The 144,179-nt window shown below is 43.9% G+C and overlaps 1 protein-coding gene across 1 annotated transcript; it reads right to left on the bottom strand.

Annotated features, from left to right (window-relative positions):
* Positions 1-11,100: 11,100 nt before the first annotated feature.
* On the bottom strand, positions 11,101-64,250 carry SNX2 (sorting nexin 2). The gene is made up of 15 exons (XM_044275886.1): positions 64,095-64,250; positions 45,233-45,350; positions 39,143-39,306; positions 35,424-35,490; positions 34,823-34,866; positions 30,072-30,213; positions 28,410-28,488; positions 27,700-27,775; positions 23,462-23,575; positions 23,151-23,244; positions 19,704-19,909; positions 18,172-18,315; positions 13,717-13,797; positions 13,543-13,614; positions 11,101-11,669 (listed from the first exon to the last, which is right to left on the bottom strand). Exons 1-15 carry the CDS (start codon positions 64,200-64,202, stop codon positions 11,619-11,621), a joined length of 1,560 nt encoding a protein of 519 aa, XP_044131821.1. The 5' UTR covers positions 64,203-64,250; the 3' UTR covers positions 11,101-11,618.
* Positions 64,251-144,179: the final 79,929 nt, after the last annotated feature.

The raw sequence follows: 144,179 nt of genomic DNA on the forward strand, positions 1-144,179 counted from the left end.
GCTGCTTATTTCATCCTCTAGGAACAACACAGACTCATTTCTCATTCCTTTTAGGTCATTCATATCCAGTTCCAGTAGTTTTATTTTAATCACCCTGAATTAGCAGACTAGCGTTAAACTTTTCCAGTATTGAGTTCCATCATAGGGGCTCAATACCGGAAAAAAACTATTCAGTTTTGTCCCAATGCATTCTGAATAGAAATCAACCCATTCAGTATGCCTTCAGTTCAGTACCTTTTACGGTATTTTCTCCGGCCAAAATTCCGGAACACTTTTAGCCCGTCTGCCTCTCGCCGTGCCGCAGCCGGAACCCCACCCCCTTTATAGTCAATTGCGACGGAGCGGCAGGACGGATCCGACAAGCTGTTCACCCGCTGGAACAGCCTGCTGCTAGTGTGAAACTAGCCTTATGATATTTTGGTGCACCAGTCCAGCATCCATAGCCAGATAGAGAAACAATGCATGCAGAGTCAATATCAGTTTCCCTGTGGCGTTTGATGTATCACGATGGTGGGAAACAAAACCAGACCACTAGACCTATACAACGGGTCTTAGGGTCCATTCACACATCCGCAATTCCATTCCGCATTTTGCGGAACGGAATTGCGGACCCATACATTTCTACGGGGCCGCAATTCTGATCCTAAAAAAAATAGAACATGTCCTTTTCTTGACCGCAATAGCGGACAAGAATAGGCATATTCTCTTAGTGCTGGCAAAATGCAGAACGCACATTGCCGCTGTCCGTGTTTTGTGGATCCGCAAAATACACACGGATGTGTGAATGGACACTAAAAGGGGTTGTGCCAAGTAAGGCCTCTTTCCCAAAAGCGATACGGACTCTGTCACACCATAGACTATCATTACAAAAAGTGTCACGCAACACATGTAGCAGTGTAGTTGTACTCTATGGTCACGTGACAAATATCATCGTGTAGCCGTACCATTAGAGTACCTTTCAACCCAAACCATGTGAAACCCTGACAGGTCGCTTAATAATGGAAAGCTGATATGATGGCGGATATCAAAGAAAACATAGGGGGAAATTCATTGGTCTATGATATCCCCTGCACTGCCAGAAGATGCATCCAATTTATGACGAGGCGCATGTCTCATAAATTAGGTGTATCCTCCAGCAGTCTGTGCGCCTGGAGTGAAATCTACAGCAACTCAGAGCTGCCAAAGATTTCAGTTTTCTTTTACACCAGAAAACTGGCATAAAATGAACATGAATTTGGCGGGCCCACTGACCTTTGCCCTTTGCCCAAGTGGCATAGAAACACGGCTTGTACCTATATTTAGGCTCAATGGCAATTAAAAAGTTTGTGTCGAGAACAGTCATGGAGGGAATGATGAATTTCCCCCCATAGTTTTTAAAACACCCTGGGCAGAGGGAGAAGAGTCTTCCACTCTTGGCTTGAGTAACAGGGTCTCTCCCTAGACCCGCGTAATGAGAGACTTGACAAGCAGAGCAGGGTGGGGAGAAGCCGCAAAGCAGTCTCATCACCCTGTGCCTCTCTCTTGTTTTAAAGAGAGTTTAACTTCATACATTCCCCATGTAATAACAATTCCGGAGCATCTTTTCTTATGTCTGTATGTTGTGCCGTTCCTTTATTATTTCTATTAGAAGTTATGACTGAATTGCTAGCAGTCTGCAGTAAGGGTACAGAGGGGTGGTAACCAGTTGGGAGGTGTACCTGCACAGGCTCTCTATCCAATCAGTGCTGCCATTTTCAGTCTGTGCAGGCACACCCCCCCAACTGGTTACCACCCCCCTGTACCCTTACTGAAGACTAATAGCAATTAATTTATAACTTCTAGTAGAAATAAAGAAACTGCACAGAGAGACATAAGAATAGATGCTCCAGAATGTTTTTTTACATGGGGAATGCATGAAGCTTCTAAAATAGGCATGTCAGGAGGGGTGACAGGTCCTCTTTAAGTATGTTTTCACTCATATGCCACAGTGTTCAAGTAAAACATAGCTATCTGTAATTACGGATTCGGTCGGGATTTCGCATGGTTCGGGCACAATGAAAAGGATGACAGGTTCTCTATAATCTCTTGAAGATCTGTGATGTAACAGTATGGGCACACAGGAGTTCTCAGAGAACACGTGGTTTAAATTTGTATTAGGGCTCACGCACACGACAGTATGGCTTTTTCAGTGTTTTGCGGTCCGTTTTTTATGGATCCGTTGTTCCGCTTTTTGTTTCCATTGTGTTTCTGTTTCCTTTTCGTATGCCATATACAGTATACAGTAATTACATAGAAAAAATTGGGCTGGGCATAACATTTTCAATAGATGGTTCAGCAAAAACGGAACGGATACGGAAGACATACGGATGCATTTCCGTATGTGTTTCAGTTTTTTTGCGGACCCATTGACTTAAATGGAGCCAAGCACCGTGATTTGCAGACAAGAATAGAACATGTTCTATCTTTTCACGGTACGGAAATACTGAAATGGAATGCACACGGAGACACCATTTAGTTTTGCTGAACCATTGAAATTAATGGTTCAGTATATGTACCGCATACTGGACTAAAAAAACGGCCAGTATACTGAACGCAAAATACTGTCGTGTGCACGAGCCCTTACTCTGATCCTGTGCACATGGTCACTGTGCTTGCGCATTAAGCAGGAGCACCAGGGCTGTAATACATGGCCAGGTTCTGCCAGGATTGGAAAGAACACTGATCACTACAGTTTTCCCCTTAGATGCTGCAGTCAATGAAAACTATTTAATTTTTTACACATATATATATATATATATATATATATATATATATATACACAGTACAGACCAAAAGTTTGGACACACCTTCTCATTCAAAGAGTTTTCTTTATTTTCATGACTATGAAAATTGTAGATTCACACTGAGGGCATCAAACTATGAATTAACACATGTGGAATTATATACATAACAGAAAGGTTTGAAACAACGGAAAATATGTCATATTCTAGGTTCTTCAAAGTAGCCACCTTTTGCTTTGATTACCGCTTTGCACACTCTTGGCATTCTCTTGATGAGCTTCAAGAGGTAGTCACCTGAAATGGTCTTCTAACAGTCTTGAAGGAGTTCCCAGAGATGCTTAGAACTTGTTGGCCCTTTTGCCTTCACTCTGCAGAAATGAAGGTCAGTCAGTCCGAAAAATTGGGAAAACTTTGAAAGTGTCCCCAAGTGCAGTCACAAAAACCATCAAGCTCTACAAAGAAACTGGCTCACATGCAGACCGCCCCAGGAAAGGAAGACCAAGAGTCACCTCTGCTGCGGAGGATAAGTTCATCCGAGTCACCAGCCTCAGAATTCGCAGCTTGACAGCAGCTCAGATTAGAGACCAGGTCAATGCCACACAGAGTTCTAGCAGCAGACATCTCTAGAACAACTGTTAAGAGGAGACTGTGAATCAGGCCTTCATGGTAGACTATCTGCTAGGAAACCACTGCTAAGGACAGGCAACAAGCAGAAGAGACTTGTTTGGGCTAAAGAACACAAGGAATGGACATTAGACCAGTGGAAATCTGTGCTTTGGTCTGAGGAGTCCAAATTTGAGATCTTTGGTTCCAACCACCGTGTCTTTGTGTGACGCAGAAAAGGTGAACGGATGGACTCTACATGCCTGGTTCCCACCGTGAAGCATGGAGGAGGTGTGATGGTGCTTTGCTGGTGACACTGTTGGGGATTTATTCAAAATTGAAGGCATACAGAACCACAGCATCTTGCAGCGGCATGCTATTCCATCCGGTTTGCGTTTAGTTGGACCATCATTTATTTTTCAACAGGACAATGACCCCAAACACACCTCCAGGCTGTGTAAGGGCTATTTGACCATGAAGGAGAGTGATGGGGTGCTGCGTCAGACGACCTGGCCTCCACAGTCACCGGACCTGAACCGTGGTGATGGACCATGTGATCTGAGCATGTGATCTAACGTCACCACAGGTCATTTAGCCGGCAGCTCAGCATTAAAGAAGAGACCGGCAACTACGCGATCAAGAGGAGAAGGCGAGTTAATAATAATTTTTTTTTTTTAACCCTCAATTGATCACCTACTAAGCATGCTGTATTCAGAATGCTATTATTTTCCCTTATAACCATGTTATAAGGGAAAATAATAACAGCTACACAACACCGAACTTCTGTGAAGAAGTTCGGGTCTGGGTACCACAGTCTGTTTTTTATCACGCGCACCTGCGCGATAAAAACTGAACATCAGAACGCAATCGCAGTCAAAACTAACTGCAATTGCGTTCCTACTTGCGCGTGTTTGCCGCAATACATCGGGACGCATTCGGACACTCCCGTGTGAACCCAGCCTAAGTAGATTTGTTTGGATTCTTCTCTGTGAATGTAGTTTCAAAGTTTCTGCTCCATTCTGTGATGTATGTCATTAGGGTTTCTAATGGATTGGAGTATTTTGTAGACTTGTGACGAAACATGGCGAGGGAAATGGTGTGATACAGAAGGCCCACATCAAATCATTAATCACCTCTATCCTGACTACATCTAACACATATAGAGAGCTGACCCCTTTTGAGAAACTCATTCATCATTTTTTACGCCTCTTTTAGGCATATAAAATAGTCTAAATGTAAGAGCTAAGAAGCTAACATTTAGAACTGGCGCTAGATGCTCTGAAGTTATAGAGAGTCTAGCACCTCTTCATAACTTGGAGATCCACCGCCAGTGCAGGCGTCTAAAACGGCAGTCTAAATAAATGTGCCCCATAGGGTGTAAGGCTGAAAAATAAGAGAAATCTGTCCATCCACTTCAGCGCATTATCCTGCACGTTGATCCAGAGGAAGACAAAAAAAAAAAAAAAAAAAGAACTGAGGCAGAAGCCAATTTTCCTCATTATGCTGTTCCTCTGTTACTCCTAATAAAGGTATTTTGATAAATTGCCAACTGGATGTCACCATTTCCTGTTGTCAAAGAAACGTGTCCCTATAGTTAGGCACTGCCAACAATGACTGGATACTGTGATTGTGGAGACCCCCCAAATTCATAATCTTCTAAAAGGAATGACACAACATAAGAATTATTAATGGGGTTATCCAGGAAAAGATAGTTATAACTTATCCTCCGGATAGGCCATCAGTATCAGATCTGGGGAGGAAGAGAAACCCGAGACCCCTGCTGAATCAGCTGTTGGAAGAGGCCTTGAGTGCCACAGCCTAGACCAGTGACATCAGTGTCAATGCAGCTGAGCTGCAATACAAGCACTGCCACTATATAATGTACAGCACTGTCCTCGGAAAGACGCCAGGAGCCTGCATCTCTCACCAGAGCTCAGATGAGGGCAGCGGCTACCTGAAACAGCTGGTCATCGGCATCCTGGGACTTGGACCTCCGCTGATGTGATAATAATGACCTATCCTGAGGACAAGTCATTGATATCTTTTCCAGGATATCCCCTTTAAGATTGTGGGGAATACAATAATTTACTAAAACAGACTTGTCATGAGCGGTCATAGGTCCTATTTAAAGGAAACCTGTCACCATGATTTTGCGCATAGAGCTGGGGACATGGGCTGCTAGATGGCCGCTAGCACATCTGCAATACCCAGGTCCCATAGCTCTCTGCGCTTTTATTGTGTTAAAAAAACGTTTTGATTGATATGCAAATGACCTGATACGAGTCCTGTATCCGGAGATGAGTCAAGCAGAAAGGAGCCCAGCACCGCCCCGCGTCCTCCGAATCTCCTCCTTGCTGGCTGACGTCACAGAGCTGGAGCTCCGAAATCTTGCGATGCGCGAGCTAGCGCATGTGCAGTGTCGGCATCATGTTCATTCCCTGTACTGGCATCAGCACAGGGAACGAACTACGCATGCGCTAGCTCGCGCATTGCGAGATTTCGGCGCTCCAGCTCTGTGACGTCAGCCAGCAAGGAGGAGATTCGGAGGACGCGCAGCGGTGCTGGGCTCCTTTCCGCTTGACTCATCTCCGGATACAGGACTCATATCAGGTCATTTGCATATCAAAACGGTTTTTTAACACAATAAAAGCGCAGAGAGCTATGGGACCTGGTATTGCAGATGTGCTAGCGGCCATCTAGCAGCCCATGTCCCCAGCTCTATGCGCAAAATCATGGTGACAGTTTCCCTTTAAGGCCAAATATGGACAAGCCTTGAAGCAGTTAAAAGGGGTTGTCTAAGTTTAGCAAATAGCATTTATCATGTACAGAAAGTTAATACAAGGCACTTACTAATGTCAGTATACAAGTAATTAGAGAGGGCTCACCTACAAGTTCAAGAATGGAGATGGGTGCACCTACCAAAAAAGGATTCACCCAATCCTCAAAAACAGTAATAAAATTAGAACAAAGGATGGTAGGGCACACCAATACTCAGTACCACACAGATAATTATATAAATGTTTTATTAGTGACATACACTGCTAAGTAAACTTACATAAAATATAAAATGTAACTCTCCTAAAATATTTAAAGTAAAATACATATGTTTACTAAAAGACATTCATTACCTAAAATACCATTGAGTACATTCAAATCCAATAAAATTAAATAAATTAAATAATTATTGGATAGTTGTATGGTAAAAATAGTGTCCTTCCAGATGGATACTTGTCACTTAATCAATGCCCCAGAGGTGAAATTGGGGCTATACCTGTTTCTAGAGTCCTTTTGTTTGAGGGCTTTTTCAATAGTCACTGCAACTGTAGCGACTCAGTGGTCGTTATACATCGATACACTCTTGCTGTTCAATAGTACAAAAAAGAGCCGGAACAGTTATACTCACAATCGTAGCGTAGTATTGTCGGCTTTAGTCAGTCACAGGTGGCGTCCCACGTGTGGTAGATGCTACTTGTACAAATTGCAGCAAAGTAAGAGTGATGCGGTTTTGGGATCCTTGATGTTATTCATATAGCCGTGCTGTGCTTGGAGATCAGTCGGTGATGTATAGCTTCTAGCTTTAAATGCTTCACGAAGGTGGACTTTGCCACGAGGCCGACTCTCCAGACAGACAGATATGCGGCTTGCCTTGACTTTTTTCAAGTTAAGAAATCAGCGATCCTTTTTTTCTTTAGCGCTTTAAGGTCCTCCGGTGTAGTGCTTTATTCCATGGGGAAGTTACCAAACATGTTTCGGAGTTAACAACGACTCCTTCATCAGTGGCTGAACTGCCCATGGGAATGACTGGCTTTTAAATACCTTGATCAGGTGTCGATTAAATTAATTAGTTCTGGATCGGAAGTGACGTACACTTGTCTTCTCAAATCAATGGTGCAGATAAATCGCTTATATATATATTATAAAATTAGATTAAATATATAGCTACGTATATCACATTCATGCTATCAATTACATTAATGTATATTCAGGTAATTCACTTGTATATACATACGTGCATATGCGCACGCATGTGTAAGTCACCGCAACATTTTCATAAAGTCTATTACTTCACATAGACAGTACTTTACACCATCTTTTCCACCAAAAGAGGTAGTGTAGTAAGTGAATGAATAGATAATGTGAAAATGTATATAATATTTGTGCTATTAAGTGGAACGATTTTATATATGTTGCGGTTTCAGTGCGTTTTTATGTTTCCTTTGACATTGTATCCACATCAGTCCCACATCGATAATTACATTTGGTGCTTCAATGCAGAATCAACATACAAAATGAATTCAGGAAATACATAAAAATATATGAATATATAAGAAGTTATATTAAGATATAAAAATATATATATAAAAATATATATATATAAAATACATATATTATCAGTAGATATCACTAAAATTAGATGGAACAGATAGGTAATTCCCGTTAATTCTTATTCCATAGTACTATGGAATAAGAATTAACGGGAATTACCTATCTGTTCCATCTAATTTTAGTGATATCTACTGATAATATATGTATTTTATATATATATATTTTTATATTTTTATATATATATTTTTATATCTTAATATAACTTCTTATATATTCATATATTTTTATGTATTTCCTGAATTCATTTTGTATGTTGATTCTGCATTGAAGCACCAAATGTAATTATCGATGTGGGACTGATGTGGATACAATGTCAAAGGAAACATAAAAACGCACTGAAACCGCAACATATATAAAATCGTTCCACTTAATAGCACAAATATTATATACATTTTCACATTATCTATTCATTCACTTACTACACTACCTCTTTTGGTGGAAAAGATGGTGTAAAGTACTGTCTATGTGAAGTAATAGACTTTATGAAAATGTTGCGGTGACTTACACATGCGTGCGCATATGCACGTATGTATATACAAGTGAATTACCTGAATATACATTAATGTAATTGATAGCATGAATGTGATATACGTAGCTATATATTTAATCTAATTTTATAATATATATATAAGCGATTTATCTGCACCATTGATTTGAGAAGACAAGTGTACGTCACTTCCGATCCAGAACTAATTAATTTAATCGACACCTGATCAAGGTATTTAAAAGCCAGTCATTCCCATGGGCAGTTCAGCCACTGATGAAGGAGTCGTTGTTAACTCCGAAACATGTTTGGTAACTTCCCCATGGAATAAAGCACTACACCGGAGGACCTTAAAGCGCTAAAGAAAAAAAGGATCGCTGATTTCTTAACTTGAAAAAAGTCAAGGCAAGCCGCATATCTGTCTGTCTGGAGAGTCGGCCTCGTGGCAAAGTCCACCTTCGTGAAGCATTTAAAGCTAGAAGCTATACATCACCGACTGATCTCCAAGCACAGCACGGCTATATGAATAACATCAAGGATCCCAAAACCGCATCACTCTTACTTTGCTGCAATTTGTACAAGTAGCATCTACCACACGTGGGACGCCACCTGTGACTGACTAAAGCCGACAATACTACGCTACGATTGTGAGTATAACTGTTCCGGCTCTTTTTTGTACTATTGAACAGCAAGAGTGTATCGATGTATAACGACCACTGAGTCGCTACAGTTGCAGTGACTATTGAAAAAGCCCTCAAACAAAAGGACTCTAGAAACAGGTATAGCCCCAATTTCACCTCTGGGGCATTGATTAAGTGACAAGTATCCATCTGGAAGGACACTATTTTTACCATACAACTATCCAATAATTATTTAATTTATTTAATTTTATTGGATTTGAATGTACTCAATGGTATTTTAGGTAATGAATGTCTTTTAGTAAACATATGTATTTTACTTTAAATATTTTAGGAGAGTTACATTTTATATTTTATGTAAGTTTACTTAGCAGTGTATGTCACTTACTAATGTATTTGTTATGATTAGAGATGAGCGAATTTCCGCTTAGGAAATTCATTCACACTTCGTTTGGTGTTAAAAGGTGAATTGTGTTATGGATCCCATTACCACAGACCATAACGCAATTCTATGACTGAATGCCTTTAGAGGCATTCTGTCATAATAGAAGTCTTTGGGCTGCAAAACGGATCCGTCCCGTTTGTTATGTAGGGGAGGATTCCAGCATAACGTAAACCGGACGGATCCGTTATGCAGGCCATATACTTCTATTATGACAGAATGAATAATGGAATGCCTCCAAAGGCATTCCGTCATAGAATTGTGTAATGGATTCCGTTACCACGGACCATAACGCAATTCACCTTTTACCAAAAAACGAAGTGTGAACGAATTTCAAAATATGAAATTCGTTCATCTCTAATCATTATGGTCAAGCAAGGTTAGGCTCAGTAGTAGAGGTAAAATCCATGGGCTGAATACATATGAAAAGCAATAAGGAAAATAATCTCTCTCCTGATTCTTCATTGGCCATGCTGTAAATACTCAAATTGTAGTGAGAAGGTAAGTGAACACCATGTAAACTAGAGAAATATCTATCTACATTCTGAGGTAAGTAGAAGTTAAAGGGCTTCCGTCACCCCCCAAAAGTCATTTTTCATTTTTGGGCTAATTAAAATCCTTATAGTGCGATTATTCAATATATAGCGCCCTTACATTTTTCTGTGGTTTAGTTTCTTTAAAAACCGCACTTTTATAATATGTTGATTACCTGGCTACCAGTAAGTAGGGCGGCTACTTGCTGGTAGCTGCCGCATCCTCATTTAAAAAAAAACGCTGCCTCCTCCTGTTGATTGACAGGGCCAGCGAGCGCTCTCCTCCTTCGGCTGGCCCTGTCTGCGTTCCAAATCTCGCGCCTGCGCCGTACCGGTCTTCAGTTGGCGCAGGCACACTGAGAGGAGGACGCTCGCTTGGCGCTCCTTCCTCAGTGCGCCTACGCCGATGACGTCACAGCTACACCCGGCGCAGGCACACTGAGGAAGGAACGGCCGAGCGAGCGTCCTCCTCTCAGTGCACCTGCGCCGAAGACCGGTACGGCGCAGGCACGAGATTTGGAACGCAGAGAGGGCCAGCCGAAGGAGGAGAGCGCTTGCTGGCCCTGTCAATCAACAGGAGGAGGCAGTGTTTTTTTTTTTTTTTTAAGAAGGATGCGGCGGCTACTAGCAAGTAACCGCCCTACTTACTGGTAGCCAGGTAATCAACATATTATAAAAGTGCAGTTTTTAAAGAAACTAAACCACAGAAAAATGTAAGAGCGCTATATATTTAATAATCATACTATAAGGATTTTAATTAGCCCAAAAATGAAAAATGACTTTTGGGGGGTGACGGAAGCCCTTTAAAATGTGCCAAGAGGTTATATAGGTCCTGTCCACGGGTCCTAATCAGTAATGACCTGGTGCCGCTAGTAAGGATCTGTGCCTCAGCACTGTAGGAAAGGCGCCACGTGTATGTGGTACACTGACCTGGTTTATTCCTATTTATTTACTTCACTAAATTAGGCCGAAACATCACATGATTTGTACAGCTGATCTCCAATAAATACTAACAGTCTTGAAACTACATTGCTGGAGTATTTGGTCTATACTAAATCTAATAGAACAATTGGAGCAATGAGTGGGCAGAACTCTGGATCCATGTCAGGTACAGGGCTGGTTCTAGCTTTGTTAGTAAGATTGTCATTCTATATATCTGATTTTCATATATATTTTTTTACATTATTCATGGCATAACCACTTTAAAGTCCAAAACCGTATCAATATACCCCAGGCACAAAAAGAGAAGTGAGCATTTCACAAGGAATATACCTTTATTATAATAATCACAAAATCATAATATCTGTACAGGAATGTGTAAGTGAACACTTATAAATGCAACAGCAATTTGCTTCATAAAGATCAGGTAAAGCTAGTTTCACACTAGCGGCAGGGGAGTCCGGCAGGCTGTTCCAGCGGGTGAACAGCCTGTCGGATCCGTCCTGCCGCTAGTTCACGTGTGACCCCGGACTGCCGCTCCTTCCCCATTGACTATAATGGGGACGGGGCGGAGTTCCGGCAGCGCACGCCGAGAGGCGGCCGGATGTTCAATTCAGCAAAATATTGCGGAATATCATGCCACAGTCCATTGGAATGGGTCAGGACATGCAGCACTCTTATTAAAAAGCAATAGTATATAAAAAGAAGCCACATGTTAATAAAATATAGAGTGGTTTATCTTGATATTTTCTTTGATTGGAAACACAATTTTATTGTGGAAAGCAGTGAATGTCCATTGGTGATCTGACGGTGGAAGGTGGAATAGTCTTCAATCTAGGCTATGGCTTTGGCTTCAGGTAGAAATGCTTCCCAATACTTTATAAGCTAATGGAGTAAAGGAAGAGTGAATAAATTAGTGAAACATCTATTACAAGCAATACATAAACTTTACGGTAATAGACACTAAAGGGTAATTTATTAAGACCGGTGTTTCAGAGGCTGGTCTGAATATCCCCTATACCTTGCACCAGCCTCCACATAACGTCGGCGGATCCACCGGCGCTTCTAAATTTAAGACAGCTTCCTAGCCATCTTACATTTAGACCCTTTTCTATGCCTGAAACAGTAGAACGAGTATTACTGCTGAAGAACCCCTTTAAATAGATCATAGAACACATATTAGATGGTGATGGTGACATTTTACTCATTTAGACCTTGATGGCAATAATGCATCTCAAAAAAGTTGGGACAGGAGCAACAAAAGGCTGGAAAAGTAAGCGGCACTGGATGAGCAATTAGGTAGGAAGTCACATGACTGGGTATAAAAAGAGCATGTTCGAGAGGCAGAGGTTCACCAAACTGCGAAAAACTGAGTCTAAAAATTGTGGAGCAATTTCATAAAATTGTTTCTCAATGTAGAATTGTGAAGATATTGAATCTCTCTCCATCTACAGTACATAAAATAGTCAAAAGATTCAGCGAATCTGGAGAAATCCATGTGCACATGGCCGACGGTCAATATTGATCTATGGGCCCTCAGTTGGCACTGCATGGAAAACATGTATGATTCTGCACTGGAAACCACTACATGGGCTCAGGAACACTTCCAGAAATCACTGTTTGTCAACACAGTCCGCCGTGCAACCGACTTACAGCTTTAACTTATGTATCATACAATGAAGAAGCCATAGGTGAACATGATCCAGAAAAGTCGCTGTTTTTCAGAGCCAAAGCTTGCTCAAAATGGACTGAGGCAAAAACAGAAAACTGCTCTGTGGTCAGATGAATCAAAACTAGAAAATTATTTTTTGCAAACCAGGGATGCCGGGTTTCCTCAAGAGGAGAGGGATCATCCAGCTTGTTATCAGCAAACAACTGAAAAGCCTGCATCTCTGATGGTATGAGGTTGCTCCCCGCCGGCAAGACCATGCTAAACTGCATCCATCACAACAGCATGGCTTCACGGAAGAGGACGCAAAACATCTGGCAAAGAGGACCCAGGACTGTTGAGCAGCAAAAATACTCTCCCAAAACTGCAGCAATTGGTCTCCTCACTTCCCAGACACTTACAGACTCTTGATAAAAGAGGGGACACTACATGATGGTAGACATGGCCCTGTCCCAACGGTTTTGAGATGTGTTACTGCCATCAAGTTCTAAGTAAGTTATACATTTTTTTTTTATTAAATGGTAATTTTCAACATCGAATGTGTTTTATAAACCATGTGAATACAATATGGGTTTATGAGATTTGCAAATCACTGCATTCTGTTTTTACATAGTGCCTCAAGTGTGTGTGTGTGTGCACACAGTGACATGTGAAGCCGCAGCTCTCCCCTCTCACTAAGAGTCCATATGCCCATTCAAAGCATACAGCAGGTTTAAGCCCAGACACACCCTGGTTATTAGGGACTACAGCACTGAAAACTATACTGCAGGCTACATGCACACGACCGCAAAAAAAACGGATGACATCTGTATGCGATCCGTTTTTTTTGCGGATCCATTGTACCAATGCCTAAAATGGACAAGAATAGGACATGTTCTATTTTTTTTGCGGGGCTACGGAACGTACATACTGATGCGAACAGCACACGGTGTGTTGTCCACATTTTTTGCAGACCCATTGAAATGAATGGGTCCGCATCATATAAGGAAAAAAAAACAAGGGACACAAACAACGTTCGTGTGCATGTAGCCTTAATGTGATTTCCAATCTGCAATATTACATAGATGAAATACAGAAGATCTGTCTTACCTGTTGTTGTGTTTGTACTAATGATTCTAAATACTTGATAATAACAGTTTTAAAGTCTTTCACACGATCTTTCTAAAGGGGAGGAGAAAAGATTTATCATGGAATCTCAGTGACATTAAATCATAGAGCACTTGGTCTTTAATTCATTTCTAGGACCTGAAATAAAAGTGATACCTCAAATCTTCCTACTTCCTTGCGAATAGTCTTAGAGATCTGTTCAAAATCTCGTTCTCCTTGCTGCACTTTTTCTTCCAACTGAGAAGACAAGAATCAGCACAATGAATCGTTGTAAACCATTTACTGACATCTACAACCCCTTTAGGCAATTCCATATTTTTCCTCCATTTGATTTGGGAGAACTTGCCATAAATTAATGTCTTTTCATTTGTTTTATCTATATTTCAGAAATGTTAAGCTATTAAAAAATCCTCGTAATGCAGTGACCCCATTTTGTTTTTGCCATGGGTTGTAAGTGGGGAAACAACTATGACATGGCACTACTACAAACTCTACATAAACACATGTGATCTATAGTTAATACTTACCACATTATGTAAAAGCAGTGGCCATATAAAATATCAGTGTTATGTGTTATGTTAGTATATGTAAGTGCTATATTTGATTGAAATCCTCAACTGAACCTTTATTTTCCGAAATTGCTCATGGACCTGAAGCCCGCAGACATTGTAGCTTCACTATGGACCTCCATGGGCCTTCCACTCAGTCAAGCAGCCAACACTGTGAACTGAGATTAGAACTGAAAGACTTCCTACAGTTACTGCAGGTGTGGATTCATGAGCAAGTTTTTCATTTTTGGCCAGATGTATGCTTTGATATATGCATCTTATTCTAGCTATAGCCAGGCATAAAAAAATAATATGCATACATATATACATTACACGCACACACAACATATACAACATTAATAGCCAACAAGACCCCTGCTCTGAAGATAAATGGAACCTGCAGCTATCATAAATGGCATATTAATCAGATAGGCCATAAATGTCTAAGATGAGAATACCCCTTTAATATTATATTGTATATAATGATTATATCTCATCATTTTGGAGGTGCTTCCTTTTATTTTAAAATGGGTCAATCTGTTCACAAAAATACTTTATTGCTACATATATTCTATATATACAGTTGTAGATACAAGAGGAACCAGCAGCACCTCCTTTTCAATAAGTCTACCAAACATTTTTTAAGAACTGTCCAAAAAGATTTTAAAAAGAGAGGTCTTAAACCTTCAGAGAAAATGTAGATTTTTTAGTTAAGTTCGTAGGTAAAGTATAATACAGTATATATTTGGCAATACCATTCCTCTAAGAAGGATGTCGCCTCTCCTGACATAGATGCTTTAGTAAATACTTGCATTTCCCATAATACAACTCTGGAGGATCTTTTCTTATATCAGTTGTGTGGTTCCTCTATTATTCTTCTAGAAATTACAGCCATTAAACTGACAGCTGAGTGCTAGCAGTTGGGTGTGTGTCCCTACACTGTCCACTTACTGATAAAGGGAAATCCGTCAGCAGTTTTGACAATACTAAACTGTTGACAGCACTAGGTACGGGCTTGGGTGAGCAGTACAAACATACTTTAATATATAAAACATGAACTTTTATGTATGTAAATTATTTTTTTCCTGCCATATTCTGCTACTTAAGTGCATAAGATGAGGACCCTCACCGCTGAGTGACAGCTGGCACTTACAGGAAATCTGTCACCAGCAACCTCCCTAGCCAACTGCATAGACATGTAGCCATGGTTCAGCTGATTACAACGCTGTTTTTCTTTTGTTGATCTGAGGGTATGTTCCCAAGTTATGATACTTTTTCTTAATATGGAAATGACGCCTTTGGTGCAATAAGGACATCACCATTGCTCTTGTTGCAGCGAAGCTTCACAAATTTTCCTGTCAGTCAAAGAGTAAACAGTTTGATAGGGAGGTCGCTGGTGACAGATTCCCTTTAGGGTGCATTTACAAGACCGTATGTATTTTGCTATCTACAAAAATACGGATGACATCTCTGTGATGTTCGTGTTGCATCAGTTTTTTTTTTTTTTTGCAGACCCACTGTAAACACGCCTATTCTTGTCAGCAAAACAGACAATGCTGTCTGCATTTTTTACAGACCCATTCCCAAAAAATTCAGATAGGATGCAGACCAAATATATATAGTTATGTGACTGTTAAGTAGCAGAATCTGGCAAAAATCAGGCCTAATTCACGCGTCAGTGTTTTGGGCAGTGATTTTTATCAGTGATTGTGAGCCAAGAGTGGAGCCTCCACAGATATAAGGTATAAGGGAAAGATTCTCGCAATCACTGATGTGTGAATTAGGTCTAAAAGTTCATATTCCCACTACTCCTGATAATACTCCTAATGCTGTCAGCAGTTTAGCATGGTCAAACGTGCTGACTCCCTTTAAAGGGTTATACCCATCTCAGAGATTGATGGAATATTGTTAGGATATGCCATAAATGTCAGATGGGAGCAGGTCCCAGAGGTGAGACATGCACCTATCTCCAGAACAGGGCCCCCAAGGTGAAGGAGAGCACACTGCGCTTTCACTTCTATAGGAGTTCCAAAGTACCTGATCACGCTGGAGAGCACACTGCGCATACACGGCCACCCTTTCATTCACCACTATGGGACTGCCAGCAATGGGCAAGCCAGTGCTCATTTATTTTCAGAACGCCCATGAATGGAGGGTGGGCGCACTTGTGCGTTGCACTCTCCTTCACTTTGGGGGAAGGGGGGCCCCATTCTGGAGATAGGAGCAAGTCCCAGAGGTAAGACCCACACCTAGCTGACACTGAAGGCATATCCTAGCGATACGCGGTCAATGTCTGGGATGGGAATACCCCCTTTCAAGGGATCCACCCAAGTAACAAATGGTAACACCTAGGGAGAGATTCATTATTCCCATATGCTACAAGCTGAGTAGATTTCATTCTAAGTGCACAGACTGCTAGCGGATGCACTAATTTATGATGAAGTGTGTACCTCAATATATATTAAGCACCTTCTCTGCTGGTGCTGGGGATAGGCTACTTTCACACTAGCATTTGCTTTTTGCTGGATCCGGCAGGGTTCAGCAAAAACGCTTCCGTTACTGATAATTCAACCATCTGCATCCGTTCTGAACGGATCCGGTTGTATTATCATAGCCAAGACGGATCAGTCATGAACTCCATTTAAAGTCAACGGAGGACGGATCAGTTTTCTATTGTGTCAGAGTTAAACTGATCCATCCCTTTTGACTTGCGTTGTGTGTCATGACGGTTTCGTCTTGCTCCACATCCCATGACGGAAAGAAAAAGGATCGCCCTATATCGCGGTATGGCAACGCAACCAAATGGAACGGACTGCATTTTGGAGCATTCCGTTCAGTTACGTTTTGCCCCCAATGAATGGGGACAAAACTCAAACGTGTTTTTCCGGTATTGAGACCCTATGACGGATCTCAATACCTGAAAATAGAAACACTAGTGTGAACGTAGCCATATCAAGAGTTGAAAATATTTTTCATAAATTGACCCCAAGTTTTCAATTTATTCTTACATTTCTTGGAGGAATAACGGAGAAACGGCACAGCATAAAAAGATGCTCCAGTATTGTTATTTCATAGGGAACAGAAGTATATACTACCTTATTCATACATAGGGATGAGCGAACCTCAACCTCACTGGGTTTGGTGTTCAGGTGGGTTCAGAAAACAGAATTTGTAGATTAAATGCAAAACTGAAGACTCTAAGAGGCATTCTGTTTTGATCCGTCACAATAGAAGTCTATGGCCAAGCATAACTGATCCGTCTGGTTTCCGTTATGCAAGACCGTTTTCCGTCCTGCATAATGGAAACCGGACGGATTAGTTACGCTTGGCTATAGATTTCTATTATGACTGATCAAAACAGAATGCCTCTTAGAGTCTTCCGTTTTGCATTTAATCTACGAATTCTGTTATATTCTGTTTTCCTAACCCACCCGAACACCGAACCTGGTGAAGTTCGGGTTCATTCACCCCTATTCATATAAGTATCTACACAAAGGTAACAAATGTCACAAGTAAAGCAGCGTGACAATGACAATACATATAACACACATCAATTAAATGACGGTAGGTGCTAGCCTTGGAGCTGTCTGACACAGCCTAGAAATACAGACACAGAAGAGATGAAATGTACAGAACTCCACACATTCTGGAGAAGTATAGGAGGGACCAACGCATGGAACGGACAGAGTTTACTAGAGAAGAATGAATGATGCATCATATCCTACCTCTTCAATCTCCTTTATGAAGCATGGGGAAGAAACGATCAGAATTTCATTTTTTTAAGCATTTTGCCTTTAGCATCATAAATACCATATGTATCAAGTCCACTACCCCAGTATGTGCACACACAAAGAAGTCGTACATTGTCACTGATCAAGGCTAAAAGCACAAGTGCAGTTACTTCTAATATACATGAAGGAGAGTAGCATTCCATTAGGAACCTGGGGTTGGTGCTGCTGGCTGCTCTTGCACATAACGGCATAAATGTTTTGTAAATTTCAGGATGGAAAAGTAGTAGTGGAAAGAAACCGTGCCATCAGTACTCCAGGAATAAAATATATACCTCTCGGATTTCATCCTTCGCCTGCTGTAGTTTGTCAGGTTTGTTAGCAATCTGGAGCTTGGCCTCTGCCTCACGTTTCTTCTGCAGGTTAACCTGGGTATCTTGCCATTTTTGCCAACACTTCATTCGTTGATCAAACACACCCTAGGGGTTAAAAAATAGCATATATTAAAAACTGCATGCCAAATTGTTCCTGGTGGGACTTCCAATCACATTCAGAGCCTACACTGGATCTCCCAATGTAAACTTTCAATGGAAGGCGGCAATGTATCAGACTGTATATGTATCCGGTGTGAGAATTTCCTAATAGACTTATTGTAAAACATTTATTTACCAAACACAGGGCTCACAAGTGACAGGAACATAATCTAAGTTCTACACATACAGTAGGGCCCACAAGTCGCCTATATGTACTAAACCGGGGGAGGGGATGACGTCAGTTAGGCTCTATTCCCATGATCAAATCAATCCATCCATATCAGTGATTTGTTCTTTCCCCAATTCTGTCAAGTTCATGATTTTTTATTAATGAATAGAATACACAGCATGTGAATCTGCCCCATACTTGTGCAGATTTTACAATTTGTGAACACAAGGTGGGGTCTATTGACGGCATAATAGTGTACACTGCAACTTTCAAAATCCGGATCAAACCCCAAGACTACTTTCACACTAGCGGCACGGACCTCCAGCAGACTGTTCCGTCAGATGAACAGCCTGTCGGATCAGTCCTGCCGCTAGTGACAGTGTGCCCCCGGACTGCCACTCCGGTGGGGGCGGAGTTCCCGGCGAGGCACAGCAGCGCACGGCGAGAGGCTGCCAGAATAAAACTACGACATGTCCGACATTTATTCCGGCAGCCTCTCGCCGTGCCTCTGCCCCCATTATAGTCAATGGGGATGGAGTGGCAGGGGAACACATGAACTAGCGGCAGGACGGATCCGACAGGCTGTTCAGCCGACAGAACAGCCTGCCGGAGGTCCGTGCCGCTAGTGTGAAAGTAGCCTAAGATCCACACTGATTTTTTTCTGCTATGTGTGCATTCCATTCTGAGCCATCCCATTTATGTACATTGGGCTGTAGTTTACTGCCGATTATTCACAGCCAATCTGCCCAGTGTCAACATGGTCCTGCACTGCTTATATTTAACGCTGCCTTCATAGGATGTCATTATTGCAACAAGTCATTTTACCAAATTCCTAAGAATATTTTTCCTAGTGTATCCTCTTTTAATGAAGAAATTACAGCATGCAGTGAATTATAGAACTGGGCTGCCAAGTTAAAAGCGCAAAAGCCCTGACCCTAGCCCCGTGAAATATCTTTATTTTCCTTTTTTCTGCACTGAAACAGTGTGCGATCAGACACATGGATGTGCCTTTAATGTCAGGCTTTAGGAATGAAATGTATGATCTCCAGATCTGATGTTCATATCACATGGACAGATGTCCTTTTTCAGCCTTATAGACTATGTTACTATACTGTATATTCACACTACCTCCCATAAACCTAAGACGGATGATGGATGCACCTACTTTCACAGCAGCAATGAGTCTGATATAGTCACTGAGGAGTTCGGAAAACACATAAAAATCAGCAAACGCCTGCTCCTGATGCAACTGGTCTATCTTCTCTTCTACTTCTGCCAGCTGTGATAACGCTCGGGACAGCGCGGTGTGGTCCTCAGAATTACCCAACATAGCAGCACTCTTTGCAAACGCAGCTGTGTTGGCCGACAGCTCTAGAAATAAAAGCGGACAAGTGACATTTCCTCAATAAAACGGAGATAACATCTGACTGTTCACGCAGAAATAATAAAAAGAAGCATTGATTGTGGATGAAATGTGTGGAACTGAATGAGCTTGAAAATCCTAATCAAGCCCAGCTCATAATGTCAGCAATCTGAATATCAGTACAGGTCAAACCCTCTGACCACATCCGTACTTACAGGCCCTGCTTATTGCTTAAAGGGGTTTTCCTGAAGTTAACTATTTACTTATGGCCCCTGTGTGGATCACCTACTGAAAGATTCATACTTACCTGCCCCCCATCCCTCCAGTCCTGTTACCTCGTTCCCATTCGTCAATCTTCCCCTCCTCGGCTTCTTTACTGGTATGGACATGGTCATGTGCCCCCACTGAAACCAATGGCTGGTTTCAGTGGTGACACGTTTGCAAGTGCCACTTCACTGCTGTAACGGCACACATGACTGTCCATACAACCCACAGAATGGAAGGGAACGGGAACCAGGGAGCAGGCAGGTATGAATCTTTCATTATTCATTTCATTTCACAGTTGGAAAGCCACATGTTGGAGATCGCTGCCTTAATGAGGACCTGTCATCCCTCCTGACATGGTTTGTTTTAATAGCTTCATGCATTCCTAATGTAATAAGAATTCTGGAGCATCTATTCTTATGTCTCTATGTTGTGCCATTCCTTTATTATTTCTACTAGAAGTTATGAATGAATTGCTAGCAGTCTGCAGTAAGGGTACAGAGGGGTGGTGTTCCCCTGCACAGTTTGACAATGGTAGCACTGACCGGATAGAGCGAGACTGTGCAGAGACACACCCCAACTGGTTAACTGTACCCTTACTGCAGACTGCTAGCAATTCAGTCAATTTCTAGTAGAAATAAAAGAACAGCACAACATATAGACCTAAGAATAGATGTTCCAGAATAGTTATTACATGGGGAATGCAAGTAGTTACTACAACAGACATGTCAGGAGAGGAGACAGCAGGTCCTCTAAGTAAGGGATGGACTGGCTGCTGCATTTTATTTTGACGTCATTCATGGTTTGTTTTTTTCCTCTTCAAGCCATGACATACCGAACATTAAAGGGAACCTGTCATCAGCTTTATGCTGACCTCACTGAGGGCAGCATAAATTAGTGACAGAAATGCTGATCTCAGCGATGTGTCACTCATGAGCTAAAAGTCAGTGGTTGCTGAGAACCAGCATCTTAATCATTGCCGCCCAGGCCTGGAAAAGAGTCAAATCTACCTGAGAAGAGTCCTGGTTATTCCTAATCTCCTGCTCTCCCCCATCTGCTGATGATTGGCAGTTCTCTCCTAGAGAGAGAGATAAAACTAGGTAGAAGACAGTCAGTCATCAGCAGGTGGGCAGGAGAGCAGGAATTCATGAATAACCAGGACTCTTCTCAGTCTGCAAAGATTGTGATGTTGGTTCTCGGCAACCACTTACTTTTAACTTCTAAATGATAGACCGCTGAAATCTACTCCCCTGTCTCACAGATTCCCTTTAAAAGCATTGTCCCAAGAGTGGCACTTTTCACCTTTACAAATGATACCACACAAAAAAAATAAACCACCAAAAAAGCTGCATGCATTTTGCATTTTATGGAACGTCCGGCCCATAATAGAACAGTCCTATCCTATTTTTTGTGGTGATAAGGTGACTAAAAAAGGAGTTTTAGATTTTTTTACTGTTACGGCGTTCACCGCATAGGAGATATTTTTAAATATTTTAATAGTTTGTACTTTTTCGGGTGTGGCGATATGTAATATATTTATTGTTTCTAAATATTATATATAAGATTGGGAAAGGGATTTAAACTTTTAGTATTTTTTTTACTTTTTATTTACTAACCATTAGCCCCCATAGGCGCTGGAACCCTTGTCCTATCCACCCTGACAGAGCTCTATTAGGGTGAATAGGATCTTACACTATCCCTGCTGCCCTGTTCTTTGTGCACACTGCAGCAGGGAGCTTACCATGGCAGCCATGGTAATCGATCGGAGCCCCAGGATTACACTGCTGGGGCTCCAGTGGAAACTGCCACTGCCACCAATGAAGAGAAGGGGAGGGGACCCTGTGGCCACTGCCACTAATTAATATAACAATGATTGGGGGGGAGTCTGTGCCACTGCGCCACCAATGATTCTAATACTGGGGGGGGGGGGGGGCTATGCGCACTGCGCCACCAATGAATGTAATTAACACATCAATTCAAGTGTAGACAGGGATGACAGGGACATGTGATACTGCTGCCAGCACCCAGCCTCAATAACAGGTCAGGGCGATCCGCCGAACTGCGGCAATTAACCCCTCAGGTGCTGCACCTGAGGTGTTAATTGCCGCGGATCACATGCCCTGTTATTGAGGCCGCGTATGTGATACGCTGTCAACACTTCAATTAATGTGTTAATTACATTCACTGGTGGCGCAGTGGCCACAGCCCCTCCACTCCTCCTCAGTACTAAGCTCCCACTTCTGGCAGTGGGGAGGGAGGGACTCCTTCTCCACTGTGCTGCTGAAGAGAACATTGCGCGTTCTCTAAGGGTACTTTCACACTTGCGGCAGGACGGATCCGACAGGCTGTTCACCATGTCGGATCCGTCCTGCGGCTATTTCACCGTGCCCACGGACCGCCGCTCCATCCCCATTGACTATAATGTGGATCATGTGGACAGGTAATAAAGTGCTGATCTCCAGAAAATTCCTTTAGGTCTTTTTCACACAAAGGAGTTTCCCGTGCGGGTGCAACGCATCATTTCTGCGTTGCATGAGAATCGCAGCATGTTCTATATTGGGCGTTTTTCATGCAGTCTTGGCCCCATAAAAGTGAATGGGGCTTCAGCGAAAAACGCATTGCATCCAGAAGCAATGTGTTTTTCACTGATGGTTGCTAGGAGATGTTTGTAAATCTTCAAAACGGATTGCACCTGTGCGGAAAAAACGGAAACACAATGCAAAAAAAAAAAAAAAAAAAAAAACGCAATCGCAGGCAAAACTGACCGAACTTGCTTGCGAAATGGTGCGAGTTTCACTGAACGCACCCCGAGTCAAACCCTATCTTGACTGTTTTTGTAACTCCTATAGCGTTTGATTCAAACTCTTCTTTTCACTCTTTACTTCTACCCAAAATAAAAATAAAATTAAAAATATGGAAAGGAGAAAAAATAAAATCATCAACATATGTTCACTCTAATTCTGCCAAGAAAACGGTGAAGCAAACCTTTGCGGTGGCAGACCAAGGCTTCAACATTGGCGTGCAGTTTCCTAAGTTGTTGATCTAGATTCTCAAATTGCTGCTGCTTTTCTTCGAACCACTGACAATGAAGAAAGATGAAAAAAGACCAATTTATCAAGGTACAAAAACTATGTTATATTAGATTTACTAGTGGTTGACGAGCTACGTACAACTGTGTTGCCCAACAGACCAAGGAGAACAGAGTCAATAGGCAAATTATGTTACATTCTACGCCGATGCGATGGTTTAACCTCCAATGGCCGTCATTATACAATTCAAAAAAAATCTGCTCTTACGGCATCCGATTCATTCATCTTGATTGTCATTTTGTTGACAGCGTCTGCAGCCTTGTTTACCATCCTCAATAATCCTGCTCCGCTCAACGCCTGGGTGCTAACCGCTCTCGGCAGCTGCAATTGAATGACAAATAAGGGCAAACAAAGCGGTTAAAGGTGAGAGGATCAACGCGCAAATTAAGAGGATGTTACATTTTCTCCACTATATTACATTTCAATGCAGAGTAAACTCATTTTTTCTGATTTACTGCCTTTCCCATCCCAGTGGAAAACAAGAAGAAAAAATACAAACAAAAAAGGAATTTAATTTACTGCTTTTACATATAGATGAAGAAATGTGGTGTTTGCCAAAGGTCAATAGAAAGAGGGTCCCAAAGCTTACGAGAGCTAAATCAGATGGCCGGGAAAAGGTCTTCCATCACTTTGTGTTAAAATGGGGGAAAAACCCAAATACTATACAATGTATGAAAAATGCAGAGACCTGCTTCAAGAGCAATAATGTCATGGCACAAAAGCATCAATGATGCAGACGCATAGCTTAAAAGGGACTGGTCGGCGGGATCACTGCTCCATTTGGTCTGCTTTGTATGTAGGTCATTATGAAAACTAGAGTGAACAATAAGGCATTTAGGCCTAGGAGCCCCATACAGAGAACTGTCAGTGTAGCTAGCCAGCCGGCTAACGTGTACGGGGTAGGTTTTGACTCGCCCCAACAGATGGGCTACACTTACATTAACCCTTTAAGGAGCAGCCCAATTATCGTTTGTGCACTTGTGTTTTTTTTTTTTCTCCTTCCACACCTTACATGAGCAATTCACTTCAATTTCTGTTCACATAGCCATATGAGGGCTCATTTTTTTGTGGGGCAAATAGTTTTTTAAATAGCACCCATATCTTGTGTTAAAAATGTGGAAAGACATTTTTGTGGGGTGACAGTGGAAGAAAAAAAAAAAAAAAAAAAGATTTTTCTATGCGATCAAAAGAACCAGAACTTTTTCCTTACATTGTCATATTCCGACACCCGAGTTGCAGTTTTTATTGGCACCATTTTGAGGTACATAAGATTTATTTGATAATTTTTTGGGGGGAGGTGGAGAGTTGATCACCCAACATAAATATTTTTTATAGTTTAAAAGTTTGAACATTTGCAGGCAGCAATACCAACTATGTTTATGTATTTTTTTGCTTGTTTATTTTGCAAAATTGCGTTTTTCACGAGCGTGACAAAAAACTCAAGATTTACAAACATCTCCTAGCAACCAAAGGGAGTAATATAGGAAATATCTCCTAGCAACCATCAGTGAAAAACACATTGCTTCTGGATGCGATGCGTTTTTCGCTGTCAGATTAACATTTGTTACCTTGCCTCACAAAAAGTGTAATATACAGCAACCAAAAATCATATGTACCCTAAAATAGTACCAACAAAACTGCCACCTTATCACGTAGTTTCCACTAAAAATGATCCCAGTGAAATCTGCCCTCCAAAAACCATATGGCGTTCCTTTCCTTCTGTGCCCTGCTATGTGCCCGTACAGCAGTTTACGACCACATATAAGGTTTTCATAAACTACAGAATCAGGGCAATAAATATTGAGTTTTGTTTGGCTGTTAATCCTTGCTTTATTACTGGAAAAAATTGAAAATCTGCCAAAAAAATTCTGAAATTTCATCTACATTTTCCTTTAATTCTTGTGGAACACCTAAATGGTTAAAGTTTGTAAAATCATTTTTGAATACCTTGAGGGCTATATAGTTTCTAAAATGGGGCCAAGTAATAACTATTTTAGGAGGTATCACTATCTGTTTTAAAGGCAGAGAAATAGAAATTTAGAAAATTGCAAATTTTTCAAAATTTTTGGTAAATTTAGTATTTTTTATGAATACTATGAATAATCTCAGAATGGCCTAAATAAGTAAAAGCGGTTTAAGGTTATCACCACAAAGTGACACTGGTCAGATTTTCAAAAATGGCAGGGTCCTGAAGGGGTTAACTTATACAGAAGTAAATATTTGCACTAGTCAATGGCTGCCAGTGTTTGCTTTCCTGGTTAAAAAGTCATTAGTTAATTTGAGGGACCTTGTACTGAAAATTTCTAATGGGAAAATCTAGTTTTCACAAGTGAACTTAAAGGCAGCCTGAATGACATTTACAATATTACTGCAGAAAAAAGTGGAGTAACTTTGTAAATAATTCAGGAAATTTATCAAATATGGTTTAGTTGCTCATAGCAACCAATTAAGATTCCACTTTTCATTTTTCACAGCTCTTTTGGTAAAAGCAACCAATCACATGATTCTTTCAACTGAACAGCGGGCCCCTAATAGAACAGTCATATCCTTGTCTGTAATGCGGACAAAAGACATGTTCTATTTTTTGTGCGGAACGGACAGACCCAGAATGCACACGGAGTAACTTCAGGTTTTTTTTGCGGACCCATTGAAATTAATAGTTTCGCATACAGTCTGCAAAAAAAACACGACACGGAAAGAAAATACATTTGCATGCATGAGCCCCTAGATTGATAAATTCCCCCTTATTTTTATGTTGTGGGGAGGGGTTCAGACAATTTTCACACTTTTGTTATAAACAAATAAAACTCAAATTATACAATATATATTTTCTGAAAGTAAACAACTGGAGCCGAGGCTAAGGAGTCAGCAAGAAACTTCTGACAAAACACCTAAAACGGATGCCGTGTTCACATTAGTGTTTTTATTTCAGTTTTTCTGCTCCATTAGCTATAATAGGATCAGTCAGGTTTCCAAAGCCACTTTTGCATCAAAGTGTAATGCTTACAAAAAAATTTAAACGCATAAAGATTTGTGTTTCTTCTTAAAAGTTTGAGCCGCAAAAAGATCAAGATGTGCAGAGTACACACATATTCATCAGAATGAAAGTGACCAAAAATCTTTACGATCCAGATTGCGGTAAACATTTGTGTCATGGAGTTGACAAATGGTCCGATTAGGTGCAGGGGGTGATTAGATGTGAAACTGCGGAGTGGTAAGTAGGGGCAATAGCTAAAGTTACTGTATTACATTCCTGGGTCAGCGGAAAGGAAGAGATAACCGTAACAGACTGACTCCTTTCTTTCTGCTTTCTCTTGCTTCTCCACCAAGAAGTAAAAATGGACATCCTGCTCCCTAACTTCAAACATGTGCTCCTCTAAGCGTTTGTTCTTTATAGTCTAGTGTAAGGTTCAAGTTGTGATGTATTACACAAGTCCTGTGAAATGGTTAAAGGGGTTGTGCAGCGATTTATATTGATGACCTATCCTCAATATCTGATCGTCCGGGGTCAGACAACCGGCACCCCCGCCGAGCAGCTGTTAGAAGAGGAGGCGCGCGCGCCATCCTCATCACTACACTATGCATCATCTCCGGTGGAGCGGCTGCGTAGTGCAATTACAAGTACTCCTCATTACACTGCACTTTTGGGAGGAGTTCTCTTGGTTTCTCTATGAATGCAGGAATCAGTGATTATTCTGGCACTCAGAGGGTTAAATTCAAAATATTCATTACCACTGCAATGAATGTATAAGGAGAATGATAAGTATGCTCATCATAATGTGGCAACTGCCCGCCGCTTCACACACATCCTTGGTCCTCATAAAACAGGACTATAGTTTTGATCTGCATCCGATCCACGTTATTTGCGGATCGATGTGGACCCATTCATTTCAAAGGGGCCGCAAAATATGTTGTGTTGCGGACAAGAATAGGTGTTTTTAACAGAGGGCAGGACTAACCGATCTGCAAAATGCGGAAAGAACAAGGGCTGTTGCGGATCCGTAATTTGCGAACCACAAAAACGGATACGGGTGCGTTTAGGAGGACTTAAGGGATTAAATAACAAAAGTCAGAACAAGAAAGAAAAGTATATGGAAAGCTGCTCAAAACTTTATGTAGATTTAGGGTCCATTCAGACATCAGTAGTGTTCTGCGGTCCGCATATTGCGGACTGCAAAACACCGGAACTTAATAGAAGATTCCTATTCTTCTCCGGAGCCGCGGACCGGAAATGCAGATGCAGACAGCACACTGCGTGCTGTCTGCATCTTTTCCGGGCCCATTGAAAATCAATGGGTCTGTACCCATACGGATCCGGGCCCATTCTATGGACATCTGAATGGACCCCAAAACTGTGAAACATATATATATAAAAAGAAACTGGTGGAAAAAAGGATACATAATACAAGCCGAGAACTAGACTGCTTTAATGTTGGAATACTAACCTCTGAACTTTCCAAAAATTGTCTAACATCTGGATCTTGCAGCAGCGCAGGGTGTTTAACAGTTCGCTGAAGATATCTATGTAGGAAAGAAAAGGTTTATTAAGCCTGGACAAACTTAGAATAACAAGCTTCTGTTCATTATCCACACAAGGCACACCTCCGCTTCTGGGACTTCACGCTCTGCATAACTGGTGCAGTCCTTGGTGCATATTTCTATAAATGCCAAAACCAGGAGTGGATAAAAAATAAAAAATAAATATATTGTTTTTTCTTTATATTTCTCAGTCACTAAACATTCACTCCCGCCACATCAAATCTGCAATGTGTCATCAAGGCTTTACCCAGAGGTGTAAAAAAGAAAAAAAACACTGAGTCTCTCCAGCCAAATATTTATTTTTACTTTTTATAAAAGTCTGAGAGAAGAAGGGTTGTGAGGCAGATACGGCTGCTCCATATTTGTGGTTCCTCTCTATGCCGGCAGCACAGTGCCATCATAGTGTTCAGCTGAATGGCTGACTCATGAGACAGACTAGTTCTAAGGGATGCATTGCCTAACAGCTACAATGACATATACGGGGTTGTCTGGCAGTATTTCAGCAGCTACTGAAATGTACTTGTCCAAGACGGAGATAAAGTTTCTTCAAATTTCTAAATTTTGAGTAAAACAACAATAATTAAAGTGATATAATAATGAAATAATAATAATTTACCTTTCCAAAGCAGCTCTTCTCTTTTCAACAAATTCATTGGATGAGGAGTCTTCTTTTCCCACTTTAACTTTAGTCATGCCTGTAAAATTATTAACCACTGTAATATCAAGAACACTGAAATCTGCATGGCTCTTCTGCTGCAGGGGCCGAGGCGCTCCTATAGAAGAGAGCTGTATACAAGGCAGGGCGTGAAACAATCCTACGCAGCCTGCAATGCCGGTTCTCATGGTTTAGTATGGTCGCATCATTCAGGGCAATCTTGTTTCTGCTCACACCTGTAAGGAAGGCTATACTTCTAATACATTTATTATATTTCTGACATACACAAAAAATACATTCTCAACTAAAAAGATATATCCCCATATATCCCCCTCCTGCACATGACCGTATTGCTTTTTCAGTTCGTTTTTATGGATCCGTTGTTCCTTTTTTTTTTCTCTTCCGTTCCGTTTTTTCCGTATGGCATATACAGTAATTACATAGAAGAAATTGGGCTGAGCATAAAATTTTCAATAGATCGTTCCACAAAAACTAAATGGATATGGAAGACATACGGAGTACATTCCGTATGTGTTCCGTTTTTTTTTTGCGGACCTATTGACTTGAATGGAGTCACGGAATGTGATTTGCGAGCAATAATAGGACATGTTCTAGCTTTCAACGGAACGGGAATACGGAAACTAAATGCATACGGAGTACATTCTGTTTTCTTTGCAGAACCATTGAAATGAATGATTCTGTATACGGAACGCAAAAAAACGGCCCGTAAACGAAAAAAAAAAAAAAAAACATTTGTGTGCAGGAGGCCTTAGATGCACAAAACCGTACATGCCACATATCACATTGCGCAGAACTAAAATTGACCAAAAACTCTGATCCAGATGATGGTAAACATTTGAGTCGCAGAGGGCATGTACAGTATTTTACCTGCTTAGTAAAAGACGTGATAACAGGAAGAAAAGTTCCTGCAATGTGACCATCGCTCCATCCTAAGTGCTGTACGCGGCAGTCTCATAGACAGTGAATGCATGAATGTTCACCGCTGTGCACTTACACACGGGACTCAGGGACCCACATTCTCTTGATCAGTGGGGTCCCAAAGGTTGGCACTCCAGTGACTATGCATATTGTTTATGAGAAAAGCCCTCTGAGGAAAGGAACATTTTGTAGTGAACAGTGCAATATCGATGTCAAGCTACAGGATCAGGCCGTGTTCACACATTGCGAAAAAACGAGGAAAAATAAAATAAAATACACGTTGTGGCCACAACGTCTGATTGCAGCCTTTGGCATTGCTTTGAGATAGAGGAGGAGGGGAGTGCAGATCATTTCCCCCCCACTACCGGAGGAAAATAAAATCTGCGCTCACCATTCAGATCTGTAAATAAAGCAATGCTACCACGAGCGCTCAGCTTCCTGCAGCTTCTTCCTTTTCCTTCCCAGTGACTATCGTGAAACACAAGCCCGTTACTGGCTTTTCATAACCCAATACATTGTTTGACCTACAATCCACATCCTGTGTGTGCAGAGAAATGAGATTTCTACAGAAATTCTACTTACAATTAGTCACTCAGAGGTTTAAAATTAAAAAAAAAAAAAAAAAAAAAAAAAACAACAAACACACGATATCCATACAAAACAGGCCATTCTACAAGGTCTTACCTACAATGCTCTTCTCTGGAGCCGGAGGCACAATATATCCAAAGTGCATGTATTTAGTTGCTAATTTACTATGAAGCCCAAGGAAATCGCTAAACCTTCTCTTCACAGAGAACTCGTTCTTGTTGAACATAGACAGAGACGTCTAGGAGGGTTAAAAGTAGATTTTATTAGACTTGTTTTGCTCTAAAAAGAATATTAAATCTGTAATTCACATTTAGACAAATCATGCCATATACAGCAATCCAAAGGAGCTGCTGGAGCTTAGATCTGGGGGCGCATATAACCTATTTGTCCCCTCCCTACTACTCATGCTACAGCAATCCAGAAGGTGTATCTAACTGCAAAGAAAAAGGGGGTCAGTCAGCACCTCCCAATGCGCAGGTGCACGTCGCCATGGCTAGAAACACAAAGAAAAATAACAATGCATCATCGCTCTGCAAACACAAATAAAGTACAATCATGCCATAGTAATAGAAAGCATTCTGGTGCTAATGATACACTTAGGGTACTTTCACACTAGCGTTTTTCTTTTCCGGCATAGAGTTCCGTCACATGGGCTCTATAGTGGAAAAGAACTGATCCGTTTTATCCCCATGCATTCTAAATGGAGAGTAATCCGTTCAGTTTGCATCAGGATGTCTTCAGCTCAGTCGTTTGACTGATCAGGCAAAAGAGAAAACCCGCAGCATGCTACGGCTTTATCTCCGGCGAAAAAAAAACTGAAGACATGCCTGATTTTTTTCCCATAGGAATGTATTCGTGCCGGATCCGGCATTCAGAATGCCGGATCTGTCCTTCCGTTCTGCGCATGCGAAGACTGAAAAAAAAGTGAGAAAAAATAAATGCCGGATCCGTTTTGCCAGATGACACCAGAAAGACTGATCCGGCATTTCAATGCATTTTTAAGACTGATCAGGCATTTTTAAGACTGATCAGGATCCTGATCAGTCTTAGGCCTCTTTCACACTTGCGTTGTCCGGATACGGCGTGTACTCCACTTGCCGGAATTACACGCCGGATCCGTAAAAACTTAAGTGTACTGAAAGCATTTGAAGACGGATCCGTCTTCAAAATGCTTTCAGTGTTACTATGGCACCCAGGACGCTATTAAAAGTCCTGGTTGCCATATTAGGAGCGGGGAGCGGTATACTTACAGTCCGCGCGGCTCCCGGGGCGCTCCAGAGTGACGTCAGAGCGCCCCATGCCCCTTTCAATGGGCATTCATTCCGGATCCGGCCTTGTGGCAAGTCTTCAGGATTTTTGGCCTGAGCAAAAAGTGCAGCATGCTGCAGTATTTTCTCCGGCCAAAAATCGTTCCGTTCCGGAACTGAAGACATCCTGATGCATCCTGAACGGATTTCTCTCCATTCAGAATGCATTAGGATAAAACTGATCAGGATTCTTCCGACAGAGCCCCGACGACGGAACTCTATGCCGGAAGAAAAGAACGCAAGTGTGAAAGAGCCCTTACTAATGCCATCAGGCCTCTTTCACACTTGGGTTGTTAGGATCCGGCGTGCACTTCCATTGCTGGAAGTTGCCTGCCGGATCCGTAACACCGCAAGTGAACTGAAAGCATTTGAAGACGGATCAGTCTTCAAAATGCGTTCAGTGTTACTATGGCAGCCAGGACGCTATTAAAGTCCTGGTTGCCATAGTAGTAGTGGGGAGCAGTATACTTACCGTCCGTGCGGCTCCCGGGGCGCTCCAGAATGATGTCAGAGTGCCGCATGCGCATGGATGACGTCATCCATGCGATCACGTCATCCATGCGCGTGGGGCGCCCTGACGTCACTCTGAAGCACCCCGGGAGCCGCACGGATGGTAGGTATACTGCTCCCCACTACACTTTACCATGGCAAACAGGACTTTAGCGTCCTGGCAGCCATGGTAACCATTCAGAAAAAGCTAAAACGTCAGATCCGGTAATGCGCCGAAATAACGTTTAGCTTAAGGCCGGATCCGGATTAATGCCTTTCAATGGGCATTAATTCCGGATCCGGCCTTGCGGCAAGTGTTCAGGATTTTCGGCCGGAGCAAAAAGCGCAGCATGCTGCGGTATTTTCTCCGGCCAAAAAACGTTCCGGTCCTGAACTGAAGACATCCTGATGCATCCTGAACGGATTTCTCTTCATTCAGAATGCATTGGGATAATCCTGATCATGATTTTTCCGGCATAGAGCCCCAACGACGGAACTCTATGCCGGAACAGAACAACGCAAGTGTGAAAGAGCCCTCAGTTACCATACATTTTGGCCTGATCCGGCAGGCAGTTCCGGCGACGGAACTGCTTGCCGGATCTCTCTGCAGCAAGTGTGAAAGTAGCCTAATTGTGCAAATTTGAGATTCTTGGCAAATACATTTTGTACAAAATTATTTGGGACAGTCTGCCAAACGTCAAGGCGATCCCTACAAGACGGGAACCCAACACTAAATGCTACCTGTTATGTGCCATAACGGCCACCATACAATTCAGGGAGTGCAGGTTCCACATGCATGCTGGGTCCACTCTGCTTTTTATCTGACTAACCCTTTTTTCTCCCTGCAGTTTGTACTGGAGGTGTGACTGACTCCACTTAGTCTTGCACCCCCGATCAGCCTGTCTGCCCCATAGGCTGATTTTAATTAGTGTGAGTATAAGGCTGCATTCACACGTCCGTGGAACACGGTCCGTGTGATACCGGCCTGGATTTCTTCAGAGTGTAGGAGCGCACGGAGTCATCGGTTGCTATGACGCCGTGTGCTTCCTGCTGCCGCCGCAGAGCAGTGATACAATGGTATAGATCATACCAGTCTATCACTGTACTGTGGCGGCAGCAGGAAGCACACGGCGTCATAGCAACCAATGACGCCGTGCGCTCCTACACTCTGAAGAGTGTGAATGCAGCCTAAAGCTGTAGCCTGTTCTTCCTGCACTCACTGGAAGCCTTTTGGTACCAGGTGAGGTATAGAGTGGACTCTCATTGCATTCATTGGAAGCCGTCTGGCACCAGGAGAGGTGTAGAGTGGACCCAGCATCCCCTAAATTTAAGAGGCCATTTTGGCACCAAAAATTATAAAAAGCAGAGTGGACCCAGCATGCATGTGCAACCTGCACTCCCTGAAATGTATGGTGGCCGTTATGGCACATAACAGGTAGCATTTAGTGTTAGGTTCCCGTCTTGTAGAGATCGCCTTGACGTGTGGCAGAAGTGCCCAAATAATTTTGTACAAAATGTATTTGCCAAAAATCTTACATTTACAGAAGAAGGTGTATCTAAGCTATACAAAGTACTTGAGCTGACGGACCCCAGCTCAGACCATGTGCTGCTCTTTATACCATAGTCATACAACCAGCTGTGAGACACAATGCAGTCATTAATCTTACGCCAGTCATAGTTAAAACAAATCTGCTGGCTGGCACAAGATCTGCCAACATTATTACAAGGCACCATTTTAATAATGCTGGTGCATCAAGGGATGTCCCTGTGCCAGGAAGATTGCATAGATTTCTGGTGTAATATACATCAGCTTTCTGGTGCGAGTATTGTTAAATCTGTCAAGCTACTTAGGCCTTGTCCCCTCTTTAAAAAAGAAAAAGAAAAAAAAAAAAAAGTCACTAGCGTAAATTCACTACGTACGTGGGCTAATAAATTCCCTCAATGTGCTGCGGTGTTACCCAACCATAATGTGGCTGAATGTGCAGACAAGCAGGGATGTGCAGACAAGCAGGGAGACCATGACAACTGACTCGCAGGATAATAGGCCTCTGGTAATGACAGAAAATAGCATTCTCCTTACATGAGAACCAACACTGGAGTGCCCCCATCAGGCTATGCATGGTGAGCTCTGCCCTTTTCATGCATGAATAAGACTTTTGTGGTAAGCCCCTATTAAACTGCATGATAAATTATCAGGAACAAGTGTTCCCGATAATTGGTTTCTGTAATTGAGCAGTCAGAATGAAAGATGCCCAATTATCGGCAGCACATCGGCCTGTGTAATCAGGGACATGCTCCCTATAATGAATAGAAGAGAAGGAGGGAAGAATGACTGCGGTAGTAATCGTTCCTCCTACATTCAGTAAGCATCAGCCTGTGTAACCAGGGACGTGCTCCCTATAATGAATAGAAGAGAAGGAGGGAAGAATGACTGCGGTAGTAATCGTTCCTCCCACATTCAGTAAGCATCAGCCTGTGTAACCAGGGACAAGTGTTCCCGATAATGAATAGAAGAGAAGGAGGGAAGAATGACTGCAGTAGTAATCGTTCCTCCCACATTCAGTAAGCATCAGCCTGTGTAATCAGGGACGTGCTCCCGATAATGAATAGAATATGAGGGAAGAATGACTGAGAACATCACGGTGGCCGGATGCGGTGAGGTCCTCGCCGAGAGCAAATGGATAAGGTGAGCATGCATTTTTTTGTTTTTAACCTCTGAAAGGCCTCAATGTGACTGTCAGATGCCAAAACACGACATCTGATGGGTTCAATGTCAGGGGACGGAGCAATCGCCGTTCCCCCAACATTGCACCCACCACATACAATGGAATGCGATTCGTGACAAAATAATTTGTAACAAATCAAATTTCTTTGTCAACTTCGGTGAAGCAGCGAAATGACATTTTTTGCTAACTTGACTCATCTCCAGATCAGATCTAATTGGCTCCTTCTATTATATTCCAGTTTAGTGCAATCACATTTTCTGGCTTACAGGGATTTTACTGTATATATTTACTGAACGTCTACCCTTAGTATCATAAGAGAACTAACCTTTGTTGTTACTCTGTAGGCCATGTAAGCATTCATCCCATCGCCTAAAATACAAAGAAAATCTCATTATTTGTTGCCCAACAAGGTGTAATTCCTTTATATTTCATACTCATCTGATTCGGGAAATAAAATACTTCATGGTTTAATTCAACTATCATATTAGTGGGTTCTCCTCTGAGGGGGTTTTTCAGTACTTAGATATCCCACCGATCAGCGGTTTGGGCAGTCACTGGGGTTGGAGACTATACAGTGGACAGAAGGCTCTGTCCGCACCAGCATACTGCAGCTCAGCCCCATTCATCTGAATTAGAGCCGAGCTGCAGTACCCCAGGATGGCCACCATAGTAGAAGGAACCTTCTGCTTCCAGCTCCGTTCACTGTATAGCTTCCAGTGCTGATGGCTACTTGAAACAGCTAAATAAGTGGTGGACCCCCACTTATCTGATACTGATGACGTATCCTGAGGATAGTTCATCAATCTCTAAGTACTAGACAACTCCTTTAAAAGGAGAACAAACAAATATATAACAGAATCAAACCATGAAACATATAGTAAGTAACAGTCACTGACCATTCATCCATAATAAGAGCTCGTACTTACCAATTTTCTCTGGGTCGGAGACACCTATTTCTATATCGAAGTAATCTCCATTTGCTTCCTCCTCAATCTGTGGATAACACAGAATTACATTAGAATTTTCATTTATAAATAATCAAATGACTACTGTAGAAATAGAATAATAGTCATCATTAAAAAAACACATTTACATAATATGAATGTTATTTCTTGATGTATAATTTATATGATCGGTCAATTAGAGAGATAAGCAGAGCTACCCAGGCTTGGCTCCTATCACTCGGGACCTCACTGCCGCGCCAGGAGTTCCTGCTCCTATCCTCTAATGCAGAAAAAGGAGGCACGATAGCAGAAAACACACTACACAATCAGTAAATGACCCCAGAACGGTGTACAGTACATAAGCACCTTAAAGAGAACCTGTCACCATGAGCAGGAGGAGCCGAGGACACATATACAGATAAAGGGGCACATTTATTAAGACCGGCATTTAGGACGCCAGTCTTAATAAAGCCCCGTCGCTGGTGGTGGATTGCCGAAGTTATAAAGAGGTGCAGGCCTTTTCATACCTTCGGTGCATCCAGCGCCGCTTCTAAATGTAAGACAGCTTCAGAGCCATCTTGCATTTAGACCTTTTACTACACCTGAAACAGGCATAGAAAATGGTAAATGACACGGGCCTGCCAGCCCTTTCCTTTACCCACCCACTTGGCATGAACAGGGAGAAGTCGCAGATTAGTTATGGCGGTTAGTTGTGCCTCAATCTGCGCCTGAAATATCCCTAATTTAGGTGTATTTCAGCTTGATAAATGACCCCCTATATAGTTTTGTGGCAAACTTGTAATTGAGGCTACTTTCACACTGGCGTTTCTGGGTCCCGCTTGAGAGATCCGTTTCAGGGCTCTCACAAGCGGCCCAAAACAGATCAGTTCAGCCCCAATGTATTCTGAATGGATAAGGATCCGTTCAGAATGCATCAATTTGGCAGCGTTTGGTCTCCGTTGCGTTTTTTAGACTCACTAAAACGCAGCTTGCAGCGTTTTGATGTTCGTCTGACGATACGGAGCCAAACTGATCAGTCTTGACTTACAATGCAAGTCAATGGAGACGGATCTGTTTTGCACTGACACAATATGGTGCAATTGAAAACAGATCCGTCCCCCATTGACTTTCAATTCAAGTCAAGACGGATCCGTTTTGACTTAGACTTTTTATTTATTTATGAATAATGCAGACTGATGCGTTATGAACGGATACAAGCGTTTGCATTATTGATGCGGATCCATGACGGATCCGCACCAAACATCCAGCAATACGGGGGATTTCTACAGACAAGATCGGATCCACAGGTCCTTACAGCTCACAACAGAGCAACCGCACTTCGAAGGACAAGCGGTCCATAGGAGTGGTAAAGTACCCCTGTGATTTTCACAAATAATATTAACTCTTTACCTCCACCTAGGTGATCACCATATGTACTTCTGAACTCAAACTACTGAAGACATTCGATATCAGTAGACACATTTGGGCCTTAGAGACTTAGTCCCGCGATTTTAAGGAGTTCTACGTGTGTGATTTTTCTGTGTTTTATTGTATGGTTTTATGCAACATGTTGTAATATTCAAAGTGTGACATATAAATAATTTTCAGACACTACTCTCTCCAATTTTGTCTATTTGATGCCTGGTATTGAGTGACGCCCAACTCTACCTCAAACAATTTTAAATATCTTCTGACCCATTCTGTATCAAAGTAAGGCCCCTTTTACACAGGCGAGAATTCCACGTGGGTGCAATGCGTGAGGTGAGCGCATTGCACCCGCACTGAATCCAGACCTATTAACTTCAATGGGGCTGTGCACATGAGCAGTGATTTTCACGCATCATTTGTGCGTTGCGTGAAAATCGCAGCAGGTTCTATAATTAGCATTTTTTACGCAATGCAGGCCCTATAGAAATAAATGGGTATGCGTGAAAATTTATTGCGGTGCGATTTTCACGCATGGTTGATAGGAGAGGATAGGGATGAAAGCAACCCCGGACCCCATTAAAGTGTATTCCCTGTATTATTTTCACTTAAACATGGTTATAAAGGGAAAATAATAGCATTCGTAATACAGAATGCTAAGTAAACTGTAGATTGAGGTGTTAAAAAAAAAAAAAAAAAAAAAATTGTACTTACCTGTTCCAGTTGATCGCACAGCCGGCATCATCTCCTTTTTCTTTCAGGACCTGCCAAAGGACCTTTGGTGATGTAATCGCACTCACCACGTGGTGAGCGCGGTAACATCAGCGCAGGTCCTGCTGAATGAAGCTAGAAGGATCTTCTATGTGGTGAGCGCAATTCAAAGGTCGTTTTGCAGGTCCTGAAAGAAGAAGCAAGAGGATGCCGGCTGCGCGATCAATTGGAACAGGCAAGTTAATTTTTTTTAACCCCTCAAACGACATTTTACTAAGCATTCTTTATTAAGAATGCTATTATTTTTCCTTCTAACCATGTTAAAAGGGAAAATATTAAAATTTACAGAACCCCTAACCCAAAGCCGAACTGCAGTGACGAAGTCCGGGTTCGAGTCTGGGTACCAATTCAGTTTCTCACGCGCGTTCAAAGTGCATTGCACTCGCGCGGGAAAAACTGAAGAACCCCACTCGCAGGCAAAAATAAATAAATATAAAATAAATAAAAATCGCATGATTTTCCCGCGATGCACCCGCATCCTACCCGGCCCTCACATGCGACACTCGTGTGAAAGAGGCCTAAGGGTGTGTTCACATTTCTGCAGAAGCCTAGTGCAGTTTCCCTCCAGAATGATTGTGCAGGATCAAAAAGCCTTACTTGCAGCTTTTTTCGATCCTATGCGGTACCAGATCTGGCGACATTTGAATCTATGGTGAGCTGGATAGAGCAACGGATAGCCAAATTCTCATCAGCTGTGTTCAGTTCAGACTACAGACTAGACAAAACCGATATATGTTAAACCAGCCTTTAAGGAGTTGCCTCATCCTCTCCATTCACTGCTATGGGACTTTCAAACATTAGCCGAGTACGCTCGTTAGACTATTTTCTAAGTCTGATAGCAATGAATGGAAATCAAGACTGACAAGTATGGCCACCTCTCCATTCACCACTCTATATACTGACTGATGGAAATAGCCGAGCCAATGCTTTGCTATTTTAGTAACTCCCATAGCGCTGAATGGAGGGTGGCCACATATGTGCGGCTTGCTCTCCATTCGGTAGATAGTGGCAGGGTCCAGAGGTGGGACTCGCACCTATACGAAATTTGTGGCATATCCTAGCAATATGCCATAAATGTTCAGACTGGACAACCCCTTTAAGAAGTTACATATGCCTTCAATTTCCCTGTTCAATTTTAATCCTGACAGCAACGTTACTGAACTATCCATACGTATGGTCATACAGTTCATTTACAATGCAGAGCCAAGCACGTCCAGCCATCACCTGTAAGGCCTAGTGCACACATCAATGCTTGATCGGATATTTCCATCAGTGATTGTGACCCAAAAGCAGGACATCCCATTATACCTTATCTCTGTGTAGGCTACACTCCATGTTTTGGATAGAAGCAAATAACTGACCAACCATCGACATGTGAACTAGGCCTAACTTGTGACTAGCTGGGCCTCTTACATCTTGTTTGCATCACCGGACTGGACAGCTCCATGTAACGCTACTGAATGCAGGAGAACACAGGACTATATAATGATAAGGGCTGGACTTACCTCATCCCTAGAACGGTCATAAATAACAGGAGGCGAAATATTGATGGCCTCCATCCGTGGGGCAATGAGTGACGTGGGGGTTACAGGAGTGATGGCGGGACTGGGCTCTGAGGAAAGGATGAGGTCCCTCTCTGGACTATCCAGCGAAACTTCATCTGTAGCTTCTGGAAGAAAAGAACACGCAGTCTATTTAACAAAGCTTGCAAGTACAAATACAAAAATTCTTAAAATAGGTCCAACCAGTAAGCTCACTAGGACAAAGCTGAGGATGCAAATTAGTTATCAGCAAACAAGAAATGAAGTCATGCGATCTTTCAAGACCAATCAAAAGCCACTGAGATAATTTTTTATCGTTTGTATGCATTTCGGAAGCAACTTTTTCTTAGGCTGGTATAGGAAATGTTCTTCACTCACTATGATGACCAATTTTTCAAGATCCTTCAATGGTAATTGGATTGTATGAACATGTCTTCCTCCCCCCCCGCCCCCCCAGCCCACACAACCCTGTATGCAGGTGCACATTGCTATGGCGAAATACAGATAAACGCAAAAACACAAATGCAATCGCACACTGCAACCAGCACTCTGCCCTGCCTCTATGCTGGATGTTGAATAAGGCATTGGTGTACATATTGGCCAAAGCGTAATAAGCCACTCACCACGTCAAGGTTGCCTTCATGTGTGGTCCCTAACACTAGTTCCTACCTGTTATGGGCCATGACTGGGGCTGAACCCCCCACATTTTTTTCTTTGTAGTATATATTGGAGGCGTGGCGATCTCCAAGCAGTCATGCACACCTGACCAGTTAGTCTGCCCTGGATGCTGGTTTTAAAGTCAGTATAAAACTGAGTCTACTTATATAGCGCCTACCAGTAGCCATTTGGCTCCAGGAGAAGCATATAGTGGGCTCAGCATGCATGTTGGTACTTGCATCCCTGGATCCGATGAAAGCTGTAATGGCACCAGACAGGGTTAAAAGCAGAATGTGCTTGGCGTGCATGCTGTACCTGCACTCCTTGGACTTTGTGTGGCTGTCATGGCCCATAACAGGTAGGAACTAGTGTTAGGGACCACACATGAAGGCAACCTTGACGTGGTGAGTGGCTTATTACGCTTTGGCCAATATGTACACCAATGCCTTATTCAACATCCAGCATAGAGGCAGGGCAGAGTGCTGGTTGCAGTGTGCGATTGCATTTGTGTTTTTGAGGAAGCAACACTGGCCTGACTGCCGCAGCCCCTTCAATCAGCCGATTAGCAGGGGTGCTGATACTCACATCCCCTCTAACTAATATTGTTGGGCCATCCTAGAAATAGGACATTAATTTGAAAGTCCCAGAAAATCTCTATCTTTTAAAGAGATAATCTTGTCCACACGGATTGTCATATTTCTCTGTTTTCAAGGTCATATTAGATAAATGGGATGAAAGAAGAGAAGGTGATTAATACAGGAACTGCTGGGATTTTTCTTTTGGGTACTTTGGATGTTTAGGTGTCCCTTCTAAGCACATCTTCCACATATAAATGGGCAACAATTTGATGAAAAATCTGTATCATAAGTCAAATTGCTTTCTTTTTGCCACTCTTCCATAAAAGGCCAGATTTGACTAAGGCCTCATGCACACGACCGTTGTGTGTTTTGCGGTCAGCAATTTGCGGAACGCCACGGACAGCCATTGATCAAACTGCCTATTCTTGTCCGCAAAACAGACAAGAACGGAGCAACGGATGCGGACAGCACACAGTGTGCTGTCCGCACCTTTTGCAGCCCCATTGAAGTGAATGGGTCCGCATCTAAGCCTCAAAAACTGCGGCTCAGATGTGGACCAAAACAACGGTCGTGTGCATGAGGCCTAAGGCTAGGGCTACATGGCGACATTTGTTAGGTGACTTCTGGTCGCAGAAAAGTTGCACAACATTTTTTTTTTTATAATGATAGTCAATAGTGTTGCACTGAGACATGCTGCAACTGCGACACGACAGTCACAAAAAATCCATCCCAGTTGGATTTTTGAGAGGCTGTTGAGTCACAGTTGCAGCATGTTGAAGTGAGACACCATTTTGTCACGCGACACATATCGCTGTGTAGCCCTAGCCTTATAGTTGTCTTGTGAACAGATTCTCCCACCTGAGCTGTTGACCTCTGCAGCTCCTCCAGAGTGACCATGGGCCTCTTGGCTGGTTCTCCAATTAGCGCTCTCATTCCATTTTCTATATATATATATATATTTTTTTTAACCTAACCCTGCTTTACAGTTCTCCACAACTTTATCCCTGACCTGTCTGGTGTGTTGCTTGGTTTTCATAATGCTGTTTGATCACTATTGATCCCTAACAAACCTTTGAGGCCTTCACAGAACAGCTGGAGTTCTACCGAGAAGAAATGACACACAGGCGGACTCTATTTACTAATTAGGTGACTTCTGAAGAAAATTGGTCACACTGGATTTTATTTAGAGGTATCAGAGTACAGGGGTCTGAATACAAATGCTCACCACCCTTTTCAGATTTTTATTTATTAAACATTTTGAAAACCATGTATCATTTTCTTTTCACTTCACAAATACTTGCTTCTTTGTGTTGGTCTATCACATAACATCCCAATAAAATACATTCAAGTTTGTGAATGTAAAGTGAAAAAAAAAAAAATGTGGAAAAGTTCAAGGCGTATGAAAACTTTAAGGCACTGTACCTCCAGCCTTTCAATTGGAATAGCCAATCTTCACTGCTAAACCTGGACAGAGCTGCTAATATTACTAGTCTATTCATATGCATTATATTGTGCAGTTACTTTTACATGGCAGGGACCATGGAAAGGTCGGTGTCTTACAGGTAAAAGTATGTTCATGGAGATAGACCCAAACTAGTAATTAGCAGGTTTCACCAGCAGTCTTGTACGCTCATCTAGCTCTGGTTATAAATATGCAGACTATACTCCAGTCATTATTTTATCTCCTTTTATTAAGGGTCCATTCACACCATCGTTTTGTCGCAAGGCTGTGTTGTGGGCCGCAAATAGTGGCCCGCAAAATGTGGGCACTGGCAGTATAAACTCTGCAGGATACGGCAAAAGACAGGACATGTTCTATCTTTTGCGGTGCGGACCCGGAAGCCCATGAAAACACTCACTCAGAAGCCAATGGGTCTGCACCACAGCACAGTGCCCGTGTATTGCAGACCCGTTGTTTGTGGTCCGCAACATGGGTACGGCTATCATACGGTCGTGTGAATGGGCCCTAAGGGTGGATAGTGGTATACAGTAAGGCAGCTTTCACACAGTCAGTGATTGAGCCAAGACCAGGCGCTGGTCTAAACACAGAAGAGGTGCAGATCTTTCCATTATACCTGATCTCTGTAGACTCCACTTCTGGTTTTGGCTGACAATCACTGATGGAAATCACTGACCAAACACTGACTGTGGAATTAAACTGTGATGGCACCAGTGATTTAAAAAGGTATTTTAAGGGATTCTGCCCCCACATCCTTTGACTATTATCTGCAGTAATACATAAGCGCAGATAAGATTACTATATTTTACTTTCCTACTGGCTCCCTCCCCCCATTGCTCTACTATCAGCAATTAAAGCTGTGCCGAAATACATTGTAGGTACTGCTGTGCATGCGCACAGGAGTCCTCCCCACTGTTAGCACGGCACAGCTTTCAGTGCTGACAGCGGGGGAACGGTGAACAGTAGGCAAATAAACAGATCTGGTCTCCTCGTGTGCCGTACTATTCATGTATTGCTACAGGTAATAGTCCAGAGTGGAGGTGAAAGATTCCCTTTACAGAACTATAATAAATCCTCACCCATGTTGTATTTACAGCATGCAGTAAGTGAAGGTGGTGGCACCCTCTCTGACTGACACCCATACAGTATGAGCTGTAGATATGCGCTTGTGATCAGCCTATCCTTCTATAACCTGCTCCCCTTATCCAGCCTGATGAGGGTTAGCCAAGATTTTTGGCTAAAATGCCCTCAGCCAGAGGTGCCAGTGCACCACTGCAGCAAATGCCTGGCATCTGCGTTTGCAGAAGTTGAGGACCGGAAGTGCAGTTAAGACAGCCTTGAGCCAAGAGGGAGGGGAATGAAAGGGTATCTGTCACCAGAAATACATAAATTAACCTGGCTGACATTAGCGATGTGCTACTGACAGCTGAAGCTAACTAGCCTATTCCTAGTTTTATCCATGTCCCCGTTACTCCATAAATGTAACTTTTATAATATGACAATTAGCCTCTGGGAGCAGGGGGGGCTCCGTTCTCCCCCCTCTCTCTAAGTCTTGATTGACAGGTCCAGGCAGAGTCCACATCCTCCTGCCGGCCCTGAGTGCATGTTAAATCTCACGCCTGGGCGGTGCTGTTCAGTATTCGGCGCAGGCATAGTGAAGGAAGGACGCTCACTGGCTGCTAACTTCCTTACTGCGCTGAATACTGAACGGCACGGCGCAGGCGCGAGATTTAACATGCACTCAGGGCCGGCAGGTGGATGCGAACGCTACCTGGCCCTGTCAATCAAGACTTGGAGGGAGGTGACAGAGGTGGGAGAACGGAGCCGCCCCCCTCCCCAGAGGGTATGGATTAAACTAGGAATAGGCTAGTTAGGTTCAGCTGTCATTAGCACATTGGTAATGTCATAGTAACATAGTACATAAGGCCGAAAAAAATACATCTGTCCATCCAGTTTGGCCCGTTATCCTGCAAGTTGATCCAGAGGAAGGCAAAAAAAAAAAAAAAACTGTGAAGTAGAAGCCAATTTTCCCCACTTTAGGGGAATTAAAAATTCCTTCCCGACTCCAATTAGGCAATCAGAATAACTCCCTGGCCAGTTAATTTATGTCGGCCAGTTAATTTATGCATTTCTTGTGACAGAAACCCTTTAAAGAAAAAATCCTGGACTTGTGCATGCTGCATTAGTAACGTGCACAGTCATGGTTAAAGAAGTTCTTGATCTCGAAAGCGAGATAAAAGGGGGTGTATGAAAAGGCCAAACGAGATAAGATGGGAAAAAGCCAAAACAATTAGGACTAATGACAAATCTAGGATTCGTTTCTTTCTCTGTTCACTTTACCAAAAGCAAATATACCGTAAATTGGATTAACTGCATTATTTACTGCTGAATTCAAGCTCGGCAACTCACAACACACAAAGAGGGTAAAGATATAATGAATATATAATGGGGCACAACAGATTTATTACACTTAGGCTTATATTAGACGGAGTGAATATTGTACCGAACGTAGCGAATGCGGACAAAATAGAACCAGCCTCGTGAGATGTACCGTAATAAGTATGAGCAATTAAACAATGAGCAAGGAATTGCTCGTTTCTTGCCGATCGTGATGTCATTCTGCAAAAAAAAATAAAAAATGATGGTTCCTCAGTTACAGATCCATTCTAGTCTCTTACAGATCACACAGAGGCGTGGTACTTTGTAGCGAACGGTTAACGAGCAAAAGTACGAACGTACATCGCTCTATATAATAAGCGCTTAAGATCTTCGATCCATAATAGTCATCTGCAAGACATCTGCTGGTCTAATACAAGCCTAAAGTGCAAACTGCTCAGACCCCAGCGACAAGAAGTGTCAGATCTCTCAACCGCAAGTACTGCCCTTTGGTATGCAAGTAAAAATGTAAACCGGGCACTAGTAAGAACTGAAGATTACTAAGTAACTGAGGGCAAAGTAGTGTCTACGAGAGTGCTCGACTTTAACTAGCTTAGGAAATTCCTTAAAGGGTCACTAACTTTTCACAAAAAACTTAACATGTCAAAAGTTGGTGGTTGGTGGGGATCTGAGTGCCGAGACCCCCCACGATCCCTAGAACGAGGGGAGAGAAGACTGCGCATATTACACTCTCTCTTCTCGTGGCTATGGGTCTCAGGATAAGCTGACACAAAACAAATATATTTTTGTAAAAATATGTAGCAACTAAACAAATTAGAAAATAAAATGTATGTAGTTAGGCAAAAAAGAAAAAAAAAAGAAAGAAAAGTTGGCTGTGTCAGGAAGGGGTTAAAAATTGTTCAGTAACATCAGGGCACTGGTTTATAAGGTATAGGGAAAAAAAATAAAAGATGAAAAAATTACCGGCAAAGAGATCTTCCCGGTCATCAGTTAGAAGAACTTCCGTTTGTTTGGGGCCATTAGAGCTTGTACTGATATCTTCTGCAGGAAGACTGGCCGGCTCAGGAGAGGATGGGCTTGACTGGAAAACAACAAGAAAAAAAAAAAAATAGAAGTTAACACATCGCATCCCACGGGTCTGTTTGTACCTATGAAGCAGCTGACTCCGGCCTTTTCATAGTCAAAGCAAAGAGGAAATAGTTTGAAGCGTCAGCACTTTCCATTTCCTAAACCTGGACACATAACAATGAGCGGGGAAACGCTCCATCACAAGTTATCAGGTCACCGTCACGAAACACCAGCTAAAAACAACGCCGTTCCCTTCATTCCCAGCGGCATCACAACATGAAATTCCAGGCCCAGCATGCTACAGAGCAGAAGCAGAGATGTAGGGTTGGCCACAGATATCATTTTTGGAGGTGATATTCCCACTAAAAGCCACAGCAAGGAACTTATTTGGGCAATGTTCACACCTTGTGTCCTACTCCATTTCAGGTTTTTCCATTGCAAGGCTATGCCAGGCCTTCAAGATCTTTGGTGGTTCAATGTTCTTGCCCAGCTGAGCCCTTATGAGGCCGGCTGCAGTTCCCTACACAGAAGTGCTAATGTACGGTGCAAAAACAGTGAAGGCTCCGCAGGATCGGTGGTAGAAATGAATGCTGAAAGTACACAAGAAATCTAGTTGCCCTCACCGCCTGCAGCGTTTTCCCTCATCAGTGCAGGGCAGGGTAAGGGGCCGTCTCGCTAGAAGCTGTTGAGGTGGATCTGAGGGAATGAAGCTTCTCCTTGAGGAGACTGCTAGGTTGGCGCTGGGAGACAGAGGCCGGAAATGTAAATGAGCTCTTATGTTGGAGGGCAAAAGCATGCTCCGTTATTTCAAGATGTACTGATGTAGCAATTCTTATCTTGACACTTAATCTGTTGAATAAAAAGTTGCAAAAAGCACTTGACGTTTTCAATGGCTACTTCTTTGGGAAAAAATAATATGAATTAAATAATAATCGTTATTTATATAGCGCCAACATATACACTTCACTTACAGGTACCTGGCACCATAAAAATGCAAATGAATCTGCAGATAGCATGTTATAGAGAAGGGGGAGCTGAGCAGATTCATTGCATTTCATTCATTTATATTTCTTTGAAGTCCAGGAGACGGTCCCATCAGTGACTGACAGCCTTCCCTCTATGACTGTGCATACACGGATAGCTGTCATCACTGATAGTTGTGCACAGTTGTGGTCTCAAAGGGAACCTGTCAATTACTTTGCAGGTAGGATGTTCTAGAGCAGGACGAGATGAGCAGATTGATGTATAGTTTTGTGGGAAATTATTCAGCAAAACTTGCATTTTATTGATTTATGTTCCTTCTCATTCTGGGGTTTGAAGTCCAGGAGACGGTCCCATCAGTGATGACAGCTATCTCTGTATACATAGTCATAGAGGGAAGGCTGTCAGTCACTGATAGGACCATCTCCGGGACTTCAAGGTCCAGAATGAGCAGGAATGTAAATGTATAAATTACAAACTTCACTGAATGCTTTCCCACAAATCTATTTGACAATCTGCTCAGCTCGTCCTGCTCTATAACATGCAGCCTGCAGCTCAGACACCATGGTCAGTGTGACAGGTTCCCTTTAAAGGAATAAGGAATGAAAGATTTCTTCACCGAGGATCCTTCAAAGTTTGGTATATGCTTTAAACTTGGAGCAGATCCCAAAGAGTGAAGCAAAGGTCAGATTCCGGCATCAGTTCCCACTTTACCTTGCTCAGTTTCACTACAGGACACGTCCTATTTTCACTTTTAAGCTTGTTTTAGGTGCATTAAAAAAAATATTTAGGGGACATTTATCAAATCTGCTATGCAATTTGCATAAAAATTTGAAATTGTGTGTCATTTTGTCGCACATCTTTCATTTTTTGGTGACCTGCGCCTTCCCATGCGACTTTCAGAAGCGGAGGGAGAGTTGGTTGGGTTTTACCAGTAGATCACTTTTAAGTCACATTTACAAAGTGAGACTTAAAAATTTTGGAAAAAAGTCGCAAGTCCTCGCCAGGTAACCCCCAGGAGTACTTTCACTGAAATCGGCACAACGACATTACACCAGCACAGAAGTCATACAAACCATGCCCCACGTCCATAAATTTGGCGCAAGTTAGCACAGAAACTCCAATACACCTACGATGATTAATTCCCCCCTTTATTCTCTAAAACATGACTGTTCTACAAGAATTGTGCAAGACTGCATAACTACCTAGGCCAGTGAGGACATGCCTAACGAATCAGGGAACTTTGTTGGGGTGAGAGTGAGCAAATGCTTAACTCTTTATGATATTTGTGCAACTTCAAAAAAAATATTTTTTTCAACTTAAACAGCAAAAATGCTAATTTTAGGCTTCTTTCCCATTTGTGGTACAGTCTGTTCCGGCACAGAATACGGGGAATTGCTTGGACAAAAACTGTTGCGTGCAGCGGTTTCTTTCCGGCTGAATCCACGCAGATCTCCGCCAGACCCCATTATAGTAAATGGGGCCGGAGAGCATCCCGGTAACATCCAGCAATGCCGGATCTGGAACAGCCTGCTGAAATGCTGTGCCGGAAACATGGAACTAGTAGCATTGGGGCCTAACTCTACTCAGATGGTTTACTAGTCAATTATTTTCAGCCATTTATATAGAGCCAACATATTTCATAGCGCTGTACAGATTGCTATAATTCCCATCAGTCCCTGCACCCAATGGAAATGCACTCCAAGAACAATGTCGCCTAATACCGCACAACTACGCTCCAATATGCATAGTTAATTCATGCTGTTTTATTACAGGGGTTTTATACTGATGACCTATCCTTCTCACATAGAAGTGAATGGGGCTGAGCACAATACCAAGCACAGCCCCTATACAATGTACAGTGCTGTGCTTGATAAGCGGAGAGAAGGCCGCAGCGTTCACAGGAGCTGATCGGCAGGGGTCCTGGGTGTCAGACCCCCACCGGTCAGATATTGATGACCTATCAACAGTATAGGTCGTCAGTACTGTTGAGCGAACTTCTGTTTTAAAGTTTGGCGCAACTTATGGTCCATGGTAGCGGAATCCATAGCATAATTCTTAGATAACCCGAAACCTGTACGGCGAACTTGAAAACCGAAGTTCGCTCATCCCTGGTCATCAGTATTAAAATCTTGGAAAACCCTTTATATATAAAAAAAAAAATAAAAAAAAAAAAAAAAAAAAAAAATCACATCATATCCAGGCTCAGGCTTCGTTCACATCACCGTTCAGCCTTTCCTAAATGGGGCAGGAGAATGGAAAGGACAGATTCGGCACATAGCCAAACGGAGCACACGGGCCCCATAGACTATAATGGGGTCCGTTAGGTTTCCGCTCAGAAGATGATTTTGGAGCGGAGACAAAAGAAATGTGAGCACAGGACTTTTGTCTCCGCTTCAAAAATCTTCTTCTGAGTGGAAACCTAACGGACCCCATTATAGTCTATATGGCCCGTGGATTCTGTTTGGCTCAGTTATGTGCCGAATCAATCCTTTCCGTTTTCCTGCCCCTAAATGGAAAGGCTGAACGCTGATGTGAACGAAGCCTTAAAGGGACTTTCCAGAATATTGATACTGATAACCTATCTTTGTGGTTCCAGCACCAGGGCTACTCCCAAACAACTGATCAGAGGGGAAGCAGGGGATTGGACTCAACGATCGGATATTGACTGCCCATCCCGAGGATAGTCCATCAATATCAAAATCTTAGAATATCCCTTTAAAAGGGAATGTGTCACATACTTTTTCTGCCAGTTAAAACCAAATAATGACACCTTTTATTTAATCTGTTTTTATTTTTTGATTGTAGATTTTTAATTTTTTGATGCTAAACACTGATTATGGGGGTGGCCAGAGGTCACTGTACAAGGGAAGAAGAGAGAAGCTGTGACAATCACCAATTGTGAATGGTGGATCCTGTGTTATCTGTCATTGTAATCCTTCCTATAATGATAATTATGAAGAATGATCTGTACAGACCAAGAAGCGGTGTCTATTAGCCTTCCTGGACCAGTGTAATCAGCAGGCTTTTTCTTAACCCCTTCCTGACAGTGTTTTACCTTTTTGTTTTTTACCCCCAGTCTTCCTTTTTTCTGTTCACATAGCCATTTGAGTGCAAATTTTTGTAGTTGTATGTTCAAAATACAATCCTGCCATAGTTTTATGGGTTTCATTTTTACAGCATCAGCTTTATTCTGCAGGATAGTCCAATTACAGCAATACCAATTTTTATAGTTAATACTTGAAAAAAAAAAATATGTTTCTTTGAATTGCCATATTCTGACCCGATAACTTTTTTATATTTACATATACACACACGTGTAAGAGGTCATTTTTCATTTTTTGCAGGACAATGGGTAGTTTTTGTTGATACCATTTTGGGTTGTGTATGACTTTTTTAAACTTTTTTGTTCATTTTTTTGGGAAGGGAAGCGACAGAAAAAACGGAATCAGCCATTTTGATTTTTTTTCCCCATTACCTCATTTATCGTACAGGATTTGGCCATTTTGGGACGTGGTGATACCAATAATTTGTATTTACTGTTTATTTTTAAAATGGGAAAAGGGAATGATTTAAGTTTTTATATCTTCATATTTTTTTTTTGTCTACTTATTTTTAGTCCTACTAGGGAACTTTAACATACGATCATCTGATCGCTTTTCTCTTGCAATGATTTACCACAGGCAGGGCTTGATAGGAACTTTACTATGACAGGCCTTGGAGCCTACAGAAGACCTGAGGCTGTCATAAGCAACTTAGCGGCTCCAGCGAGCGCAGGGATCCCAGGAAAAAAGACTGCTCAGATGTTGTTTTCAGTATTAGAGGGGCTAAAAGTCTGATTTGCATTATCGCCGATCAAGGTCTGCTGTGTAAAACAGAAGGCAACCGGTAGATATGGTGTCCCCTAAGGGTCTTAGCAGACACCATCTTTAAAGACCTGACATGTGCTGTATATGTATGACAAATGTTAGGAAGGGATTAATATAGATAGTGTCATGGAAAATTAAAAACAGAAATTTTAAAATATTTTTAATATAAAAACCTTAATACAAATGACCTACTGTTTAAATTAAAGGGGTTATCCAATGTCATAAACAGCCCACCCATGTGCCGGGCCCCTCACAGGTAATACACTTACTGCCACTCCCGGCGCTGCTGCTTCTTCTCCCTGTACACGGATAAAAACATCCGGTGTCGGGGGGGAGCCGCCAATGGCAGACGGGGGTGATGCTAGGGAGGCTCGTCCCCATCCCTGCCTGCCCCATCCCTCCCTGTCTGCTTACCTGTGAGTGGCCCGGCACATGGGGGGGCTGTTTATGACATTGGACAACGCATTTAATTTAAACAGTAGGGCATTTTCGGGTAACAAAATCCCCCTTAGCACTAAAGCAAATCAAACCTGTTAGCATGGCTTCTTGGTTAGTTTTTCGCAGTGTTTAGTCTGACCTATAGGACCGGCCCTTGCACAGGGCAGTATATTCAGATGACAATCATTAGTCTACAATGGCCCACGGCAGATTCTTGTCTGCCAAAATTGTAATTTATTGGGTTGGAGAATATTTTTGGTCACTGTTGGCTGAACATACAGGTGTAAGGCATAATCAGACGAATGCTGACGATTATCTACCACTCGGTACAAGTCCATACTGATCTGCAAGTTTAGTCTGGCACTATGGTACGATCGTTCACACTCCAGCCATCTTCAAAGGGTTGTGCAGTAGTGTAACATTCATAACCTATCCTCAGGAGAGGTCGTGAACATCAGATCAGCGGGGGTCTGACTCTTGGCCCCCACAAGCAGCCTTTTATTGGGGTTGCTGGACTCATGTGAGCTCTACTTCCTATTAAGAGTGTCCCTGCTTGGAGTTTCCTTTGCAGCGGTGGTGCAGGGTCATTATAACTGCTCATCCCTGCGTATATAGCAAGTTTAATAATCAGATTGCACTGTGTTTTCTTTTTCTAATTACCATTATTCGCATCAGTGTGATAAGCCAGGGTTTCTCAACATTTTTTGCTAGTACAGACAACTTTATATTGCACAAATGACCTGTTCTCAGCTATTCAGAGCGGCGTACCAATGCAGCGCCAGCACTTGAATATTTAATTATCAATTATAAAGAGAGAAACTTTCCAAATAACATTCAATTACTGTACAATTTCTGCAGTGTTAATGAACGCAGTCTGTTATTCTGCAGAGTTTCTTGGAACGGGGGTAAACGGGGAAAAAAAAACTAAATAGGTTATCCTATTTGACGCAAATTAGTGTAAAGTGTACTGGTTGTCATTACTCGGTGTCATTATCATCAATGCCTTAAACTGTACCTACACTACTCACATGTTTGGGCTATTTGGCTTGTGGGTGAAATTTAAGGATGAACCTAAAATGCACTGTAACCTTTACAGGTGAACTTAATGTGACCTTCTCTAAATTTTTGAATGCAGATGTCCAACTGTTCAATGTTTCAGGACTTTTTGCACAACTTGCTGTTCTCTGACAAAGAGCTTAACAGCAAAATTCGCAACTGGTGTTTGATCCATGAATCGCCTAATAAATTTCCTGAGTCAATGAGAATTGGTATTCAAACAGTCCTCCTCATCATGCTGTTCACATTTTGACATCATGAGACCAAGACGACACCTAACAATTGATCAACAGTACCTCGCCATTGTCAGGCTTCAAGCAGGATGTTCTCAGACAGAAGTGGGCACTGAGCTTAGAGAGTGTCATCAGCAGAGATACAGAGAGACTGGAAGAGTTATAGAACGGCATAGAAGTGGAAGTCCTTTGGCCACATCCCACACTGATGACCACTTCATTGTGAACAATGTCCTGCGGAAACGGATGATGAATGCCACATGGCACATTTAAGGGAGGTTAGAGGAACCCAAGTGTCATGTCAGACCATTCAAAACCATTTACATCAGCATGGTCTGTGTGCTAGACCTGCAAGTGTACCTGACCCCACCACCAGGTACAGGCAGCATCATCTTGCATGGGCCAGGGACAGGGAGCTTCTACAGTGGAAGAGGGACCAGTGGGCCTCAGTGCTGTTCACTGATAAACATTGATTCATACTGAGCAGAAATGATGGCCGCCAATGATGTTGAAGACGTCAAGGAGAGTGCAATGCATCAGCCACTGTTGTCACCAGATGAGACGTTGGTGGTGGTGGTGTTACAGTGTTGGCAAGTGTGTCTAGTCAATACAGTACTGCCCTACACTTTGTGAATGGTACAGTGACAAGCCCATACTACTTGAACAACATCATTAATGCAGTCATTGTGCCTCTGCATGAACAACACAGGCCTAATTTCATCTTCATGGACGACAATGTGCCAGCTCATCAAGAGCTCATCAAGATCTCATCATTAGGGACTGGTTGCTGGAGACTGGGGTACCTCAAATGGAGTGGCCTGCACTTTCTCCAGGCCTGAATTTCATTGAAAACCTAAAGTCATGGTGTAGAGGCTCGTCAATCTGTACTCCAGAATCTCAATGACCTGAGGGCCACCCTTTAAGAAGAGTGGGATGCCATGCCTCAGCAGACAATAAGTCGACTTGTGAACAGCATGAGACGTCAGTCGTCAAGCGTAATTGATGCTCAAGGCCACATGACAAGTTTGAGACACTGACATTTTTTCTGGTGTTGGCTTTTGTTTCAATACATTGTTTGAGATGAGGAAATCGCCATTGCTGCTTCTACTTAAATGCCCTACTTTCCTAATATAATATCACTGTAGCGTTAACTTTTTACATTTTTCATAAATTTCACCTGAAAGCCAAATATCCCTAACTTTTTGTGAGTATGTATGTAATGTGACAAACAAAGGGGTTTTACTAAATATTTTTACTATCCTCTGGATGTCATCAGTATTTAATCAGTGGGAATCCCCCAGGACCCCTGCTGATCAGCTGTTTGAGAAGGTACCTGCGCTCACCAAGCAAAGTGCTGTACATATCACTTCAATGGGACTGAACTGCACATCGGCCACGTGACCGATGAATGTGACGTCACATGTCCTGAGCAAAGCTGCAAGAAGGCTGCAGCGCTACTGCGGACACAGGTGTCTTCTCAAACAACTGCCTCCTTCTAAGTAGCACTAACCGCCCCCCCTTTGTTGATGACAGGAATGGTCACGTGCCCCTCCATTAGCAGCCATCTTGGGGCTGGATCCAATGGGAGCACACTGTAATAAACAAAGGGGCGATGCCAATTTACAGCACATATGCAAAAGTAGTGGCAACCTCCTTTGACTAGATCTGCTCCCAGGAGTCAGCTTGTATATGCCCCACCTTTAGCAAACATCTCAAGCTCTTAGTGACCCCTCTATACAAGCCTTTCTGAAGTTGCAGACTGAAAAGGGGAAACCACTTTGCAGGAATAAGAGGAGCCCATACACTTTTGTTCAGGCGACAGCTATTCCTCCCAGCCCCCTGCCTGTACAATAGCATACTGGACTCGACCACACGTGTGTTCTCACTAGAGAGGGGAATACACATCTGGCCGTGACTTATCTCCCTTGGAAGCCATATGAAAAGTTGAGCTTCAACTAGGGATCGACCGATTATCGGATTTACCGATATTATCGGCCGATATTCAGGATTTTGAACGCTATCGGTATCGGCATTTATTTTGCCGATATTTCGATAGCGTATGGGGAACACAGATCGCGCTGCTGACAGCGCTCTCCGTGTTCCCTTAGCAGCACAGGGGAGAAGGAAGCAGCGTCTCCTCCCCCTGTGCTGCTCCTGCCGCTAATGTAAGGACAGGGGACAGGAGGAGGGAAGGAGCTATGGCCACTGCGCCACCAATGAAGCTTAATCTATCATTCATTCATATACAGGAGGCGGGAGCTGCAGAATCACATAGCCGGCTCCCGACCTCTATGAGCTGTAGCTGCGATCTGCGGTAGTTAACTCCTCAGGTGCCGCGGATCGCAGCTACTGCTCATAGAGGTCGGGAGCCGGCTATGTGACCCTGCAGCCAGCTCCCGCCTCCTGTATATGAATAAATTAGAGATTAAGCTTCATTGGTGGCGCAGTGCGCCCCCCCCTCCCCCCCCCCAGTATTAAGCAGTGGTGGCGCATAGGGCCCCCCCACCCCAGTCGCAGTGCGCCCCCCCACAGGATCCCCTCTCCCCTGCTCCTCCGATCGGAGCCCCAGCAGTGTAAGGCTGCATTCACACGTCCGCAATGTGTTTTGCGGATACACGGAGCCACGGATCCGCAAAACACGGAAAGCGGCAATGTGCATTCCGCATTTTGCGGACCGCACATTGCCGGCACTAATAGAATATGCCTGTTCTTGTCCGCAATTGCGGACAAGAATAGGACATGTTCTATTTTTTTGCGGAAACGGAAACACGGATGCGGAAGTGCGGATCCGCAAATGTGGATGCGGACAGCACAGTCCAGCCCCATTGAAAATGAATGGGTCTGCATCCGTTCCGCAAAATTGCGGAACGGATGCAGATCCATTTTGCGGACGTGTGAATGGACCCTAATGCTGGGGCTCCGATCGGTTACCATGGCAGCCAGGACGCTATTGAAGCCCTGGCTGCCATGATAAGCTCCATGCTGCTGTGTGCACAAAGCACACAGCAGCAGGGACAGTGTGAGCTCCTATTCACCCTGATAGATCTCTATCAGGGTGAATAGGACAAGGGTTCTAGTCCCTAAGGGGGGCTAAATGTTAGTTAAAAAAAAAAAGTTACAAAAATAAAAACACCAAAATATTAAATATAAATGAAAAAGAAAGATTAAAAAAAAAAAAAAAAAAAAAAATACACATTAACAATAAACATTAATTTTCAGCAGATTTTTTATTTTTTTTCAAAAATGAAAATTCCCAGAATATCGGTATAAATTATCGGCTATCGGCCTGAAAGTTCACAAATTATCGGTATCGGCCCTAAAAAAATCAATATCGGTCGATCCCTAGCTTCAACAATCTCTATCCTCCCTTCCCACCAATGTTTGCAGCAGGGGAAAGTTGTGACACCACCATACACATTAAATGGTTGGCCAGTGCTGCCGAAATCGGCCCTAATCTGTGTGCTTTACCACAAACAAAAAATAAACATACAAAAAAGGTTTGGGCAAACTGGATCATTGAAGTCCTGGAATCCTGTCTATCACTGAGAGCCGACTGCAGCAATGTAGTACTAACCCTAGCCTCAGTACCCACCGAATATGGGGGCACAGCACCCAGGAAACTACCCTCCTGCATGGCTCCATAGGCTGGTGGCCACAGTGTATATTAAAAGTGCAATTTTAATGGACGTGCCCTCAGCATAAAACTAAAATATTGAGTCTGTGCTAATAAATGTAGAACAGCCCCATCCTGATTAGATGAGGTTGGCAGTAGACCACGCGATCTTGGCTGAGAGCAGTGTACACCGCAGGCTATAGTTTATAGACTCTATAGTTCAGAATGCTACTTCTAGCATATTTATAGGCATTACTATACAACAGATCAAAAGTCCTTTTTCCTAAAGCATCAGTAAGGCCTCTTTCACACGAGCGAGTTTTCCGCGCGGGTGCAGTGCGTGACGTGAACGCATAGCACCCGCACTGAATCCTGACCCATTCATTTCAATGGGTCTGTGTACATGAGCGTTTTTTTTCAAGCATCAGTTCTGCGTTGCGTGAAAAACGCGGCATGTTCTGAATCCTGTGTTTTTCACGCAGCCGTGGGGCTTCAGTGAAAAACACATTGCATCCGCAAGCAAGTGCGGATGCAAAGTGTTTTTCACGGATGGTTGCTGTAAACCTTCAGTTTTTTATCATGCTCGTGAAAAACACATTGCACCAGCGCGGAAAAAAACTGAACAACTGAACGCAATCGCAGACAAAACTGACAACTTGTTTGCAAAATGGTGCGAGTTTCACTGAACGCATCCGTACCTAATCCGTCACGCTCGTGTGAAAGAGGCCTCAATTTCAATGTCCAACTAGCCGAGAGAACGATTAAAAATATCAAAATAAAGAACTTTAGTAAAGGGTCACTGACTTTTCAAAAAACTTTTTATATGTCAGAGACCCCCACCGATCTCTAGAATGAGGGGAAAGAAGAGAGCACAGGAGACGTGCTCCAAAGAAGTCTCTGGGCCCATCTCAATTCTGTCCTCTGCAGCGCTTCTCTCTTCTCGTTTCAGAGATCATTGGGGTCTCAGCCCTCAGACCCCCACCAATCAAAACTTTTGGTACAACTCAATGACATATTAAAAGTTTTATGAAAAGTTAGTGATGCTTTAGATGAGTTGTCAGTTTCAGGAGAAAACTAGACAACTCTTGGAATCTGCCGGCAGTAAATGACTGGCAAGAACTTGCCTAACAGATCCTGCACACCACAGCTCTCCCGACCAGGTTCTATTTACCCGGATGCAGCGGTGACATCACATTGACAAACCATGACCACTGCAGGTGCAATGAGGTCAGTGATTGGCTGCAGTGGTCTGATGATGTCAACATGACATCACTGCTGCATCTGGTGAGGTCAGCAGAATGGAAGCGGCAGTGCAGGATCTGTAGGGCAAGTACCGTATTTTTCGCCGTATAAGACGCACTTTTTTCCCCCCAAAAGTGGGGGGAAAATAGCAGTGCGTCTTATACGGCGAATGCAGCTTATTTTGCGATTTGCGAATTTCCGCGCGAATTTTTGGCGCAAATTATTTTGCGATTTTCAATGATACACCCGCCGCGATGCCGCGCGGTGGTTGTATCAGCTGTGAGGGAGGAGGGGCTGGGGGCCGGCGTCTGCTTTTATAATGACAGCGGGGCCAGTGCAGTGACTATTCTACTACACGGGCCCCGCTCACTGTATAATCGTATGTCTAATAGTAAATAGTTATGTACATAATCGCATAATGAGCGGAGTACTTACAACTACAAACGCTCGCCGAGAGGAGGGAGGAGGCAGGCTGGGAGGACGGGCGCTGGCAGTGTGTGAGTCATACGTCACACGCCTGCGCCGCCCACTTTATGAATGAAGCAGGCGGCGTGGGCGCATGACGTATGACTCACGCTGCCAGCGCCTGTCCTCCCGGCCTGCCTCCTGCCTCCTCTCGGCGAGCGCTTGTAGTTGTAAGTACTCCGCTCATTATGCACATAACTATTTACTATTAGACATACGATTATACAGTGAGCGGGGCCCGTGTAGTAGAATACAGTCACTGCACGGGCCCCGCTGTCATTATAAAGCCAGATGCCGGCCCCCAGCCCTGTATTGAGGGTCATTCACTACAGGGACACTTATGGAGGGGATCTGTGGATGACACATAGCATAAGATGCTATATATGTGTCATCCACAGATCCCCCCCATAACTGTCATACACAGAGACCCCAATAAGAGCCACCCACAGATCCCCCATAACAGTGCGTCACCCACAGATCCCCCATAACAGTGCGTCACCCACAGATCCCCCATAACAGTGCGTCACCCACAGATCCCCCATAACAGTGCGTCACCCACAGATCGCCCATAACAGTGCGTCACCCACAGATCCCCCATAACAGTGCGTCACCCACAGATCCCCCATAACAGTGCGTCACCCACAGATCCCCCATAACAGTGCGTCACCCACAGACCACAATTAGTTCAAAACCCACCAAAAGCACACCTTTTGGTTCAAAATATTTTTTTTCTTATTTTCCTCCTCAAAAACCTAGGTGCGTCTTATAGGCCGGTGCGTCTTATAGGGCGAAAAATACGGTACTTACTAGTTCTTTACTGCAGGGGACCCCGAGGGTTGTTCCGTTTCCTTCCGAAATCAGATATCCTTTATAGACAACAGGTTAAAAAGTTGGGGCCCTTTATCAGTGTGAATTCAGGCTCAGGCAAGGTGCTGAGGACTGCAGCAAAGTCACACAATGCTGCATCCCCCAACGGTCTGAGCCGCCAGGTAATCTCTATACTAAGGGTGTACTTATAGGTAGTAGTTGAGGTGCAGGTAAAATAGCATGCGGTTTTTCCATACCGTAATTGGCTACCGGTCGAATACATTTATTTTGTGTTTCACCTATAAAAACCGCACAGCCAATAACTGCATTGACAACTATCTGCAAATTGCAGTAAAACTAAAAATGTTTCATGTGGTTTTAATAAGATTTTAACTGCACTTCAACAGCTCTGTGTGAATACATCGTAAATAACACCAAACAGTTATGTATTGAGTGAAATGTAGTCTTATAGAAAACCATATCCCTTCAGTTCCAAATACATGACCATGAGCCCTGCACTACCCCAATCCTAAAATGTGAAGGCAGTATTTGTACTATTCCTTTAAAGGGGTTCCTATCCACAGGAAGTGTCTGATCGGTGGGGGTCTAAACTCTGGGGGCCCCATCGATCACAAGAACTGGGGCCCATGTTCCATTGCTTAAATGGAGTGGCGGACACACGCGTGTGCAATACCACTCCAATCAACCCAAAAGGGCTTCCAGGGATAGCGGAGTGATTCCGTCTCTGCCATCTGTGGCAGTCTTATAGAGCTGAATGGAACGATGGACATGGTGAAACATAGCCCCATTCTTGTAGTCAGCAGGGACCCCAGGGGCCAAAAACTTAACTCCTATCTTATGGATAGGGGATAAAGGTGGATTTACAATGCCCAATAATCGGGCCAAAAACAGCAGAAAATGGTCAATCACAGCAGCCAAAGAAAACACACAGCAGGAAGAAAAGCTTAGTCTGTACTGCTCTTCATCATGTACTACAGATTTTCTGAAATTTGCTACCTGGGTCTCTCTGCTCAGTCCTGATCACTCAGTCTTGGGTTGTCAGATTTTCTGGATGACAGATTATAGGAATGTGTGTTGATGGTAATGGACTTTTCCATGGGAATAACTTGAGTTAGACAGGGAGAAGAATGAGTTAAAAATAAAAAAATAATCACTACGGACCTAACCGATCCCCCGCTGTTCCAGCGGCTCTTAACTTCCTGCTCTCAGGCTCAACACACAGGAAATGGGGCGGCTTGCCCGCTCAGCCAATAATGTGACAACAGTGACCCGCTTGAGCCAGTGATTGGCTGAGCGGGCCGTCCGAGCGATTTCCTGTGTGTCGAACCCAAGAGCAGGAAGTTCAGAGTCACAGGGACCTAAGAATTGATCGGAGAGCAGAAAGTGGACAGTAGTGGATCCTGCCCCTCCCCCCTTTCTTTTAAATGCATTCCCCTGGAAATCCCCTTTAAGACTTTGCAAACCCAATTCTGTTACTCATAGCCCCTCTCCCTTTATTCATTTGGTTCTTTAAACAAACATAATTATATAAAACCCAGATATGACACCAATTCTGAGTTGTAGTTAGTCTGCATTATTAAAAAAAGTGTGGGGACAGCGGTGCTGACAAAAACCGCACACTTCTTATCTAAGCCCTGGCCTTGAGCACCGGCTCAATATCTTCTGAGACAGACGCCCACTTTATTCAGGAAACTGGAGGAAAATGCGAGTAATCAAGTCAGGACGGCTCGATAAATAATTCACAAAGCTAACATCCTTCCAACATTATACAGCACTATGGGTCACCTCCGTCTACATCACACTGCGAGCCGTGAAACAGGGCACGCGTCACTGACCGCAAGGGCAAATATGGCTCAGTCCAAAGAATTAGAGCCCCCCACACGACCGTATGCCCTATGAGACATACGGTCCGTGAGCGGGCTATATGTCCCAGAGCGGCATTGATTGTGTGTAGGGAAGCGCACCGCATCATAGGGTACTGTGATACTGTGCACGTCAGGCCGCTCGCGGGACTATTGTCCTGCACTCATATGATCTTATGAGTGCGAGACAATAGACCTGCGGGTGGCCCGACGTAACCTATGACGCTGTGCGCTTCCCTACACACGATCAATGCCGCTCCGGGACATATAGCCCGCTCACGGACCGTATGTCTCATAGGGCATACAGTTGTGTGGCCCTTTACTGAAGGAGCTATTACATACAGTCTACACCAATGACCATCTACCTGCGACTGTGCCGGGGGAAGCCCAGGAATTTCCAGGCCATGGCCATTCAGATGAAGGACTGTCCATGTAATGCAAGGATGGATGGAGGCCATCAGAACAGGAACTCACAGATCCCTGGCTGCTGCTGTTCCACCATGTAAAAGTCTCTGCTGCTCTCCAACTCCTGGTCCTGGCATGGCATGCAAGAAATACAAACTCTGCCAATCACTAGTTGAGGTGGGTCACCACAGTGGTCATTGAAGCAGGCATCATCTCCCTGGCCTACATTTTCCAAAAGCAAACTCTTGGCATATGCTGATGACCTATGCACTCCTCAAAAGGTGAACACTTACAACACAAATGAGACGTGAAAATGGCCTAAATACAATTTCTATTGGTGACAATTTTTTTTTTAAAATTGTTACCATGATATCACAAAGCACCTATTTATACAAGTCCAGAGAAACCAGTCCCAAAACGGAGCCTTCAAAGGGTTTTCCGACATTTTACTACTGATGACCTGTCCTCTGGATAGGTCATCAGTATCTGATACCTGCACGGGTAATTAATGAACCGATTTCCATACATACTGGCAACCTTGCTCCAGACACAGGGCAGACATTAAGGGGGCTATCTCACAATGACAGCCCCGGTCCATGTATCCTCTTAAGAGGTGGGTGTCCTACACTATATGTTAGAATTGAGAGCTGCTCTGTTAGTTCAGTCCCTATTACGGTGGACCAGGTGCATCCATGCATTATACAGGCGCCTGCAAATGTCTACAGGCAGCTTCTGCTGGCCACAGCAGATGATCCCCGGGGTTTGGAGAAGCCTTCCCACCAGTGGTCAGATCATCAATCTGATTCTTCACGAGACAGTCCATTTCAACCCTTGTGCAGCCCAGAAGAACTGCTTATTAGTAAAGGTCTTTAAACATGGGATACATTATCAAGATGCCTCAAAAATCACTCACTAATGAAATAATGAAGACGCTGATTATTAAGCAAATATAAGCACAAAATGCCAACCAGTAGGTGTACTCAGAACAAAGTGGAAGTGTTATCAGTGAGTGACAGCTATGTCTGTATACACACTTACACAGGGAATGCTATCAATCGCTGGTAAAGAAGGTCCCCATGTACAGCTGAAGTCAGAAAGTATAAATTACAAGCTTCATCGAATGCTTTCCCACAAATCTATCCATCAACCTGCTCAGCTCCTCCTGCTCTATAACATGCTGCCTATAGACTGCACTGTATTTCATGATGATAGGTCCTCCTTAAAGGGAACCTGTCACCTTGATTTTGTGTATAGTGCTGAGGACATGGGCCGCTAGATGTCCGCATATCCAGTGTGCTTTTATTGTGTAAAAAACAACAACAATGATATATATCTCTCATTGTTTTTTTTTGTTTTTTTACACCCATAAAAGCACACAGAGCTATGGGGACTGGGTATTGCGGATGTGCTAGCGGTGATCTAGCAGCCCATGTCCTCAGCTCTATGCACAAAATCCCGGTGACAGGTTCCCTTTCAGCACAAGCTATGGGCCTGTGACAGAGGTGGAAAGTGCAGGTAAGGGAAAATTCCACAGACCCTCCACGTCACACCCAGGAAATGACAGCTGAGACACCGTCCATCCAGATACCGGAGCACTGTACAGACCGAGCTGGCGACAATGCCTAGATTTTACAGGAGATTGTCACTTCCATCTGCCGACACTCACATGACCCAAGGTGACCCGCCTGATCTTCAGACATGTTAACATACACCTAGAATCCTACGCAGGCCACATCCTAGGGTGAGCAGCTAGCTTACCTTTGGCCATGTGAGAGGAAGAAGACACCAGTAAGGGTACTTTCACACTTGCGTCGCTGGATTCCAGCAGGCAGTTCCGGTGGATCCGGCAATCTGTATGCAAACTGATACCATTTGTAGACGGATCTGGATCCGTCTCACAAATGTATTGCAATACCGGATCAGTCTCTCCGGTTGTCATCCGGAAAAACGGATCCGGTATTTATCTTTTTCACATTTTTAAAAGGTCTGCGCATGCGTAGACCGCAAAACCTGCCCCGTTTTTCCAAAGCACTTTCCAATGCGGCATTCCGGCAAGTGTTCCGGAATTTTGGACAAGAAAATACCGCAGCATGCTGCAGTATTTTCTTCGCCCAAAAACTGTACAGTGACTAAACTGATGCATCCTGAACGAATTTCTCTCCATTCAGAATGCATTCGGATAAAACTGATCAGTTATTTTCCGGTATAGAGCTCCTGTGACGGAACTCAATACCGAAAAAGAAAAACGCAAGTGTGAAAGTACCCTTTATAACTCGGGGGATTCGCACAAGGCAGACTGGGCACATCTGCAGCGGATTATAGTACGAGCCGTGGACACCTTCCATACGAGTGTGCTGCAGACCTGAAAACCCTCAGCCGGGGATGTTCACCACTGGCAGCGTAGCAGGGGTTAAATTCGTGGGGAATCTCTCCAGCACAAAGTGAAGAAAACACAGATTTTGGGGTAAGATTCACAGGACAAATGTTCCCCAGCATCCGGACCCCCTAGATAAGGAAACTATGCCGATGCCATGCTAGCCTTACACTCACTGACTGCACCCCCTTCAGGTAACGGGGTGACGGCCTGAGCTCCGCGCTCAGACACAGGTACATTCTCCTGATGGGAAAATTCATTGCCCAGCAGTTAAACTTGTTTTTTTGGGGGGTGGGGGGGGGACAAAAAACAAAACACACCATCTCCAAATGGTCCAAAGTAATAAAAATTAAATCCCAGCTTCTAGAGGAGGACTGGGAACTTACAGTGACCCTGAAAAAAAACCTTAAAGTTGCCGCAACGTTGTATGTGGTCCAAACTGACAGAAGGTGCGGCAACATAAGTAAATGGGGCCAATACAGCGCAGCACTAAACACCTGCCCAGAAGCTGGCCCTCTGTGGTGGCCATCAATAGCTGCTACCTTCTGTCCTCTCTTTAATCGTCTCTGATATAGATATAGAGTAGGGGCTTAGGAGGTGAAATGTGGACCACAACACCAAGTCCTGCATGCGGCCTGGTCCTCCTCCGATAATGACCCCTATAGTTCCCCCAGTAGTATGTAGCCCGCCAGCGAGGAGGGCTCAGCACACCGGGAAACCTCCCTGGATGGTCTATGGCCAGTCCGCCCCTGCCAATCCTGTTATGATGGTCTCCTGCCAGTCCCCAATTCCAGGTCCCTCTTGACATGGAAGGACTGCCAATCATTGCCATTTCCAGAGGGTCCAGGAAGCAGAGACAAGCGGGCGACTGAGAACCAGCGGGGATCGGGAAGACGACTGGGAATTATTTTTGTATTTTTGATCACGAGTAGGTTTTTTCAAAAAGTTTTAAAGGCTGGCACTCCCTCGGCGTACATTCCCACATGGGGGTTGCACATGCTGCAGAGACAACCCCAGTCAGGCAGACTGAGCAACTTTTCAAAAGCCAAAGTTTCTGCCCCAAATCTGCAGGCTGTGAACACCTAGTAATGCAGTTATCAGAACCTCCAATGGGCCGAGGCCTGCATCACACACAGGGAAGCACCACAGACCTGCTGTTTACTGATCCCATGCTGTTTACAGATCCTCCTGCAGCCCGGAGATCAGACAATAGTCAGGGCACAGGAAGGAGTGGGGCTCATGACATGGCAGGGAGGGGCCCCCGGTAAACGGGCCCCTGGCAGGGGCTGAGCTCCCAGACACCGGGAGACCACCACCAGTGACATCCCGGCCTCCCCTGTCCTACGGGACCCGGCACCGCAGAGAAGCGGCCTGACAGCGCAGCCCCTCACCTCCATGGTGGACACGGTGCTGGTGAAGAGGTCCTCGCCGTCCTCCAGCTCCTCAAAATCGGTGTGTCTCCCATCTCCCAGCGGAGGCGGCTCCCTCTCTGCTGCCATCTTTCTGTCACTAAAACTCCTCCTCCTCCTCTTTTCCGGCTGTCACGTGCGGTCCCGTGACTTACCCATGTGACCAGTCGTCCTCGGCAGGAAGCGGAAGCAAGCAGTCAGATGAGACGATAGTCCATCTTTGAAATGGTCAAGGGTGTGGGCAGAGGGGACTGCTCAGTCTTACACAGCTACAGGTGGGCTGCAGCACTTCAGCTGGAGGTGTTTGTCACTTTTATATACATTTGGGCTCAAAACTCAACACAGTTTTAAATATTGTTATGTATGGTGGTCTGGTCCCTCTCTGCAGGTCTTCTGCAGCCCCCCAACTAACACTTTTACTGACTTTCAGTTTTCACTGCTGTGATTTGTTGCCACGGCGACCAGACATGGATATCCAATCCGTGTACGCGGAGCGACGGCATGAGTGGCGGGGAACCACAATGTGTCATTTGCAGCTTTGCCCCCATATTGGGCAGTGTAGCAGATGAGGTGTAGGACTGCAGCAGAGGTCCTGTCATGAGCCCCCATCACAGATCCTGTGAAAACATATGGGACAAAATAATATGTTGCTTTTCTATCCGGTAAAATGGATCGCATGACAGAAATCCGACAGACTCCATTATAGCCAGTGGGGTCCTTTGGGTGCTGTTTGTGTCATCGTGTGATAGATCCAGAGTTTCCATTATTTTCGTTTTCTTGTTCTTATAATGAGTGGAAAATAGCAACAATATGAACGCAGCCTAATGGGGGGAAAAGCATACTTGGTATTTATTTCTTACTGTTATAGGGGTTTTCTGAGATTTTTATACTGATAAGCTATCCTTAGGATAGGTCATCAGGATCTGATGGGTGGGGGACCCGGGACCCCCACGATCAGCTGTTTGAGAAGGCAGCAGCGCTCCTCAGAGGGCTGTGGCCTTCTCTCAGCTTTTCCTATGCCGAGTCACACGTTCATGTGTCACGTGGCCTGGGACAGTGGTGGCGAACCCATGGAAAAAGTCTAAGGCATACCAATATGATGCTGCTTCTGCCTGAAACAACCAATATAAAGCTCCTTTCGGAAAAGAGCTTTGCTATTGGTCGATTTGAGCGGGCTGTCAGAGCATTTTGCGGACCACTTTCAAGATGTGGGGAAGGAGGCTCCTTTGCATTGCGGACCAGGATAGGACTGTTCTATTAGCAGCCAGCTGTTCCATTCCACAAAATACAGAATGCACACGGATGTCATTCGTATTTTTTGCGGATCCGTTTTTTGTGCTACTGCAAATATATTCGATTGTGTGCATAAGGCCTTACAGTGGAAACTCCCAAAAAGTTACCCCATTTTGGAAACTACGGGATATGGTGACAGTTTTATTGGTACTATCCTGGGGTACATATGATTTTTAATTGGTATAATTAAAGGGGTTGTCCAGGTTCAGAGCTGAACCTGGACATCCCTCCATTTTCACCCCGGCAGCCCCCCTGACATGAGCATCGGAGCAGTTCATGCTCCGATGCTCTCCTTTGCCCTGCGCTAAATCGCGCAGGGCAAAGGCATTTTTCTGAGTTCCGGTGACGTACCGGGGCTCTCTATGGGGCTGACAGGAACCCCGGTGACGTCACCGGCACTGATGGGCGGGATTTGGCTCTGCCCTAGCCAGTAAAACGGCTAGGGCAGAGCTAAAGCCCGCCCCTTAGAGCCGGTGACGTCACCGAACACACTGCTGGGCGGAAGTTACCGCCCGGCAGTGTGTTATTGTAAACACAAGAGCCTGTGCCCTGCGCGATCTAGCGCAGGGCACGGGAGCGCATCGGAGCATGAGATGCTCCGATGCCAGGCTCAGGGGGGCTGCCGGGGTGAAAATAAGGGTATGTCCGGGTTCAGCTCTGAACCCGGACAACCCCTTTAATTATTGGACGGCTCAACCGGGTGCCACAGTCGTTTGAGGTGCACTGCTATGACTCACCCAGTCAGTAAATGTTAAGAGATATATGTAGATTTAGCAGGCACAATCTAAATTGGAGTGGTATAGAATATTTTATATATATTTAAAGGCAATGGATATATCATTAATAATATTAAAATGATAATAAAATTAAACGGTAAAAAAATAAAACCAATTGGAGATGGTATGCAATCTGTATAAAGGAATAAAGGATAGCTCTTAGTGTCCAATAATTTTACAGAGAGTCCAAAATGGTAAATCAATTTGGCACATATAGTCCTTTCATAGAGAAAATTGAGAAAACTCGATTGACAAAATTCTCAGCAAATTTTCGGATGGTAGCAGATTTTCGAATTGTAACTGATCCGAATTTATAGTTCCATACACAATCACTTAATACTGGTAAAGGTATGAATGTTCGATAAAAAAAAGAACCCTCCTATAGGTAAATCGCATATCAGAGGGAGTCTGCCATAAACTTACGTGCAGGGGGAAATTTTCGGGTAGCGTATGCCTCAGCATGGCGTCCAAAAAGTGACCACATTTTTTAAACTACAGGATACGGTGGCAGTTTTGTTGGTACTATTTTAGGGTACATATGATTTTAAATTGCTCTGTATTACGTTTTTTGTGAGGCAAGGTAACCAAGAAATAGCTGTTTTGGCACCGTTATTTTTTATTTTTTACAACATTCATCTGACAGGTTAGATCATGAGCTATTTTTATAGAGCAGGTTGTTACGGACGCAATTATATCAAATATGTCTACTTTCCTTGTTTCAGTTTTAAATAATAAAGCATTTTTGAAAAAAAATTATGTTTTTGTGTCTCCATTTTCTGTACGCCATTTTTTTTATTTTTCTGCTGATCGTCTTGTGCAGGGACATTTTTATAGGTACCATTTTTGGGTACATATGATTTTTTTATCATTCATTATTACACTTTATGGGGCAAGATGACCAAAACTTGGTTGTTGTGGCACAGTTTGCATTTATTTATTTTTACAGCGTTCACCTGAGGGGTTAGTTCATGTGACATTTTTATAGAGCAGATCGTTACAAACATGGCAATACCTAATATGTATACTTATTCTTATTTACCGTATTTTTTGCTTGATAAGACGCACCCCAGATTTTAGAGGAGAAAAATAAGAAAAAAATATTTTTCATCAGACCTCAGATCAGACCCCCACAAATATCAGGACATCATATCAGCCCTCCATGTCCGACCCCCAACAGACCTCAGATCAGCCCTTTTCTTTTAGACCCCCATCAGACCTCAGATCAGCCCTTTTCTTTTAAACCCCATCAGCCCTTTTCTTTTAGACCCCCATCAGATCTCAGATCAGCCCTTTTCTTTAAGACCCCATCAGCCCTTTTCTTTTAGACCCCCATCAGACCTCAGATCAGCCCTTTTCTTTAAGACCCCATCAGCCCTTTTAGACCCCATCAGATCTCAGATCAGCCCTTTTCTTTTAGAACCCCAACAGACCTCAGATCAGCCCTTTTCTTTTAAACCCCATCAGCCCTTTTCTTTTAGACCCCATCAGATCTCAGATCAGCCCTTTTCTTTTAGAACCCCATCAGACGCCCATCAACCTTTTTCATTCAGACCCCCATCAGACCTCAGATCAGCCCTTTTCTTTAAGACCCCATCAGCCCTTTTCTTTTAGACCCCATCAGACCTCAGATCAGCCCTTTTCTTTAAGACCCCATCAGCCCTTTTAGACCCCATCAGATCTCAGATCAGCCCTTTTCTTTTAGAACCCCATCAGACGCCCATCAACCCTTTTCTTTTAGACCCCCATCAGACCTCAGACCAGCCCTGTTCTTTCAGACCCCCATCAGACAAAAAAAAACTTCTCTTACCTCTCCTGCGCCGTGGCTCCGGGACGGGCGGTCTCTTTAGAAGTCGTGCTCCCCTGTCTTCTCCGGCCCGTGCTGCACCTGACTGCGCGCACTACGTCCTGATGCTGTACGGCTGCAGGACAGTGCAGCGCCGGCCCCAGCAAGCAGACCAGGGAGCGTGAGTATCCGAAGCGCTGGCGCTTCTTCCCCGCTCCCGGCACCTAATGCATACTAGTGAGCACTTCCATAATGAAAGCGCTCACTAGTATTCGCTTTAAAAGACACGCAGACATTTTCCCCCTACTTTTGGGGGGGAAATGCGTCTTATAAAGCGAAAAATACGGTATTTTTACCGGGTACTTTACACAATAATAGAATTTTTGAAACCAAAAAAATTATGTTTTAATGTCTCCATGGTCTAAAAGACATAGCTTTTTTACTTTTTGACCGAGTGTCTTAGATAGGATCTCATTTTTTGAGGAATGAAGTGACTGTTTGATTGGTACTATTTTGGAAGGCATATGCCTTTTTGATCTCTTGGTGTACTTTATTTGACTTTAACACAATAATAGCATTTTTGAAACAAAAAAATGATGTTTTAATATCTCCATGTTCTGAGCGCTATTGTCACGGAAGGTGTACAGGAAACAAGACAACACAAAATGAATATATGACTCACTGGATCCAAAACTAAGGAACAAAAAGGGAGACCCCTGCATCAGACCTGGCACTCTCCCTGACTGCTCAGCCTATGCGAAAATCCCAATGGTAGATGATCGCATATCCTCGTACCTCGACTGTATAACACCTGAACACCCTATAATAGTGAGGGGACACGACCACCGGCTCCCTACACTAGACACGGAGGGGGTCAGGGTCACCTGGGATCCAGCAAACAGAAAAACACAAAAGAATGCACAACACTTATCTTGTAGAAGACTGGGAAATAGGATCAGCATGCACACACACTCCAGGAAGTTGTATAAACCGCACACTAATGCACTATGGGGAGGAATTTAAAGGGATGCAATCAGTACAACTACATGACAGCTGAGAGAGGCTAACGAGATGAGGAACTGAAAGCAAAACAAAGGAAGCTCAAGGAGGAGGTTCAGAAAGGCATCTGTCAGAGCTTCTCAGATGTCTGGTGGTGACAGCTATAGTTTCTTTTTATTTTGTCTTAGGTAGGCTCTAATTATTTTGCGGGATGAGGTGACTGTTGTTTTAGTACCATTTTGTGGGAGATACGCTTTTTTGATCACTTGGTGTAGCACTTTTTGTGATGTAAGGTGACAAAATGGCTTTTTTTGACACTTTTTTTTTTTTTTTCAGGGTGTTTATCAGACGGGTGGATCATGTGATATATTTATAGAGCCGGTTGTTACGGACGTGGTGTTACTTAATATGTGTGTGTTTTTTCCTTTTTTTAATTTTTTATTATAAAATCAGGGGAAAGGGGTGTTTATATTTATTTTTATTAAAAACACTTTTTTTGCTTTTTTTTTAAGCTCTATTTCTGTCCTACTATGAGACTTCAACTTTTGGGGGTTTGATCTCCTCTGCAATGCATTACAATACATCTGTATTGTAATGCATTGCCTGTTAGTGTATTACACTGACAGGTTACCTAGGAGACCCGGTCTGGGGCTGGATCTCCTCGGCCCCCATAGATGTTAGGTCCTGAGGCATTGGGCAGCCTGTGCATGGCATCGGGCTGCCTTGTCACCCATCGGGTTAATCCGCCAGGATCCGCTTTTACAACAATGCCGGCAGATACAGCAGGGGCCCGGCTATCAGGTACTGCCGGGCCCCTGCAGTGATCAGGCGCGCACCGCTCCAGTGCCCGCTTGATCACCATGATGTAATAGTATGCCAAAATGCGGCAAGTCACTTGCCGCCATGACATACTATTACGTCATATGTCAGGAAGGGGTTAGCCTTCTCTATTTATTGTTGTTTCTCCCACTATGCTATGCGGTTTATAGCTTCTGTTGGACTTGGTGATACCAAAGCTTCATTGAAGATAAGTGTTTCTATTCCCTTTTGTATTTTGTTTTGATATATGTGTGTGTTGCCTCTCCCTGTTGTTTGTCATTAGAGAGACTCCTGTTCGTCCTTCCCTTTGGAGGAACAGGTAGACTCAGTCCTGACATTAGTTACATGGTCCTATAGAGTGAGATAGGATTCTAGGTATCCGGTGTATGAATTTGCCTACCTGCTCATACTGGTAGTCTGTCAGGACTGGAGTTAGGGTTTTCCCTGGGAGGTCTCCATCTTCCTTCCCTAATTTTCAGGCCTTATTCTGGTATCCCCTTTCCCTCCCATGCTCAGTGTGGTGTTTTCCTCCCACACACGAGCATGACAGATGAAGATGTGAACACAGTGAAAGACTTTAGCTTGGTGTCAATGGTTTGCATGGATAGGAGAATTTTCCAGATTATATAGGGAAAATGGAAGTAATATTAATTATTGTAAAATTGAGCAAATCTTGTGATATTTGAGCTATGAAAAAACAGTAGGTGAGACAGTGTTCTGATGGAAAATATGGGAACTGGTTACTCGTTTAAAAGTATGTTTGCTTTCTAAAGAAAATGGTGTTAAGAGAAGCAGGTTCACAACAGGAGATAAGCAGAAATATACCCCAAAGCTAGGCACCTACTCAAGGAATAGCATAGGCTGAGCCAGAATATATGGCAGTGTGACATCATCAGAGTATGAGAATTTACTGTTGTACCTGGGCTAACACATGGCAGCAAATGGGAACAGTAGATATAGCGGCAGACAATGCTGAGGCCATCTATGAGCAGGGTTAGGGGCAATGACAACAGTGAAACCGACCACCAGAACTTCAATGGGAATTTTTTTTAGGGCAGTCTTCTATACGGTGCTTCTTTTCTAAAAGACAAAAATGTGTCTCAGGAAATCGGGTCTAGATAAGGGGATGGTCTTCTCAAAGAAGGGGGTCTCCTGGAGAGATTTCACTTACATTTGGTTGGCAACTAAATGAAACCTGTATAAAAAATATTATCTTTCAAAGTTCAACTATACCTATGCCACCTCCAAATCTAGAGACCTTTGTGTAAAAAGAGACACATGAGGATCAATATGTATTGCATGTTTGGACCTTTGTACCCAAAACCAATGTAATAAGGGCACTATATAAGCGCCATGGTGTATTTGATGGGTAAGGTATATTTTGATGCAAGGTATCTTTTGATATTTCAAGCTATTTGTAGTACCACAGCAGAGAAGGTCACATTTCAGCAGTTCGCAGACTGTTTTTAAACTGGCCAAAATCCAAGAGATGGCTGTAATGCAGGGTTGGTCAATAGGGTAGAATGGTGAGTATGGGATTTGACAACCCCCAAGTTGCACTTGAAATTATACAACCCCTATTAGACAATTATTAGACAATAAAACTATTAGGTACCTACTTACGTGCTTCGGTCCTGTGCACTGGCTCCTGTTCCCCGGCTTGTTTACTTCCTCCAAGGTATGATCACCTGCTCCACTGAAGCCAATGACTGGCTTCAGCAGTTATGTGTCCACACGAGACATTATTGCTGAAGTCTGTGGTTGGCTGCAGTGGAGAAGGTCACCATACGCAGATGGAAGTAAACAAGCCGGGGAACGGAAGACATGGGAGCCAACGCATGGGAGCAAGTAAGTATAAATCTTTCAATAAGAGAGACAGGCTGCGAGCAACAGTTAAAAGTTAGTTACTCTCAGACAACCCCTTTAAGTGGTAAATAGTGTTTTTTCTATAACTTTCGAGAAGCCTAAATAACTCCACTGTGATTCGCTGCAGCTGCACAATAAGCCATGTTGTACACACATAATACAGAAAACGTTTTAGTGACAAACAAAACTCAAGGCTTTGTAGTTACTACATACTGTACAATAAAGCAAGTGTCCTCATGATATATCCAGAACATTGCAATGAAAAAGAATAATGCAGTTTATTATGACTATGGTAGATGACACTGATTGTGTTGCTGAACATAAGAGTTTCACAAAGCACTGACTGCATTGATCATAGGACTTGGATGGTAAATATTCCATTAAAGGGAAACAGGTCACCATGAAAATGCAGTGTGTTTTATGGAGCTTTGACGAATACTGCACCTCGCGGCCCCACCTGACATCAACTACGTCGAGCTCACAAGATACGGTTTGGCCACTGGTTTCCAAGACGTGATGTTACGCCCTCCCTGGGAGCACGTAAGGTCAGCTTGATACAGTTTACACAGACGCCTCCTATCCACGCGGGCACAGAGAGGCAGGGGGGTGAGCGACGGTGGTCCACGCGGCCTCCGACGTAACTCCACATTCGCTCACAACCCTGACAAGCTGAGAGAGCCTTTTCACTGCCCCAGTGAAACAGAGCTTTCTCATCCTGGTAGACTGCCACCAGTTCCTCGTTTGATATAAGACCGGTCCGCTAACGGGATTATAAAGGCTGAGAAACCAACCCACAATAGCATATAAAACTATGCCGAACACAGACGTGGGAATTCGTGATCGAGATACAAGGACAGCACAAGATTAAATTATATATTTAATTGCCTTAAGGGTGCACTAGACAATACACGATATACACAGAGAATATATACAGTGGTCTGATGTGCAAATACAGGTGGTATGATACAACAGAGTTAAACAGAGCAAGGGTCAGTTACAAGATGGATAAGTAGTCCTTTGGGTTGTGATGAGTTCTGGGTTGCTGTAATGCTTGCTGTAGTCACATGGGGGCTGTGATGTCAGCAGTTCGTCCACGGTCCCTCCAAACACGTTACTCGAGGTGACCACCTTCAGAGACATTCATAAAAGAAACCGCAGCACTCTCCAGTCTTGATTCTTTCAAAAATGTATTCACTAATACTTTGCGACATTTCGATCTGTGTGATCTTTCTCAAGCAACTGGTCTCTGGCCTGCATGGTCCTTTTCACCTGTAGTCGGTCACGCCCTACCCTCCCTTCCTTGTCCTTGTAGCCAAAGACCCACAACATACATTATGGCCCATAGCTCCAGAGCAGAAGGTCACAGGGAGATGGTTCTGGGACCAACGGGTCCTTCTGAGTTGCGGCTACAGGTGGAGATCAAACATGGCGCAGTTATTAGATTTCTGCTGGAAGATCTCTGTATCTCCAACTACGACCAGGGGCATGTCTGTCTGGGCCCCTGTGTCGCAGTTATATAACTGGTTTATGCCTGCGACGGATGGGTAATTCATAATACCTTATGAACCCCTGGTTCCATGATGTTTGATGGATTTGAGTGATCTGGTTAATAGCTACGATGCCCTACAGGGGGCTTTTCCTGTAGGATGAGTTGGCTTCCGTGCTGGCTGAGTGAGGTGTGAATGTGGCCTGCTTGAAGCCAGGACCCCTGAGGAGTTGGAATTAGATCATGGCTTGCATTAGATCATAATTCCACATTCCTCATAGGAGCGAATACTAATGAGCACTTCCAATATAGAGGCACTCATTAGTACAGGAGGAGCAGGGAGTAGTGAATGCAGCGCTCTCTGTGCGGGATCTGTACTTACCGCTTCCTGGTCTTCTCCTGTAGGTATCCGCACGCTGTGCTGTGACCTGTGCACAGCATGAGGACATCAGCATGCTCTGTGACCTCCTGCTGTGCGACGTCAGGTCACAGCATGGCATGAAGAGCAGGTGGAGCACTGGATCTCAGAAGCGGCGTCTGGAGCATGAGAGATATGTTGATTTATGTTTTTTTGTCTGATCTGAGGTCTGATTAACTTTTGGATCTTATTACTATGGGGGTCTAAGGTCTGATTGGGGGTCTTAGTAACATGAGGTTCTGATCTGAGGTCTGATTGTGGCTCTAAGTAACATGGGGGTCTTATCTGAGGTCTGATTGGGGGTCTTAGTAACATGGGGGCTTGATCTGAGGTCTTAGTAACATGAGGGCCTGATCTGAGGTCTTAGTAACATGGGTGTCTTAGCTGAGGCCTGATTGGGGGTCTTAGTAACATGGGGTCCTGGGGCGTTGCTGTTTTTTCACAGGCCCCAAATGTCCTGCCTGCCATCTAGATACAACTCTATTGCCGTCCTCAGGACGGCAATACAATTGAATCTAATGCAGTGGAAGATCTGAAGGACCTGTGGTGACATCAGTAGTTGAGAAGGACCTGCCATGATGTCACCATCATGTGACCAGTGCAGGGGAGGACAGCAGTGAAGAGGATAAGTCTTGGGGGGAAGAAGCTGTGGAAATGTCTGCTACAGGAGGAGAGGTTAGTGAAGGGAGAGGCAGGCAATGCTGGGTGTTGTGGTTATTTAACTGGGACTGTATGTTAGGGCTGAAGGGAGGGATGTTATTTACATGGAACTGTGTGTTGGAGGTGGCTGGGGAGGGGTCATGTTATTTACATGGGACTGAATGTTACAGGGGTCTGAGGGAGGGAGTGATGTTATTTACATGAAACTGAATGTTGAGGAGGCGATGTTATTTACATGGGACTGTATGTTGAAGGTGGCTGGTTGGGGGGAATGATGTTATTTACATGGGACGGAATGTTGAGGGGGGAATGATGTTTACATGGGATTGCAGGTTGGAGGCGGCTGGGGAGGGGGTGTCATTATTTACTTGGGACTGTATGTTGAAGGCGGCTGGGGAGGAGGTGATGTTATTTACATGGGACTGTAAATTTGAGGGGGCTGGGGAGATGGTGTGATGTTATTTACATGGGACTCTATGGCAGAGGGAGGGAAATAGTGTTATTTATATGGGACTGTATGTTGGAGGGGCTGAAGGGAGGGTAGTGATGTTCTTTAGATAGGACTGTATTTTGTAGAGGGCAGGAGAGATGGTGTGATGTAATTTACATGGGACTGTATGGTGGAGGGAGGAATATAACTCCAGAAGGTACTGCAAATCCAGGGGACATTATAGGCGTTCTTATTACTACTGGGGGCTCTATAGGAGGGGCCTATAAATCCTCCTTGTTTTTGCTAAGAGCACTATGGGGGCCTTATTACTACTGAGTGGTCTGTAGAGAGCTTTATTACCACTGGGGAACAATAGGGGGGCCTCATTTCTACTGGGGGCTCTGTGAGGGCATTATTAATACTGGAGAGCTCTTCTACTAATAGGGGCACTCTTGGGGACTGGGGAGCATTATCACTGTTGGGAGCACTGTAGGGGGCAGTATTACTAATGTAGGCATTTTGGAAAGGAGGTTCTATTGGTGGGACTTGGAGGAGCACTATTACTATGGGGGGGGGGCTATCTTTACAGCACTCATATTTTTTCAAGATAGTATTTGGGGGTATTGAGGAGCACAGTGAGCAGCAGGATAACATTGTAGCGGCTGATAATAGAAAAGTGAGGAAGCTAAGATGTCTTTGTGTCACACTCTGCAGAGACGAGGTGCGACTGAAAGAAGTTATCCGGACCAAATGGAGAAGATGATGGCAGAAAAGATCTACATTGGAGGAGATGTCACCTGGGAGGCTCTAGATGTGACAGTTATGTGCTGCTGTATAGCAAGTACAGCAAAATGCGGTGCGTGGGGGGAGGGGGAGGGTGGCAACTTAAAGAACTGGGCCATATTCATTGGGGCTTGGGCCCCCGATCTTTTGAGACCCCAGCAACGCCCCTGATGGGGTCTGATCTGAGGTATGATTGGGGGTCTTAGTTACTTTTGGTTCTGATATGAGGTCTGATTGGGGGTCTAAGTAACATGGGAGTGTAAGCTGAGGTCTGATTCGGGGTCTTTTTAATATTGGGGGTCTGATCTAAGGTCTGATTCACATCGGGGTCTGATTGGGGTTCTGATTTGAGGTCTGATTAACATTGGGGGTCTGATTGGGCCTCTGAGCTGAGGTCTGATGATGATGAAAAATATATTTTTCTTATTTTCCTCCTTTATAACCTAGGTGTGTCTTATGGGCTGGTGCATCTTATAGGGCAAAAAATAGGGTAGTTTTATGGATAAAGATTTAGTATACCCTGTATTTTATTCATTTAAATCTCTGCTCATTCTGGGCTTTGAAGTCAAGGAGGCGGTCCTATCAGTGAACGACAATCATCTCTCTATGACTGTGCATACAGAGATAGCTGAGTATCATCCAGCCCTGCACTACACAACAGTAAAAACTCATATTTGTTTATAGACTTGAGATACTTGGTAGGACTTGCTAGGTGTGCCCAGCTGCCCAAAGCCACAAACATTATTGGCACAGCTCATCATTGTTTTGGATAATTTGTTTGGGTCATAGGGAGCACCCATTCATATGCAGTTAGGTGGTCAGAGGTGTTTCAGTGCAGCACACCCGTGTTTTCTTGCTGAGCTACAGGTCTTCAATGAACTGTGGTAGCACAGAGTAAAACATAATTGAGAATATGACCTCCACTGATAATATAGACTTGTTAGGAGCTACTGAATTAATGGGGACATGCCTGAGATCTATTTGGCCATCTCCTGCAGTGGTAAATATAGTTGTGGCCCTTCAGTTTCCAACCACATAAGCAACATTGTGTAGAAAAATTTCCCAAATTCAGGTCCATTCCTTGTGAACCTTGTGTACAGTGCTGCAGGGTGTTCAAGATATGTAAACCCCATTCTTTTGGTGTATTGGCCATAGCCCAAATGTAGTATGTCTTGTTGGCTTTTCTCAAGCTTTATTGTGCATCAGGTAATTGTCTAGCTATGGCAATGTATGTTCTTGTTTGGCACATTTTCCAAGCATTTGCCTTTGTACATGTCTTCTCAGTTCAAAATTAAGAAGTACACAGGGGTACCAGGAAATCTTTCATTTAATACTCCAGTATTTTATTATACAACGGTTCCATCATGCGTACAGTCATAGCGCACTGCATGTCACACTATAGTGCTTCCATATGGCACCATATTACGTAATCATTCTTCTCTAGAAGTAAATATTGCCATGATTCTTTTCATGTGGAATCTGGTAGAAAAAAAACCTTTCTATACCCTTCTATGTATGAAGTTAAAGTCATTTGGATGTACAGTACGGCCACATAGAAAGCTATGCTGTATTATGGAGCTTGTATTTAACCGTAATAAACCCTTTACCTAAATTCTCTGTTTGAGCTAACCTATAGAAGTAAGAGAGTTTCAGCAGTACTTACCCTTCTGTCACACTGCCAATTCCGCAATCTCAACTGTGATCATGTGACCTCCGACTGGCTGCAGACTCTTCCACTGTAGCCTCCACCAGGTATGCTCCTGTTTCTTCCTGTTCAGCTGCATGAAAATTATGCTTATGAAAAGGAGGACACAGGAGCACAACCGATCGAGACCTCAGCAGAAGAGCCTGCAGCTAGACGGGCAGTGATGTGCTCACACCCGAGAGAGTAGGGCAAGTACTGCTGAAGCCCACTTCCATCCACAGGTTAGGCTACTTTCACACATGCGTTCAGAGTAGATCCGTCTGGGGTCTGCCCAGACGGATCCGCTCATATAATGCAGATGATGGGATCCGTTCAGAGCGGATCCGTCTGCATTATATTTTAGAAAAAATTCTAAGTGTGAAAGTAGCTCAGACGGATCCGTCCAGACTTTACATTGAAAGTAAATAGGGGACGGATCCGTTTGAAATTGAGCCATATTGTGTCAACTTCAAACGGATCCGTCCCCATTGACTTACATTGTAAGTCTGGACGGATCCGTTTGCCTCCGCACGGCCAGACGGACACCCGAACGCTGCAAGCAGCGTTCGGGTGTCCGCCTGTGGAGCGGAGGACAGACGGTGCCAGACTGATGTATTCTGAGCGGATCCGCATTAGGGCAGTACGGATGTGTTCGGGGCCGCTTGTGAGAGCCTTCAAACGGAACTCACAAGCGGAGCCCCGAATGCTAATGTGAAAGTAGCCTTAGCTGAAACAGAGAATTTAAGTAAAGCTCAGGAGAGCCACTTTAATGGTGAAATGCAATGCATTATACTTTATAACATAGACAACCTGAAATTGTCTAGTAAAATAAGTTTTTTTGTATTCTATTTAGATGCAAGAAATCAATAAAAAAGCAATGAAAAAAAACCCAAAAAACAATTGATGCGAATTACTCACAACATATACTGATCTTTTATCTAGTTCAAAAAATATCACTCGCAGTCGACCTATTTAAGGAAAAAGTTTATTTTATAGGTGGGTTTTATCTAGCAAGTGAACAATGTTTCCTTTGTTAATTGTAATTTAATTTTGATCGGATAAATCAATGTGAGAACAAATTGTCTTTTTGAAAATTTGTACTAATAGCTTGTCTAGTTATGTTGGCACGAGATCAATTCAGCTTAATCTAAAAGAAAGTAATATTGATGGGAGCTACAAAAGACCCAATAAGGCTGTAACAACCAATTCATTAGTACAGAGCACCTGATTATCTCACTGAAAATCTCCGTTTAGTGGACGCCTTCCTGAGCATTACCAATGAGCTTAGATATAAATATTTTTTAGTGCAGTGATCTACTGTATATGCTACTCCCTGTAGCCAGTAACTTTCCAGTAAAACATATACTACTAAACAGAATTTTCATGCAATAGTACAGGTGACCGTACACCTTCAGTAGTTGTCAGCTATTCTTCCCGACCACATGCACATTCACACTTTGACCAAATGGTTACGTGTTTTCAGTTGGGAGAGTGGAATAATCAGCCACCAAATATCTGTGATGGCGGCTTATCTCCCTTGAGAATAAAGGATGTAGGATTCAAAATTTGGCATTCAAAAATTCTTTTCCCAATGTCTGCCGAACAAACTTCGGGAAAACATCTAAGGCTGGGTTTTTTACTGGGCTGGCTGCAATGCAGTAGACACAACCATGTCTGTCTATGGCAGCATTGATTGTGCGAATATAAAGATATTACCTCTGTTAGCCCTGAAATTTGCGTAACATAGTTTATAAGGCTTTAAAAAGACATCTGTCCATCCAGTTCAGCCTGTGTGCGCATTGGCTACTGCGTGGGGGAATCTGGGTTGCTGCTGATGCATCTCGGGCAAGCCATGTTGATTGGCTTGTCTTGCCAAAAACAGCAGGTTTGACCAATGTTAGTCTAATGCTGGGGTCAGCAATCTCCGGCATTCCAGCTGTTGTGAAACTACAACTCTCATCATTCTCCATTCTCTTCTATGGGGGTTCCAAAAACAGTTGATCTTGTGTGCATGTTGGACAGTTGTAATTTCACAGCAGCTGAAGTGCCGGAGGCTGCTGACCCCTGGTCTACTGTATATGTTCACTTTGATGATAAGAGGACCAACTTTCAGCAGATCTAGTGTTGCAACTAATAAAAACAATTTCTAGTATCTTCTGGGCAATGTGACACTTCCCAAGGCTGATCTGACTTTTCCACTGCTTGTATATGACTATTTGGGTGCAAATTCTGGTTTAAATTGAGTTCTTGAGTCTACTTTTTAGGCCTCTTTCACACGGGCGTCGCGTGTGAGGGCAGGGAAGGATGCAGGTGTGTCGCGATTTTTCCACGCGAGTGGAAAACATTTTTATGCGTTTTGCCCGAGCATGAGAAAAATCGCCATGTTTGGTACCCAGACCCAAACTCTGACTTCTTCACAGAAGTTCGGGTTTGGGATCGGTGTTGTGTAAATTTTATTATTTTCCCTTATACCATGGTTATAAGAAAAAATATTAGTGTGGCGAAACCAACCTCGCCACTGGGTTTTGGAGAGGCCTGTTTAAACGCATCTTGCCTCAGGATTATGGCCCATACTAACTTTTAAACCCCTGAACCTATTCCAGGGAATTTTGGATAGGTTTGTCCCCAAGTTATACTGTTTAAATTGATGTAAGTTATATGTATGGACAACAAGTTGTAACAATTTATAATAGGTGTAACTTGTCAGCTTGGGAGGAATATGCTGGGTGTGTTTCTATTATCCCATTGTGCCATTGTCCCATTGTGTGTTTAAATGGTGATGTCCGTCCTGTTGTCTCCACATGTGTATTGGCGATCTCCCTTTGTCCTGAGAGATAATTGGATTGCCCTCGGTTGTCTCCGGGACAGAGAGGAGGAAACCATGATGCATTGTGGGGATGTGTTGTATCTGTTCTGTGTCGCAGTCTCCCTTCTGGTCCTCTAGGGGCGTGAACGATTGGTTGCTGTACTTGCATTGTGTGTGTTGTAAGATTTTGATTGGTTGGATTTCAAAACCCTGTGGGCAGTACTATGTTTGTTTTTTATGAATAAAAGAGGCTGTACCTGAAGTACAGTCAGACCACTGCTTGACCCTTAACACGGAGCCTTGTCTCGTTATTGGGGGGATTCCCTGTATGCTGTTAGAGACTGATTGCCAGGAGTGTAAGCTGATTGTATGCTTTTCCTGTTCGTCTGCTAGCAGCTATTCACTGAGGTTCCAGTTTGGAGTGCTATTTTGTATCCAGTTCGGGAGTTTGGTGTTCTGCAGTAGCTGTGCCTGTCTCTCAGAAAGGGGCATATCGCCTAAACGGATTTTAACCCCTTGTCTGCTGAAACGGTCCGTTACAAATAGCATTCTTAATACAGAATGCTAAGTAAATTAGGGATGAAGGGGTTAATTCTTTTAAATTAAACTCACCTTAATCCACTTGTTCGCGTAGCCCGGCTTCTCTTCTTTCTTCTTCTTTGATGACCTGGGAGGATCGTGTGATGGACCATGTGATGAGCGCAGTGACATCACCAAAGGTCCTTTTCCTCCCAGGTCATCAAAGAAGAGGAAAGAAGAGAAGCCGGGCTGCGCGAACAAGTGGATAAGGTGATTTGAATATTTTTTTTAACCCCTTCATCCCTAATTTACTTAGCATTCCCCATGTTATAAGGGAAAATAATAATGATCTGGTCCCCATCCTGATCATCTCCTAGCAACCATGCGTGAAAATCGCACCTCAGCCGCACTTGCTTGCAGATGCTTGCGATTTTCACGCAGCCCCATTCACATCTATGGGGCCTGCGTTGCGTGAAAAACGCACAATATAGAGCAAGAGCATGCTGCGATTTTCATGCAACGCACAAGTGATGTGTGAAAATCACCACTCATGTGCACAGCCATATAGAAATGAATGGGTTCGGATTCAGTGCGGGTGTAATGCGTTCACCTCACGCAATTCACCCGTGTGAAAGGGGCCTTAGTCTACTTTGATTGTTAGTCAAAAAATGAAATATGTATCCCATAGTACCAGATTAAAGGAATTTCTCATTAAATTTCTCATTGGATATAGAAGCCTGCCAGCAGCACTTCCACTACAGAGAATAATATGGCTGCTGCTGCTCCACCGCGCTAGAGCCTGGATTGCTTATTAACAGATGATCTGGGAAAGGACTCCAATAAACCCCTATAGAAGTTTATTTCCATAGTTTCAAATTCAACTTAATTTCTCTCTTCATACTTTAAGGCAACGTACAGCTTTGGGTACATTTTTTATCATTGCATTTGACTTATTTTGGAAATCATTTTTCCAATTGGTCTTTCAACAGTGTTTGTTCTAAAGTCTATATTTTCAGTGTATCTGAAACTATATCCATCTGCTTTTGTGCTTTAAACTGCATCCATCAGGGAGCTGCTCTGACGGCTTGATGTGTAGTCCTTAACTGTGAACTCCTAACAGTTCATAAACACTCATTCTAGCTAAACAAACTGATATTATGGCTTAAATAAGTGTTTAGCAGCTGCATGGGTGGACACAGACAGGAGAGGGCCCCTGTGCAAGACCAGCAAAGGAGTCCCTTGCTCTCAAACCGCTCACTATAGAGCACCTCGATGCCTCCCTAGCTATCCATAGATACCTGAGAATGAAATGCCTTAGCTCAGTCCATCACATACAGTCTAATAGGCAGCAGATAGCAACATTTAAGGTGACAGTTGCCCCCCTACCGTCTGGGCCCCTGTGCAGCTGCACAGGTTGCACATATGGTATGTCTGCCCCTGCTTAAACTTCCCTATAGTAGGTGTGGTGCCTAAAGGCAATTTGCATTTAAAATTTTCTGTGTCTCAAATAAATTTGTTGGAATTTATTTCCGAGTGCTGGATGCTTTCCACTTTTGTAGCCGACTCTGCTTGTTCGTGCATCTGGAGGATTTTTTCTCACCCTAAGGGCTCATGCACATGACCGTTGCTGTTTTTTATGGAACGGAACGTCCTGTCCTCTGTAGAACAGTCCTGTCTTTGTCCGTAAAATGCAAAAGAATAGGACATGTTCTATTTTTTTTGCAGGGCCGCGGAACGGACATACGGATGTGGACAACACACGGTGTGCTGACCGCATCTTTTGCAGCCCCGTTGAAGTGAATGTGTCCCACAAAAAAATGCACATTGGATGTGGACAAAAAACATGGGTGCGTGCATGAGTCCTAAGGGGGACTTGCAGATTACACAGGTTTTTTTCAGCGTGGAAACAGGCAAATCTCATGTACACTTTGCTTTTTTCTTAGGTGCATAAATTGACCTGTTGTGTGGATTTTATTCTTGTGCAGATTTCACCCTTTTCAATTGAAGGGTGAGATCTGTGGAAAATCTGCATAAAATCTGCATCAAATGTGCACCAAAACCGCATTAAAAAATGCACCAAAAAGGCACCAAACAAGTGATAAATAGTGCAGATTTTTTTTTGTGTTTTAGGGCTTGTTCATGCGACCGCAAGGGCTCCATGCACATGCTGCGGGCCGCATACGGCAGTTCCGCAATACACGGGTCACCAGCCGTGTGCATTCCGCATCACGGATGCGGACCCAATCATTTGAATGGGTCTGCAAATCTGGAGATTCGCTGTGGAACGGAAGCACAGAACGGTACCCCATGGAAGCACTATGGAGTGCTTCTGTGGTGCTCCGTTCCGCAAATATATAGAACTTGTTTTATCTTTTTGTGGAACGGACGGATCGCGGAACCCATTCAAGTAAATGGGTCTGCGATCTGCATGCGCCTGCCCCACGGTCGGTGCCCGTGCATTGCGGACCGCTGCACGGGCACAGAGCCCTTACATTTGTGTGAACAAGCCCTTAGGTGCAGATTTCATGCAGATTGTCTGCACATAAATCTGCATTGAGTGCAGGACTTGTTTGCTTATCTTACCCTTATGAAATGTGCCACTATTATACAAAAATACTTTAATTTCATGACAATTTATAAAAAAATTATATTTATTTGTTTTACATATAATGACTAATTTAAAAAGTGAGAAAAAAACATTGAAATTTATTGAAACTACTGTCTGAAAAACTCAGTTCTTCTTTTATTAACCTTGTTATTCATTTGCTACATAAACTTTGTACCGTATTTGACTTAAAGGGAACCTGTCACCAGGATTTGGGGTATAGAGCTGAGGACATGGATTGCTAGATGGCCGCTAGCACATCCGCAATACCCAGTCCCCATAGCTCTGTGTGCTTTTATTGTGTAAAACAACCGAATTTGATACATATGCAAATTAACCTGAGATGAGTCCTGTCCCTGAGATGAGTCCAGCGTGAAGGAGCCCAGCACCGCCTCGCATCCTCAGAATCTCATCCTTGCTCCCCAACGTCAAAAGATAGAGCGCCGTAATCTCGCCCCGAAATCAGCACAAATCGCTCACACCTCATCTGTGAGTGATTACAATGCTCCTTACTCTTGTGGATGCCGCACACATCAGACTTATAGCTGACTCAAGCCAGATATACTGCTCTTCTGTCGTACAGGGAATCTGTCATCAAATTTAGGCCTCATGCACACGACCATTGTTCTGGTCCGCATCCGAACCGCAGTTTTTGCGGCTCGGATGCGGACCCATTCACTTCACTCGGATGCGGACCCATTCACTTCACTGGGGCTGTAAAAGATGCGGACAGCACTCCGTGTGTTGTTCGCATCCGTTGCTCTGTTCCGTGGCCCCGCAAAAAAATATAACATGTCCTATTCTTGTCCGTTTTGCAGACAAGAATAGGCATTTCTACAATGGGCTGCCTGTTCCGTTCCCCAAATTGTGGAAGGCACACGGGCTTCCGTTTTTTGCAGATCTGCAATTTGCTGACCGCAAAAAATGGAACGGTCGTGTGCATGTAGCCTTATGCTGCTGTATAAACTGATGACAGAGACCTTGAAAACAGCACAGGGTCATTTAATATTTTTGGGACAATAAATTTCTTAAAATCACTGGTGAGCAGTGTCAGTGAAGTCGGCTGGAGTATGCTTAATGCATGAGCTTCTGGCTGTACAACCTTGTCACTGATTGGCAGATTTCTCCCTTTAAATAGTAAAGCAAGAAAACTGGACAAGTGCAGGTGCAGTTCATGACTATCAGGACCCCAACCCTGAGGTTGATTGACAAATGTGCGTTCCGTGGTGACTCTGGTAATAAGGGCTCATGCACATGACTGTATGTATTTTGTGGTCTGCAAAAAAAAAGGGATGACATCCATGTGATGTCCGTGTTGCATCCGTTTTTTGGGAGGATCCTTTGTAACAATGCCTGTCCTTGTCCACAAAACAGACAAGAATAGGACATGTTCTATCAACAACTGAAGATACAGGAAAAGGCGTCACTCACCATTTTAATGGAATCTTCTTTTAATAATCCAGGTGGTTACATACAGACACGCAGCATAGAGGGCGGACAAGCATACCTCACACCAGTGAACTCGTGGCGACGGCCGTTTCGCACTGAATAACGCTTCCTCAGGCCACTGACGTCAGGATGCACATACATCCTGTCCTTTATACCACCGACACACGGAAAGAGCCACAATCGGCTCAAAAAGTGAATCAAGCATAAAACATAAAGATACAAACATTATTCATCATAAATATAATACATAAACTTTATAAAAACACACTAAGGTTGTTTTTTTTTATTGAAGCCCAACGGGCCCAGAGGATCAGAGCGCATGATCCACTTATCCTCTCTCCTTAACCGCCTCCGGACCGCCTAACGCAGATGTGCGGTCCGGAGGCGGCAGCGCTGCGCACAACGACGCATATAGGCGTCATCTCGCGAGACGCGAGATGACGCGCTATGCGGCCCGCGCATGCGCAGTTCGCGCCGGCATTTCGTCAGAGACCATTTCGTCATCAGCTTGCCAGCCAATGATCGCGGCTGGCAAGCTGATGATTTTCAAAAAAGCCAATCACAGCGCCATATATCAGATCATATTTGTAAATATGATCTGTTATATGGCTGCCTGCTCCTCTGCTGGTTCTTTTCGTCGGTTGGATCCAGCAGAGGAGCAGGCTTCACAGTGAGTACACCAAACAGCACACTTTAGCCCCAGATCACCCCCCTGAACCCCAATTAACCCTTTGATCACCCCTTTGTCAATCACTAGTGAAAGGAAAAAAGTGATCAGTGTAAACTGTCACTTTTTTTTTTCACTGGTATTGACCGTTAGGTTTTAGGTATAGTTTAGGCCCCTTGGTTAGGTAGTTAGCGATCAGTTAGCGCCCAGCCCACCGCACCGCAGTCCGTTATTCGCTGATTAGCGTATCGCTAATCAGCATTTGTACTTTTATAGTATCTGGAAGTGATCAAAACTGATCACGGTCAGATCTATAATAGTACTAGTGTCACTTTAGTTCGCCCTCCACCCAAAACGCAGTGTTTGCCCGATCAGGCCTGATCGGTCGCCCACACGTGCGTTCGCCCACAGCCCGCCCCACCGCAGTGACAAAAAAAAATTTTTTTTTGATCACTGCACAATCACTTTACACGCACTGCGGCGATAAAAAAAATCAGTTTTGATATTTTTTATCAACCGCAGCGGCCTCCGGTACTTCGCTAGCCTCCCCTTTGTAAGACAGGCTTGCTTTTTTTTTCTTGGGTAGTCTCAGGGAATACCCCTAAATTTAGTTGCCCAAATGTCAAACAGGGGGTATTCCTCTGAAGAGGCCTACAGGCTTCTGACCCAGTCGGATGAGGAGTGGGAACCCTCATCTGATGAATCCAGCGGGTCAGAATACGAACCTGTAGAAAGCAGTGGCTCTCTGACCCAAAGTTCGGACGAGGAGGCTGAGGTCCCTGATACCACCAGGCGTACCCGGCCCTGTGTCGCTAGACCGCAGGTTGCGCAGGATCCGCTTCAAGAGCAGCAGAGTGGGGCTGGTGCTGTCGGATTACGTGGTGAGGCATACACCAGCAGCCCAGCCCTCCCTGGACCTAGTACCAGCACTGCCGTACAACCTGGTGAAGTAGCGAGCACCAGAAGGGCAGTTGAAGCTGGTACGGTGGCACGTGCAGTAGTGACCCCGTCGCAGCCACCGCAAAGACGTGCCCGTAGAGCCCCTAGAATCCCAGAGGTGCTGGCAAACCCTGATTGGCAGTCCCCAACTTCAGCCGCACCTGTAGTTTTCCCTTTCACTGCCCAGTCTGGAGTTCGGGTTGAGACGGCTCAGATCGGTTCGGCCCTGGGATTTTTTGAGCTGTTCTTGACTGCGGAGCTTTTAGACATAGTTGTGGCCGAAACAAACAGGTATGCCACACAATTTATCACCGCTAACCCGGGAAGCTTTTATGCCCAGCCTTTCCGGTGGAAACCAGTCCAAGTTTCCGAACTTAAAACTTTTCTGGGCCTCCTCCTCAACATGGGCCTGACAAAAAAGCATGAATTGCGGTCATATTGGTCCACGAACCCGATTCATCACATGCCCATGTTCTCTGCTGCCATGTCCAGGGCACGTTTTGAGGCCATCCTGCGGTTCCTGCACTTTAGTGACAACACCGCCTCCCGTCCCAGGGGCCACCCTGCTTTTGACCGGCTCCACAAAATTCGGCCCCTCATAGACCATTTCAACCAGAAATTTGCAGATATTTATACCCCAGAGCAAAACATCTGCATAGACGAGTCCCTGATACATTTTACCGGGCGCCTTGGCTTCAAACAATACATCCCAAGCAAGCGCGCCCGGTATGGGGTCAAATTGTATAAGCTCTGTGAAAGGGCCACAGGCTATACCCACAAATTTCGGGTCTATGAGGGAAAAGATCAGACCCTGGAGCCGGTCGGTTGCCCTGACTACCTGGGGAGCAGTGGGAAGACAGTTTGGGACTTGGTGTCACCCTTATTCGGCAAGGGGTACCATCTTTATGTGGACAATTTTTACACAAGTGTGGCCCTCTTTAGGCATTTGTTTCTAGAACGGATTGGCGCCTGTGGTACCGCGCGAACTAGTCGCGCGGGCTTCCCCCAACGGCTCGTTACCACCCGTCTTGCAAGGGGGCAGAGGGCCGCACTGTGTAACGAAGAACTGCTCGCGGTGAAATGGAGAGACAAGCGTGACGTTTACATGCTCTCCTCCATTCACGCAGACACGACAATACAAATTGAGCGAGCAACCCGTGTCATTGAAAAGCCCCTCTCAGTCCACGACTATAACCTCCACATGGGAGGGGTCGACTTCAATGACCAGATGTTGTCTCCGTATTTAGTTTCCCGACGCACCAGACGCTGGTATAAGAAGGTGTCTGTATATTTAATTCAATTGGCTCTGTACAATAGTTTTGTTCTCTACAGTAAGGCTGGGAGAACTGGATCCTTCCTCAAATTTCAGGAAGAGATCATCGAGAACCTCCTGTATCCAGGAGGTTCCGTGGCCCCAACCACCAGTGTAGTTAGCCGTCTACACGAGCGACATTTCCCCAATGTCGTTCCTGGTACCTCAACCCAACCGTCACCCCGAAAAAGATGTCGTGTCTGTAGCAGGAGTGGAATAAGGCGTGACACCCGCTATTTCTGTCCTGACTGTCCGGACCACCCTGCCCTATGCTTTGGAGAGTGTTTCCGGAAGTACCACTCACAGGTACACTATTAGCATAGGGATCATCTCACCAGGACAGGCACACAGGGCTATTAGGGCCCATTCACTCACTGCTGCTGCAAACGTCTCCTTTCACATGGGACAAAGTGCATAACGCACTTCGCCACATCTTTGGGCGATTTGCGCTTTGCACATTGACCCATGGGGAAGGAGAGGTTTGTTCTATAAAGGTAAAAAAAAAAAAAAAAAAAAAAAACACACCAGTAAGCAAACAGGTTAATGTTCAGTTAAAAAAGTTAAAGTTTATATGTTCTGTTGCAAAGTTAATAAAATTATTGCGTTGCGGCCTGGTTTTTTCTTTTTTTTTTTTTTGTTTTTTTACCTTCCAGGTGGACCAACCGATCGACCAGCTGCAGCACCGATGTGCATTCTGACAGAAGCATTGCGCTGCTGTCAGATTACACGCAAGTCGGTGTATGCGGCGCTGCAAGACGGGATTTTCTCCTCTGCAGTGACAGATACGTTTGCCGAGGCATACGAGCTGAGGAGGAGGCGGCGTTCCTATGCTTTGGCAAACACTTTGTATATATATATATAAAAAAAAAAAAAAAATCCCGGCAATGATTTATTCATCCACATCGATTGATGTGAATGGAGAAATCTGGTTTGCCAGGGCATACGAGCTAAGTGGGTATGGATGTAGGGCGGAGCTCCTATGTCCTGGCAGACGCCTTTCCCCTCCATTTTTTTTTTTTGGCAGAGATTTTTTCATCCACATTGATCGATGCGAATGAAGAAATCTGTGCCGTTCATTTTTTTCTTTCAGCCCAGAGGCTGAACGGAAAAAAAAAATCTCATTACCTGTATGCTCAATATAAGGAGAATAGCAGAAACTCCTAATGCTGGCCATACATGTAATGATTGCGGAGACCCTCAAATGCCAGGGCAGTACAAACACCCCACAACTGACCCCATTTTGGAAAGAAGACACCCCAAGGTATTTGCTGAGGGGCATATTGAGTCCATGAAAGATTAAAATTTTTGTCCTAAGTTAGCGGAAAGTGAGACTTTGTGAGAAAAAACAAAAAAAAAATCAAATTTCCGCTAACTGGAAAAGTTGTCTTTTGCCAGGATATTTCTCTCACCCAGCATGGGTATATGTAAAATGTCACCCCAAAACACATTCCCCAACTTCTCCTGAGTACGGCGATACCAGATGTGTGACACTTTTTTGCTGCCAAGGTGGGCAAAGGGGCACATATTCCAAGGTGCACCTTTCGGATTTTGCAGGCCATTTTTTACACATTTTGATTGCAAAGTACTTCTCACACATTTGGGCCCCTAAATTGCCAGGGCAGTATAACTACCCCACAAGTGACCCCATTTTGGAAAGAAGACACCCCAAGGTATTCCGTGAGGGGCATGGCGAGTTCCTAGAATTTTTTATTTTTTGTCGCAAGTTAGTGGAATATGAGACTTTGTAAGGAAAAAAGAGAAAAAAAAAAAATCATCATTTTCCGCTAACTTGTGACAAAAAATAAAAAATTCTAGGAACTCGCCATGCCCCTCACGGAATACCTTGGGGTGTCTTCTTTCCAAAATGGGGTCACTTGTGGCGTAGTTATACTGCCCTGGCAATTTAGGGGCCCATATGTGTGAGAAGTACTTTGCAATCAAAATCTGTAAAAAATGACCGGTGAAATCCGAAAGGTGCACTTTGGAATATGTGCCCCTTTGCCCACCTTGGCATCAAAAAAGTGTCACACATCTGGTATCGCCGTACTCAGGAGAAGTTGGGGAATGTGTTTTGGGGTGTCATTTTACATATACCCATGCTGGGTGAGAGAAATATCTTGGCAAAAGACAACTTTTCCCATTTTTTTATACAAAGTTGGCATTTGACCAAGATATTTTTCTCACCCAGCATGGGTATATGTAAAATGACACCCCAAAACACATTCCCCAACTTCTCCTGAGTACGGCGATACCAGATGTGTGACACTTTTTTGCAGCCTAGATGCGCAAAGGGGCCCAAATTCCTTTTAGGAGGGCATTTTTAGACATTTGGATCCCAGACTTCTTCTCACGCTTTAGGGCCCCTAAAAAGCCAGGGCAGTATAAATACCCCACATGTGACCCCACTTTGGAAAGAAGACACCCCAAGGTATCCAATGAGGGGCCTGGCAAGTTCATAGAATTTTTTATTTTTTTGCATAAGTTAGCGGAAATTGATTTTTTTTTTTTTTTCTCACAAAGTCTCACTTTCCGCTAACTTAGGACATAAATTTAAATCTTTCATGGACTCAATATGCCCCTCAGCAAATACCTTGGGGTGTCTTCTTTCCAAAATGGGGTCAGTTGTGGGGTGTTTGTACTGCCCTGGCATTTGAGGGTCTCCGCAATCATTACATGTATGGCCAGCATTAGGAGTTTCTGCTATTCTCCTTATATTGAGCATACAGGTAATGAGATTTTTTTTTCCGTTCAGCCTCTGGGCTGAAAGAAAAAAATGAACGGCACAGATTTCTTCATTCGCATCGATCAATGTGGATGAAAAAATCTCTGCCAAAAAAAAAAAATGGAGGGGAAAGGCGTCTGCCAGGACATAGGAGCTCCGCCCTACATCCATACCCACTTAGCTCGTATGCCCTGGCAAACCAGATTTCTCCATTCACATCAATCGATGTGGATGAATAAATCATTGCCGGGATTTTTTATTTTTTTATATATATATATACAAAGTGCTTGCCAAAGCATAGGAACGCCGCCTCCTCCTCAGCTCGTATGCCTCGGCAAACGTATCTGTCACTGCAGAGGAGAAAATCCCGTCTTGCAGCGCCGCATACACCGACTTGCGTGTAATCTGACAGCAGCGCAATGCTTCTGTCAGAATGCACATCGGTGCTGCAGCTAGTCAATCGGTTGGTCCACCTGGAAGGTAAAAAAAGAAAAAAAAAAAAAAAAGAAAAAACCAGGCCGCAACGCAATAATTTTATTAACTTTGCAACAGAACATATAACTTTAACTTTTTTAACTGAACATTAACCTGTTTGCTTACTGGTGTTTTTTTTTTTTTTTTTTTTTTACCTTTATAGAACAAACCTCTCCTTCCCCATGGGTCAATGTGCAAAGCGCAAATCGCCCAAAGATGTGGCGAAGTGCGTTATGCACTTTGTCCCATGTGAAAGGAGACGTTTGCAGCAGCAGTGAGTGAATGGGCCCTAATAGCCCTGTGTGCCTGTCCTGGTGAGATGATCCCTATGCTAATAGTGTACCTGTGAGTGGTACTTCCGGAAACACTCTCCAAAGCATAGGGCAGGGTGGTCCGGACAGTCAGGACAGAAATAGCGGGTGTCACGCCTTATTCCACTCCTGCTACAGACACGACATCTTTTTCGGGGTGACGGTTGGGTTGAGGTACCAGGAACGACATTGGGGAAATGTCGCTCGTGTAGACGGCTAACTACACTGGTGGTTGGGGCCACGGAACCTCCTGGATACAGGAGGTTCTCGATGATCTCTTCCTGAAATTTGAGGAAGGATCCAGTTCTCCCAGCCTTACTGTAGAGAACAAAACTATTGTACAGAGCCAATTGAATTAAATATACAGACACCTTCTTATACCAGCGTCTGGTGCGTCGGGAAACTAAATACGGAGACAACATCTGGTCATTGAAGTCGACCCCTCCCATGTGGAGGTTATAGTCGTGGACTGAGAGGGGCTTTTCAATGACACGGGTTGCTCGCTCAATTTGTATTGTCGTGTCTGCGTGAATGGAGGAGAGCATGTAAACGTCACGCTTGTCTCTCCATTTCACCGCGAGCAGTTCTTCGTTACACAGTGCGGCCCTCTGCCCCCTTGCAAGACGGGTGGTAACGAGCCGTTGGGGGAAGCCCGCGCGACTAGTTCGCGCGGTACCACAGGCGCCAATCCGTTCTAGAAACAAATGCCTAAAGAGGGCCACACTTGTGTAAAAATTGTCCACATAAAGATGGTACCCCTTGCCGAATAAGGGTGACACCAAGTCCCAAACTGTCTTCCCACTGCTCCCCAGGTAGTCAGGGCAACCGACCGGCTCCAGGGTCTGATCTTTTCCCTCATAGACCCGAAATTTGTGGGTATAGCCTGTGGCCCTTTCACAGAGCTTATACAATTTGACCCCATACCGGGCGCGCTTGCTTGGGATGTATTGTTTGAAGCCAAGGCGCCCGGTAAAATGTATCAGGGACTCGTCTATGCAGATGTTTTGCTCTGGGGTATAAATATCTGCAAATTTCTGGTTGAAATGGTCTATGAGGGGCCGAATTTTGTGGAGCCGGTCAAAAGCAGGGTGGCCCCTGGGACGGGAGGCGGTGTTGTCACTAAAGTGCAGGAACCGCAGGATGGCCTCAAAACGTGCCCTGGACATGGCAGCAGAGAACATGGGCATGTGATGAATCGGGTTCGTGGACCAATATGACCGCAATTCATGCTTTTTTGTCAGGCCCATGTTGAGGAGGAGGCCCAGAAAAGTTTTAAGTTCGGAAACTTGGACTGGTTTCCACCGGAAAGGCTGGGCATAAAAGCTTCCCGGGTTAGCGGTGATAAATTGTGTGGCATACCTGTTTGTTTCGGCCACAACTATGTCTAAAAGCTCCGCAGTCAAGAACAGCTCAAAAAATCCCAGGGCCGAACCGATCTGAGCCGTCTCAACCCGAACTCCAGACTGGGCAGTGAAAGGGAAAACTACAGGTGCGGCTGAAGTTGGGGACTGCCAATCAGGGTTTGCCAGCACCTCTGGGATTCTAGGGGCTCTACGGGCACGTCTTTGCGGTGGCTGCGACGGGGTCACTACTGCACGTGCCACCGTACCAGCTTCAACTGCCCTTCTGGTGCTCGCTACTTCACCAGGTTGTACGGCAGTGCTGGTACTAGGTCCAGGGAGGGCTGGGCTGCTGGTGTATGCCTCACCACGTAATCCGACAGCACCAGCCCCACTCTGCTGCTCTTGAAGCGGATCCTGCGCAACCTGCGGTCTAGCGACACGGGGCCGGGTACGCCTGGTGGTATCAGGGACCTCAGCCTCCTCGTCCGAACTTTGGGTCAGAGAGCCACTGCTTTCTACAGGTTCGTATTCTGACCCGCTGGATTCATCAGATGAGGGTTCCCACTCCTCATCCGACTGGGTCAGAAGCCTGTAGGCCTCTTCAGAGGAATACCCCCTGTTAGACATGTGGGCAACTAAATTTAGGGGTATTCCCTGAGACTACCCAAGAAAAAAAAAGCAAGCCTGTCTTACAAAGGGGAGGCTAGCGAAGTACCGGAGGCCGCTGCGGTTGATAAAAAATATCAAAACTGATTTTTTTATCGCCGCAGTGCGTGTAAAGTGAATGTGCAGTGATCAAAAAAAAATTTTTTTTTGTCACTGCGGTGGGGCGGGTGTGGGCGAACGCACGTGTGGGCGACCGATCAGGCCTGATCGGGCAAACACTGCGTTTTGGGTGGAGGGCGAACTAAAGTGACACTAATACAATTATAGATCTGACCGTGATCAGTTTTGATCACTTCCAGATACTATAAAAGTACAAATGCTGATTAGCGATACGCTAATCAGCGAATAACGGACTGCGGTGCGGTGGGCTGGGCGCTAACTGATCGCTAACTACCTAACCAAGGGACCTAAACTATACCTAAAACCTAACGGTCAATAACAGTGAAAAAAAAAAGTGACAGTTTGCACTGATCACTTTTTTCTTTTCACTTGTGATTGACAGGGGTGATCAAAGGGGTGATCAAAGGGTTAATTGGGGTTCAGGGGGGTGATCAGGGGCTATAGTGTAGTGTTTGGTGTACTCACTGTGAAGCCTGCTCCTCTGCTGGATCCAACCGACGAAAAGAACCAGCAGAGGAGCAGGCAGCCATATAACAGATCATATTTACAAATATGATCTGCTATCTGGCACTTTGATTGGATTTTTTAAAAATCAGCAACCTGCCAGCCACGATCATTGGCTGGCAGGTTGCTGACGAAATACTTCTCGATGAAATGCCGGCGCGAACTGCGCACGCGCGGGCGCATACTCGCGTCATCTCGCGTCTCGCGAGATGACGCGTATATGCGTGACTGTGCGCAGCGCTGCCACCTCCGGAACGCACATGTGCGTTAGGCGGTCCGGAGGTGGTTAATAAGGTGTAATGTATATCGCCCCCTTGTGCTTGCCATGGGACTAACTCTATTTCTGCAAATATCAACACTTTTGGGTTACCTGCATGTACAGACCAAATATGTTGGATCAGACAGGGGCAGCCCTTCTCTGTATTTATGGAATTGAAATGTTCCCTAAATCTGTCACATAGACTTCTAATTGTCTTCCCTATATAGAATCTACTGCAACTGCAGTAGACTACATATACTACATATTTACTCTTACAGGTTATCAGGTTATTCACTTTATGATTTATGCCCTCAATATTCAAACTGTCTGTTGACTGTTATATATACAATAAGAACAACTACCGCATCTGGGGTTTCCTCTTGTTACAACATTCCTCAACCAAGTGAGTGGTTCATCTTCCAAAAAATGACTCCTAATCAATTTGTCCCTCAATGTACAAGTTCTCCTAAAAGTCACTAACGGTTTATCTTCTATCAAATCCCTAAAACTATCGTATCTTAATAGTATGTCCCAGTTTTCCCCAATCACTTGTTTTATTCTATCTGCCATCAGGCTAAACTTAATAGGGAATGGACAACATTTGGGATTATTCTACCTTTTCTTACTGCTGTCTCCACTCAAGAGTAAAACTCCCCGTGGTACTTTCGAGGCTCTCACCACAGCCTCATTCAGCATTACTATGGGATAACCCCTAGCCAATAACCTCTTCTTTAAGTCAAGTACCTGCCTTCTAAAACTGTCATTTTTAGTGTTGATCCACAGCTCCTCTCCCACTCCCCATCATTGTGTTTGTAGCTGCAGCATAGTGTTTGTGCCCAGTTGGCTTGGTTAACCTTTTAGATGCCACCGTCATTAGTGACTGTGACATCCAGTTAGCTTGGCAGGGGGCTCTCTCTGTGAGTCAGTTGGAGCTCCATGGCACAATTGTGGTGTGCTGATGAGTTTACATTAGAACCAGGGGCCTGACAGAGGCATCTACCTATTATTAGGCATACTCTAGCTTAATAGTATTACACTGAGTCAGTGGCGGATCCAGAGCCTGGTCTCTGGAGGGGCACTTTCAGATTATTTTCTGTCCACCGCCACAAAACAATGGTGCTTATAGAACAGACTACACAGTGTAGAGGTATACTGTATATTGTGTGGCACAGTGTATGCTATATGTGTATAACAAACATATTTCACAAGAAAACTTACAATTACTTGGCTTGGCCCTTGGGGATCTTGGACGCCACTTCAACACTTTGGCCGGGGCTCGGCGGAGCTGATGTTGTGTTTTATCCTAATGGGAAATATTTCATAATAAGGATTTGGAGGGGCAGAGGGATAGCAGAGCAGGGAGAGGCTGGTGCTGCTACTAGAGAACTAATACCATGGGGGAGTAATAAAGCCCACCATAATGCCCCCCCAGTAGAAATAATTCTCCTTATAATGTGACAGTGCAAAAAATACCCCCTTGTAATCCCTCCAGTTGAGCTAATGTCCCCATAGTGCCCCCATAATGTGCCAGTATAAAATACCCCAATATCATACCCCCAGTAAATGCCTCCATAGTGCTCCTGTCCCCCCTTCCTCCTAGTGCCCCCCATAATGTACCAGTATAAAATGCCCCAGTAGATGCCCTCAGTGTCCCTCATAATTTGCAACTATAAAATACCCCTTCTTAGTGCCCCCCGTAGATGACCCCATAGTACTCCTCTCCCCTCTTCCCCATAGTACCCACCATAATGTGTCCCAGTATAAAATTCTACTGTACAGAGCCCCCCAATATAAAATACCCCTTCTTTGTGGCCTCAGTAGATGCCCCTATAGTGCCCCCAATCATGTGCCAGTAATAACAGCCCCCCCAATCATGTGCCAGTAATAACAGCCCCCCATTATGTGCCAGTAATAACAGCCCCCCATTATGTGCCAATAATAACAGCTCCCCCATTATGTGCCAGTAATAACAGCCCCCCATTATGTGCCAGTAATAACAGCCCCCCTATTATGTGCCAGTAATAACAGCCCCCCTATTATGTGCCAGTAATAACAGCCCCCCATTATGTGCCAGTAATAACAGCCCCCCATTATGTGCCGGTAATAACAGCCCCCCATTATGTGCCAGTAATAATAGCCCCCCATTATGCGCCAGTAATAACAGCCCCCCATTATGTGCCAGTAATAACAGTCCCTCCATTATGTGCCAGTAATAACAGCCCCCCATTATGTCCCAGTAATAACAGCCCCTCCCCCCCATTATGTGCCAGTAATTACAGCCCCCCCATTATGTGCCAGTAATAACAGCCGCCCCCATTATGTGGCAGTAAAAGTATTGTATATATATAAAAAATATATAAGCACTTATACTTACATCCTTGGCAGCGATGCGATGCAGGCCTCTTCCGGCCTGTGTACCGCGCTGTACGGCTCAGGCGGCGCCGACCTCGATAGGCTGCCGGCCTAGCGCCGGCAGCCTATCAGAGGAACAGGGAAGGGACACACCTCTCCCCTGCTCCTCTGCACAGCCTTCTGTATCGCTGTCCTGAGGACGGCGATACAGATGACTCTGGAGATGAGCGCTTCAACAATTGAAGCGCTCATCTCCCTGTGCCCCGCCGCCGCCCCCACCTCTGAGCAGCTCGTGGGGGGGGGGGGGGGGGCAATTGGCCCGTGTCCCCCCCCCCCCCGGATCTGCCACTGCACTGAGTAGCAATAACGCTTTTGAATACTTTGTGTTGTAAAGCAGGATCTCTCAGCTCCAGTCCTCAGGGCTCACCTGCCAGTCATGTTTTCAGGATTTCCTTAGTATTGAGCAGGTGATATAATATTTCAATGGATCAAGGCTTAACACAGGTATTTATTCTGTGGGATATTCTGAAATCAAGAGCGACAGGTGGGCCCTGAGGAATGGACCAGAGGAACACAGTTCTAAAGCATTATGTACATTAACTGATTGAAGGATTTCTTCTTCTAGTTCCCTGGGGTCAGTGTCATAACTAGGGAAGGCTGGCCCCATAGCAAATTTGAGATGAATATTATGGGTATAACAGTAGGGAATGCGATACAATAAACAAAAAATAACAAATAACAATCAGTAAAATCCCCCGCTGTTCCAGAGCTGACAGTCTGGTGGTCCCCTGCAGTCTTTAGAAGACATTTACAAAGCAGTTTATGCCTCTGGAATTTTGGCATTGACTCCATGCCCAAATTCTGGTGGTAGATGCATGGTGTCTGCCTCCCATTGTTTTCAATGTCAAAAGCCTTTAGGCGGGAGCCAAACCGCCAGCGAGGTCAGATTAGATATTGGACTGGAATTGTCAAGCTGATAGGAGATAGTCGAGGCGCAATACACAGCCAGAAGAGGATGTCCAATAAAATCAGTTTTTATTTTTTTGTTTGAGGGCTCAAACTAAAAAATAAAAACTGATTTTATTGGACATCCTCTTCTAGTTGTGTATTGCGCCTCGGACTATCTCCAATCAGCTCCACAATTCCAGTCAAGCCAACTGCCAATATCTAATCTGACCCCACTGCTGGTTTGGCTCCTGCCTAAAGGATTCTTGATAATTCCGGCGGCACCAACCAGCGACTGTTTCCTTCACCTTCACTGGCATTGTGCCCAGGGTAGCACAACGAAAACAGGTGAGCATATTACATCCTCCTATGAGGATCATCTCCTAACTTATTCACCCTATGAGCGCCTTTCTCTCTTTAAGCCACACATTATTGTTTTCAATGGAAAGAAAAGTGCTGTAGTTCAGGTGGCTGGCTTTTTAAAGCTGTGACTGTGTTAAAAGGGGACTTGTTACAGTGCAAACAGATGCCGCTTGAAGCTGCAGAGGGTGTCTGCTCATGGTTTAGCTCAATTCAGTGCAGGTATGGTTGCATTTATAGTGTATATGGTTGCTAGTGACTGGCTGCAGCAGTCAGATTTCCACTGGCGGATACCATCTGAACATCAACGCTGGAGTGTCAGGGGATTTAGCAGGTGAGTAGTGGTTATTTTTTACCTTATTATATTTTCTACTGTTGATACTTATTCAGATGACCTTTTTTGTCTGTGGTGCCTCCACAAACCACAAACTAAAAAAAAAAATCAACAAAAAAATCGTTAATTTCTAACGATAATTTGTTTTCCCTAAGTCCTAACAGCAGCACAGATGGGGTTAACCACCCCCCCCCCCCCCCCCGTGGACTGGTAGGACTGACGGAATTATTAATGAGCCCAAGTAAATAAATAAATTAAACAATTAAGTATCCCCTATAAAGGAGGTTATCATCCCCAGCCCACTGTGTTATAGATAGAAAAAAACTAGACTTACTAGGGTGGGATATTTGTGTGCTGCTGTTAGGAATAAGGGAAAACAATTTATTGTTAGAAATTAACGATTCCGCACTCACCACAATCTGCATAGGTTATTTATTAACATTCAGTCTCCGGGGTGTGGGGCCCGCTCCATCCTGTCGCTGGATGCCACTAAGGCCTTCGACAGGGTGGAGTGGACCTTTCTCTGGGCGGTAATGAAAAAAATGGGCTTTGGCCCCAGATTTATGGCGATGGTTCAGCTACTATATAGCTCCCCAACTGCTAGGATCAGGATTAATGATACGATCACAGAGAGCTTCTCCCTAGGAAGAGGCACCCGTCAAGGCTGTCCTCTTTCACCTCTTCTTTTTAATATTTATATTGAACCTTTAGCAGCCAGCATAAGACAGGATCTGCAGGTGGCTGGCTTCGGTTTAATGGGGAAGCATGACCGTGTATCCCTCTACGCAGATGATATTTTGATTTTCCTCCAGCAAACAGAAACTACTCTCCCCCGTATAATGGATTTGGTTTGTTTTTTTTCTGCTCCGTCTGGCCTAGAGATCAATTGGGAGAAGACTGCTCTCCTTCCTATAGACGAGCTGCGAGGTAATTGGGATGATCAGCTAACTGTCTCTGAATCAATAAAGTACCTGGGGATTTCAGTTTCTGCCAAACCTTTGAAATATTTACAACTTAACTTGATTCCCCTGCTGATAAAGCTGAGGGCCAAATCCAAGATATGGCAAAAAATTCTGCATACGAGAGCTGATAGAATTTCTTTAATCAAAATGGTAGTACTGCCCCAGGTTCTTTATGTCCTGCGCAACTCGCCTGTATGGATCGCAGATAAGTACTTTAGACTAATTGAGCGGATGCTTAACGATCTACTGTGGGGGAGGAAGCGCGTCAGACTGAAGGCGCTCTACTTCTCTATGCCCTATAGTCAGGGAGGCCTTAACCTCCCTTACTTTAGGGGCTACTTCATGGCCTCTCAGCTTTGCCTTTTTAGTGATTGGGAGAATAGCCATTTCTGCAATAAAGTGGTGAAAGACTCAGGCTTTACGGATTTCTTTACTGTATTGGAGTCCGACTATCTATTAAATTCACAGATCGGGTATACACTTTTTTGCAGAATGGCTATAAAGACCTGGCGGGTCATCAGGAGCTGGTGTGGAGTTGAGGCATCGCTCATTTGTACCCCATTGTGGCATAACCTAAAGCTTGTGAATATAAGGGACTTGAAGTGCTGCCAGTATTGGAGGACGAAGAAAGTTCAGTATTTACATCAGGTGGTTAGTGGTGGACAAATTCTGTCCTCAATGGAAATAGGGCAGAGGGCAGATATGGGTGAGGTGGCTTGGTATGCATATTTCCAATTGAGGTTTGCACTTTCTAGCACTTTGAATAGTCACCTTCTTTCTATAGATTCTCCTGAATTTTTACACAATCTTATTATTAAGAAAACTGCCACAAAAATCAAAATGTCATATTGTTATAGACACTTAATGAAACACTTTTTTATGGGTCTTCTTTCTCCAGGACAGAAGTCCTGGTCTTTGTTACTTTCAGAGGTGGGTCCCCCAGATTGGGAGACTATAGGGGAAAGCTTAAAATATGTTTCACACAATTTTAATCACACTGTTGTACAATTTAACATTCTGCACAAAATATATGTGACACCTATGTGGTTATATAGAAGAGGACTTAGGACCTCCTCTGATTGCCCACGCTGTGGCGACCCCGGGGCAGATCACCTACATCTGTTCTGGGATTGCCCGATGATGGGTAGTTATTGGAGATCAGTCCAGACCACCTTGGCTTGCAAACTGAATATGCTTGTTCCTTTGTCCCCCAGGATATGGGTCCTGGGAGACCTATCGGAGGTTAACTATCAGCCCATAAATCGTCAATTACTGATTAAGGTTATGTTCCTGGCCAGGCTTATTGTTGCTAGATTGTGGTTTAGCTCCACCATTCCAGATTGCGGTAACTGGATGGCTCTGGTTGAGAAGGTGAAAAACTACGAGAAGATTTTGTACAAACAAAGAGGAGCCTACTTAAAATGGATTGGTCTGTGGGAAGAGTGGGTTACGGTTTAATTAATTAATTAAATTTTTTTTTTTTTTTTTTTTTTTTTTTTTTTCTTTCCTGCAAGGCTGGGAGGGGGGGGGGGGGGGGGGGTTGGGGCGGGTTGGGGATGATCTATATTATAAATGTCATGCTAATATGTATTTTTGTATTATAAATAAAATATGGAGATTAAAAAAAAAAAAAAAAAAAAAAAGAAATTAACGATTCCCTTACGTCCTACCAGCAGCACAGATGGGGAGATAGCAAAAAGAACCACTAGGGAGGGCCCTCATGCCTGGCAGAATCAAGTATAGTCTGCCCAAAGAGTATTCAGCTAATCTGGCATCCAATCTATAATGGGAGATTAATGTTGATTCAGAGAGGAAGAAGACTCCTCTCGGCAAAAGAAGTCGCTACGGCACTAGTAGAATGGGCCTTCACAAACCCCGGAGGGTCCAGAGATTGGGAAACATAGGATTCCCTAATAGCCTCCTTAATCAATCGACTGATGGATGGTTTAATTGCCTTACGGCCTTTAAACTTACCGGCAAACGGGATTAGAAGATTTTCATCTTTCCTGAACTCCTTTGATCTATCCACATAGATCCAGAGGCTTCTCGAGACGCTCAGAGGCTGTCTAACAGGTTCCTCGGAGGAGGTAGAAGGTGTAGAAAAACGAACCTGGGAGGGATATCACCTGGTTGATATTCTGGAACAAAGGAACTTTAGGCCTAAAGTACGGGAGAAATCTTAGAAGGACCCGGTCTTGCAAAAAGATGGTATAGGGCTCGTGTGCTGAGAAAGCTTGAAGCTCAGAGACCCTCTTCGCCGAAGTCACTACAAGGAGAAAAACAAGTTTCCATGTGACGAACTTGAAATCCACCTCCTCCAAAGGCTCAAAGGGGGGAGATGCTAACCCGTTGCAAACTACTGATAAATACCATTGAGGAATGGATCTCAGTACTGTAGGCTTTAATCTTTCAGCTCCTTTAAGGAACCGTTTGATGAGCGGGTCCTGAGAAAAAAACCTGTTGAGGCAAGCTGAGATGGCTGAAACTTGAACCCTCATAGTAGTTGGAGCAAGGCCCTTGTCAAGGCCGTCTTGCAGGAACTGAAGGATGGCGGAGAGGGGCTGATCTGCAGACGCCACCTCCTTTGAGGTACACCAGGATGAGAATATCCTCATAATCCGTGAGTAGGCTCTCTTGGTAGACTCTGAAAGCCCTTCTATTCTGGGAAGAGACTTATCAACCTCCACGCTGTCAGGTTGAACCTGTGCAGATCTGAGCAGAGGTGAATGTCCCACGACACCAGGGTCTGCTGAGGGGGGAGCCTCCAATATTCCCCTCGACTCATTTTGGTGAGCTGGGTAAACCGGGATCTCTTCAGCCAAAACGGTATGATGGCTATCACCGAGGCCTGATCCTGACGAATTTTCATCAATACTCTCAGAATCATGGAAAACAGAGGGAAGATGTAAGCCAGCCTGAACCTCCAGGATATCGCCAGGGGGTTGTCCTCCCTGTAAAGGGAGCAAAACCTCTCCAACTTGGCGTTGAACCTTGTTGCAATAAGATCCAACTCTGGCATCCCCCTCTTGAGGACTATCTGCTTGAATATCTCCGGATGTAAAGACCATTCCACGGTTGGAAGACCGTAGCTCAGCCGATCCGCTATAATATTGAGGGAGCCTTGAATGTGGATCGCAGATAAGTGGGAAAGGTTCGACTCTGCCCAATCCAGAATCACCCGATCTCTGATAGGAGGGGAAGTGATATTGTGCCTCCCTGCTTGCTAATGTAAAGTACCGCAGTCATATTGTCTGACTGGACTTTCACAGCTTTGCCCCGGATCTGAGGGGCGAAGTGAAGGATGGCTAGCCGGATAGCCCGAATCTCATGGAGATTGGATGAGAGAAGCCGCTTCTGAAGAGACCAGGTTCTGGAGAGTCGTCTAGGTGAGCGCCCCAGCCTACCTGGGATGCATCTGTTGTCAATATGATCCAGGTTGGCTGGGTCATAGACTTCCCGTCTAAAAGATGGAACCACCATCTGAGGGAATACCGAGTTCGCCAAGACAGGAAGCACAGAGAGTTTAGCCCGGCAGGGCTGCCACTCCATTTGGAGAGGACCTCCGACTGTAGAAGGCGGAGGTGCCATAGAGCCTAAGGGACTGCTTCCGCAGACGCTGACATGAGCCCCAACATCTTCATGAGCGTCTGAATTGGGACGCGCCGAGGAACGGATAGGAACTCTGCCATGTTCTGTATCCGGGATCTTCTTTCTGGAGTCAACTGGAGAGACATCCCAACGGAGTCGATTATGAACCCTAGCGATCTTACCGAAGTTGACGGGCTCACGTTCGACTTCTGCCAGTTGATGATCCAACCCAGGCAGAACAGAAAGGAGATTGCTACATGAAGATGGTGGGTTAGGACCCCTAGAGAAGAGGCTTTCAAAGGCCAATCGTCCAGATAAGGAATGCTGGTCAGTCCTTGAAGTCTTAAAGCCGCCACCACAGAAACCACCACTTTGGTAAAAGTGTGAGGGGCAGAAGAAATGCCAAAAGGAATGGCAACAAACTGAAGGTGTCTGGTGACACCTGAAACCTGGACCGTGATCCTGAGATATTTCCTGGAAGCAGGATGAATCGGGATGTGCAGATATGCATCTTTGAGGTCCAGGGTTGCCATCATGTCCCCAGGATTGAGGAACGTGAACCACTGACCTGATGGTCTCCATACGAAACTTCACCTTCCTTATATACTGATTGAAATACTTCAGATCGATAATCATCCGGAGATCTCCTGATGTCTTGGGAACCAGAAAAACTGGTGAGTAGATCCCTAAGCCCCTTTCCCCTGCCGGAACCTCCTCCAGAGCCCCCTTGCGGATGTAGTCCTGAATGTAAGCCTCCAGAACCGACTGCTTGGCAGCTTGTAAGAGCTTGGTCTTGATGAATTTGTCTGGAGGAAGAGAGATGAGATTGAATAAATACACCTCGGAGATGATATTCATGACCCAGGGATCCAAAATATTTCAGATCCAATTCTCCTTGAAGTGGGAGAGACGGCCCCCGACGGATAGATGAGGCAGAGGAATGGGGAAGATTTCTGGCAGGACGGCAGGAGTAACAGGAGTCATCCAAGAGCCTCGAGGAGGCCCGTAGTCAGGAGGTGGATTTTTTATCCCTGGCTCCTTCGCGAGAGCGCTTCAAACCCCTTCGCTGCGCTCCCCAGTCCCTTCGAGCTCTTGACTGCTGACCAGACCTACCTCCGCGGTCCTGTCTGTCCCGCTCTTGAAAGGACTGTTGGGGAAGACTCTTCCCCTTCTTATCTGATAGGCATTCCATAATTCTATCAAGCTCCGAGCCGAACAAATGGCTGGGCTCAAAGAGAAGGCCACATAAGTTGTATTTAGAGGAGTTGTCAGCAACCCAAGGCTTAAGCCACAAAGGCCTACGGGCCGCTGACACAAGGGCCATGGATTTGGCCGCCAATTTCAGCTAAAGCTGCGCAGTATCGCACATGAAATCTGTAGCCAGGTTAATGGTCTTGAAGGCAGCCAGAATGTCGTCACGAGACACCTTCTGATCCACGTCAGTCTGAATCTGGTTCAGGCGAGTCCGGAGGAACGTAGAGACCTCGGTAGCAGCAATGGCTGTAGAAGAGGATGCTGCAGCTGCCGTGTAACCTCTTCTCAGAATGCACTCTGCTCTCCTGTCAAGGGGATCCTGCAGACTAGACCCATCATCTACTGGAACCAGAGTGCGTCTGGACAGTTTGGCAATAGCCATGTCCACTTTGGGAATGAAACCCCACGATTCCACCAAGGATTTAGCCATCGGGAACATGGTTCTAAAATTCTTGGTTAGAACCGGACCTTTCTCTAGGTTTCTTCCACTCTGTACGCATTACAGAGAGTTGGGTCTCATCCGCTTTAAAGACACGTGGTGCCCGACTAGCGGGATTGGAAGGCTCCCTCGGGTCAACATCATGGTCCCACGACCTGATGGACTTGAGTAGCTTTTGTGTCTTTTCTGAAGGAAAAAAACATGTGGTAAGCTCCCCCTCATCTGAGGAGGAAGAAACTAAGGAGACCACAGAGGGTCTCTCCACCAGTGGAGAAGTCTCCATAGGTGTCTGAGTGTAGGAGTAGGAAGCCTTTCATCATGCAGGTTCACGACTCCCTTGATGGACCCAACCACATAGCTCTTCACCCATGCATACATGTCCTGCATGGTAGGTTCACCCGAACGTTGGACCCTCGGACGGCAGCTGTCACACCTGGAGTAGGGATAGCTATCCTCCCAAGGAGTGCTACAATCGTAGCAGGATAAATGCTTCCTCTTAGAAACCGACTATCTGCTATCAGGATCCCGCGGAGAAGAGATCACTGCGGGAAGAAAAGACTAATAAAATATTTGTATATTAAAAATAAATGTTACTAAGCAGAAAAGGTAAGAGGCAGACCGGAGGAAGCTGAAAAAAAGGGCCAGACGAAGAACAAAGCACCAATAAGTGGAGAAAACACCAGCTTATAGGTACTCTGGGAGCAAGCTGAGAAGCATGTGCAGCCAGAGACCAAGCTTCTGCCGGCGATCCGGCGATATCCTCTGCTTGTGTTCTGCCAGATCTCTATACCTTGCGAAAAGTCTATACTGGAAGTCACGCAGCCGCACCGGAAGTGACGTGGCCGCACAGGAATCAGCTGGAGGAGGGTATGCGCTGCGCAAGCGCACATCCATACTGGCTTAGGAAAGAATCGTTGCAGCTCCAAGATAGAAGTACTTCGTGCACCGCACGTGCGCACTTAGGAGTATAAAGATTTTGCAGCGCGCAATGTTGCATCAGATCTTCCTACCCCTGAGTGCGCACGCGCGCACAAATCATCAGTTGCAGTTCATCCTGATTTGATCTGATGATTTGTGCGTGTGTGCGCAGACAGGGGTAGGGAGAGCTGATGCTACATTTTGCACTGCTAAATCTCTATACCCCTAAGTCGCACGTGCGGTGCACGAAGTACTTCTATTGCTGCGCTGCAACGATTCTTTCCTAAGCCAGTGGATGTGCGCTTGCGCAGCGCCGTGCACACCCTCCTCTAGCTGATTCCTGTGCGGCAGCGTCACTTCCAGAACACCGGCCAGCATTTGACTTCCTGGTTCTGTTCCCTGCAAGCAGCAGCTGCACATGGGAGCGGAACTGGGTGGGAAATTCAAATAAATATAAACATAAAAAGTGACAAACACACATAAAAGAGGTTATACGTTGTAATCTGAGAGGATTACACTGTATAACCTCAGATCTGACATTTGATGACTGTACAGTGCCCCTTGCCTGCCGTTTTACTGTCAGTTGTGCCCAAAGACATTTGTCCATCCAGTTCGGCCTGTCATCCTGCAAGTTGATCCAGAGGCAAAAAAAAACTGTGAGGTAGAAGCCAATTTTCCCCACTTAGAAATTCCTTCCCGACTCCAATCAGGCAATCAGAATAACTCCCTGGATCAACTGACCCCTCTCTAGTAGCTATAGCCTGTAATATTATTACGCTCCAGAAATACATCCGGGCCCCTCTTGAATTCCTTTATTGTACTCACCATCACCACCTCCTCAGGCAGAGAGTTCCATAGTCTCACTGCTCTTACTGTAAAGCATCCTTTTCTATGTTTGTGTACAAACTTTCTTTTCTCGAGGCGCAAAGAGAGAGAATGATTAGAGGACCACATGGGGGTTAGAAAAGTTATTACATGTTCAGAATCTGGGCGCTCCCAGATATACCACAGTGGTATTAGCCGGAGTGCCAAAATCTGGTGACAGATTCTCTATTTTTAGTCTTTGAGATGGTCAAAACTTGTATATATCTGGACAACAGTGAAAAAAGTCTTCACCATGAAGATTTCCTGATGATTTAACACTATAATAACCCCAATGGTACAGTGACCTGCGGTAATTTATCGATAACATAAGTCAAGTAATGAATCTGGTGCAGTATTTCACTGTAAACTGTGCATGTCCAAATGTATATTGGGCTTGTCACTATGAATCTCTCATCCAAAGCAAATGCTTTCTGTGTAAGTTCATCACCCGTTGTTCTCTGATACATGGATAACTACACCATCAAGCAGACATTGTATATTTTAATGATATGAGATACGCAGTCTGGAAAATGTCTTAATATACTCTATTATTTATTCAGCCTGATTCACAAGCATACCGTGAGCTAACAGAAATGTAAGAATGGACCTTAGGAGATTGCTTTGACTGGAGTTGGTAAAATAATCTGCCGCATTTTACTTGTAGAGCCTACACCATCATCACTATTTTCTAACTTTCTGCAGTTGCATGTTTCTCACAATTTGCCTCCTCTATTAAAAACTGCTTATTTATGTACAAGCTATAACATAAAAGACATTGCAGTGAAGGGCAAAGACTACCATGGAGACTATGGGGGTAATCTACAAACATATATACGCCACTTTTTGGTGTATATCTGGCGCAAAGATTATTTGCGGCGCAATCTGCGCCTTTTCCCTGCTCACAGCAGGTCTAAAAAATGGGCGGTAGTCGGGATGGGGGCGGGCTGGAAGGGCCTGTCTCATTTTTCATTTTCTGCATCTGTTTTAGGTATAGAAAATGGTCTAAATCTGGTGTAGAATTAGACAGGCGGTGGATACGCTGAAGTTGTGTAGAGGCCGGCCACATTAATTTGGCGCATCCACCACCAGCTAAAAGGGTATTAAGACTGGCATTTAAAATGCCAGTCTTAATTATTGACCCCCTATGATTTCCATACATCACTGCTTTGTGACTGGTATTGCTCCCATAGAGAAGGTGACATTTTTTTTCTGGACAATTGGTCTCTTATTCCTACTATAGCTTTTCTGTTCTCTGCTTACATGTGTGTGTCATCTAGACTGACTCTGAGACTTACCTATCATGCATCCGTCTCTTACAGCCGACCCTCGTGCATCCAGATTTGGGCTTGAGGAATGTAAAGATCTGGAGGTTCAGTTTGGAAGAGATGACTCCGATAATTAATGCAAGCCGCAGTGAAGTAGCAATATGGTATGGAGCTTCTTACTCAGAACAGGGCTGAAACAAAGCATTTTGGTGCCCCAGGTAGATAAGAAAAATTCTTCCCCACTCCATCTCAAGCCATAAACTGAATTCAAAATGAATCGGTAATTGGGTAATTGATAAAAAAGGACTCATTGGAACAACACTAGTGATCTATAGAAGTGAATGAGTTAACGGGCATGTGACGAATACCACACCTCGTGTCCGCTTGACGTCAACTATGTCGAGCTCACAAGACGCGGTATGGTCCCTGGTTACCAAGACGTGATGTTACGCCCACCTGGAGGAGCATGTAAGATCAGCTTGGTACAGTTTACCCACACACCTCCTGTCCACACGGGCACAGAGAGGCAACAAGCTGAGAGAGCCTTTTCACTGCCGCAGTGAAAACAGCGCTTCCTCAGCCCAGGAAATCTGCCACCAGCTTCTCGTTTCATATAAGCCCGGTCCGCTAACGGGATTATATAGGGTGAGAAACCAACCCGTGGTAGCTTATAACTAGGCCAAAACACGGACGTGGGGATTCGTGATCGAGATACAAGACAGCACAAGATTAAATTATATATTTAATCGCCGTAAGGGCACACTAGATATAACAAAATATACACAGAGAATATATACAGAAGTCTGAGGTTACAGATACGAGTTATATGGGTACAACAGGGTTAAGCAGTGTAAAAGTCAGTTACCAGGTAGATGAAAGTTCCTTTGGGTCATAAGGGTGGAATAGTCCCTAGCTTCAGTCACATGGGGGCGGTGATGTCAGCAGTTTCCAGGTCTCTTCAAACACATTTGCACGATGTGACCCCCTTTCAGAGAAAGACACAGCCCACTGGCTTGCATGGGCTTATGACCTGTAGCTGGCCACGCCCCTCCCCGCCTATGGGTAGGGTCCACCCCTCGTTCTCTGGTGCTGGGAGAAAATGACCCATAAAACCCCTTAGGGCTCATAGCCCCAGACCAGAATGTTGCAGGAAGATGGTTCCGGGCCCAATTGATCCGCCTGGGTTCCGGCGACAACTAGAGTCCAAACATGGTACCTTTATTTGGTTTCTGTGGGGAGATATGGATATCTCCCTTCCCTGACATCGCCCATCAAACAAAGACCATGGGCATGTACATCGTGGTCACCGGGACACAAATATGTATCGGGTTTGCGCCTGCGATGGTCGGGCAATTCATAATTCCCTATGAAATGTAGGTGCCAACATGTCTGAGAGGTAGCATTGATCCTGGCAGGGCTGATACCTCCTGCTGGGGGGGTTTCCTGCAGGATTTAGCTTGCTTCCAAACTGACTGATTGAGGTGTGACCTTCTCCACCAGGGGCCTCCTTGAAGCCTGCACCCCTAGGGCTTTCTTCCTTGCCAGCTGACACTCAGATGGCTGGGGGGTGGGAACTTATTTTGCATGTACACTGATGAACATGCCAAGAGGTGAATCAAATGACAATCAGGGCTGGGGCTTTGAAGCAGGGCCCTCCTGTGGAGTTCACTACCTCTGCTATCTGTCAGCAAATGGGGGTGTGAGGACATGGCTGGCAGTAAATATTAATCCATATTCCTCATAGGGCACATAACTAACGAGTCAAATAAATAGTGTCCTGTGGTATACTCACCTCCTCAGGTTCCAGCACCATCTGGTGCGCCAATCACTGATCTACAGTTAAGCTGGGATGAACTGAGAGTCCAGGAATCAGGGTGTATAGATAGTTTTAAGTAGTGACATCAGGTTCTGAGATCATGAGGAGAGGTGTGATACGCATCACCCAAAATATTTTTAACATATGCTTTCAAAGTAAAAAAGACCTCAGACCAACCCCTCAAAATTAATATAACCTCCAAAATAAATATTGCCCCCTAAAAAACCTAGACTGCATCCCAAGAGACAGCCCCGGATCCTGCAATACATGCAGACTTCAGACCAAACTGCAGAATCAATCCAGAACCCAAACCCTAAAATACAGACTCTGACCAGGACCGAAATAAAGACACTAGACCAGACACTCTACATAAAAGTGGGGTCAAGGCCAGGTCCCTGGCCACCTCTGACGATAATAACAGACCTCAGAATGAATACTGACCACACAAAAATTACAGACCCCTAAAACAACTACATATACCAGACCTCCTAAATAAATGCCTCAGTCCAGACCCATAATACAGACTCCTGAATAAATACATATCACATATTAAATACAGAACTCAGATAAGACCTCAAAATATAGATCCCAAAATAACTACAGACATCAGACCTGGTAAAATAAAAGCGACCATAGAGGATACCCTTTAAGTAAAAAACTACCCTAGACTGAACTGACACCATCTTAATACAGACCATAGATCAGATGCTGTAAAAAAATACAGACCTCAGAATAAAAACCGATCCCACAATAAATACAGACCCCCAAACAGCTATGGACCCCATACAAAATCCCTAAGTAAATACAGGTCACTGAATAAATAGTTACCCCAGATTAAATATAGACCCCTATATAAAGACCCCAGATTAGATCCCCCGTGAATACAGACACCAGACCCCTTAGATATATACAGTCCCCAGATCATATGGCCAAAATAAAAACAGACCCCAGACCATACCTCCTAAATAAATACAGAGCCCAGAATACAGGTTCCTGAATAAATACATATACCAGAATAAATACAGACCTCAGATTAGACCCAAAATAAATAGACCCTAAAATAACTGCAGACCCCCTAAATAAAAGAACACCCCATTCCAGACTCTCTGATTTAATAAAAACCCCAGACCAGACCGGTAAACTGCAGAAATAAAGACCCCAGACCCAAAGGGCAGCTTAAATTCTTCTCAATCGAGCTTTGTAGCTATATATACTGGCTTCTGGACCTTTACAGATAGTCATGTGACCGTAGGTTCATTAACAGTAAAAGACCCTGGACACATTTGAACTACAGAGGCTATTACTGTTTTATGTTTTTTTGTGTGTGTGGTTTGTGGCAAAAACTGCACAAACGTGATGGACATTACATTGTTGTAGTTTTTTCTTTTTTTAAGCGGAGCCCTCCAATTTTTCTGTGAAGTGATGCTCGTCTAGGACGCCCACCTTAGCCTACTCCTCTGCCCTGATTCCTAAATATTCCAAGTAAGTTGCATCTACTTGATGTTTTAAGCTTACTGTCCTCAACAGTAAGACGTGCAAGGTGTATATCACAGGATAGCTTTGACTGCTATGCAATGTACTGTGGTCACCTGCACATGAACCATGGCACTCTAAAATGACCAAATCCTGGTTGATGTAAGGGCCAGAGCAACATTACCAGGTGTCTTATTGACCCCGATTTGAGTGATTAATACTGAATGAAGTGGTTGTGTACAAGTACTAACCTAAAAATAATATTAACTTATATTAAGAACCTTTTTGGGCACCAGAACAATGTGACGACATAGGATAGGATACCATGGTTTTAATGTAAACAGAAAAAATGGATTTTTACAAGACTCTATCCAGTCCTTAATACTGTTTAATAAAAAATGTGAGAAATTCTAAAAATATTCTTATTATTACACCTAATTTTACTTCAATTTGCCTTATTATGTTTGGCCATCGCCATAGGGAACATGATCCTAGACTTGTGCTGTATGCTTGACTTTTTGTATTGTTTTCTTAGTGAATAATTCCTCCGTTTTTACAACATTTTCACTTAATCCACATTATCCCATGTAGCAGCTAGAATGACATGGAGCAAAATAAAAATAATGTTTAGTACATTGATACCGTAAATGAACTGGACTAAAGCAAACAGCAGTGTTATTTCTTTCTATCTACAGATATCTGTTGATTTATGTGGAAACATGAATCATACATTTGCAGTGACAAGATTTACAGCATAGGGAACAGACCAGTGTTTTCTTTGTGAATTTACAGACTCTGTGCTATTTTACCGCAGAAACGTGATACTTTTCTAAAATCTAATTTACCTGATTAAAAAGTTCAGTTAGTGCAGGATTAAGATAAACGTGTTCTTCTCGTAAAGTATATTTTAGGTATTACTGTTTATTAGATTTTAAGCACCAATTTTCATATACTTGTATACAACAATATGAAGTTGTAAATAATCACGAAGAAAGCATTATCACCGATACAAATGTGCAATCACTTAGCATAAATTATCTACATATTCATGAAACATACAGTACTGTGCAAAAGCTTTAGGCAGATGTGGAAAAAATGCTGCGAAAGTAAGAATGCTTTCAAAAGTAAAAGTGTTAATAGTTTAAATTTAAATGTATTCAGCAGCAGGACATCTATCTTCAGCGTAAAGCAGGACCAGTTGTCCTGCATGTGGTGATAGGTCTCTGAGAAAGAGCCCTGATCGCAAAATTTAAGAGTTTGGCCTCATGCACACGACCGTTGTTGTGTCCCGTGTCCATTGTTCCGTTTTCCGTGATTTTCTGCGGACCCATTGACTTTCAATGGGTCCGTGGAAAACTCGGCTAATGCACCGTTTGTCATCCGCGTCTGTGATCCGTGTTTCCAGTCCGTGAAAAAAATATGACCTGTCCTATTTTTTTCACGGACAACGGTTCGCGGACCCATTCAAGTCAATGGGTCCGTGAAAAAACACGGAGGCACACAAGATTGTCATCTGCATCCGTTTTTTTTTCATTGCATGGAAAACTTGACTTAGATTTTTTTTTTACTTTTCTTCATGTCTGGTGATCCTCCAAAAATAAAGGAAGACACACGGAAACAAAAACGGACATGGATCACGGAACAACAGAACCCCTTTTTGCGCAAAATCTGCAAAAGGCCTTTGTGCATGAGGCCTTTGTCTGAGACTGCATGAAGAGACAGAACGATCGTTAGTTAGTTCTTCCAGATGTTTGGAACAACCCCTCTGCCGAATTCCTCCAAGACCTGCATGCAAGTGTACCAAGAACAATTGATGCTGTTTTGAAGACAAAGGGCGGTCACACCAAATATTGATTCGATTTAGATTTCTCTTGTTCAGTTACTTTGCATTTTGTTAATTGATAAAAAATAAACTATTAACATTTTTTCTTAACTTACAGCATTTTTCCACAGCTGACTAAAACATTTGCACAATACTATAATTCCTCTTCCAAAGGAGAAAACCTGGAAAGATATGCAAAGAGAACAGGAGTAAGGTTAGTTTAACATTTTTTAGTTTTTTAATATGCCTTTGCACTTTTTGGTGCAGTGTTTTTGAGCCATAGCCAGAAGTTGATCCTGCAGACAGAAGAGGTATTAGTCATACTTTTACCGTTCCCATTCCCTTCCCTGAATTCATTTCTGATATTGGCTACAAATAAGCGCATGAATAACTGCCACGTCTATAGGATTAATGTGAAAGAAAAGTAAGAAAAGTTCTTCTGCACCAGCCACAGATGTCAAGAGCAATATCCTATTTCCTAATATCTTCCATTATCTATCCATCACTTAAAGGGGTTGTCCGGGTTCATAGCTGAACCCGGACAGCCCTCCATTTTCACCCCAGCAGCCCCCCTGACATGAGCATCGGAGCAGTTCCGATGCTCTCCTTTGCCCTGCGCTAAATCGCGCAGGGCAAAGGCATTTTTTGGAGATCTGGTGATGTACCAGGGCTCTCCATGGGGCTTCCAGGAACCCCGGTGACGTCATGGCACTGATGGGCGGGATTTTGCTCTGTCCCAGCCAGTAAAATGGCTATGGCAGCGCTAAAGCCCGCCCATCAGAGCCGTGACGTCACCGAACACACTGCCGGGAGGAAGTGTGTTATTGAAAACAAAAGAGACCGTGCACTGCGCAATCTAGCGCAGGGCAAGGGAGCGCATCAGAGCATGAGATGCTCCTATGCTAGCCTCAGGGGGGCTGCCTGGGTGAAAATAAGGGTATGTCCGGGTTCAGCTCTGAACCCGGACAACCCCTTTAACAAATACTGGCGAGTTTATCTGCAGTAACATTAGTTTGTTTTTAACTGATTCCATAGAGACTGTAATGTCAGACTGACGTTCTTGGACATTCAGGGCAATGCAGAATCCAGCTATACTAAACTCTAATTCAGTGTTTGAGCTTGTGCCTTATACTCTGAGTGTTTGCCAGGGGCGTAACGATCGCGGTCGCAGAGAGTGCAACTGCGACCGGGCCCGGCGGGAGGGAGGGCCCGCTGCAGGCCGCAAGTGCTTGTGGCGGCGGCTGGCCGGCCGTGCCCTGTGACTGTGCTAAGTAACTAATCTGTTGATCACCGGCACCTGCTGCTGTTCGCAGGTGACAAATCATCGCATCCGCATCGCAAGTCTGAGAGAGAGAGGGACCCCACTTAGCTGCTGCCGCTCCTCTGCCGGGCCCTCCCTCAAGCTACACACACGCCCACAAATACGCCTCTCGCCTCACCACATGATCAGGCACTCAGGCAGGCAGCTAGGACACGCACGCCGCGGCCCTCTCTCCTCATACGTACCGCTGGTCTGGAACTTGAAGCGGACGCGTCAGGTGACCCGACCCTCCCTGCGCCCCAGCGAGATGAGTCTGCTCTCTGACGTCACCACGAGAGTAGACTCTAGGCACGCAAGAGCCCGCCACATCTGAGACTTGAAAGCGCGGCAAGCGCCCCACGGCCCCAGCGTCAGCCAGCGCGCACTCACCTGAGACTGAGAGTCTGAGACTGAATGAGAGAGAGACCGGCCGGCCGACCAACCGACCAAGTAGTCACCCTCACCACTCCAGACTGTCCAGACACGAACCATCAAGGCCAGGGAGAGCGCTGGGCGTTGCAGCAGTCAGAAGTACCATCTGCCTGGACTGGTCTATAGACTGGTAGGTGGTACTACTAGGTAGTATTAGTAACTAATGTAAATGATTCATCCATCCATCTGCCCCAGGCCCCCACCCACACCCTGATTTCAGACATCATTACCGACGGTCCACTGATAATCCATCCATCCGCCCCACCCCCTGAATTCAGACATTATTATTGTCTGAAATCAGGGCCGGGGCGGATGGATGGATAGTGGACGGATGGTAATAATAATGTCTGAAATTAGGGCCTGGGTGGGGCGGATGGATGGATCATCAGTGGATGGTAATAAATTATTGATGTGACAGGTCCATCCATCCATCTGCCCCACCCGCACCCTGATTTCAGACATTATTATTACCAGACCGACCGACCAAGTCACCAGACACGAACCATCAAGGGCGAGCGCTGGTCATTGCAGCAGAAGTACTCCAGCAGGACCATCTTCCTGGACTGGTCTATAGACTGGTAGGTAGTATTAGTAATGTAATGATTCATCCATCCTTCTGCCCCACCCACACCCTGACTTCAGACATCATTACCGTCCACTGATCATCCATCCATCCGCCCCACCCCCTGAATTCAGACATTATTATGGTCTGAAATCAGGGCCTGGGCGGATGGATGGATAGTGGACGGGCGGAGTCGTGGGGTGGGCGGAGTCTTGGGGTGGGGGGCCCCGATTCAAAGTTTGCCCTGGGGCCCATAGAACTCTAGTTACGCCACTGGTGTTTGCATGTGTCTTTGCTCATGACATTGTGCTGCTACTTGTAGTCCTTCTTTGCTTTTATTGCGCAAGTCATGAAAAAAGAGAGAATTGTGTTGGCACACTCACATTTGGTTTAGATTGAAAGGTATTTATTATTGTTGGTTAAAATATTTGGTTAAAATAAATAAAAATGAAAAAAGGAAATTATAAAAATATGTAAGAATTGGGCAAGTCATGTCATTAACAAATTATAATGTTATTTGATAATCACCTGAGAAGAACTATCCCTAGAAACAAGTGATGGGCTTTAGACCAGGCAAATGAGCTTCAAACGGAATCCTTTACTGACCCTAGTTCCCATTATTGTGTTAGAACTTGGGCCCACCAAAGAATTCCCTTGTAGTTCAGAAGTAACTGGGCCAGCTCAACTCTGCTTCCAAGACTGGTCAAGTGCTGTATTGACTGGAAAGACAGCATTGAAAAATCATTTCTTGGACTTTTACAAGATGGGTTTGTTTCAAAAATTAAGTGACGACTTTTGGAAAGCTACAGACCATGCATTATGTGGATGGTGATTTCTCCTCTGCAGGGGAAATGTAAGCCTAGACATTGCTTACCTGTTTATAACTGATTGCTGGGGGTGAGAGAAACCTGCACAAATCTTCCTGAAACAATTCTCCTTAAAGGGGTTGACTAGGATTTTAGCATTGATGGCCTTAAAATAGGTCATTAGTATCTGATCAGCAGGGATCTGACACCTCTGACGATCAGCTGTTCTGCAGTAGCTCCAGGAGTTAGAACTACACAGCTGTGTCCATTGTGTAGTGGACGGAGCTGGTAACTGCAGGCCTGCTCCCACTGCTCACTGAATGGTAAAGCTGTGTTGTTTGGCGCTAAGGCCCCTTTCACACGAGCAAGTTTTCCGCGCAGGTGTAATGCATGACGTGAATGCAAAGCACCCACACTGAGTCCTGACCCATTCATTTCCATGGGTCTGTGTACATGAGCGTTTTTTTCCACGCATCGGTTCTTCGTTGCGTGAAAAACGCAGCATGCTCTATATTCTGTGTTTTTCACGCAGCCCTGGCACCATAGAAGTGAATGGGGCTTCAGTTTAAAAAACGCATTGCATCCGCAAGCAAATGCGGATGCGATGCATTTTTCACTGATGGTTGCTAGGAGATGTTGTTTGTAAACATTCAGTTTTTTATCACGCGCGTGAAAAATGCATCAAAACGCATTGCACTCGCGCAGAAAAAACTGAAAAACTGAACGCAATCGCAGACAAAACAGACTGAACTTGCTTGCAAAATGTTGCGAGTTTCACTGAACGCACCCTGACATAATCCGTGACGCTCGTGTGAAAGGGGCCTAACTTCTAGAGCTGGAGCTACTGCAGACCGGCTGATCGAGGGGGGTCTGGGGTGTCAGACCTCCACCAATCGGATATTGTTGGCCTATGCAAAATATAGGCCATCACTTGTGAAGGGTTGGACATGCCCTTTAAGAGTCTGTATATAACTATTTTAAAGGGTAACTGTCACATTTAGACCCTAATTTCAATTTTCATATATATAGTTACTAATAACATGATATTCCAGAATCAGTTACTATTAGACTGACTTACCCCATATTTAATAAGATTCAGCCCTTAGCAACCTGCATAAAACTGCAATTTCACTATTCAGTTAAGATGGCCGCCACTGCCCTCACCCTGAGCTCTCCCCCCAAAAGGGTTAATCTCCTGCAGCACAAAGGGGTCCTCTTACCACATGTTGCTTTCATTTATACACTGAGCAGACGGCAGATCTTCCTTCCCTGGTCTGCGCTGCTCCAACTCTGCATTGTCCCAGTCTGCTGTGTGAGGGAGCGTCTGCCCAGCGCAGGGACAGGGAGAAGTGCACACAGCCCAGGCACTGTTATCAGCTGTTGGGGAGGACCTGGCTGTAATCATTTACTTACAGTCCCTGGCTGTCAGTAATGTGACCTTGCACGCAGCCTGCTCAACACATAGACGGACCATGCCTAGCAACCCTATTTGAAGCACAGGTAAAAGTAGGCAGTACAGGGAACAAAAATGTGGAATTAAGGGGAAATTGAATACACAGTTAAAAGTTTAAATAGGGCCACCAAGGAGATATTAATCACCACAATCCAATACTCCCAAAAATATATACGACAGTTATCCTTTAAAAAAGACAGGGTATTTTCAGAGAAAATCTGCATGTGATTGCATCACAACAGGTGAAATCTAAGGCAAACATCTGGAAGAAAGCTGTCACATATAGGTCAAGCTGTGGATTAGAAAATTTGCAGTTTCCCATAAAATCTGTTTGTTTGTTTTTTTACTTTCAGGTTTTCTTCACTACACATTTCATAAAACCTCCTTTACTTGCAGTATGCTGTACATTGTTGTGTATCAACAAAAAAAAAAATCACCATCTTTGAACCTTATTATTTCTTCATATAGTAGAAAACAAAATGCAGTAAAATAAGGACACGAGCCACCCTCTTCTGTCAAGTATTTGATTATTCTTATCATACAGTAATCCCTCAAGATACATTGGCCTCAGGATACAATACTGTATTTTAACATACAATGGTCTTTTCTGTCCCATCGAAAGTTTAAACTAGACTCAATATACAGTACTATATATCAGACCCAACCAATCAACAAGGCCATTTCACTGGTAAAATACTGGTTGTCTAGTAGCTCTTCTTTGCAGTGCCGCGCAGTACTACCGTATCCTCTGCATAAGTCATCAGTATCAAAATGCCTTCATCAACCCCTTTATCAACGACTTGTTGATGAAGGCATGTTTGCCAAACGCGTCCTGGTTGTAGGACATCTCTGGAATAAATTCATATTGCAAAGACACAGCTGCTGCGATTTATTATTGAATTGATTGTGGAGATCTCTCCTTCTTCCGTGCAGCGTGCACCGAGTGCTGACCAGCTTTACCATATGGAGACACTAAAACATTATATTTTTTGTTTCAAAAATGATATTATTGTGTAAAACTTAAATAAATAAAAAATTGTACATATTAAGTATTGCCACGTCCATAACAACCTGCTCTATAAAAATATCACATGACCTAACCCCTCAGGTGAACACCGTAATTTTTTTAAAGATGAAAACGGTGTCAAAAGCCATTTTTTGTCACCTTGCATCCCCAAAAGTGTAATAGCAAACGATCAAATAGTTATATGCACCCCAAAATAGTACCAATCTAACCGTCACCTCATCCCTCAAAAAATGATACCCTACCTAAGACAATCGCCCAAAACATAAAAAAACTATGGCTCTCAGAATATGGAGACACTAAAACATCATTTTCTTTTGTTTCAAAAATTATATTATTGTGTAAAACTTAAATAAATAAAAAAAGTAGACATATTAGATATTGCCACGATCGTAACGACTGGCTGTAAAAAAAATATCACATGACCTAACCCCTCAGGTGAACACATAAAAATAAAAACGTCACCACAGGTCCTGTTCCTCCACACAGCACAGAAGACAGACAGAAGAGATGCCGGGCTGCGCGATCAAGTGGATTAAGGTGAGTTCATTTTTTATTTTTATTTTTTAACCCCTCCATCCCTAATTTACTTAGCATTCTGTATTTATAACCATGTTATAAGGGAAAATAATAAAGATCGGGTCCCCATCCCGATCGTCTCCTAGCAACCATGCGTGAAAGTCGCACCGCATCCGCACTTGCTTGCGGATGCTTGCGATTTTCATGCAGCCCTATTCACTTCTATGGGGCCTGCGTTGCGTGAAAAATGCACAATACAGAGCACAAGTGATGCGTGAAAATCACCGCTCATGTGCACAGTCCCATAGAAATGAATGAGTACAGATTCAGTGCGGGTGCAATGGGTTCACGTCATGCATTGCACCCGCGCGGAAAACTCGCCCGTGTGAAAGAGGCCTAAGTGTGAGAGTTTTCTGCTTTCTGGGGTAACTAGTTGCATGCTTTCTCAGGAGCCATTACCTTAAACTTTTTTGCTGGATCTCAACAAGGAGAATCCGTTTTCTAGCGAGACCTCTACAATGGTCAGCAAAGCTTGAGATTTACACCAAAATAAAACAGTCATAATCCCAATTTGTAGCTTTAAGGCATACCATAAATTTTACTAATGTCAACCATTTTTTCTCATTCCTTAAGAATTGAGACAAACATTCTTTACGTCCGCGTTGCCAGTGAGAATTTTCTAAGCAAAATACGCTGATATGATTTGTGAAAACATTTAAATCTGGCAATGTAAAATAATGTATTATTATTACTTTTCCCAAGACACGACTTTGGAAATGGCCGTTGAAGAAAGTATACAAGGCTGCCTCAGCCCCAGTCCCCAGTGTGCATTTATCTGCATAGAAATATTACTCACAAGACACAGATGCAGTGACAGGCGTTGCTCAGAAATGTGTGGCATAGAAAGTAAATCAGTCCATTCCTAAAAAGGTGATGATTGGTACAGGTCAGAGGTCATGGCTTAACAAGAGCTAAATCCAGTCCTTACCGATTTCCATGCAACTTGATGACTTCATACCATTATTTTCATTAGAAAACGGTATTAAATCATTGAAACATTAAAGCTTCAATAGCCTGACTGACCAAATCTGTTGCAGGGCCTCCAAAAGCAAGCACACAGCCATGTAGGGTAGTCGCCCAAAACATGACAATACCTTTCTTGTGAAAATCCAATCCTGTAGTCCTGAGAAAGGCTTTTAATTTTTATGCAAATAAGGTTTTCAGTGCAGCATGGGCGGGGCTGCTCCTTTCGGGGCACCTGGCTCTGCTACCTACTCTGAAATGTCCCACCTTGTGATTGGAATTGCACAAAAAATTCTGATAAAAGCATCAAAATCTGAGACAAATTGTAGCAAATATGGACACATGTATATGCGAATGTTTTATATTATGCAAGTCACTTGACAGAACTGAAGTAAATAATATTCAGCTAGGGGGAAATAGTATTGAAAGACAGGAGGGGAAGTACATAAATCAAAGTACAGGGACATAAGATGTAGTGTCTGTTATTACACTCATTGACAAAAAATAAAGCGCCCAAATGGAAATGTCAGATGCAAAACTCGCAGTTACGTCTCAGGCAGATATGTAAATGATTACAGGTGTGGTCTGATTACACAAAGACAGAAGATTGCAGCTCTCACCTCAGATCCCTGTGAAGCACGGAGGATAGGGCTTGAACCCAGCCACATTTGAAATGTCCAAAAACAAAGGATCGACTCCAGCTTCTGACGTATAAAAATAATTGGTTCTTTATTGGCTTCCAAAATTTAAGATCCGACATACATCACACGGAAAGACAAGTTGTAGTTGTGACGCGTTTCGGGCTATGGTATTGAGCCCTTCATCAAGACAATACAACATGTACTAAAAGCAAGTACTTATATACAACACAGGTACAATCCTCCTCCTTTTTCGATTGGCTGAAGGTCACACCCCCAGCCCAGGTGTTCCTGGGTTAGGTGAGAGAATCAGCCAGGGAAAAGATAGGAGGGGGAGGCAATGAATTTAGCATCATGAATTAAAAGTCACAGACTGATGAACTACATATATTGCAATGTTAAGTCATATTTTCTGTTTAAACCCTTCGGTGTACAGGTATCCAAAATAAACATCCAAAATGTTTCTCTGCTTAATAACTTCTGTTTACGATCGCCTCCTCTAATAGGTGCGGAGACAACCTCCACGCCCTGCACAGAAAACGCAGAGGTGTCGCCTTTATGAACAGTGGCAAAATGCATAGTTGCCGCTGAAACATTCCGGGACATAAAATGAGGGACATCACTTAAATGCTTCCTTATCCGAACTTTTAAATCATTTGTGGTACAGCCCACGTATTGCAATCTACAACTTTTGCATGTTATAACATATATTACGTGCTCTGTATTGCAATTTATATACTGCTTCAACACATGTCTATTATTATTAGCCATAGATATGACCTCTTTCGAGGTACACATGTGTTGACAGCAGATACATCTTCTGCTACCACATTTATACCAGTTACCATTGGTTTTTGGCCAGGTACATATTTTGGGGATCTTTTCCATGAATAAACTTGGACTGATTTTTTGTCCCATAGTGGGAGCTCTTTTTGCTATACATCTTATTCCTGCAGATGCTATATTTCTCCATTCCTCATTATAGTTCAAAACCGGAAGATGTTTCCGTAAAATCTCTACTGTAATTAGTGATGAAGGAGATAGGTTCATCTTTATTCACATTTTTTATTTTATTTTTAGTCTTTTTATGCTTATTCCCTTTTCTTTTCATTTTTGTTGCCATTACTTTTATCATTCCCATTAGAGAAGATGAGGGTCTTTCTGTCTTTTTGTCTTGCTAACTGTATGCCTTTATTTATGCTGGTTTGGGTATATCCTCTCATCTTAAGTCTAGCTGCAATACTATGGACTTCTCTTTCAAATAATTCCTTGGTGGAGCAGTTCCTTTTTGCCCTTATCATTTCCCCCTTAGGCCTCTTTCACACTACAGTATGTCCATTTCAGTGTTTTGCGGTCCGTTTTTCACAGATCCGTTGTTCCGTTTTTTTGCTTCCGTTGTGGTTCCGTTTCCGTTCCGTTGTTCCGTTCCGTTTTTCCGTATGGCATATACAGTATACAGTAATTACATAGAAAAAATTGGGCTGGGCATAACATTTTCAATAGATGGTTCAGAAAAAACGGAACGGAAACGGAAGACATACGGATGCATTTCTGTATGTGTTCCGTTTTTTTTGCGGACCCATTGACTTGAATGGAGCCACGGACCGTGATTTGCGGCCAAATATAGGACATGTTCTATCTTTCAACGGAACGAAAAAACGGAAATACGGAAACGGAATGCATACGGAACACATTCCGTTTTTTTTGCGGAACCATTGAAATGAATGGTTCCGTATACGGACCGTATACGGAACGCAAAAAACGGACCTGCAAAACGGAAAAAAAAAAACGGTAGTGTGAAAGAGGCCTAAGGGATATTTTATATGACGTGTGGAGGATGGCAGGAGGAGGCAGAGAGAATAGTATTACCAGCTGATGGCTTCCTATGGGTGTATGTAATCACCTCATTACTGCCCTTATCCACTTCCAGACACAGATCCAGAAAGACAATTTTATCCGGATCGCTGGAAAAGGTTAATTTTATGGATGTGGTACAATTATTCAAGTATTCTATACATTCATCTATTCTCTCTTTGTCCCCCTGCCAAACCCACAACATATCGTCGATAAATCGACCATACCATTTAAAGTGTTCTCTATAGGGGTTATCATCAGAAAAAAGATACCTGCTTTGCCACCACGCCATATATATATTTGCGATCGATGGTGAGTACTTCGCTCCCATAGGGATTCCTGATTGCTGAAGGTAATATTTTTTATTAAACATGAAAAAGTTATGTTTCATCTAGAAATCTATACATGAACATAAACAATCCTGCAACTCTGGAGTATAGTTACTATAACATTCTAGGAACCATTTTAACCCCTTAAGGACACAGCCCTATTTCACCTTAAGGACCAGGCCATTTTTTGCAAATCTGACCACTGTCACTTTAAGTGCTGATAACTTTAAAACGCTTTGACTTACCCAGGCCGTTCTGAGATTAGTTTTTTCGTCGCATATTGTACTTCATGACACTGCTAAAATTGGGTCAAAAAAGTTAATTTTTTTGCATAAAAAAATACCATATTTACCAAAAATTTTGAAAAATTAGCAAATTTCAAAGTTTCAGTTTCTCTACTTCTGTAATACATAGTAATACCCCCAAAAATTGTGATGACTTTACATTCCCCATATGTCTACTTCATGTTTGTAGCATTTTGGGAATGATATTTTATTTTTTGGGGATGTTACAAGGCTTAGAAGTTTAGAAGCAAATTTTGAAATTTTCAGAAATCTTCAAAATCCCACTTTTTATGGACCAGTTCAGGTTTGAAGTCACTTTGTGAGGCTTACATAATAGAAACCACCCAAAAATGACCCCATTCTAGAAACTACACCCCTCAAGGTATTCAAAACTGTTTTTACAAACTTTGTTAACCCTTTAGGTCTTCCACAACACTTCATGGCAAATGGACATACATTTTTAGAATTTAGATTTTTTTGGAAAATTTTCCAATATAATCAATTTTTTCCAGGAAAAAAACAAGGGTTAACTGCCAAACAAAACTCAAAATGGGTTGCCCTGATTCTGTAGTTTGCAGAAACACCCCATATGTGGTCGTAAACTACTGTTTGGCCAAACGGGAGCACGTAGAAAGAGGGGAACGCCATAGGGGTTTTGGAAGGCAGATTTTGCAGGACTGGTTTTGTTTATACCATGTCCCATTTGAAGCCCCCTGTTGCACCCCTAGAATAGAAATTTCAAAAAAGTGACTCCATCTAAGAAAGTACACCCCTCAAGGTATTCAAAACTGGGTTTACAAACTTTGTTAACCCTTTAGGTGTTCCACAAGAGTTATTGGCAGATGGAGAAACAATTTAGAAATTTCTATTTTTTGGAAAATTTTCCAATATAATCAATTTTTTCCAGGAGTAAAACAAGGGTTAACTGCCAAACAAAACTCAAAATGGGTTGCCCTGATTCTGTAGTTTGCAAAAACACCCCATATGTGGTCGTAAACTACTGTTTGGCCGAACGGGAGGACATAGAAGGAGGGGAACACCATATGGGTTTTGGAAGGCAGATTTGGCAGGACTGGTTTTGTTTATACCATGTCCCATTTGAAGCCCCCTGTTGTACCCCTAGAATAAAAATTTCAAAAAAGTGACTCCATCTAAGAAAGTACACCCCTCAAGGTATTCAAAACTGGGTTTACAAACTTTGTTAACCCTTTAGGTGTTCCACAAGAGTTAATGGCAGATGGAGAAACAATTTAGAAATTTCTATTTTTTGGAAAATTTTCCATTTTAACCCATTTTTTCCAGCAATAAAGTAAGGGTTAACAGCCAAACAAAACTCAATATGGGTTGCCCTGATTCTGTAGTTTGCAAAAACACCCCATATGTGGTCGTAAACTACTGTTTGGCCAAACGGGAGCACGTAGAAAGAGGGGAACGCCATATGGGTTTTGGAAGGCAGATTTTGCAGGACTGGTTTTGTTTATACCATGTCCCATTTGAAGCCCCCTGTTGCACCCCTAGAATAGAAATTTCAAAAAAGTGACTCCATGTAAGAAAGTACACCCCTCAAGGTATTCAAAACTGGGTTTACAAACTTTGTTAACCCTTTAGGTGTTCCACAAGAGTTAGTGGCAGATGGAGAAACAATTTAGAAATTTCTATTTTTTGGAAAATTTTCCAATATAATCAATTTTTTCCAGGAGTAAAACAAGGGTTAACTGCCAAACAAAACTCAAAATGGGTTGCCCTGATTCTGTAGTTTGCAAAAACACCCCATATGTGGTCGTAAACTACTGTTTGGCCGAACGGGAGGACATAGAAGGAGGGGAACACCATATGGGTTTTGGAAGGCAGATTTGGCAGGACTGGTTTTGTTTATACCATGTCCCATTTGAAGCCCCCTGTTGCACCCCTAGAATAGAAATTTCAAAAAAGTGACTCCATCTAAGAAAGTACACCCCTCAAGGTATTCAAAACTGGGTTTACAAACTTTGTTAACCCTTTAGGTGTTCCACAAGAGTTAATGGCAGATGGAGAAACAATTTAGAAATTTCTATTTTTTGGAAAATTTTCCATTTTAACCCTTACTTTATTCCATGAAAAAAATGGGTTAACAGCCAAACAAAACTCAATATGGGTTGCCCTGATTCTGTAGTTTGCAAAAACACCCCATATGTGGTCGTAAACTACTGTTTGGCCAAACGGGAGCACGTAGAAAGAGGGGAACGCCATATGGGTTTTGGAAGGCAGATTTTGCAGGACTGGTTTTGTTTATACCATGTCCCATTTGAAGCCCCCTGTTGCACCCCTAGAATAGAAATTTCAAAAAAGTGACTCCATCTAAGAAAGTACACCCCTCAAGGTATTCAAAACTGGGTTTACAAACTTTGTTAACCCTTTAGGTGTTCCACAAGAGTTAATGGCAGATGGAGAAACAATTTAGAAATTTCTATTTTTTGGAAAATTTTCCATTTTAACCCTTACTTTATTACTGAAAAAAATGGGTTAACAGCCAAACAAAACTCAATATGGGTTGCCCTGATTCTGTAGTTTGCAAAAACACCCCATATGTGGTCGTAAACTACTGTTTGGCCAAACGGGAGCACGTAGAAAGAGGGGAACGCCATATGGGTTTTGGAAGGCAGATTTTGCAGGACTGGTTTTGTTTATACCATGTCCCATTTGAAGCCCCCTGTTGCACCCCTAGAATAGAAATTTCAAAAAAGTGACTCCATCTAAGAAAGTACACCCCTCAAGGTATTCAAAACTGGGTTTACAAACTTTGTTAACCCTTTAGGTGTTCCACAAGAGTTAATGGCAGATGGAGAAACAATTTAGAAATTTCTATTTTTTGGAAAATTTTCCAATATAATCAATTTTTTCCAGGAGTAAAACAAGGGTTAACTGCCAAACAAAACTCAAAATGGGTTGCCCTGATTCTGTAGTTTGCAAAAACACCCCATATGTGGTCGTAAACTACTGTTTGGCCGAACGGGAGGACATAGAAGGAGGGGAACACCATATGGGTTTTGGAAGGCAGATTTGGCAGGACTGGTTTTGTTTATACCATGTCCCATTTGAAGCCCCCTGTTGTACCCCTAGAATAAAAATTTCAAAAAAGTGACTCCATCTAAGAAAGTACACCCCTCAAGGTATTCAAAACTGGGTTTACAAACTTTGTTAACCCTTTAGGTGTTCCACAAGAGTTAATGGCAGATGGAGAAACAATTTTGAAATTTCTATTTTTTGGAAAATTTTCCAATATAATCAATTTTTTCCAGGAGTAAAACAAGGGTTAACTGCCAAACAAAACTCAAAATGGGTTGCCCTGATTCTGTAGTTTGCAAAAACACCCCATATGTGGTCGTAAACTACTGTTTGGCCGAACGGGAGGACATAGAAGGAGGGGAACACCATATGGGTTTTGGAAGGCAGATTTGGCAGGACTGGTTTTGTTTATACCATGTCCCATTTGAAGCCCCCTGTTGTACCCCTAGAATAAAAATGTCAAAAAAGTGACTCCATCTAAGAAAGTACACCCCTCAAGGTATTCAAAACTGGGTTTACAAACTTTGTTAACCCTTTAGGTGTTCCACAAGAGTTAATGGCAGATGGAGAAACAATTTAGAAATTTCTATTTTTTGGAAAATTTTCCATTTTAACCCTTACTTTATTACTGAAAAAAATGGGTTAACAGCCAAACAAAACTCAAAATGGGTTGCCCTGATTCTGTAGTTTGCAGAAACACCCCAAATGTGGTCGTAAACTACTATTTGGCTAAACGGCAGGACATAGAAGAAGGGGAACGCCATACGGTTTTTGGAAGGCAGATTTTGCTGGACTGGTTTATTTACACCATGTACCCTTTCAAGCCCCCTGATGCACCCCTAGAGTAGAAACTCCATAAAAGTGACCCCATCTAGGAAACTATGGGATAAGGTGGTTGTTGTTTTGGTACTATTTTAGGGGTAAATATGATTTTTGGTTGCTCTATATTACACTTTTTTGAGGCAAGGTAACAAAAAAATAAAATTCTAAAATTTTTCTACATTTGCTATTTAGTTTTGTGGAACACCTAAAGGGTTAACAAAGTTTATAAAGTAACTTTTGAATACCTTGAGGGGTGTAGTTTCTTAGATGGGGTCACTTTTTTGGGTTTTCTAGTCTAGGCTACATCAGGGGGGGCTTCTAATGGGACATGGTGTCAAAAAAAAAAACTGTCCATCAAAATCTGCCTTCCAGAAACCATATGGAGTTCCCTTCGTTCTATGCCCTGCCGTGCGGCTATATAGCCATTTACGACCACATATGGGGTGTTTCTGCAAACTACAGAATCAGGGCCATAAATATTGAGGTTTTTTTGGCTGTTAACCCTTGCTTTATTACTGGAAAAAAAGGATTCAAATGGAAATTTTGCCCAAAAATGGGTGTTTTGGCACCGTTTTTATTTTATATTTTTAACACCGTTCATCCGAGGGGTTTGGTCAAATGTTATTTTTATAGCGACGACTTTTACACACGCGACGATGCCCAATATGTATGGCTCTCAGACTTTGGAGACACTAAGCAGGCATCCTAAAACTGCGGCCCTCCAGATGTTGTAAAACTACAATTCCCACCATGCCCTGCTGATGGCTGTAGGTTGTCTGGGCATGCTGGGAGTTATAGTTTTACAACATCTGGAGGGCCGCAGTTTGAGGATGCCTGCACTAAAACTAATATTTTTTTTGGGAAAAAAAATTGTTTCTGTGTCTCCAAAGTCTGAGAGACATAGTGTTTTATGTTCTCTAGGGGACTGTTGGAGATTATAAAAATTTAGTACTCCATGGAAGTGTGGTACTCCCTGAAGCAATCGATAACGCAGAGGCCCGGATGATCGGGGCAAGTGTCACACTGAGTAGTGGTGTCCTTCCGTATCCCCCTCTTGTGACACACTCTGCATCTTTTTTGGGTTCGTCCCTTCTTTCCAGTATGGGAGACCACACCTGGAAAGTGTTGGCCAGGGACGATCCGGGCGCCTCCAGTTCCCGAGGTACTCCGGCCTGCTCTTTCCCGGTCCGAAAAGATCAGGTCTTTGAGGACTGCCTCATAGAATTGGAGGAATGTCCCTGTGCTGCCAGCGCTTCGGGATAGTACAAAAGAGTTGTACATGGCAACCTGCACCATGTAGACCGCAACTTTTTTGTACCATGCCCGGGTTTTGCGCATGGCATTATATGGCTTGAGGACTTGATCAGAGAGATCAACTCCTCCCATATACCGATTGTAGGCGACGATACAATCGGGCTTGAGGACCGTTGCCGTGGTACCTCGCACAGAGACTGGGGTGGTGCTGTTACCGTGGATTGTGGACAGCATAAGGACATCCCTCTTGTCCTTATACCTGACCAGCAACAGGCTTCCACTGGTAAGGGCACGGGTCTCACCCCTGGGGATAGGTACCTGGAGGGGGTGGGCAGGGAGGCGCGTTGATTTTTCCGCACGGTCCCACAAGCGAACGTGGATCTGGCGGCAAGGGACCTGAACAAGGGAATGCTGGTATAAAAGTTGTCCACGTACAAGTGGTAACCCTTATCCAGCAGTGGGTACATAAGGTCCCACACGAGTTTCCCGGTAACACCCAGAGTGGGGGGACATTCTGGTGGTTGAATCCGGGAATCTCGCCCCTCGTACACACGAAATTTGTAAGTGTACCCTGAGGTACTCTCACAAATTTTGTATAGCTTCACGCCATACCTCGCCCGCTTTGTGGGAATGTATTGGCGGAAACTGAGTCTCCCCTTGAACGCAACGAGAGACTCATCAACCGCGACCTCCCTTCCAGGTACGTAGGCCTGCTGAAATGTGGCCCCAAAGTGATCGATGACCGGCCGTATCTTGTACAGCCGGTCATAGGCAGGATCACTTCGGGGGGGACATGCTGCATTATCGGAATAATGCAGACATTTCCGGATGGCCTCAAACCGGGAGCGTGTCATGGCCGTACTGTACAGTGGGGTCTGGTATAGGACGTCCCCACTCCAGTACAGCCTGACACTGGGTTTTTGCACTAGACCCATATGCAGCACGAGGCCCCAAAATGTCCTCATCTCGGCTGCACTGACCGGCGTCCAGCCACCGGGTCTAGCCAAAAATGAGCCCGGGTTTTGAGCGACGAACTGTTGGGCGTACAGATTCGTCTGCTCCACCATCAGATTCACCAGTGGGTTACTGAAAAAAAAACTAAAAAAGTCTATTTCAGTAAACCCCACTGTGGGAATCTGGATTCCAGGATTGCCAGCGAAATCCGGAATCTCAGGCTCAAAGTCCACTGGGGGACACCAGCTAAGTTCATCGGCAGGGGGCTCCGGTGAACTTATTTGGTGGGCCGGGAAACCAGTACGAACCCCAGGGCGGCTCGTACTAGGGTGGGCCACAGGATCCCTAGCATGTGTGGCCCCTGGCTCCGCCTGGCGGCGTCTCCGCTGCCTTGGTGGCTCATCGTCATCCGATGATGATGAGGAGGATGCGGATGACAAAAGGAACGTGGGGTCATCCTCATCCTCACTGGGGCTCTCAGAGTCGGAGGCAATCTGGGCATATGCCTCCTCGGCCGAGAACACCCGGCGGGCCATGGGTGTGTGTGTGTGCGTGTGTATGTGCGTGCGTGTAAACCTTTATTCTATGTGCGTGTGTGTGGGGGCACGGGTGTTCACGTACTAAAAAGTCCAGGCAAAAAAAATGGGCAAGTGTTAGAAAAAAAAAAAAAAAAGTTCAAACTTGCTGATCAGCGGTTCAACGCTGATCAGCGGTCGGTGGGGCGGGCGATGCGCTAACAGTGGACGGACGCTAAAAAGTGCCGGCCAGTCAGCGCACGCAGAAAAAAAAAAAGTGGTGGTGGGGGAAGGGTCTGGTGGGGGGGGGGGGGGGCTGGTGGTGGGGGGGATGCGGGGGGGGGCAAGTGGCAGGGGGGTCTGGGGTCTGGTAGCTGAAAAAAAAAAGTTTGGAATAAATGTGCTTTTTTTTTTTTTTTTTTTTTCTAACTTTTCCCTTCTATCCCTGCCTAAAGGTGCCTCTCCCTCACTGACCCTAACCTACCTGGGTGGCGATGGGTGCAGGAGGGTGATGGATGCCGATTAGGGGGACACAGGAGCTGGTGCTGGACGATGCTGCACGGTCAGGGTGCTGGACAGGAAGAGGAGGGGAGAGAGGAGCGCAGGAAGTTTGAATCTCGCGCCTCTCTCCCCTGCACCAATCAGCACCCTGGACAGCGGCGTTTAGCACCAGGGCCAGCTCCGCCTCGGACTGCGATTGGTGGTGTAAAATTACGCCACCGATCGCAGTCTTTTTCCGGTTCATCGGGTCACAGGACACCCGAATGGACCGGAAACGCAGAAAACCGCAGGTCTGAATTGACCTGCGGTTTTCTGCGATCGTCGATGCGGGGGGGTCAAATGACCCCCGCCTGCATTGTTACAGGATGCCGGCTGAATGATTTCAGCCGGCATCCCGTTCCGATTAACCCCCGCGGCGCCGGCATCGCTATTTAAAGCCATGACGTACCGGTACGTCATGTGTCCTTAAGGACTCGGGAAACATGCCGTACCGGTACGTCATGTGTCCTTAAGGGGTTAAGGCAACAATAGCCGACTGATGTGGTATATTCGTATACAATGCAGTAATATCTGCTGTTACCCAGGTAAAATTTGTATGCCACTCAAAAGAAAAAAAGTTTTTTAATACTGTGCCTGTATCCCTCAGACATCCTGGTATGAACGGTACAAGTGGTTGTAGCAGGGAATCTGCCCAGTCCGATAAATTTTCGGAATATGAGCCGATGCCTGCCACAATCGGACGTAATGGAGGTGGAAAACCTGGTTTATGAACTTTTGGAAGCGCATGGAATATTGGTGTAATGGCATGTTCTACATATATAAGTTCAGTTTCTTTTTTAGATAAAATACCCAATGAGTGACCTCTATCCAAAATTTCACAAAGCATTTTTTGACAAGGGAGGAGAGGATTGCAATCCAATGTAAGATAGACATCATGATCATTCAGCATGTTCAAAATCGGATTTTTATATAACTCACTGTCTAGGATCACTACCGCTCCTCCCTTGTCAGCTCTGCGTATTACAATATCCTGCATATTTTGTAATTCCTCAAAAGCTTTATATTCATCCCTTGTAAGATTATTTTTGGGTACTTTTTCAGTGTTAGCTTTCAGAGCACAGAGATCCTTCTGAACTAACTCCTGGAATCTGTCAAGGACCTCTGACCGGGACTGTATGGGATAAAAACTCTTATTAGAGATTTTATATGTAGCAGATTTATTGCATATAAAATCCCTGTCCAGGTCCCCACATGCCTCCTGGAGTGAGGAAATCTGTGCTAAATCAGCAAAACCAAAACAGGGATGCACATTTTTAACCATATCATCCTGAGATGCATTCTATTCCTGCAATTCTGATATACAATTTTCTTCAGCATTTTCATCATTAATGGAAGAAAAATGTTTTTTTAACGTCATTTTTCTAGCAAGTTTATTTACATCTATAATCGTGTGATATAAATCAAAACTCCGGGATGGGGAGAAAGAAAAACCCTTCCTCAAAACCCTCTCCTGAGTGGTGGAGATGGGCTTTGAGGAGAGATTAATCACCTGTATATCATCAGCTATTTCTTGCGGCTCGGATACCGCCTGCTTTTTATGGTGTTTTCTCCCCGCCCTGCGTTTTTGGCCTGATTACTATGGCTAATGCCTCCTGATGCTGGCCCTTCCAATTGAACTGCAGTATTATCCGCATTGTCTGAATTGGACTCGATAGAATCCATGTCCGTGGAACTAAATGACACACCTGTGCTCCGCTTTCCTCTGGATTTGGAGCGATTCATTCTTTTGAGTATGGATCGGGGAGTTCCTGTTCTATTATTTGACCAGGTGTATATTGTATTTGTACTGTAGTCAAGAAGGTCACGATTAAATTTGCTTTGTTTGCCCAAATGGAAATGTCAGATGCAAAACTCGCAGTTACGTCTCAGGCAGATATGTAAATGATTACAGGTGTGGTCTGATTAGACCACAAGATGGCATAGAACTGCTTCCCCTGCTGCTCTATAAATAGGCTCTCATAGGCTTCTTTGGGGTAGTGTACCTTTTGGTGAGAGATTGTTGACTGCTAGACTTGCCTCTATGATACATTCGAAGAAATTTTGCCCAGGTGACAGACTTTAAGAGGAGGCACTTCATTGGACTGAGAGAACGGATGCTCAATCTGCGGCCCTCCAGCTGGTGCAAAACTACAACTCCCAGCATGCCCTCAAAGCTGTAGGCTGTCAAAGCATACTGGAAATTGTAGTTTTGCAACAGCTGGAGGGCCGCAGGTTGAGCATCCCTGATCTGGACCGTGCTGACCTAGCTTTTGGGAGGTATTGGGAGCACTACTTACATGGGGGTACACACACACACAGTAAACAGACTCCAGACGGCCCAGACAGACCACCAGTTGAGAGGATTGTTTGATATACCACGACAAGCACGAGAAGCTTCCAGAGTTTCATTGTCCACTATCTAGACACAGGTGGCACCTTCATTTCACACCCCTAAGGCCCCTTTCACACAGACGAGTATTCCGCATGGGTGCAATGCATGAGGCGAACACATTGCACCTGCACTGAATCCTGACCCATTCATTTAAATGGGGCTGTGTACAAGAGCGATTGTGCGTTGCGTGAAAATCGCTGCGTGTTCTATATTCAGCATTTTTATGCAATGCAGGCCCCATAGAAATGAGTGGGGCTACGTGAAAATCGCAAGCATCCGCAAGCAAGTGCGGATGCGGTGCGATTTTCACACACGGTTGCTAGGAGACGTTCGGGATGGTGACCCGATCATTATTATTTTCCCTTATAACATGGTTATAAGGGAAAATAATAGCATTCTTAATACAGAATGCATAGTACAATAGGGCTGGAGGGGTTAAAAAAACAAATAAAAATATTTTACTCACCTTAATCTACTTGCTCGCGTAGCCTGGCTTCTCTTCTTTTTTCTTCTTTGCTGTGCACAGGAATAGGACCTTTGATGACATCACTGCGGTCATCACATGGTCCATCACATGATCCATCACCATGGTAAAAGATCATGTGATGGACCATGTGATGAGCGCAGTGACGTCATCAAAGGTCCTATTCCTGTGCACAGCAAAGATGAAGACAGAAGAAAAGCCGGGCTGCGCAAGCAAGTGGATTAAGGTGAGTTAAATTATTATTATTTTTTTAACCCCTCCAGCCCTATTGTACTATGCATTCTGTATTAAGAATGCTATTATTTTCCCTTATAACCATGTTAGAAGGGAAAATAATAAAATCTACACAACACCGAAGTTCGGGTTTTGCTGTAGATTTCACCCTTTGCAATGGGGCCAATTCTAGATTGGTCGAATATAATTGCAAACAGGTAACCCCTTGGTGATCGCTCATACGCCTTTTTATGGAGGTCACTAAGGAGCCTTAGGCTGGGCCAGTATAAGGCCTCTTTCACACGGGCGTCATGTTTTTGGCTCGGATAAGATGCGATTTTTCAGCGCGAGTGCAAAACATTGTAATGCGTTTTGCACGCGTGTGAAAAAAATTGGCATGTTTGGTACCCAAACCCGAACTTCGGTGTTGTGTAGATTTTATTATTTTCCCTTATAACATGGTTATAAGGAAAAATAATAGCATTCTTAATACAGAATGCATAGTACAATAGGGCTGGAGGGGTTAAAAAAATAATAATAATTTAACTCACCTTAATCCACTTGCTTGCGCAGCCTGGCTTCTCTTTTGTCTTCATCTTTGCTGTGCACAGGAATAGGACCTTTGATGACGTCACTGCGCTCATCACATGGACCATCACATGATCTTTTTACCATGGTGATGGATCATGTGATGGGCCATGTGATGGACCATGTGATGACCGCAGTGATCTCATCAAAGGTCCTATTCCTGTGCACAGCAAAGAAGAAGAAAGAAGCGAAGCCGGGCTACGCGAGCAAGTGGATTAAGGATTTATTTATTTTTTTAACCCCTCCAGCCCTATTGTACTATGCATTCTGTATTAAGAATGCTATTATTTTCCCTTATAACCATGTTATAAGGGAAAATAATAAAATCTACACAACACCGAAGTTCGGGTTTGGGTACCAAACATGCCGATTTTTCTCATGCGCGTGCAAAACGCATTAAATGTTTTGCACTCGCGCTGAAAAATCGTGCAATTTCCTGCAACGCACCCGCATCTTATCCGAGCCAAAAACATGACGCCCGTGTGAAAGAGGCCTTATACTGGCCCAGCCTAAGGCTCCTTAGTGACCTCCATAAAAAGGCGTATGAGCGATCACCGAGGGGTTACCTGTTTGCAATTATATTCGACCAATCTAGAATTGGCCCCATTGCAAAGGGTGAAATCTGCAGCAGATATCTGCAGCATAAATTGAAATGCTGCAGATTTTAAATCCTCACCACGTGTCAAGTTATTTATGGATACTTTCCAAAGTACATGGATGAGATTTTTAAAAATCTCATCCACTCCACTGTTTCTGTAAATGCTAGTTTTGTCATACAGAAATAGTTTAACCACTTGAGCCCCCCTAGCTTAAACACCCTTAATGACCAGAGCACTTTTTACAATTCTGCACTACACTACTTTCACGGTTTATTGCTCGGTCATACAACTTACCACCCAAATGAATTTTACCTTCTTTTCTTCTCACTAATAGAGCTTTCATTTGGTGGTATTTCATTGCTGCTGACATTTTTACTTTTTTTGATATTAATCGAAATTTACCAAACTTTTTACAAGAAAATGAAATTTTTCACTTTCGGTTGTAAAATTTTTCAAATAAAACATTTCTATATACATTTTTCTCTAAATTTATTGTTGTACATGTCTCTGATAAAAAAAAATGCAATAAGTGTATATTTATTGGTTTGGGTAAGGCCTCTTTCACACTTGCGTTGTCCGGATCCGGCGTGTACTCCACTTGCCGGAGGTACACGCCGGATCCGGAAAAACGCAAGTGTACTGAAAGCATTTGAAGACGGATCCGTCTTCAAAATGCTTTCAGTGTTACTATCGCAGCCAGGACGCTATTAAAGTCCTGGTTGCCATAGTAGGAGCGGGGAGCGGGGGAGCAACATACTTACAGTCCGCTCGGCTCCCAGGGCGCTCCAGAATGACGTCAGAGCGCCCCATGCGCATGGATGATGTGCCATGCGATCACGTCATCCATGCGCCTGGGGCGCCCTGACGTCACTCTGGAGCGCCCCGGGAGCCGCATGGACGGTAAGTATGCTGCTCCCTGCTACACTTTACCATGGCTGCCAGGACTTTAGCGTCCCGGCAGCCATGGTAACCACTGAGAAAAAGCTAAACGTCGTATCCGGCAATGCGCTGAAACGACGTTTAGCTTAAGACCGGATCCGGATCAATGCCTTTCAATGGGCATTAATTCCGGATCCGGCCTTGAGGCAAGTCTTCAGGATTTTTGGCCGGAGCAAAAAGCGCAGCATGCTGCGGTATTTTCTCCGGCCAAAAAATTTTCCGTTCCGGAACTGAAGACATCGTGATGCATCCTGAACGGATTTCACTCCATTCAGAATGCATTAGGATAATCCTGATCAGGATTCTTCCGGCATAGAGCCCCCACGACGGAACTCTATGCCGGAAGACAAGAACGCAAGTGTGAAAGAGCCCTAAAAGTTATAGCGTTTACAAACTATGGTACAAAAATGTGAATTTCCACAATTTGAGGCAGCTCTGACTTTCTGAGCACCTGTCATGTTTCCTGAGGTTCTACAATGCCCAGACAGTAGAAACACCCCACAAATGACCCCATTTCGGAAAGTAGACACCCTAAGGCAGGCATGTCCAAACTGCGGCCCTCCAGCTGTTGCAAAACTACAACTCTCAGCATCCCTGGATAACTTACAGCTATTAGGGCATGCTGGGAGTTGTAGTTTTGCAACAGCTGGAGGGCCGCAGTTTGGACATGCCTGCCCTAAGGTATTCGCTGATGGGCATAGTGAGTTCATGGAAGTTTTTATTTTTTGGCACAAGTTAGCGGAAAATGATTTTTTTTTCTTTTTTTTTTTTTACAAAGTCTCATATTTCACTAACTTGTGACAAAAAATTAAATTTTACATGAACTCACCAAACCTCTCACGGAATACCTTGGGGTGTCTTCTTTCCAAAATGGGGTCACTTGTGGGGTAGTTATACTGCCCTGGCATTTTAGGTGACCTAAAGCGTGAGAAGTAGTTTGGAATCCAAATGTGTAAAAAATGCCCTGTGAAATCCTAAAGATACTCTTTAGAATTTGGGCCCCTTTTTGCACATAGGCTGCAAAAAAGTGTCACACATGTGGTATCGCCATACTCAGGAGAAGTAGGACAATGTGTTTTGGGGTGTATTTTTACATATACCAATGCTGGGTGAGAGAAATATCTCTCTAAAAGACAACTTTTCCCATTTTATTATACAAAGTTGTCATTTGACAGAGATATTTCTCTCATCCAGCATGGGTATATGTAAAAATACACCCCAACACACATTGCCCTACTTCTCCCGAGTACGGCGATACCACATGTGTGACACTTTTTTGCAGCCTAGGTGCGCAAAGGAGCCCAAATTCCAATGAGTACCTTTTAGGAGGGCATTTTTAGGCATTTGGATTCCAGACTTCTTCTCATGCTTTAGGGCCCCTAAAATGCCAGGGCAGTATAAATACCCCACAAGTGACCCCATTTTTGAAAGAAGACACCCCAAGGTATTCCGTGAGGGGCATGGCGAGTTCCTAGAATATTTTTTTGGGCACAAGTTAGCGGAAAATGATTTTGTAAGAGAAAAAATAAATAATAATAATTTTCCGCTAACTTGTGCCAAAAAAAATAATAATATTCCAGGAACTTTTAGGGGCCTTAAAGCGTGAGAAGAAGTCTGGAATATAAATGTCTAAAAATTTTTACGCATTTTGGATTCCGTGAAGGGTATGGTGAGTTCATGTGAGATTTTATTTTTTGTCACAAGTTAGTGGAATATGAGACTTTGTAAGAAAAAATAAAATAAAATTTCCGCTAACTTGTGCCAAAAAAAAAATCTTCTATGAACTCGCCATGCCCCTCAAAAGTGATCTTTTTATAGCGCCGCAGCAATTTTGCTGTGTTTTTGCAGTGATCAGAAAAAAAATTATTTCTGTCACTGTGGTGGGGCGGACTGAACGCCAGTGTCCGCACAAGATCAGGCCTGATCGGGCGAACACTGCGTTTTTTGCAGAGCCTATAGAACATGTCCTATTATTGTCCGCAGTTGCGGACAAGAAAAGGCATTTTCTATATAGTTCTAGCAATGTGCGGATCCGCAAAATGCGGAAAGCACATTGCCGGTGTCCGTGTTTTGCAGATCCGCGGTGTCCGTGTTTTGCGGATCCGCGGATCCGTGGACCAGCAAAACACATACGGACTTCTGAATGGAGCCTTACAGGGGGGTGATCAATGACAGGGGGGTGATCAGGGAGTCTATATGGGGTGATCACCCCCCTGTAAGGCTCCATTCAGACGTCCTTATGTGTTTTGCGGATCCACGGATCCGTGGATCCGCGGATCCGCAAAACACATACAGACGTCTGAATGGAGCCTTACAGGGGGGTGATCAATGACAGGGGGGTGATCAGGGAGTCTATATGGGGTGATCAGGGGTTAATAAGGGGTTAATAAGTGACAGGGGGTGGGGGGTGTAGTGTAGTGGTGTTTGGTGCTACTTACAGAGCTGCCTGTGTCCTCTGTTGGTCGATCCAAGCAAAAGGGACCACCAGAGGACCAGGTAGCATGTATATCAGACGCTGTTAACAAAACAGCGTCTGATATACTTTTCAAGGGTTAAAAAAATCGCATCTACAGCAGCAAATGATCGCTGCTGGAAGGCTGTAGATGCACTTGTTTACCTCCCGATCCTGTGAACGCGCGCTCCTGTGTGCGCGCGTTCACAGGAAATCTCGCGTCTCGCGAGATGACGCGCCGGCGCGTCAAGGAGGAACAAATCGACCGCCTCCGGAACGCAATCCTGCGTTAGGCGGTCCGGAGGCGGTTAAATAATACATCTAACCAGTTATACCTATTTTGAAGCAGTGTGCTGCTCTCTAGAATGGCTGACTCGGACAACCCCTATGTTTGGTAGTGAAATGTAACATGATTTGTACTTGTGTCTGTGTGTTCTCAAGAACGTAAGCCTTCATTTAGATAGAAAATGCTGCACAAAGGTAGTTCATAAGAAATGTGTCTAGACATTAGCAAAGCTCCACATTAACAACTAGTGAACTTCTACCAGTTGTCATATTATGACCAGTTAGTTATAGTTCTTAATAAATCTCATTAATCTTCTGTGTTCTTCTGAACCTTCCAGCAAGTAGCGAGATTATTATCGCAGATAGTCTAAGCCGTGTGCGTTTCTAACAAATCGTGACACATGTCACACACTAATATGGTTATTAATCACATGCCTCGGACTTGTCATAATATTGATTACAATGGTATGTTCAGCATCATCAGGTTAACTTAATTGCTCTACAACCACTTGACTTCATCCCCAAACTACTGCAACCCCCATCCACTCCTACTTCTGTTATGATAACATCCATCAAAATACATAAAACGCATAGCCTGGCTGTCTCTGCCTTCCCATAAACTCATAGGAATTTCTGCTTATTCACCCTTTACAATATAAATAAGAAGATAGATCAAAGTAAGGTATTTTGATGTTAAGTTCTGCTGTGCTGCAAAGGCAAAGGCTTTATGAAAACACAAGACTAATTGCCAGGTCGCAGCCCGAGTCTCTATCTGACTACTGTTCATAGTCAATAAATGATGTGTGATTGTAGTAAGCTACTTGCATGAAGGGAGTGCTTTTGGCAAATCCACCCCATTCCAATACTGGCATTGTGGATTTTTAGATATATTTTTCTTCATCAGTCAGAGATATTGTTGCTGGGTTACAGATTTGCTACTGAAGGCCAGATCAGGGGCATCTTTGCCTGTTTTATGTCTGTTTTAAAGAGAAGTACCAACAAATATTTAATCCTAGCATGTTATAGGATATTGAATTAATTCAAGATTAAAAGCTATAGGTTTCACTATTATGTAAATGGTTTTTATTGACAAAGAAAAACATATAGGCTTCATTATTTTAATTTATTTTTGTAGTCACCACAGTATGGGGAGGAGTGATCGGTAATGCCATCACTCGTCCTCACACAGAGTCATTGTTTGCCGGCAGCAGAGCGTGTTTAGACAGAACGACTTGCTGCCGGCTAACGATGACTTAGGTGTCTGCACAAACGGTCTTATTACCCGATGAACGACCATTTCACTCATTCAATGGGTAATCAGTGACACCTTTACACTGGCAGATAATTGCTAATGTTCTTTTCTACGAACGCTTGTTAGCGACTATCTGGCCAATGCTTAACCAGTGTAAAGGGCCTTAACTCTTCATAAAACTTTCCCTGAACACTAGCCCTAACACCAAGCCTACTGACCCTCAATGTCTCTACATATCTCCATATTAGAACCCTACACTGCAATACTAACCCTATGCACCGGAACCAAGAGACCCAAACAAAACAGGGGAGAAATAAATAAGAGAAAGTTGACTATAAACACAAGACCCAGAAACAGGACTAAACAAGGATGCTATCAGAAACCAATCACACAAGTAGCTAGAACTAGATACTAAAATATTCAAGGATATACTCTATATAAGCTTATGCTAACACTGGTGAGACCATCCATAATATAGACCAAAAATATTTAAAGGAAGCATATCCAATCAGGACCGTTTCTGATATACCATGAAATCTCACAAATTGCCGGGCAATATCAGCAGAGGGTAAGCCAGACAAAGGTATAGCGTGCCGTATTACTGAAACTGTCCATAACCATCAAAATTTTATCCCGCTGCCTAATTTTGTCAATTCAACAGAAAAGTCTATGAATATGTGCATTGATGGTCAATTTAGAATGGCTAAAGGTCTTAACTGACCATAGGGTATGGCCCTAGGTTTCTTATAGTGGACAAAGGTGTAACATTTCCCAAATAAACCTCTCCACATCTTTCCTCATAGCTGGCCACCAAAGAGAGTGAGACAACTTGCTACCAAGATTTCTAGGAGCAAGCAACAGTTTCTCTGTAGGTGCCTGAGATTGAGCCTTCAAGAGTTAATAAAAAATGTCCTGCTTTATCCCTGCTAAAATTTTATCTGGATAAAATTATAGGAGAAAGTACAGCAGTCTCCACATGCTATTGTAGAAAACTATATGAAAGGACATCAGCTTTTAGGATTTTGGAATCTAGGTGGAAGGTAATGACAAAGTCTAATCTATTGAAAATCAAGGTCATCTAGCCTGCCTGGAGTTAAGCCTCTTAGCTGATGCTACATACAAAAGGTTAATATGGTCTGTATCAACATCTGGGAAGATGGCTCCCTCCAACCAGTGCCGCCACTCCTCAAATGCCAATTTTATTGCCAGAAAGTCCCGATTTCCCATATTGTACTTGAATTCTGCAGTACAAAACTTCTGGAAGAAGAAGGCATATGCAACATATGGTCCTGATGATGCTCTTGTGAAAGTATAACCCCTGCTCTCACATAAGAGGCATTTACCTCCAGAATAAACTGCAAGATATGACCAGGAGAGAATAAAGTCTTGATGGCAGAAAATGCTAGACCTCAGGAGACCAATTTGCTTTTTTTTTTTTACTTAGAGCCATAATGGGAGCAACTATAAATGTAAATGATCTAATATACCCCGATAGTATTTGGAAAATTCAAAAAATCTCTGCACAGCCATTAAATTGGTAGGAATTGCCCAATCGAGGATGGCCTACACCTTAATAGAATCCATGGAAAATCATCACAAGAAGATGATGTGCTTCAAAAAGGAGTCATTGTCCACCTCAAACTCACACTTTTCCATGTTAGCAAAAAAGTCATTCTTACTCAACTTAAGCTTGAAGATCCATTCTTCCAAAGATAATAAAAATATCAAAATATTCAAGTAAATAATCAAGTAAACCACGACAAATTGACCCCAAAACTCTCTGAATAGATCATTCAGGAAGCCCTGCAGTGAAATTCAGATCCCTGTATAGGGGTTAAAGGGTTGAATACCAGAGGACTAACAGGGCAACGCCTTTAGGCTTAGTCCACAGATTAGTTGGCACAGTAGGTCCATGCTAACTTTTTGTAACATCTACTGCTTTAGGTTTTGCAACTTAAAAGGTATGCTACTAGGCAAAGTGCCCGTTTGCTCCAGAAGATGGCAAAGAGGTAGGAGAGGACATAGCTTGAATGCTCTCGTCTGTTCTAGTGTCTGACATAAACCAGAGAGTTGGGGGGGTTGTTTTTGAGAGCCAATCAGTGAGATCTGTGCTCTACTTAAATAATGCTGTGGTATTGCTGAATGTGAAATATTGAACTTTCAACCTGGTTCTAGTATATGCTAGTTTGGCCTCATGCACACGACCGTTGTTTCATTCCGTGTCCGTTGTTCAGTTTTTCGTGATTTTCTGCGGACCCATTGACTTTTAATGGGTCCGTTGAAAACTCGGCTAATGCACCGTTTGTCATCCGCGTCCGTGGTTCCAGTCTGTCAAAAAAATATAACCTGTCCTATTTTTTCATGGAAAACGGTCCGTGAAAAAACACGGAGGCACACAAGATTGTCATCCGCGTCCGCGTCCGTTTTTTTTCCTATCATTTGCATGGCAAACCTGTCTTAGATTTTTTTACTTTCCTTTATGTCTGGTGATCCTCCAAAAATAAAGGAAGACACACGGAAACAAAAACGGAAACGGATCACGGAACAACGGAACCCCATTTTGCGGAACAGAACACAACAACGGTCGTGTGCATGAGGCCTTTATGTTATGCATTTTGTAAGTATTCCGTTTTCATAGTGCTCTGACAGCTTCGTCATTGGAGAGTATCCGGAGAACAATTTTCATTGGCCCAGTCTCGGTCATATTAGGACAGAAGACATCAACAGGGCAACATGAACCAGGCCACCTTTCCAACCTTCTGTCTCTGATAGGCCTGTCAATATTAATGCCCAAAGAAATTAGACTGTTCACATGGGAGAAATTGTAAATTCTACAGAGTTAGAGAGAACTAAACAATGCTGAATACAGAAGGCAACATCATTCCAGCTGCTAGCAGTAGCCCACTATCTAAACTCTAAACAGTATTCCTCCACTGTTCTGCACCCCTGTTTCAAGACACAAATATGGGCTGTGTCAGATGAGCCTGCATCTGGGTCATCATGTAGGCAGAAAGAAAATCATCCACATTTTGCAAATTGGGATTCACATTTTTGAGAATGAATGCTCAAGATTGCGGGTTGCCCTGCAAGAGGGTCTTAATAATCTCCTCTCTTTGAGTCTCTGAGACTCTTTAAGGCTCTTACCCCTATTGGTGTACTTTGAACTTTTAGGTGTAGCTGTAACTTTTGAACTTGTACTTATATGCATTCATTCTCTATTGCTTTTTATTTGAGCACAGGATTCAGCCATGTGACTAAGTAAATGCTGGGTATTTGAACTACTGCCATCTATTATTTTATTCATTGATGTACTAATGTACTGCTCCCTTGGAGATGCTGGCTCTCGTGTTACACGCTGATTTTAATTTATTATATGTCTGTATTTAATAAATATTATGTATTATTGATATCTGCATTGTGTAATTTTGTTACCTGTATTTAGATATATAAAGTGACCCAAACAGATCAGAGGCAGAAACAAACAAGAAAAAGCTAATTAAGGCTACTTTCACACTGGCGTTTCTGGGTCCGCTTGCGAGATCCGTTTCAGGGCTCTCACAAGCGGTCCAAAACGGATAAGTTCAGCCCCAATGCATTCTGAATGGATAAGGATCCGTTCAGAATGGATCAGTTTGGCTGCGTTTGGGCTCCGTTCCGCTTTTGAGGTGGACACCAAAACGTTGCTTGCAGCGTTTTGGTGTCCGCCTGACGATGCAGAGCCAAATGGATCCGTCCTGACTTACAATGTAATTCATGGGGACGGATCAGTTTTCACTGACCTTTAATGTAAGTCAGGACGGATCCGTTTTGACTTAGGCTTTTGTTTGAAAGAATAATGCAAACGGATCCGTTATGAACGGATACAAGCGTTTGCATTATCGGTGCAGATCCGTCTGTGCAGATACAAGACGGATCCGCACCGAACGCAGGTGTGAAAGTAGCCTAAAAAGACTCATAAACAGGACTAAACAAGGATAGTCTCAGGAACCAATTACACAAACAGCTAGATACTAGAAAAACACAATGTACTGGTTAAAAACACACACAGAGCCTATGTTTTCACTGGCAAGATTACAAATATTTAATTGAAGGCTATCCAATCCAGAGTCTTTCCTAAATAAGACTGACCTGCATCATGATCAGCTGACTACAGTAATGGATAAGCTGGGAGACAGCTGTATATCAACTGCCTAAGGAAATTAATGAACAAGACTCTGCAGCAGCCAAATGCTGGTCATAACAGTGGATAAGAAATCAAGGATATAGACCATTCAGCGGTGGAGCTATAAGAGGTACAGTGGTAGGAATCTCACAAGGACCTTGGTGCTGATAGACTTCATTGTTCATACAAGTACATGGTTGGTGGATGCCTTGTCAAAGATTTCTCTCCTGCTGCCAGAAATGTAATCCAAAATCAGAGAGGAGAGACAATGCCAGTAGTTTTACAAGAGGACCTAAATAACCATATGTTCAGACCACCAATAGGCATCAGAACCAGGAAACCAGCAAGTAATCAGCAGGTGTACACAAAAGCAGGCATTCAGGGTAAAAAAACAGGATCATCACGATACAAAATGAAGTACTAACTACAAGTACATTGGAGAACCTAGGATATATATTTCAGGAAACAACAGTGGCCTTGAAATGGACCCACCCCCATGAAAATGCTATCCAATATACAGTGCTGCCCATAATTATTCATACCCCTGGCAAATTTTGACTTAAAGTTACTTTTATTCAACCAGCAAGTAATTTTTTGATGGGAAATGACATAGGTGTCTCCCAAAAGATGATGTACAAGAGGCATTATTGCGGAAAAAAAACATTTCTCAGCTTTTATTTACATTTGAGCAAAAAGTGTCCAGTCCAAAATTATTCATACCCTTTTCAATAATCAATAGAAAAGCCTTTATTGGCTATTACAGCAATCAAACGCTTCCTATAATTGCAGACCAGCTTTTTGCATGTCTCCACAGGTATTTTTGCCCATTCATCTTTAGCAATGAGCTCCAAATCTTTCAGGTTGGAGGGCCTTCTTGCCATCACGCTGATCTTTAGCTCCCTCCACAGATTCTCAATTGGATTCAAGTCTGGACTCTGGCTGGCCCACTCCAAAACGTTATTGTTGTTGTCTGCTAACCATTTCTTCACCACTTTTGCTGTGTGTTTTGGATCATTGTCCTGCTGAAATGTCTACTGGTGCCCAAGGCCAAGTTTCTCTGCAGACTGCCTGATGTTGTCGTTGAGAATCCTCATGTATTGCTCTTTTTTCATGGTGCAGTTTACTGTGATTAGGTTCCCTGGTCCATTGGCTAAAAAACACCCCCAAAGCATTCGTTTCCCACCGCCATGTTTGACAGTAGGGATGGTGTTCTTTGGGTTGAAGGCTTCTCCTTTTTTACGCCAAATGAAGGAAACATCATT

The sequence above is a fragment of the Bufo gargarizans genome, chromosome 1, assembly GCF_014858855.1.
Source record: "Bufo gargarizans isolate SCDJY-AF-19 chromosome 1, ASM1485885v1, whole genome shotgun sequence".
NCBI classification, from domain to species: domain Eukaryota; kingdom Metazoa; phylum Chordata; class Amphibia; order Anura; family Bufonidae; genus Bufo; species Bufo gargarizans.

Coding starts and splice junctions, on each gene's coding strand:
- SNX2 (XM_044275886.1), bottom strand. CDS start 64,202: ATGGCAGCAGAGAGGGAGCCGCCTCCGCTGGGAGATGGGAGACACACC. Junction 30,214..34,822: donor CCTACAGAGTAACAACAAAG/GTTAGTTCTCTT, acceptor TAACCCTCCTAG/ACGTCTCTGTCTATGTTCAA. Junction 18,316..19,703: donor GACTCATTGCTGCTGTGAAA/GTAGGTGCATCC, acceptor TTTAACCCCTAG/GGTGTGTTTGATCAACGAAT.